This window comes from Desmodus rotundus, chromosome 6 (genome assembly GCF_022682495.2).
Source record: "Desmodus rotundus isolate HL8 chromosome 6, HLdesRot8A.1, whole genome shotgun sequence".
Lineage (NCBI taxonomy): Eukaryota > Metazoa > Chordata > Mammalia > Chiroptera > Phyllostomidae > Desmodus > Desmodus rotundus.
The window spans coordinates 68755294-68899472 of NC_071392.1; positions in this window are offsets into that span (position 1 = coordinate 68755294).

A 144179-nucleotide genomic window follows, 5' to 3' on the forward strand; every position below is an offset into this window, starting at 1 on the left:
ATATGGCACCCTTTTGGAGTGGAGGAAGGATTGAGGCAATTGCTGCTAATCTGTAGCATCATAGGGCAACACGGGAAACTGCAAATTACATGCACATGAAGTAATTGGGAGAAATAGAATCTTAGCAGCCATTCTGTGGAGTGTATAATAAAGTGGTTTGAATGCTCTTGTTACAGTGGTTTAGTCATTTCTTATACAGGATATAATAATTTTAATAATGTAATGTATTATATATACAATAATGAATATAATATAATATGAGTTGGTCTCTTTCATTTTACAATAAACCCTCTTGGCAGCAATGAGCTTCGAAAAAAACCAAAATTTGAAGATGTTAACATCCAACCATGAAAAATATATCTCATAAAAATAAATGATATCTCTGAAAAATAAGAATATGCTTGAGATGTATTAGCATCTACTTAAGAAGAAGATAGCTATTTTTGGAAGTCTATGGATAACTTTTTATTAAAATCAAATGAGTCCTGGAATTAATTTCATTTATTTCTAACTTTTATTTTTTAAAACATGTGCAAAAAATGAAGCAATAATAGTCAATGTGTTGGCCCCAGAAGAACTTTACAAACATTTTAATAAAGCCTGTTCTATATCAGAGACATCACATACTTCAAATAGAAAATCAAGTAAATTAATTCCAATGATTCAATTTCTCTATGAAACTTATGGAATCAGTGAAATACTTTTGGAATTTCATTTAGTTGAAAATAAAATATGATACTATTTTGGTTGATACTATAGATTAAAGCAAAAATCAAATATTGAGAAACAAATTATATATTATGGTATGATAATGTGGATAGAATATTTGTGGAGGACAGGGTCATAGTAAAAACAATGCTATCATTAAATTAAGAAATTTATGGAACAGAAATACTTAAGATTAACTGCCATATACACTCAACTCAGTTGTTCCTAAATAATCATCTATATCATATTAATCAATACTTATAATTGCTGAAATTTGCTCACATTTTTATTATATATACAATTGAGTAACTGAAGTATAAACTTTTTTTGACAAGGTTAATGTTGAATAAAAGACTATATATTACCATAGCAGGACATGCTTTCTTCTTTGTGACCTAACGTCAACTAAATATTTGAAATGTTGACCTTTGATGATCGACCTTATAAATCTCCTTCAGTATTCTACGATGGAATTGAAATAAAAATTTAATCCTTTAAGTTTTCTTCACATTGTTCCAAATCAATTTGAAGAGTTTAATTGAATTATTTAATCAGTGGGGTGCTGTAAATTCTATTCCCTTGACCTCCCGAAATTATTAGCTGTGTCTTTTCAACTAATGAAGTCTGCCAGCCCCTGGTTTGTATTCTCCTTCCCTGGAAACTTTTTGTGGGTAGTAATTTGGAAAGTTATAGTTGGGGTATGAGATCTTTTCATTCATAGTGTCTAGTGGAGACATATTTAGCAGAGGGAGCAACATTAAAATATCTGGAACTGCAGAAGGAATTCTAGGAACTCCAGATTTTATATATATGTAATATATATATATATATATAATATATAGTACATATTATACATATTAAAATATACAAAATTAAAATATATAAAATATACATAATATATACATATATATGTATTATGAATGGATGTGTTTGGAAGCATTGAATGATGAACTTGAAAGAAAGAATTAGAAGGGAAAGGTGGACACCAAAGGCCTCATAATTGATTATTCAGGCAAAGGGCAGTTACTGAGAGTCTTCAGAAAGAGGTAACACAGTCCACTTTGAATTTTCAGAAAAATTTTCCCACTAAAATCCTTAGCAGCTCTATGGAGGATAGATTGACTGTAATGGGGGTTGGGTGAGGAAAAGGAAGACATCAAGGCTGTCTCCAAGGTTCCTGCTTGGGGAGCTTGGAGGTTCAGTGGGTGGATGATGTGATGGTGATTTTTAGACGGGGAATATAGAAAAGGGATCAGTATGGGAGAAAAAATGAGTTTGAAATGTATGTATGTGTTGTGGCTGTCTGTGGAAGAGGAGGTGGAAATGTCCAGAAGGCATTTGGACATATGGCTCTGAGTCTCAGTGAAGTCTGTCGTGGAGCTAGAGATATAGACCTGGACCCTTCTATCGACCACCCAGAGCAGTTCCTGGGGACGGGACCAAACATTTCACATTGAATCAATCTTCTATTGGTTGACTTGAGAGGGAGATATTAACACATATATAACTAAGGGAGAAAAGGTCATAGTTAGCAATATTTTTTACAAAAGAGAGGGGAAGACTAGTGACTTAAGAGGCTATACAATTACTAATCAAATTCTAACATACTGAGGTTAAGATATTCTATTATAACTTAGTGTTTCATTTTGTGCATGTCTATTTTCTTTCTTATCTACTAGAGGGGCATGTTAAAGTGATTAATAAGTCTTTTTTGGAATATTTTGCTTAAGACAATGTGAAAAATAATTTCTTTAATTCTAAGAAGTATTCAAATCTCCAATAGAAACAGTCTACAGAGTTGGTGAAAGATATGCTTGGTGTCAAGAGATTTGGCTCCAGTTTTGGTCAAATTACTCGACTCCTTCAGCATTCAGTTTGACCAATTTATTGAGTAGCTACTATGTACATGGCACTCTGCCAGCAGTATAGATTGTCCTGAGACACATGCAATGCTACCTCTTCTCTTAAGGAGTATATGCTCCTGAGATGTAAATAATTTGAGCACAGTCATGATAAAGCATAGTAGGATACATTTTTTTAAAAAGGGAGTAAGGGAGGTATGGAGTGTTATGCAAATTCAAAGAGAAAAATACTATTTCACAGGGAAATCAGGAGGAAAAGATGGAAAGGGGACAGAACATTTATTGAGTACTCACCAAGTGCTGTTTCTTTCCAAATAACATACTAGAATTTTGGAGCATTCAACCTAAAAATAGCACTGTCTGAAATAAATGTAATTTTAATTAATTATTAAAATTATATTTAGTTAAATAAGGCTATATGGTGTGAGGCCTAAAATTAAAGCCCAATATATTTGTTATTTTAACATCTGGTGGGATGAGGAGGACTTCAACTGGCCTACCTGCAAGTTCCCTTGTCCACTTTGCTACTGTGGATATTGTCCCCTAATCAAACAGCCCTCCTTATCAAGATGACCAGTTGCCCTTCCTGCTTGTCTCTGAGTAGGGATTTTAGTTCTCAACCCATGGGAATATTCAAACAAGCCAAACACAGCCTACCACCAGAAGGAAAGGGCCCCTTGTTGACATGGTATGACAAAGCCTGCCACCCACAGCTCTTGCTTGTTCACTCTCTACCTGAATACAACCCTGGCCCTGCATGTTGTGTGATATTCTGCCTGCGGCACCCCCATCCCCATGCTGGGCGTGTATCGATGAGCCAACTGCTGTTGATCTCATCTGCCTGGTGCTAGGTGTCATGTATTTGGCCATCCCATAAACCTAGGGTAGGAGTGCTTCTCCACCAACAAAGTAAGTAACGATAATAGATAATCTATCATAAATTTGATAATTTAGCAATTGCCTAAAAATTCTTTAGTATTTATTTAACTAAAAACAAACACAAAATACAAAGGATGACCTCCTTACATATGTAAAAATTTCATAATCCTAGTCTGTGCCTACCTCTCTAACATTATTTTCCACAAGTGGAGTGTACTCCCCATTCAGTCTAAATGATTTACATTTGTTTTTAACTCTATGTTGTGATAAATATTCATGTTTTTACTCTTTGTTGTTCCCTCTGTCTGGTAAAAACAAAAAGCAAAACAAAGCAAAAAATAACAACTCAGCATCTCCTCCACAATAAGGCTTTCCTATATACCTCACTGAGAAGTTTATGCCTTCCTTATACTCTCATTGTACTGTTTGTATGCTATTAAAGCCCATATTCTTCTGTAATGAAATCATTTGTTCACATACTTCTCTATTTTATTAGTCTGTATTCACCTTCAGGACAAGATTTTCTTATTAATGCATATGCTGTCTAAAATTTACCATAATAGCTATCACTAACTAGATAATATCAGTTTTAAAAATTCTAGCTCAATAAGCACTATTGAATGAATGAATGGATTCTGTAGCGACAAAACTCACTGTATAAAGAAATAACCTAATTTCTGCTTCTCTTTCTCCTGTTAACCCATCTAATGATCTGAGTAATGGGAGGCTTAAGTGTCATCCAGGTAGGGAAACTTCAGATCTTCAACCATCCCATGGCATCGGTTGGCCACCAATGAGTTGTAATGGGTCCTGTGGCCTTCGTGCATTGGCCTTTAAACCTGATGTGCTGAGACCAGTGCAGTCCCACATGTAGCCTTCTTCATCTCTGCACTTTCTTCATCCCTAATTAGACTCCTTTGAATTAGTGATCTGATTTCTGCATTTTTAGTGTCTTTTTAGGAGCCAAGAAATTTTTGACCGTTTTCCTCCTCAGCTGCAGGTTATGCAGACTCTGAGCCTTCCCTCCGGCACCACACTCATCATCCCTAGAGACTGTTATTCTGACACCATGTTTTCATGCACCCTGGGTTATACCCCAGGAAACAAAACACACTTCCTCTCTGCTTTGCCGAACTTATCTGGAGTTGAATTGTTCAAAATTATCTGGAGTCTGATCTATCATTCTGGTCATTCATTTTAAAGTGTCGATCAATTCCATCATTGTAGGTAGGCATTTCCAAGAGGAAAGATGACATTGTTCCCATCTGAGTGTGAAGGGATTGCTTCTTCTGAACTTCTATGTTATTATAGGGCCATCTAGTTGACATTTATCACATACTGATATGAACTATTGACACATATATTTTTTTCAGCTACATTACATATTATACTGAGTTTGGCAAAAGTAGGTTTATGGTTCTGAGTACACAAAACCCAGGGTTAATAAAGCTACTTAATGATCATGACCTACATGTCTTTTCCATATGAGCAACTGTATATTTGTTTTAGCTTTTCAACTGCAACCTAAGCTTCCCTTCATCATTTTGGAAAGATTCTTTTAAATAAATGAAAACTGTACAACCAATGCTATTATTTCTTTAGAAATTGTAGATACTCTAATTATGGCAATTTTTTTTGTGTGTTCCTTCACAAATCTGCCATTGTAAATTTAATATGGTAGCTATTTAATGAATGGCTTCCTGATAATAAAAGATAGCAAACTTTACACTAAATCCTATTTTTATTTTAAGTCAAATTGCACTATAGCAATGAAAATTTCCAAATACCAAAACCTATTCTTCAGCCCTAGCTATGGCACACTTATTTCAAATAATATTTAATATAATAGCATTCTAGTATGACAATAGAATTGAGACAATTCCTCAGAGTTCATACCTAATTAGATTTTAAGTTGGCTATAAGTCTTTTCAATTTTTTTTTCTTTTTAAAATTTAAGCACAATGGGGAAATGGATTAGATATTGCATGTCAGTTAGTTCAGCTACATTGGAAAACAAGTGGAATATCACATTATACATGCCATCCACCCATGGGCTTACTGAACTGTAGAAAATGGTTTCATGTTTTGTAAAACACGATCAAATTAAACGATTTAATCCAACAAACTTAATATTTGATAACCAATAAAAAGCGACAAGTCTAAAGAAAGGCCTAAATGCCTGCACAAGCAGATACGCCTCCAGAAATGAAGTTTCATTGCGTATTGTTCAGAGTGTGCCAAGTAGGACTATTGTTTCCATTACTGCGGACATTGTATTATCATGTCTCCACAGGAATACTCTGGTTGAGAAAGCACTTCCATTCTAAGTTTTTTGCCCCTTTGGGCTGTAAGATCTTTATTCTTACTTTCAATCCAGAATTAACTTTTTCCCCTCTTTTGAAACATTTGATGAAATTTCAGTGTGGCCAATTTTCAGTTACTGGGGAGAATAAAAATGAATATTTTTTGTCAGATAGGCAATTTTCCAGGTGTTGGGGATAGTTAACAATTGATTTTGGAAAGTCATTCTTCAGATGTAATTATTCATGAGAAAGAATTTCATAAGAAGACTGATGAAATAAGTGGGTGGTAGATTGAGAGTTGGAAGATGTATAGATGCTGGAACCTGAAAAATTAGCTTTAGTAAAATAACTTAATCAGCTATCTTTTGTTTATAGTAAATGATTAGCAATAGGTGGTTCTGTGGGTTCACAGTTATCTCACTTCTAATTTGTGCTTTTTTATATCTTCAATATCTTGGACACTTGGGCTCCAACTCCCTCCTTTGCACATATGCTTGTATCAGAAAGGACAGTGAAACAAAGTAGAGAGGAGGTAAAAATGTTCCTCAGTGCTCAGCACCCCCTTCTCTACTCCCTTTCTGTGTCTCTCAGAAGGGCCCAAGTACGTGGCATTTTTCATGGAGATTTGTCATTGCCACATGTCAAAGCTGTATCTGTTAGTTGCTTTGCCTTTTCTTCACTACTTCTTTTCTTGCCCTGAGATTTCAACAACTAAGATTATCCAAAGGGAAATTTATTTTTTAAACCACTTTATTGAGGTATGATTGACGTGCCATATATATATACTATATATACAACTTCTTAGTTTGGAGATATGTGTACATCTTTGAAACCGTAAACCCAATCTATGCCATAAACATATTCATTTCCTCCAAATATATCATCCCACACTCTTTATTGTTATCATCATCATTACTCTTTTTTTTTGGTGATAAGAACACTTAACATAAGATCTATCCTTTTAGAAAATTTCTAAGTATACAATAAAATATTAACTATAGGCTCTATGCTATGCAACGAATCTCTAGGACTTATTCACCTTGCATAACTAAAACCTTGTACCCTTGCACTAAAACCTCTCCATTTACTCTTCTACCCAGACCCTGGCACCCTCATTCTACTCTCTGCTCTGAAGAGTTCGGCCATTTTAGATTCTCATATAGGTCACAAGGACAAAATCAAGGGGGAGGGTAGAGGTGGGAGAGGGAGCCGGGACTGGCTGGGGTGAGGTAGAGGGATGGGGAGAAAAGGCAGACAATTGTAACTGAATAAAAATGAATAAATAATTTAAAAAAAGATAGATTCTCATATAGGTGGCATCATGCATTACTTGTCTTCCTCTGTGTGGCTTATTTCACTTACCATAATGCCCTCTATGCTCATTCATGTGGCAGGATTTCCTTCTCTTTAATGGCTGAATAATACTTCATTGTATGTATGTACCACATTTTAAAAAATGTATTTATTGATTATGCTATTACAGTTGTTCCATTTCTCCCCACTTCACTCCACTACATCCTGCACACCCCCTCCCTCTCACATTCCCCCCCCATAGTTCATGTCCATGGGTCATACTTATAAGTTCTTTGGCTTCTACATTTCCTACACTATTCTTACCCTCCCCCTGTCTATTTTCCACCTATCATCTATGCTACTTATTCTCTGTACCTTTCCCCCCCTCTCTACCCCTCCCACTCCCCTGTTGATAACCCTCCATGTGATCTCCATTTCTGTGGTTCTGTTCCTGTTCTAGTTGTTTGCCTAGTATGCTCTTGTTTTTGTTTTAGGTGTGGTTGTTAATAACTGTGAGTTTGCTATCATTTTTACTGTTCATATTTTTTATCTTCTTTTTCTTAGATAAATCCCTTTAACATTTCATATAATAAGGGCTTAGTGATGATTAACTCCTTTAACTTGACCTTATCTGAGAAGCACTTTATCTGCCCTTCCATTCTAAATGATAGCTTTGCTGGATACAGTAATCTTGGATGTAGGCCCTTGCCTTTCATGACTTGGAATACTTCTTGCCAGTCCCTTCTTGCCTGTAAGGTCTCTTTGGAGAAATCACCTGACAGTCTTATGGGAACTCCTTTGTAGGTAACTGTGTTCTTTTCTTTTGCTGCTTCTAAGATCTCTCCTTATGTTTAATCTTGGGTATTGTAATTATGATGTGCCTTGGTGTGTTCCTCCTTGGGTCCAGCTTCTTTGGGACTCTCTGAGCTTCCTGGACTTCCTGGAAGTCTATTTCCTTTGCCAGAGTAGGGAAGTTCTCCTTCATTATTTGTTCAAATAGGTTTTCAATTTTTTGTTCTTCCTCCTCTCCTTCTGGCACCCCTATAATTCGGATGTTTGAACGTTTCAAGATGTCCTGGAGGTTCCTAAGCCTCTCCTCATTTTTCTGAATTCTTGTTGTTTCATTCTTTTCTGGTTCGATGTTTCTTTCTTCCTTCTGGACCACACTGTTGATTTGAGTCCCAGTTTCCTTCCCATCACTATTGGTTACCCATACATTTTCCTTTGTTTCTCTTAACATAGCCTTTATGTTTTCCTCTAATTTGTAACCAAATTCAACCAATTCTGTGAGCTTCCTGATTACCAGTGTTTTGAACTGTGCATCTGATAGGTTCGCTATCTCTTCATTGCTTAGTTGTATTTTTCTGGAGCTTTGATCTGTTCTTTCATTTGGGCCATTTTTTGTGTCTTGGTGCACCTGTTATGTAAAGGGGCGGAGCCTTAGGTGTCCACCAGGGTGGGGTAATACTCATCCCTGCGCTGTGACACTATATGTGGGGGAGGGGTCCAATGGGGAACAATGGCACTTGCTCCACTCTCTGCCGGATTTCAATCACTCTCTCTGCTACCCACAATCAAAATGGGCCCTTCTGATGCTGCTTCCCGGGTGGGTGGGTTTGTGTACGTTCTAGGCCCCTGTGGGTCTCTCCAATGAACTCTGCTGTGAGGCAGGGAGTTTCTCCTGCTGCCGCCTCAACCCCCACAGGTGTTTTCAATCAGAGGTGTCAGGCTTTATTTCCCGGAGCTGGAGCCCTGGGTTGCATGGTCTGCTTTGCTCCCCTGCTGTTCCTTCCCGGTTTATCTATGCATGAATGTGGGGCCGCAAGGTCTGTCAGCCACCACTTTGTGGAGTCTACCAGCTGCAGCCTGGCCTGCCCCATTCCACAATCCTCCACCTTGCTGTGAGTTTTCTCTGCCCCAGCTGCCCGTCTCTGCCCCTCCTATGGGTCTGAATGTTTGTTCTTTATCTCCTTGGTTGCCAGACTTCCATACAGTTTGATTCTCTGTCAGTTCTGGTTGTTTTTTGTTTTTAAATCATTGTTGTCCTTCTTTTGGTTGTGCGAGGAGGCACAGTGTGTCTACCTACACCTCCATCTTGGCCGGAATAATCTGTACCACATTTTTTATCAGGTCATCTTTTGATAGACATTTCGATGGTTCCCGTGCCATGGCTATTGTAAATAATGCTGCCGTGAACATGAAAGTGCAGGTATCTCTTCCAGATCCTGATTTCAACTCCTTGGGATATGCACCCAGTAGTCAGATTACTTAATCATACATTAGTTCCAGTCTTAATTTTTTGAGGACCCTCCATACTGTTTTCCATAATGGCTGCACCAATTTACATTTCTATCAACAATGTACAAGGAATCCCTTTTCTCCACATCTTCACTTAATCAACACTTATCTTTTTAAAAATTTATAATAACCATCCTGGCTAGATATCTTATTGTGATTTTGCTGTGCATTTCTTTGATGATTAGTGTTGTTGAGCATTTTGTTTTTCACATACCTGTTGTCCATCTGTATGTCCCCTTGGAGAAATGTCTATATAAGTCCTTTGCCTGTTAATTAATTGGGTATTTGCTTTTTGCTCTTGAGTTGTAGGGGTAGTAACTGTTTTTTAAAGCTATATGTATTATGATAGTAGCAATGCTTTTGTAGAAAAAGTCAAGTCAGCTTCTCTGTGTCAGGGAAGAGAGTTGGGGAAGCAAGTGTTGCCGGAGTGAGCTCTCCTTTATTGCATGGTCACTACCTGACTGATGGTAAAGGCAGCTCACTGGAGATGGTGAGGCTGTACAATATCCATGGTATACTGGAGCAAACACTGTTAATTGCTCTCTCCACACCCCCTTAGGGTCCCTTTTACCTGTTATATGTTCATCTTCAGCTTCTGTGTGCTGAGCTTCTAACTGCTTGTTACTGTGACCTTCTTCAAAAATTGCCCTGTGCCTGTTGGAGCTGCTATGAGAGTATGCATGTGGGTGGACTCCACCTGCAGGGCTCCACCAGCCACCATTGATGAGAATAATTCTACCAAGACATGATCTGCCTGGGGAGGAAAGGTAGCTGATTTCTCAAAGGAGAAAGGCCTTGAGCCTGTTCCTAAATGAGCTTTTATTGGGTTTAATTTGCATAGGAATACAGGGCATATACATAAAGCTCATCAATCATTGTCAGGAAGTAATGATGAAACAATAGATAACATTCTAAGAATATGAGGGTTTATTCTGAGTCAGGGTCAGATAGCTAAATGGCCATAAAACTTTGAGGAAACAAACTGATTTTATACTTGGACCGTTATCATTTAAATTGAGGGCATTCTTAGCAAAGCAGGTTTCACAGGATTTTATGCATTCTTTTCCAAGGCCTGATTGCCCTGGGGAACCACCCTTTCCAGCACAGGGCCGCACCCACCTCAGGCATTGTTTCAGGCTTAAGTCAGGTGGGAGATGCAGGCAGCCAAAAAATTAGGAGGTTTTTTACAGATACAATGAGGACTCAGGCTATGTCAAAGCTGAGGGGTGAGGGCCCATCACCCCCTTTTTCTATAGTCCCCCAAGTTCTTCCCTGATAATCCCATCATGACCATGCCTGTGTTAGGCTGCCCCTCCCTTTAGGAATCTTACCCATCATTGGCTAACCAGGGCCAACCAGGGTGAAGTAAAGGGGGCAGAGGCTGTGCCCCTGCCAAGAGGTTAAGCTTTGTCTCCTTAGTGGCTTATGGTCCCTAGGTCTTTTACTCAGACCTAGCCATGGGGGGTTACAGCTTCTGAAACCAGGCAGGGAGGTTCCAAACATATGCAGCCAGAAAGAATTGTCCAGGGAGGCCAGTAGCTGATTATGGAGGTGTGGGAGCATGAAAGCCCAACTCCCTGGCCTTAAGGCAGGACAAATGCTGAGGTATAATTTATTCTTCAGAGCTCCTCACAGGATCAGGCTGGACCTGGGACTTTTTCCGAAGTCCATTAGAGCTTGGCTTCAATGACTGCCATGCCATACTTCCCTCTCTCCCTAACTGGTTTCTAGGGTGGGGGGACACTCTTAATGAATCAAATGCTCAGGAATCCTTATCTCAGGGTCTTCTAAGAAATCCAACCTAAGACAAATATCATGACTGTCATAATTATAATAGTAATAATAGTTAATATTTGGCTTACTCCATACCACACACTATTGTAGGATATGTATATATAATTTTTCTTCACAACACTGAGAAAGTGCTAATCAGCACAGCAACCAACTTGCACAGTCATTAAAAGATAAGGACTAATCAAGTGTCATCTCTGGAATCCCCTTCAAAATTTATGATTGATCTCTCTTTTTTTCTCCTCCACTTTCTCTCCTCAGTCTTCTCCAGGCCCCAGAATTGTGAGCACACTTAATTACCTAGGTGGTCTCCACACCTAAAATGTTCCCACCTCAGGGAAGATTGGGGAGGGAGCTCTTCACATACCACGTGCTCCAAATCACATGCAGATGAGAGAGAGAGAGGGGGAGGAAGAGAGAGAGAGAGAGAGCTAGAGCTGTGGCCATCAAGATATCAATGGTCATGAAAGTGTTGGCTATCCCTTCTGCAGGAATAAATATTTCAACTTTAGGTAAGAAGTGGTAATATTAAACATTTTGTATGATAGTGATATTGAAACACCTCATTTTAGAGGACTGTGAACTGTCAATTTTGTCCCATTCTTCTTCCCACATGTACTTAAAGAAAATCATACTAATTTATAAAGTTTTGTATGATTAGAGACTCCTAGGCTCTTGATATTCCATCTTTTTTTCCATAAATTATGCCAACTTTTAAATCTCTCATGCCCATTAGACTCTTGAGCGTATTTAGTCAAACCTTCATGCCTTGCTAATTTTTTTTTGTCTCACTTCTTTTGCAAATAGAGAATGGTCTGTCATCATTGTCAGGATGACAATCTTTCATACTCTGGAAAACTATTGTCATACTTTTTTCTCTTGAGTTGCCGAAATGAATACCTTTTTGTGTAGTTTTTGCTTTCTAATCATTTAATCATTTTGCTGCCTTCAGATACCTTTCTAAATTCTTTTTCTTCTTAAGTGGGTAGCCCAGAACCACAGATTAAGTAGGCACATTTTAGTCATTGAGTAAGTGATCAAAGTCTGTGAATGTTCCCTGGTGAGTACTTCAGGCTTCTTTCTGGAGTGTTGCAATAATGCCCGTGTTTCCAATGCCAATCTACTGAATGAATGAATGAAAAGCAAAGTAGTATACCATGAATATGTTTTATTATGAACCCTAAATATTTTTTCTGTATTTAAAAAACAGCATAAATAAGTCACCTTTTCCCTGGAGTTAAGACCTTGTATCATGGAAAGGGAAGCAAATGAAAAAAGCATTTAAGACTTGGGTTTGAATTCTGTCTCTGCTCTTTTCAGCTATAGGAACTGAGATAAATTGCATAAGTCTCTCAACTATTTAGCCTCCTTTTCAGCAAATGAGAATTTTGATAGCTACTTTGAAGGCTGCGATGAAGGCTGGAGATGTGCTTGTAATAACTGGGCAGTCAGTAGCCCCTTAACAGATGGCTGCTATTAAGGTCACAGAGACTTTGAGTTTGAAGGAGAACCCTGGAGTTTTGCTCAAAAAGCTTTTCTTTCTTAAGAGGAGAGTTTGCTCTGATGCTGTCACAATGTTTGAAAAGTCTTTGCCTTACAAAGAATTTCCTGGTTCCTTTGAAACAGTGTGTGGTGGAATGAAAGGAGTACCCAGTTTGGAATCAGGAAATCTAAATCTTCAGCTTCCTCTGCTGTAACCCTGGGCTGATCACTTAATTTCTGTGGGCTATAGTTTTCTCATCGACAATAAAGTGAGGCAGTTGGTACAGAGCATCCTAAGGTGCCTTCTAAAATTCTACATCCCTAAGATTTATTTCGAAGAGTTCCTGGGTGACTAGTGCAGGGTAGTGAAAGCAGGTGAGGTGATAACGTAGAAACAGTTTCCTGAGGTATAGGTCCAGGACAATCTTCAAGAGAAAAAAATCTTATTACTAAAACTAAGTTCAAAAAGAGAAGAAAAATTATTGCTTTTTGAATGTATTTTGGAAGTTTGGGTTCTCACAGGATATTTTATAGAGCTCATTGGCATTAAAACCCTTGATACATGTAAAGTACATGTTTCTAAGATAACTTCTTATGGTGCTAATGTTAACTGAAACAGTACCCCCCACCCCCAGGGTTCTTTGGTACTATGGCTCTTCTTGCCAGCTGCCAGGTATTAGGAATTGTGGTTATGAAGCAGGGTGCAGCCAAGAGGAGGGCCCCAGGAAGGGATTTGTAATGGGGTCCAGAGCTCGGGGTGTCCAGGAAATATTAGAAAAATGTATGTAGGATGTCCTCACCCCCACAAGCCTGAGCCAGGGGGGATGGGACACATGGAACAGGGCCATTCAGAGCTGTTTTGGGCAGCAAGAGCTTTGCAGCTAACCCCTGGCATGGTCATTTAACATATCTATAACCTTTAACTCCTTTCATGGATATGTTAAATAGATGTGGCCCTGCTTTGAGCCAGGGAGATGGGAGTGACTTCAACCCAAGGTGGGACTGGGAAGCAACTCCCCCTGGTTACAGGGCCTGCGTGAGAGCTTGGAGATGATTGGCTCCATGCCATGGGGCCACACCTGCCCAGACTTACTATGGCAGCTCAGAAAAGCTGGAAGAATACAGGGATGCTGGCAGGTGTAACTGACTGTAGGAGGAGTCGGAAATGGGACTGCAAAGGAAGATGGGCGCTGGGATTTAAACCTAGGCCCGGCAGCCATAGAAAGGGAAGACCACGCAGTTCTGAAGTAAATAGGGGGCCACACGGAGTGCTTCTTTTTGCCACGCAGCTTAGGCAGCAGGAGAGACTTTGCTGGGAAGAAAAGGGGAGGCCTTCCCACCAGGAGTCTTGCTGGTGGGCCATGAGAAGGTGCCACATGGCTTTGGATTAACTGGAGATTGCAGCAGCCACACAGCCGATGGTGCTGGGAGCCTGAACCACGGACTTCTACTTCTTTTCCTGAGACACGGTACCCCAGACTGGGCACAGGGAGAGGGAAGGACTGTGCATCTGTGGGTATTCTAGAGGACTTTAGTATCTTATTGAAGACATTAAGCTATTACTCTAAGTCTGTGTAACTTTTAAATAAACAATTCCTTTCCTTTTCACCAGTCTCTGGCATTGAGAGACGTCTTTCCTCTGGCGGCGGGCATTTCGAACCTAGCAGGTGAGCGTGGGGGAAGGAACCTCCAGAGACAGAAAGGGGGAATCCTTTCTGTAATAATTTATCGTGAACCATCCCCTGCCCTGCTCTGTAACAGTTAGCCCAGAGTTTGGTGAAAAGGAAAGGAATTATTTATTAAAAAGTTATACAGGTTTAGAGTAATGGCAGAATGTCGCCATTAAATTTCAGTCACTTTGAAACACCCACAAACACACACACAGTCCTGCCTCCCCTTGCTAAACCAGGCCAGTCAGGGGTATTGCATCTCAGGAAAAGAAATAGAAATCCACAGCTTCACTAGACTCCCAGTTCCTCCCAGTAATCTGTGCTCAGCTGGGCAGGTCTCCTGTGGTCCCCAGCACCATCAGCCTTGTAGCCGCCATCTCCAGTTCTTAATTCAAAATTGTGTGGCACCTCCTCTGGGGAGGGAGGGAGAGTCCTTTCACTCCTTTTCTTCCCTCATGGTCTCACATTGTTCCCCTGTCTCACATGGTGGTCCACCTTTCAGTTTAAATCTCAGCCTGGAACCTCCTTCCTAACACCATTTCCAACTCCTCCCACAATTGGCTATACCTGCCAGCACTCCCGCATTTTTCTGCCTTTCTTGGCTGCCATAAGTAGTCCAGTCAGGGGTGGCCTGGTGGCGGGGAGAGAACCATCTCCAAGCTCTTGTGTAGGTGCTATAGCTGGGGGAGCTGCCTCCCAGTTACATCATGGGTCAAAGTCATGCTCATCTCCCTAGCTAGCCTGCTGTTGATATGCAAAATAACCATTTTTGCATATAAGTATGAAGTCAGCCTGCTGTTATTGATATATAAGGTAACTCTCAACGGCCCTGCTCCATGTCTCCCATCCCCCAGCCAGGCTTGTGGGGAGGCTCTGGGGCCTCTCAGCCTATACCCCATTACACTGAAAGCCCCAAATCTTTGAACCAGATAGCATTAGGTTGAAAGAAAGAAGAAAAGATGTTACGAAGTTTGGAGAGAGAGAATTGGTTGGGATCAAGATAGTTAATGACACAATTACTTTTTTTACTTTTGTACTTATGACCTCTACATTAGATGATTTTTATTTTCCAGAAGACATTATTCTCATTCTCAAAATTATTCTTCCACCTGAGACAGACTTACCAGAGACCCTGTTGGGAGGCAGTGCATGAAGATACATACTGTGTTTTTACCCCTTTGAAACTTTAAAGTAGAGAGAAATGACCTATTTCAGCCCAGTCCAGTGCTGCATATGTTGCCTGCCAGAGGAGGTGCTGCCACCAAAATGAGAATGGATCCACATTTTGTTTTTAACTTAAATAGTAACATACACAATACATGTAATGCATCCAACTTCAGCAATGTGGCTGTGAATGCAACTACCACCTTTATTTTTTAGTTTATAGCAAATTGCAGAAAATTTGATAACCGTGCTATGAAAACCAGGTGCATTATTGTGACAGCTATTGTAAACATTTTGTTCAATTTTTCTTATTAAAACATTTTTATGATAATTGGGGAGACACTGAAAGCATAAATAAAAAATAAAAACCACCTATAATAAAACCTTCCTGAAATAGCTATTGATAATATTTTATGTATATCCTTTCAGGCTTTTTACATACATACTCATACATGTAATCTCCTAAATTGGCATAGTATGTATATTATCAGAAAATTTAAAAAATGATTAAGACAGTTTCATGAAAAATTCCCAGGACATTAAATAGTCTTTGGGAAGATGGTTCTACCTATGAGGTAAGGGTGGATGGGACAAAGAGAAAAAACACAGAGCTGGTGAGAGATGAGTTCAAAGAGTCCTTAGGCGTGGTTTGTAATGAAGCAAGGGTCTTGTATGCCATGCTACAGCAGAGTAGGATGTGGTAGGTTACTGAGTAGTATCAGCAGGATGTCAGTGAACCAATGTCTCTAAAACAGAGTGAATTAGTTCAGTAGGACAACCTAGGACATCCAAGATTCATTTATCCATCCTGGAGGGAGTAATGTGGAGTACGACAAGCATGGACTTTAGACTCAGGCAGTCAGGGTTTAATTCTGCTTCCTGAACTTACCCAATATGCTACTGAGACAAGTTATTTGATACCTCTAGACCTCAGTTCCTCATCTGTGGAATGGAATTGATCATACATAGATTGAATGAGATTCATACTAAAGATTGAATGAGATTATGCCTGTAAAGTGGTGGCTTTATTCTGGGATGTATTAGGTGCTCATTGAATTGTACTGCTCTTATTTTGAAAGTTACGTTACAGAGGGAAAGATTGTTTTCCCAACAAAGAAATTCAATCATGTTAGTGGGTCTGTCAAGGATTCTATTTCTTAGGAGTGAAAACAACTTACTCATATGTTTACTATTCCCTTACAAAGAATGGTTTAAGAAATTAGGGGTTGATTTTTTTCCTTTTCTTTTTATCTGTACCTGAAGACATTTTTTTTCATTCCTTTTTAGAGATGGCAGGAGCAGGGGGTGGGGGAAAGAGAGAGGGAGGGAGAAAGAGAGAGAGAGAGAGAGAGAGAGAGAGAGAGAGAGAGAGAGAGAGAGAAAGAAACATTGATGTGTAAAAGAAACATCGATTGCTTTCCTTCTTTAAGTGCCCTGACTGGGAATTGAACCCTCAACCTTTCTATCTAGGAGACAAAGCTCCAACCAACTGAGCAACACTCGTCAGGGTGCAGTTGATATTTTTCAATCAGTTTTAGCCACCAATAAAATATAAAGTAACAGGTATAAAAACTTAACCTAGAGGAGAAAATACGAATTTAATGAAGTAAATGAGCCAAAGTCCCTGGCATCCTTTGTTGATTTTTCCCCATGATGATAGTCCATCTGTACATCCATCCTCTCCAGGGCTCTCAGCCCACTCTCCTTTGTTCTTCTTCCTCACCCAGATCCCACTCTGTGCTATCTCCTGACCCAGGAGCTCCATGCTAGCATACTCTTCCAGCTTTATCCTCCTCACTTGTAAGGTCCCCTAACTCTTGCTAACGTACAGATTGACTAGGATTGCCTTTGGCTGTCTCTGACCAATTGTGTTATAAGGTAAAATGAGGATGGTAATAGTACTTAGAACATATTATATAAACTTATACTATGTATTCTATAAATATTAACCTATACTACACAGTATAAGTTGCTATGAAGATTCAGTGAATTAAGATATCAAGCACTTATAACAATACCTGATAGGTTGTAAGTGCTTATATATTAGCTACTACCTTCTTATTTTTTGTAAAACTAGAAATAATAATAACTATTTTGGATCAAATAAGATATTTTATCTAAAATCACTTAATCTAGATTTTTGCACAAAGAAGTCTTCAGTGATGATAGTTATTCACACCTGTGTCCCACTGTGGTGAAATTGTTTCAGTCCCTCATATGAGTGATGCTACCTCTTACCTCCAGCCCTCCACAAATTCTTTTCCCTTGTCTTGAACACTCTTCCCCTATAAGTAACACCCATTTGCTCTTGATATTTATGCTTAGGCATAAGTTCTCTGGGAAGCCATTTTTGTCAATAGCATAGAAGGGCTAATTACTACTGCAATGTCTCCCCATCCTACTCTAGCACCCTGTATTTCTCCAGTTATGGCCTTCATTACTTCTTTGGTGATTGCTGAGTTTATTATCTTTCCTCTCCACTTGTCAATAAACTCTGTGAAAGAAGCTATTGTTCCTTATATATAATATACATTAAACAAACAATAATAATAATATAATAATAATGTTGACTAAATGAGGAGTAATTAAAAAAGTAAGAGAAAAATAAGGACAGAGTAATTCCATGAAATTCAACTGACAAGTTTGTTTCCACAAGAGATTATTAAACATTGTCAATTGGTAAGAGAGAGGTCTGGGAAGCTAAGGACTGAATATGTCCATGGAATTTGGCCATTAGGAAATTTCTGGTGACTTGAGAGTAATTTATGTTATTTTTAAGCAATTATTTTATTTTTTGATTATAGTTGACAGACAATATTAGTTGCAGGTATATAATATAGCAATTAGACATTTATAAAACTTATGAAGTGATCATCCCAATAAATCTAGTTCCCATTTAACACCATACATAGTACAACATTGCTGACTATATTACTGTGCTGTACTTTATATCCCTGTGACTGCTTTTGTAACTGGCAATTTGCACATCTTCATCCTGCCCCTTTTTCACGCTCCAACCTCTCTACCATCTGACAACCATCAAAATGTTCTCTGTATCTATTAGTTTATTTCTGTTTTCTTCTTTGGTTTATTTTGTTTTTTAGATTCCACACTTAAGTGAAATCATATGGTATTTGTCTTTCTCTGATTTATTTCGCTTAGCATAATACTCCTAGGTTCAGGTTGTTGCAGATGGCAAGATTTCATTGTTTTTTATGGCTGAATCATATTCCATTCTATATATGTACCACTTCTTGTTTATTCATTCATCCATTCATGGATACTTCGGTTGCGTCCATATATCTTGGCTATTGTAAATTATGCTTCAGTGAACATAGGAATACATATGTCTTTTTGAATTAGTGTTTTGGGTTCCTTTAAATAAATAGCCAGAAAAGGAATTGCTGGGTTCCTCCCTATTTCTTATTATAGCCTTTGTTTGAAGTCTATTTTTTCTGCTATAATTTTGGGTACTTCAGATTTTAAAATTTTTTATTGCAGAAAATATTTTTTCTAACCCTTTCCTTTTTTAGTCTGTGTGTGTCTTTTGATCTGAAGTGGGTCTCTGGTAGGCAGCATCTTATAGGTCTTGTTTACTTATTCATTCACCACCTTCTGTCTTTTGACTGTAACATTTAAGCCATTTACGTTTAAAATAATTGTTGATAAGTATATAGTTATTGTCATTGTTATTCATATTTTGGATCTTTTTTCTTACTTTTGAAGATATCTCTTTAACAACGTCTTGTGATATTGATTTAGAATAGTGTTGATAAACTCCTTTAGCTTTTCTTGTCTGTGAAGCTCTTTATCTGTCTTTCAATTCTAAATGATAGCCTTGCTTGGAAGAGTAATCTTGGTTGTAGGTCCTTTTCATCAGTTGAATATTTCATGACAATCTATTCTGTTCTGCAAAGTTTCTGTTGGGATATCAGCTGAAAGTCTTAAGGGAGTTCCCTGGTAGGTAACTAATTGCTTTCTCTTGCTGCTTTTAAGATTCCCTGTCTTTAATCTTTGCCATCTTAATCATGTCTTGCTGTGGGCTTTTTGGGATCATCTTGTTGGAGACTCTTGAGCTTCCCCAACTTGTATGCCTACTTTTTTTTTTTACCAGGTTAGGGAAGTTTTTAGTCATTTTTTTCCTGTTCTGCTTGTTTGTTTATTTTGCTTTTTAGATTATTGTTTATAGATATGTATTTATTGCCATTTTATTGTTCAAATTTTGATACATTTTTTCTTATTTTTTTTAAAGGACAGCCTTTAACTTTTCATTTAATACTGCTTGATGCTGATGAACTCCTTTAGCTTTTTCTGGTCTGGGAAGCTCTTTATCTGTCCTTCAATTCTAAATGATAGCTTTTCTGGGTAATCTCAGTTGTAGGCCCTTGTTTTTCATCACTTTGAATATATCTGGTCACTTACTTCTGGCCTGAAGTGTTCCTGTTGAGAAATCAGCTGGAAGCCTTATGGGTGCTCCCTTGTAGGTAACTAACTGCTTTACTCTTGCTACTTTTATGATTCTCTTTGTCTTTCACATTTTGCATTTTAATTATGACATGTTTTGGTGTGGGTCTCTTTGGGTTCATCTTGTTTGGGACTCTCTGTGCTTCCTGGATATGTATATCTATTTTCTTTGCCAGGTTTGGGAAGTTTTCAGTCATTATTTCTTCAAATATTTTCTTAGTTTTTTTGCTCTTCTCTTCTCCATCTAGTACCACTATGATGCAAATGTTGGTACACTTGATGTTGTCTCAGAAATCCTTTAAACTAGCCTTATTTCTTGGATTCTTTATGGGTAAATGGTTGGGCATTTTCTGCTAGCTTATTTTCCAAATGCTGATTTGATCACCCTGTGCATTTAATCTACTGTTGATTTTCTCTAATGTACTCTACATTTTAGTTATGATAGTCTTAATTTCTGACCGGTACTTTTTATGTTTCCTATCTCCATTTTTGTGTTTTCTATATGTATGTTAAAGATTTCACTTAATTCATCTACTTTTCCCTTAAGTTCACTGAGCATCCTTATAGCCAGGGGTTTGAACTCTACATCTTGTAGATTGCTTGTCTCCACTTTGTTTAATTTGTTTCTGGAGTTTTGTTTTGCTGAACAAATTAAAACATTTTGGACATGTTTCTTTACCTTTTCATTTTGCCTGCATCCATGTGTTTGTTTTTACATATTAGGTAGAGCTGCTACATCTCTCAGTTTTGGCAGAGTGGCCTCATGGAGTAGGTGTCCTATGGGCCCAGTGGCAAGTCTCCATGGTCACCTGAGCTGGCTGCTTCAAGTGTATTCTGGTGTGTGCCCTCCTGTTGTAGTTGAGTCTTGATTTCTATTGGTACATCCGTGCGAGATATTGACCCTCAGGCTGATAGGTTGTGAGGAATGATGACAGTGGAATAGCTGTTGTGCAGGGGCTGACCACACAATGCAGGATTCACTTTAGTGGGGCTCTGGTGCCTGCCAAATCCACCCTTTGGGTGTGTCATATGTGGAAGTGGTTGGATGGTGCTCTGGTGTAGTCTAAATCTGGCTACTGGATATGTTGGTTCTGAGGCCTCTTGGGAGTGGCTCTGGTGCAGGCTGAGGTCAGCCGCTGCCTGTGCATAGTCTGGGATCACCTGGTATGAGCTACAAAGTGATTTGAAAATGGTTGGTGCTTATGCTGCATTTGGAGGCATCTGGGAAAGACTAATCTGTGGACTGAGGCTAGCTGCCACTAATACTGGGTTTAGGGCTAGTTAGCGAGGAGTAAGGACCACTCTGAGGCCAGATGCTGCTTGTTTGGGGTTTGTGAACCTTTGAGAGATTTGGTAAAGCCACTGGAAGTGCTTGGGTGGGCCTGAAAGTTGGGTGGGGTGGGGTCTCAGAGAATCACCAGGGTGGGATGAATGGTGTTAATTAACCAGGTTGATGGAGACTTAGATATGGTGTATGCCTTCAGGCAGTGTGTGGAGAGGGCTCAGCAAAGAAACAACGGTGATCACTAACTAGCACTTCTCTCTAAGAGAAAGCTGCCCCTTCAGCTTGCACCTTAAAGCTGGACAATTCATTTTATTCCCATATGTCCCCGTTGCTTTTGAATCTGTTGTCCCAGTGCTGGAACTCAGAGTGAGTGAGTCGAAATAGGTCTCTACGTGGGCCTTTTAAGAGGAACACTAGGAATTCCACCAGAACCTCCATCTCGCTGAGCCACAATCTTCACCGGTTTTCACAGCCAGAAGTTATGGGAACTTCTCTTTCTGGCACTGGAACCTGAGCTCAGGGGCTGGTGTGGGGCTGGGGCCCCTTGCTCCTCAGGGGGGAACATTTACAGCTCAAAAAGCTCTCCCATTTCTTAACTGTCATACTGTGGGTGTTGGGCCTGCCTTTTCAAGTCTCCATACCTCCAATAGGTCTCTACATGGCTCTTCTGCATGCCCTTAGGTATAGGACTTCTGTTCAGCTAGACTTTGGGCAGTTCTCAGTGGTGGTTGTTTTTTAGTGTAGTTGTAATTTTCATGGGGTCATAGAGGAGGCAAGTACAGCATTTACCTACACTGCCATTTTGACTGGGAGTCCAAGAGAGAGTAATTTAATGATGTGGTAGAACAGGGAGCACATTACAGAGGAAGGAGGAATGAAAAGAAGATGAGAAATTAGAGTAGCAAATGCAGACCCCATTTTTAAAGAGCATAGTTGTGAAGCAAAGGAGAGTAAGAGGCAGCAGCTAGGGGAATAGAGCAACCAGAATTGGCAAATGCATGTGTGTGACTAACTCTGGATAATGTTCATGTGTGTGTAACCGTGTCTGTATGGTGGCTGTGTCTTTATGTATTTGTATGTAACTGAGGGTTTCTGTGTCTCTCTGGAAGTGGTGTGTATGTGTGTGCACACACCTGCCTGAGTCCATTTGTGTGTGTGTGAAACAATGTGTGTACCTGTGTCTATATGTGTAGCTATGTCTGTAAGTATTATGTGTATATATGGGTTTGTGTGTCTCTTTGAGAGCGGTGTATGGTTGTGTGTGTGTGTGAGGAGTGTTAAAGGTAGAAGAGAATTAAATGTATTCCCAAGTTGAGGAGAAAGTCAGTGGGAAGAGAGAAGTCACAGGCAAATCTATTAACCTTCAGGAACTCATTGGAACTCAATACCATGGATACTTACAGAAAGAATTTATATTTTGTTAGAACACTGAAAAAAAGGGAAAACATACAAGCAATGTGTTTTAGAAAAGAATGTTTTTGCTTTGAAAAATGTAATCACACACATAAATGGGAAGGATTTTTATTTTTATTTTTCATATCAGAGAGCTGGGGTGTCTTTGATATTAGCTTGTGAGGACTGCCATTAAGATTTTGTTACTGTGTTTATTATCACCCATATACTTTGATTATGTATATCATTCCCCTAGTTACTACCCTATCTTTATCCCTGACCCCTTCCAAATCCTCTGGATCTGGGAAAACTAGGTTAGATTTCATTGTCAGTAAAGATATTTGAGAGTCATAAGACAACAAATCATGACCTTCATATTTACAGATAAAATACTTTGTGCTATTGTGTAGGCAGAGTCTGAGAGAAAAATAACAAGTGATACATTTATTCATTGAAAGTATAAGCACACTCCAGATATGCTGTACATAAATTTAGAACTGCTAAATTAAAAATGTATGGGATAATAATGTTGAATTCTCTGCTTCTGGTTTTGAAACCTTTGACAATTTTTCATTTAATAAGACATTGACCAGATTCAGCAGGGGATTCTGATTCCATATCACAAAGAATACCAAGGACAAGAAAATGAGTCAGTTACTGTTTGCAATTTGTCACTGTCTACATTTTTCAGTGACATGGATACTTACAGAAAGAATTTATATTTTGTTAGAACACTGAAAAAAAGGGAAAACATGCAAGCAATGTTTTTTAGAAAAGAATGTTTTTGCTTTGAAAAATGTAATCACACACATAAACGGGAAGGATTTTTATTTTTATTTTTCATTCCATATCCTTTTTTGATAAAATTATTGAAAATATTCAGGCCATAATTTAAAAAAAATTATTTGAAATTGAAAGAAAACATTTTCCTAAGTATTCTTTAACACTTTATTTTAAATAGGGAAGACATTAACATGTAAAACATTTAAAATCTACAAAATGAAACAGAGTGAAAAGTAAATCTTTTCTCAGATGCCTAGTCACTGAGTTCTCACTCTAGAGGGACCTAATAATACTGTTACCAATCACTTGTGGGTCCTTCTGGAGATATTCTTTGCATTTATACTTGTACATATTTATATTTTCCCTTCCATTAATACCAGACTATGTACATTAGCATTTATTTTGCTTTTATCTGAATAGTTCTTGAATTTAGAAAGTATAAGAAAAACAGGATCAGCTATCCTTAGCTAGCCAAGAATTGGCCCATGAGTTACTAGTGAGACTTCCATTGCCCCTTCGTTTCCAAGCATTAATATACATGAAGCCTTTTGTTTTGGACTGGGACATGAGGGGAGAGGAGGAAGGAATTTAGGGATGATGGCGTCTGTGGCTGGGGGGAAGCTAAAGATGAGAGTTATTATTTGATAACCTTAGACTGGGTTATATGCCCAAGGTCAGAAAAGCAGTAGTCAGAAAAATAATGGCACTATTATTTTAGAAGCAATTGGGATGGCTTATGGAAAGCAGGAGATTGCCAAAAGGCAATTTCTGGGAAAGAAGAGCCAATTTAGAGTCCTTGGGAGTGAATGTGACACGCAGTTGGAGAGGAGGTCATTTCCTCTATCTCCCCTTGGCAACCAGCAGTGATCTGACACTCCTCAAATCTGCAGGCAGAGAATGTGGAAAATTATAAACCAGAGTAGAAAAGAAAGAAAAAGCAGACACCATGCATTTACAGACTGGTTTGTGGGCATGTGTGTGGCATCCTTCTGGGGAATTCCCAAAAATAACTTGGGGACGCTTAGAGATGTGCTAATTGCTAGTCATCAAACCAGTTGGAATTCTTAGCATCATAGTTGGGGAATATAAATAGACTATAACTTTATTTTATACTCCCAATCTGGTGAAGCTTGGGAAACTTGTGTTATATGTAAAAATGGAAAATACTAAATATATAACATATGCAGTACTTTGTAACAGGATGGTGGAATGGAAGATTTGATTGAAAAAATAGAGACTTATTCCAAGTTGAAGAGCTGGATCCGTATTAAAAAGTAAGAGACTGAGAACGAGTAGATAATTCTTACATTCCTCACCCTTATCAGAAGTATAAAGGGTAGAGAGGGAGAGTAAACTATAACTTCTTAGGAGTTCTTTTGAGAGCTGTACTGAGAGTCCATGCCCTTTACAAGGATAAGTTTTGAGGAATGTCTGCCCCTCACTTTAAGCCAGACCTTTACCAAGAGAGTCTGATATGTGTTTCCCAAGGATGAAGGATACAGTAGACTGGTATCTGACTCTCCCTTGAGATATCTCTGGGGTAATAGATTGGCTGGGTCACTGTGACAGACTAGTTGAAGGAGGAATAGTATTAGGACTCCTGGCACTCCTTCAGTTCATTGGGGATAACAAGGGGTGTTTTCTGTGGCATAGCCATGAGTGAGAAAGTGTCTTACTCATGACCTGGAGTGACACACTTTCTAGACCTGGAGGTGTCCTAGGTCCTTTCCGAAGGGCTTCAGAGAGAAGTTGGAAGGAGGCATTGCTAGATTGCTCGGGGCTAAGGAAAGCATACGTGACCAGGTAGCAGAGAGGCATCCAGTTCCAAAGACCTTCCGGTGCTATAACCAAACAATTGAGTGTTTTCTCAAAATAACCCACCAATGTGTTCCTCAATAGAAACACCCTTAAGCAGCAGCTAAACCAGATAGTGCCCTACTACACGACTAGTCAAAGAACTCTTGTTCGCATAACTCTCCCTTCCCTACAGCAACATTCACTCTACCTTGGATGAGTGAGGGGGGAGGAAGAAGATAAGCACTGGCTAAGAAGAGAGAAGTCAACCATACTGCATGGGCAGGAGAGGCTTCAAAGCTTTATAAGACAGTACTTGTTAAATTGCTGTATATGGAAAATTCATATTTCATATAAGTAGAGTCAGCAGGAGACAGCTAACTACACTTCCAGATGACCATGAGAATTTGGGGAGTTGCTAATTTTTAGTAATTGTTGTACATCCGCTGGCTCACAGATAATTTCGTATTTAGTCATCAGTGACCATACCAACCATTGAGAAGCCCTGCTCCAGGACAAAACCTCTTAAGTCTGTTTTGCATAACAGTAGACTTCAAAGAATGGGTGAACCATATTTGAAGGGCTAGCTCTGTGAATCAGAACTTCAGGAAGCCTCAGTGAATTAAGCATATCCCATTGATAGAGTCTGAATCCAGATCAGCCTAAGACCTTTGCTTTAGGATTGAAAAAATAGCCACAGGAGTTGAGCAGTTTTGTTCTGGGGCCTGGTTCCCACTTACTGCCTTCTGTAATCCCTCTTTCAATAGGAAGTGGTATCAGAAATGCTACTTCCTCTACCATGCATTAGAAAGCAATAGAGTTCAAGATGTTTATCCTGCATCTTCTGAAACCAAGCATCTCCCATTCTAAGACTCTCAAACAAAATTCAAAACAGTGGTCTTGGAGCAGAATTTCAAGGGAGGCCCCTACAAAGCCAGCTAACTCCATGGTTTCCAATAAAAGGAACTCTTGCTCCAGTCTTTTGAAACCTGGTTCAAGGAAAATACCATTCTCATACCAGAGTTTGAATCACATTTCCTCTGTCCACACAGCTTCTATAGTCTTGCCAGAGAGAGCATTTACCCCTCAACTTCCTGATTTAAAAAAAAATCTGGCTGGCCTATTTTTAATATGCTAATTATCTGCATCTGTAAGTGCTTCCTAGCCTCCTTAGCTTTTCTTGGCCCAATCTCAAATCCCATCTTTTCCAAGGGAAAAAAATGGGTATCTGACTTAGAACCAGAAGCCAAGGTGCATAAAGAGAGAATTGAACCCTTCTGTACCAGAACATAAGTAGGTGCAAATTGGCAATCAAAATTATAGCACTAAATCTTTTTAAAGATAATAGTCCTTACATGAACTTTTTTTTTTACTTGGTTCTCATGAAAGTAGTGCTCCAAGATACTTAAATCAAGGAGACGTTCATACAGTTTCCCAGATACATATAAAAAATTAATACCAGCCCACTTAGGTGAAGAAGTTGATGCCTTGATGCTGTCTCTCGGCTGTCTATGGACCGTGACTGTGTTGTCCTCAGACCATGTGTTTAGCTGTGAAAATTACATGGGCTACCACATGAAACCTCATCCTGTACGATGAGGGGAATAATGACGTCTTTGAGGAAGTGAACTACATTATCAAAATAATATGTTTTCTTCAGCCTTCTGGAATTTGTTTTTAAAGTTGAGAGAGGAAGGATTAAAGGAAAATTCCACCACTTTTAGCAGAAGCATCATTTCATGCTTTCTGTGTGGGTAGGAAGTAGATGGATTAAAGTTGAAACTTGTATAATTTCCTGACAGATGTATAAGGACAATCATTTCAAAAAAAGTCTTTAAACCATTTCATGGGGATCATGCTTTTGTTTTCCTATAAATATTTGAGAAGTGAGAACATATTTTATTTCTTTAATTGTTAAAAAATCTTCCAGAGTTTATGACAATATTTCAAACTTTGCCATGCTTACCATTTCTCTCTTCCCACCAAACACTGCTTTTGCCAATTAGCCAGAGCAAATTCTTGGGGGAGGGTTCAATTGGTTGGAAGAAAAGAGAACAACAAAATAGAAAATAGAGCCCAGAGTGATAAGACTCTTGCCTTGACCCAACTTTAGTCAGGTTCCTCTGAACCTTCTTCTCCACTAGGCCTCCACCTTGGCCCATTTTTAGCAAAAATCCTGCTAAGCCAGTTTAGCAAGAATCCCCCTACCCTTGTTATTTCCCCTTAGTGATTTTTCATCTATTGATCCTCTCGCTCTGGCCTATAAATTCCTAGCTGTCTTTGCTGAATTCAGAACTGATCTCAGTCTCTCTCCCTATTACATAGTCTTGCATAAAGTCTCCCTTACTATTTTAAACCAGTGTCAGAATAATTTTTCTTGAACAATGGATATGAGTAGCTTATGACTTAGACAAGTCATTCAGTTTCCCCAAACTTCACTTTCAGCCTTAAAATAAAAAGGTTAGACATAGTACTTTAGTCCTAATTGGCTCACAGAAAATATGGCATTTTTTGAGGCCTTGTGTTTTGCCTTAATAATTTGAGTAAATTTTCCATCTTATTTACTTTATAATATTTTTTTTATTTTATAATACTTTGTTTTCCTTTAACATAAAAATAAGTCTGTAATTATTTACTATAGAGTAAACCCTCCATGTTTATTTTGTACCTTAAAGAACTTTCTGGTACACTGCCACCTACCTACTACAATTTGAATGTATAGTACAGATACATGCTATATAATTGAATAAAATGAAATAAAACTACAAGTAACACCTATTCACTTTCAATTGCACAAGTAATACATAAATATATACTTACTGTGAAGATATATACAACTTAGTTCTCTTTACTTTCCTTCGCCAGAGAAAACCATTATAAACAATATGGTGTTACCTCACATGCTTTTAATTTAATTATACATGTATCATTTACTTTCTCATGTGAGTAACTGATTGAACACTATCTACTTTCTAATACAAAACTTTTTTTACCTTTTAAAGTTTTCTGAAAGAACAGTCCACTATAATATACTGCCTTTCTAAAATCTAGACTACCTAACTTACTTTGTTTTACAATCACATATGACTGAAAATTTACATTCAGCAGTAATAGGAAAATGAATTTAAGTAGTAGGTAAATATTAACCCTGGAAGAACATGTATAGTAATTTCTATGTATGCTATAGTATATTTAAAAATATAAATCCTACCATATTTCTTATTTTATTTGACATTATAATGAGAAACTTAAATGGATGTTTTAAAGATGAGTTCTTAATTGCTGTCGCAACTTCCCTTGCTCTTTGTAGTAACAAATCCATTATTCCAAAGGCGGAAAAGATCATGGACCTTGAACTGGAGTTCTGATTTAAAACTGCTCTGAATTCTGCCCTTGGATTTTTCTCTTTCTATTTTTTCTTAATAAATAAATATTTTAAAATATTTATTGGACTTAAAAATTGGCTACATTGCCTGGGAAATCTGGAATCCAGGGATATCAGCCACCAAAGAAGGAGGGAATAAGCAGCTGTCCGAGAAGTGATTTATATGAACAGGGACCTCTGTTGGTATAAACAGTGGTCTTGCCTGGCTAAGCTTTGATTCAGGCTTACCCTATTCTTTTTATTATTCCTTAAGTTTAGCAAGAGAAACATGCCCCTTGGCTACAGCGTAAATCATATTGAGCACATCAATTTGACTTGAGGTCATAAGGAGCAGTGCAGTCATAATAGGATTTTGCACACTTATTGGATTATGTTTTTGTGACCCTCGAGGGCTCTTGGGCCAATTAATTTATGCATTTGTCATCAGGTTGAAAGAATTCTTCAGGAGCTTTACACTGTTTAGGGTTTTTTTAAAAAAAATAAGACATCTTTTTATTATAAAGTAATGCATGTTCATTGAAGAAAATTTGGAAATATACATATAAAGAGACAAAAAGCAAAAATCAGCTATAATTCTATTTGATGATAATTATTGGGAGATACTGTTGATTACCTTTCCAATGGTTATTTCCATTTTATCTAATATAAAATAAACCAGAATATGTGACAATATGCCCAGCCTTGTGTGTGTGTGGGGGGGGGGGTGGGTGGGGTAGGGGGGCAGTGATTTGCAATTAGTATAAAACAAGCATGAGCAATTCCATTATTCTTCCCATGTTTAAGCGTATGACTCAGTTCTGATTTATGAGAAACAGGGGAGGTCATCTGAGGATTCTGGGAACATTTTGCTTCCTGAAAAGAAAGTTATATGTTAGAGGAAAACATTTTTGTGCTAATATCCATCTTACTTCCTTGTTTGCATGAAGTCCTATGAGGCTTGGAGTTGCAGCAGCCATTCTGCAACCATGAAGCAAGAAGCTGAAGGTCAAAACTAACATGCTAAGAACAACATAATTGAAGATTAGAAAGAACTTTGGTCATTGCTGATAAAGTTAAGCTGTTGAGCCAATACTATTATAGTCTAACTCCAGGATTTGTGCTAAAATAATAGTAAATATTCTTCTGTTTTTTTTTAATATATTTATTGATTATGCTATTACAGTTGTCCCATTCCCCCCCCACTCCACTCCATCCTGCCCACCCCCCTCCCTCCCACGTTCCCCCCCCATAGTTCATGTCCATGGGTCATACTTATAAGTTCTTTGGCTTCTACATTTCCTACACTATTCTTACCCTCCCCCTGTCTATTTTCCACCTATCATCTATGCTACTTATTCTCTGTACCTTTACCCCCCTCTCCCCCTCCCACTCCCTTATTGACAACCCTCATGTTCTAGTTGTTTGCCTAGTTTGCTCTCGTTTTTGTTTTATGTGTGGTCGTTAATAACTGTGAGTTTGCTGTCATTTTTACTGTTCCTATTTTTGATCTTCTTTTTCTTAGGTAAGTCCCTTTAACATTTCATATAATAAGGGCTTGGTGATGATGAGCCTCTTCAACTTGACCTTATCTGAGAAGCACTTTATCCTCCCTTCCATTCTAAATGATAGTTTTGCTGGATACAGTAATCTTGGATGTAGGTCCTTGCGTTTAATCTTGGGTAATGGAATTATGATGTGCCTTGGTGTGTTCCTCCTTGGGTCCAGCTTCTTTGGGACTCTCTGAGCTTCCTGGACTTCCCGGAAGTCTATTTCCTTTGCCAGACTGGGGAAGTTCTCCATTATTTGTTCAAATAAGTTTTCAATTTTTTGTTCTTCCTCTTCTCCTTCTGGCACCCCTATAATTCGGATGTTGGAACGTTTCAAGGTGTCCTGGAGGTTCCTAAGCCTCTCCTCATTTTTCCAAGTTCTTGTTTCTTCATTCTTTTCTGTTTGGATGTTTGTTTCTTCCTTCTGGTCCATACCATTGATTTGAGTCCCAGTTTCCTTCTCATCACTATTGGTTCCCTGTACATTTTCCTTTGTTTCTCTTAGCATAGGCTTCATTTTTTCATCTGTTTTTCGAATAGATTCAACCAAGTCTGTGAGCATATTCATAACCAGTGCTTTGAACTGTGCATCCGATAGGTTGGCTATCTCTTCGTCGCTTAGTTATATTTTTTCTGGAGCTTTGAAGTGTTCTGTCATTTGGGCCTTTTTTTTTTTTTTTTGTCTTGGCGTGTCAGTTACTTTAAGGGGCGGAGCCTTAGGTGTTCACCGGGGGCGGGGTAATGCTGGTCCTGTGCTGTGATGCTGTACGTGGGGGCGGGGCCGAGAGGGAGCAATGGCGCACGCTTCACTGTCCTCGGGATTTCAGTCTTTCACTCCGCTACCCACAATCAAACTGGGCCCCTCTGGTGCTGGTTCCCGAGTAAGTGGGCCTGTGCACACTCTAGGCCCTTGTGGGTCTCTCCAACAACCTCTCCTGTGAGGCTGGGAGTCTCTCCTGCCGCCCCAAACCCCAGGGGCGCTTTCAATCAGAGGTTTGAGGCTTTATTTCCCCGAGCTGGAGCCCTGGGTTGCGCAGCGGTCTGCTTTGCTGCCCGCCGTTCGTCCGGTTTATCTGTGGGCGAATGTGGTGCCGCAAGGTGCTACCTGCCACTCTGCCTGCCCCGCTCTCCGCCACTCTGAGTCCGGCCCTCTGGGTTTATCTGTGCAAATGTGGGGCCGCAGGGTCTGCTAGTGCTCGGACTGCCTGCGCCATTTGTCCCACACTCCGCCAGTCTCAGTCCCGCCACAGCCACGCGAGTCCTCTCCACCCCAGTGCCGTCTCCGCCCCTCCTACCAGTCTGGATGAATGATTATTTTCTGTTTCCTTGGTGTTGGTCCCCCTTGCTGTTCGATTCTCTGTCAGTTCTGGTTGTGCGAGGAGGCGCAGTGTGTCTACCTACGCCGCCATCTTGGTTCTCCAATATTCTTCTGTTTTAAGTGGCTGTTAACTTAGTAGTATTGATCGACCCTAACTCAATAAAACTGATATACTTACTCTGCACATTTTTGAATATATTTCTTTTCATATTATTAAAATAAAATAAAATGGAGACCAGGCTTGCAGATCATCGAGCACACAAAATCACTTAATTCACATGAGCAAAACTTAATCTAGCTTCACTGAGATTGTTTCTTATCAATGTTTCTGATAATCATAAACAAAACTAAAGTCAGCTTCCTAAAATGATACAATACTTTGACCAGCCCCCTGCTATATGGAAACCTCCACTGTAATAACCAATAGTTATGAAGGTTAAACAACTTCCTCATTTTCAGTAAATAAACCATCTTATAATATCATGCCTCTGAACTTCATACCACTTTCGGGTTTGAAGCTACCCTGTTGCAGTAAAATATTCATATCAAGTACAGTTCTTTGAATTTCCTTTTGACAATATACAAATACTTTTAAAAAGTTTAGATCACATGAAGCACACAGTTTTTGTATTCTTCTTTCTTCCCTATGAATATTATCCTAAGTCTATAAAGAACTTCTATAAACTCAATTTAAAAAACATTTGGTTACAATATTCCATCATATTGGTATATACTTATGTTTGACCATACATTTATTGTTGGGAATCTAGGTTGTTCTTTTTTAAATATATAATAAGGACCCTGGTAAGAAAATTCTTATGCCTATTTTGTTTTTAAATGATGTTCTGAATTTTTGCTTTACGATACATTTCTACAGGTGGATGCGCTGCACTTTGTTAGGTAATACTCTCTTGCATTCCTGCTGTTTGAGAGGAAGCATCTAAGTAGTAGATTCATTTGTCTTTTCTCTTTGTAAACACTTCCACCGCACACTCTCTTCCCTGGACGGAAGCTCATCAGTGGCCCCGCCCACAAACCTTCACAGCCCTCCTATGCAGTTGCCTTTTGTTTCTGAAATACAAGGTGAGAGGTATAGATAATTGTGCTCAGAGTCCTGGATAGTGTTAATCTCTAAAATGGATGTGTAGACGTACAGGCTGTGTTGTAGTAGCACTAAATGATTACGTGTGACAGTGGCACCGGGTGTTCTTCAATGTATTTACTTTTTTGTTTGTGTTTGCGTTATGCAGGACCACCTGAAGTCCAGGCCCCAGGGCAGAGGCTCCTTTCGCTTGGGTATAAGAGCAATACTTATTAAAATATGCTTTTGAATTAAGTGTCCTCCTTATTTCAAAATAAAGGAAAATATTTTAACCTATATTTTTCAAACAATATTTGCGTTTAATGAATTTTGTTAATAACTGTTCATTGGAAGCACCTGGAGTTTGAATTCTTGGTTGGCCTTTATTTGTGGTGATTGATGCCTCCTGGATATGTTTGCCCTGTTGAAACGATCATCAGGAATTCGTAGTGGGTTCTTTTGATAGATATAGATGCGTAGCAGTTTCTGCACATATGCAAATAAACATTTAAAAAAAAGGCCATTGTGGAATCAAGCACCAGATGGATTCTATACAAAACCCCATCCCACAAGTGATTTATTTTGGAAGGGTACAATTACCAAAAGCATACTGACACATTCCAACTTCTTCACTAGAGCTTTGGTTTTTACAGGGTTTGTTGTAGTCTTTGGTATTATTACTCAGTACATATGATCTCATTATCTGTTAAATTGATCAAAATGTTAGGACTACTATTTTATATTATGACACATTTTTTATGAAAGCAGAATAAATTTAAATGATATTACAACTATATATGGTCTGTGTTGATGGCATTTGTGGCTGGTTTATGGAAAAATCTCTACTCTATTGCAAAAATCAATTCCTTTTCTCATAATATATTCCTGCTTGTTGGTCTTGTGGATGACTTTGTCACATTCACTGAGTATAAAATGAATGGATGTGGAGAACTAGGAATCAGGCAACTTGATTTTGGTTCTAGTTCTGTCACCAATGATGACTTGGTCCAAGTCACGTCATCTCTCTTATTTACGTAATAAAAGAGTTTTATGGATGATCCCCCAGGTGACCCAAATAACTAGGTTGTGTGGGGAGGGATTTGGAAAGAATGAGTAATGAGAATCAAGGTGAGTACTAATCCTGGGTGATGTGGTGCCGAGGTGCTGGCGAGGTCAGGCATAAGAGTCCCACGCAGGAACTGTGTCTACTCTAATCTGCCATCATTATCAGATACTCTGGGCTGTAAAAGCAGAAAAAAAAAACTTTCATCAATTCAGAAAGGTCACATTTCTTGATATTATCTATGGCAATGCTGCTAAGAATCCAATCTGGTAATTCTTTTATATGTAGAGATGTCTTTTTATATACAAGCAAGTTTATTGCTTCCATGTCCTATTGTAATTACCCCCTTTGGTGTAGAATGTAGCATTTTCTGGTTGGAAGATAGATTAGAATATTGGTAGAAAAAATGTTCACACACTGGAAGTGAGATGTGGAATAAAATGGCAGCTATAACCTCTGGCAGTTAGACAATCAGGCACTTCATTTGCTAGAATAGAGTCAGTCAGTAAAAATGACTGAGGAGCACCCCGAGGAAAAGAAGTTAATAAGAAACAAGTGGGCCCACTGACTCCTGGAGAAATGCAGAGGGAAACATGAGATCCGGGCTGCTGGCTTCTAATCTATTTGTCGGAGCCTTAAATGGGATCATGATGCTGTGATAGCTGAAGAAGCTTCCTTATTTTAGTACAGATGTCCAGCATGAACACTTTTATTTAAACAAACCACATTTTCAAGCCTCAGATAAAAAAATGGAACATTTATGGAGCATTGTCATGCACCAGGCATTGGCCTACGCACTCACACCAGCCCTCGAAGAATAATTCCTGTGTTATCCTCACTTTTACAGATTAGGGCACTGAATTTGAAGGAGACACAGTCAAGTTGGGATTGAAAATCCAGTTCTATTTGCCTCTCAGTTGCTAGCCTTTGGACTCTACTCAGTACTGGCATTTCCATCACTTGCCACGCCCCTTAGCCTTCCTATTTTTCCTTTACTGCATTTACCGTTACTATATGCTTCACATTATTAGATATATTATATACTTTGCATAATTATAGATAGTATTTTATACCATTTATTATTATATATGTGTTGTTAATTCCCCACCTGCTCTACTCTATGTGCTGATTCCCGTGGTCCCTGAGCAGTGCTGGGTGCAGAGTGAGTTGCTACCTGCATGTGTGCAGATAGCAACTTGTCGAAATGAGTGTCACTGTAGTTCTTTTCATTCATAATTGGAGACTTTTTTTCTTTAGCTGTTATTTGCATTTATTTTAACTATTGCAATTTTTTAACATAAACTTTAGTCTTAATGTGAATAGAATATAAGAAAAATGACAGCTAAGAAAAGAATAAATGTTAGATAAAATATGTGCAACATATTTTAAAAACTGAGTTTGAAAAATTTTGTCCTGAGAGAGCTCATGAGCTGACAGGTCAAAACATTTCATGAAGTGGGCAGGAAAACGAGTAAATGAACTTTGACCGGAGACACAGATGGTCACTTCCTTGGGAAATGCCTGGTAAAACTTTCATCAGAAAAATTGCTTTAGCAATGGCTGGTGTGGCTCAGTGGATTGAGCACCTGCCTGCGAAGCAAAGGGTTGCCGGTCCGATTCCCAGTCAGGGCACATGCCTGGATTGCAGGCAGGTCCCTAGTAGGTGATGCAGAAGAGGCAACCACACATTGATGTTTCTCTCCCTATCTTTCTCCCTCCCTTCCCCTCTCTCTAAAAATAAATAAGTAAAATCGTTTAAAAAATTGCTTTTATCATTTCAAAATTTGAACTGCAGTACCTTAGCTTCCACATTCCACTTCAAAGATAACTATTTTTATCTTGCTTTTTACCCAAGATATTTGCTTTACACTTTTCATTGATGTTGCCTGAACGATTATTTGAGAAATTGTGTGCTCTAGGTTCTGCACTCTTCAAGGTGCTAAAACAATAAGTATCTCTGCATTTCAACAGTTTTAGAATTCAAGAAAATTTCATTCATGTACAATATAAATGCAAAAATAATATATACCTTTTTATTTACCACCATCTGCCCTGGCTTTGAACTTTTAAACCCTTCTGACTCATGTCCCAGTCCTCTGGGACAAAGGCAGCTGTGTTTGCAGTGTGGTCCCAGCCCTCCTCCTTCTGCTCCGCGGCTCTCTCTACATCCGATCTCCTGCCCACTCCCCATGCTGACTGTCACTCCTGCTGACCCTTTTGGTTTGTCATCCATTTCTGGTTCCATGCTTCACCTTTGGGGTTGAAGACTGAGTGACTTTAAGGAATCTGGACTTCAGGTACTCTCTGCAGCTTGGGTCATCTTCGGCTTCAGGCTCCTCCTGTGTTTGGAACCTCTGAGCACAATACAGTATCCCTTTTAGTTTCAGCTCCCGAGATCCAAACTTGCCTTTAGTGTCCACGCAGGGCTCAGCTGGTTCTTCTCTGAGAAGTATGAGGCAACTACTCAGCTGGATTGTATTTTTATCCCAGGTATAGGCTATTTATCTGTTTAGAAAAGGGTAGGTATTAGTCTTCTTGATGTAAAACAAAACAAAACAAAGTCAAACCATAAAACAAGCAAACTCTTGAAAAAATGTAACATCTGTGAACATAGCAAGGTCTGTTTACAGATGGAGAATATGACTTGTTTTCTAAGCCCCTGAAGTGCCTCGGACACTATGGTGCATGGCAAAGAGGGATATATTATTTGCTGAATAGAGTACATCAGAGCAGATACTCAGTTTTGCCAAGAGATGGCAGATGTGAGCACATCTCTTTAGCAAACCCTATTTACACAGTTTGGTTATGGCAAGGTCCTTGAGTTTCCTCCGTTCAAGTTCAAGCATTAAAGTAAGTAGGCTAATACTCATTCTTTGCATGCAATTCGGAGAGGATGAGTGATTAAGAATCAACACTAATGTCTGTCAAGGTTGTGCCGTTTCCTCTATGTGACACACAGAGCAGGTGGATTTTTTTCCTTGGTTGTAATTCACACTGCAACCGGCTCGAGACGAGTCGTTGTAATTCACACTGCAACCGGCTCGAGACGAGTCCCACAATGTCACCCACTGTCTGTGAAGGAACAGGTTTTCAAAACTTGCACAGAACGGTCAACAAAGAGAGGACGTGCGACACCCTATCTGTTATTAACCCCAGAGAGAGCTTGGTGAACCGAGGAGCTCCGCTGGACCTGCCGTGAGGATGTGCTGCAGGGAAGAGATGCTGCTCCTCTGTCTTGCTCTCCTTAAAGGGCGAGTGTGAGAGTGACCTTTCCAGTGTTGGGGACCTATGGTCGACTTGGCTGCTAGGCAGGTAGAGTTTAGGTGCTGGTTGTTTATAAACGTTCTCTGGGATACCCAGCTGCCTAGTGTTGGAAGAACTTGGGACTGATGGGAAGGGGTAGCTCCTCCTGCTGGGAGGAGGAAGCCGCACTGGTTAACATAGAAAGCCAAGTGTGGGCTTATTCCCTCCTGCCCACAGCCCAAAGCTTCAGAGACATCATTGCCCAGGGAACCTCAGGAGAATCTCAGGGTCATTTTCAGACAATCTTGAGTGCTGCCTTAGACAATCTGTTTAGAAACATTAGTGTCATGTTATTTTAGTTATGCTTAAGAGCTGATTAGCATATGACCTCACTTATAAAAGATTGTACAGCAGGTTGTTTTTTTGTTTGCTTTTGTAGTGCTATACTTTCTGTCGTTGCTTACCATGTACAGAAGGCACGGCAGGAAATCACTGTTGACTTCAATATGAGCTATTCTTTGAACTGAGTGTGGGTATAAGCCCTGACCAGTGTGGCTCAGTCAGTTGGGCGTTGTCCGGTGAAGTGAAAGGTCACTGTTTCAATTCCCCGTCAGCTCACATGCCTGGGTGGTGGGTTCAGTCCCAGGCTGGGGTGCGTATAAGAGGCAATTGATCAGTGTATTCTCTTCCATTAATGTTTCTCTCCCTCTCTCCCTTTCTTCCTCTCTCTCTAAAAAAATAATTACAAAAGAAAAAATAAATAAATGTGGGTACAGATGAGAAGGTTGTTACTAAGATATGAATATAATATGTCATTTTTGTGGTAGTAGATGGAGCACCTCAGTGGGCCACAAATGATAAGGTACATAAAAGGTAAATATTTTTGGATGTAGATTCATTTTTTATGACCAAGCTGTGGCATGCTTCAATCAATCAATCAATCATCACACAAAGAATACTGCTCAGGACTTTTCCGAACTTTTTTTTTTTTTTGCAAGTAACAGCAACCTAACTGAAACCAGCTTGACCCAAAAGGGGGAATTTTATTAAAAGGCCAAATGGAATTAAAGGCAGGACTTCTGAGAGGGTGGGAGTCCAGCCAGGACTGAACATCATATTATTCTCTCTCTCCTCTGTGTTTTGTGTTCATTTCCTCAGCTTCCTCCCTTACACACGAAGGTACAGGTGCCTGCAGACTCAGAACTCAACATCATCCCACATTTCCCACCATGGGAAAAGAAGTGGAGGGGTGGAGGGTAAAACAGAGTAGGTTCTCAATGTAAGAGGGGAGGGGGGCTTCCATGGAAGAAACTTGAGCCACCCACCATGTCAGGTGTTTGTTGCACACTTAACTTTAAATCCAGCCTCAGGGGTAATGCCATATTGTTGACCAGATACCCCAAGTTGAAGGTTAATCTTCATAGCGTAGACAACCCCTTAAAAATCAGGTTTCCAAGGCAGGCCTTCCTTTTGTTAAGAGGGCTTTTTCTCTCCTGTTTTAAGCAACACAAATTTAGGAGTTAAATTTGTCTATATGGTTTTGCTTTTCTAATTTTGCCATTCTGCTGGCTAGCCACTATTTTAGCTTGACTTCCTGGGAATTTATTTAATGTCCAGGAGCTTAATTTAAGCATTTAAAAAAATGTTTCCAAACTTCAATCGTATTTTTACCCAGAGACAATTTCCTTAGAGGTTCCTGAAGTGAGGCAATATCTTTCCACAAAAAGAACTGAATTGCAGATTAATTTATAACACAAGCTTTTGAATATTGGGCTTTTAAAAATATCTTATGTGTTTTGTTAAATATTTTTAACTTCTAAATATAATGTGTTAATTAGTGAAATGGTGTATGCAGTCTATGTTCATTGCTGTAACACGGGATTATTTTAATGGTAAGAGGAATAGAGGCTGAGTAAATTTTAATTATATATACATTTATATATGTGTGTGTATATATATATAAATATATATATATAGATATATATATAGATATATATCACTGTAGATTTATATACCACAAATCACTGTAGACTGTTAAAATCATTCTGGACAAAGCAATATTTACATTAGTTACTAAAATTCTTGTGCTTTGCAGACCATTAATGGAGTCTTATATCAGGAGTCCTTGTTATTATTGTTTAGATACAAATCAAACAAACTTTTTCTAACAAAGTTTGGACAGACAATATGCCTAAACTCTGAATGGTTTGAATTTATCTGTTAAGATCCATGACTAGGCTTGGCATTAGCAACATAAAGCCTGAGTCTATGAATACTTAGACTTGAAGCAAAATGGACTCAGTTCAGTAAAACTACTGTAGCCATTGTTTCCAAAGCAACTGACCTTTGGACTCCCTTGCCTTCCATCTCTCTCTTTCTCTTCCCTCTTCCCTTCTCCCTGCTTAACTCCCCCCCTCCCTCCCTCCCTTCCTTCCTTTTAATTTTAAGACATGTGTACTATAATTAGTTTAATGCGTTTGATGTATTTCACCAGGCACTTGGTTAAAATTTTGTGTCAAATTTTGTTTCAAATTGCATGTGGCAATTTGAAAGGCTAGCGCTACCCACTTCTTTGTGGCTCCTGCTATCAGGATCCGGCTGTGTGAACCTGTGTCCCAGGCTTCCTTTATCAGAATTGCAACAAGCAGCTGGGCATTTGCCTATCAGCCCATCTGCCAACCCTGCACCAATTCACACAAGCATTTGGGAGGCTAATGCTAACTAAGGCCAGTACAAATGAGCTCAGATAATGAATCACCGCTTCCCCTTTGATAGCTTAGTTTTCCAAAAATGTTGTGATGAGAAAGTACTTTTTTTGGTCTAATGGAAGTCTGGATTATACTATTTAATGCACAGAAAATCCCCCCTAGAAAACTCATTTTTAACAAGCTGGAAAATTCTCATAGAAGGACACAATTTCCAAATTGAAAGGAAAGATTATCAGTCATTTGATTCAACCTTACTCATGTATAAATCACCTCTAGAACATTCCTGACAAGTGTGATGTGGTCTTCATTTGAAACACTCCAGTGATAGAAATACAACAGTTTTTCCTTTTTATTAGAGATGTATTTGGAAAAGCAAGTAATCATGATGGCAATAACCATTTTTAAAAATGTTCCTAGACAAAGAGGCCCACCAGACACCCATTCCCATTCTCATTTCCGCCTTCATTATTTAGTACAAGTTCCTCTTTTTTGATGTGGATGCTCTGAGGAAGGCTCGATGCAGAGCAGGTTTTTAGGGGCCTTTCAGAAGGAAGGGGATCTAAGCTATTCAAGAGCTTCTTCTTAAGATTCAAAATTTGGGGGATTTAAAAAAAATGTGAATTCAAATGGCTCAGATGAAGACCCAGGGATAGAACATGACAACAATCCTCTCGAAAAAATTAGCCTAATGGAAAGAGCTGGCCTCTGATTGTGACTGGGTTGGTGGGAACTGGGAATGTTTATCTTGGGTCTAGGAGGGTTTTATTTCAGAACATGTTTCTGATGAGCATTAGAATCAAAAGGAAAGGACTTGTCCCAATCTGGACATTAAGGAGTTTGAGCACATTATGGGATACATGTAGCCAGGGGGGCAGGGGTGAGTGGGAACAGTGGAACGGGAACACTGTGCACCCAAACTGGAGGTATCTAAACTCTGGTTACATTTACTTTAAGTCCTTGTTCTGTATTTTGACCTGCCAACAAAGATCACCTGTACAATGGCAATCACTGTCATTTCTCCTGTTCATTCTGACCTTTCTCAGCTCTTTCTTCAAGGTCATTCTTCCCAGTTAGGTAGTCTTCTCGGTATATAGCCCTTCTATCAATCCTTTACTTAAGCATCCTTACCTCAATATTTAACATTCTTACTTAAATATTGTCCCAGAATACAAATTCCAACATGTGAAAAATATCTTTTTATCATTTGGAACATTTGAAGTGTGATTAGAGAACATGCTATTTTTAAAAAATATATATTCTAGTTTCTTTAACAAGGCAGATGTTGGCACTGCCCCACCTGTATCCCGTGGCACTCACTTTCATCGGTCCTGCCCAAGGCTTCCTTCTGCAAACATCTGCAACTTTGACCTCAGGGATTTCTCTCTGCCCAGGTGTGAGCAGGTCAGAAATGACAAAACATTAATAGCTCTGGGAGCAGCCCTCAGGTGTTAATGGTGCAACCTGGAGATCAAATACTCCAGCTTCCCCCAACTGCAGGCACAATTCTAGGTCAGGTGTCACACTGTCTTCCAAAGCTGCCCAGCAGGCTGAGCCTCAGATGCCCACACAGAGACTTGCTGGATAATGAACCCTCTTCGAGATTCCTTGCCTTCCCTGGCTCACTTCCCCTTCTCCGTACCAGTGTTTCCTGGGTCACTTCCAAGTTAAATTATATGCACTTAAATCCTTGTTTCCGAGCCTGCTTCTGGGGGAGCCCACACTAAGATATCCAGGGCAATGCTTAAAAAAATTATGGAGTGGATGTACAAGTATTCATTATGAAAAACCTTTTCTCTCCTATAAACAGAAGGGATATGTGTTATGTGTTTGAATATAATTACAGCTGTATGTACTCTTTGGCTAAAGTGAATGCACAAAATATCAAAGATGAATAAATTCATAACTAAGGAAAAGTTTAATATTAACTATTACTTAAGAGGTTCAGAACTCTCCTGAAAACTCCATGGAGACTAATAGAATTACTTCTTGACTCTTGGGGTTTGGATAACGTTACTTAATGAAAATTTAATCTTCAGTTTTGTTTCCTTTAGGTGTAGCTGACAGTTAACACTTATTTAACAAATATTTATTGAGTGAGTAATATGTGTTGGATGGGGAGGGTAGAGCACCAATATTAGTAAGACACTATTCTTGTCCTCAAGGTGTTTATGGTATAGTAGGTAGATAGCTGCATAAACAAAGAATTATAGTCCAACTTAAATATAGATATATATGAAATTCCATGAGAACACAGAGGAAAAACATTGAACTTTGATGGGGGACACAGATTATCTGAGGATTTAAAGTAAGAGTAGGAATTAGTTACATGGGAGAAGGGGGAACATTCAGTTCACACAGAAGGAATAACTTGTTATTACAGAGCATGGGTGGGAGGGTGGTTCATGATAAGTTATTACAGAAAGGACCCCCCCTTTCTGTCTCTGGAGGTCCCCCCACACACACACACACCTGCTACGTTCGAAATGCCCACTGCCAGAGGAAAGACGTCTCTCAATGCCAGAGACTGGTGAAAAGGAAAGAAATTATTTATTTAAAAGTTACACAAATTTAGAGTAATGACTTAATGTCTTCAATAAGATACTAAAGTTCTTTAGAATACCCACAGATGCACAGTCCTTCCCTCTCCCTGTGCCCAGTCCGGGGTACCGTATCTCAGGAAAAGAAGTAGAAGTCCATGATTCAGGCTCCCGGCACCATCAGCTGTGTGGCTGCTCCAATCTCCAGTTAATCCAAAACCATGTGGCACCTTCTCATGACCCACCATCAAGAGTCCTTTCTCCCCTTTTCTTCCTGGTAAAGTCTCTCCTGCTGCCTAAGCTACGTGGCAAAAAGAAGCATTCCAAAACCACATGGTCCTCTCTATTCACCCCAGAACCACATGGTCCTCTTTACTCTCCTTCAGAACCGTGTGGTCCTCTTCCCCACATCAGAACTGCGTGGCCCTCTCCATTTACTTCAGAACCTCGTGGTCCTCTTCCTTTCCCCTCAGAACCGCGTGGTCCTCCTTTCTCTCTCTATGGCTGCCATGCCTAGGTTTAAATCCCAGCGCCGATCTTCCTTTGCAGCCCAATTTCCGACTCCTCCTACATTCAGTTACACCTGCCAGCATCCCCATATTCTTCCAGCTTTACTGGGCTGCCATAGTAAGTCTGGGCAGGCGTGGCCCCATGGCATGGAGCCAATCCTCTCCAGGCTCTCCTACAGGCCCTGTAACCAGGGGGAGTTGCTTCCATGTCCCATCTTGGATGGAATTCACTCCCATCCCCCTGGCTCAAAGCATGGCCACAACTATTTAACACATCCATGAAACCAGTTAAAGGTTATAGATATGTTAAATGACCATGCCAGGGGTTGGCTGTAAAGCTGTTGCCATACAAAGCAGCTCTGAATGGCCCTGTTCCATGTGCCCCATTCCCCCTGGCTCAGGCTTGTGGGGGTGAGGACATCCTACACACATTTTTCTAATATTTCCTGGACACCTTGAGTTCTGGACCCCATTACAAATCCCTTCTTGGGGCCCTCCTCTTGGCTGCACCCTGCTTCATTGTCAGGGTCAGGCATGGGAAAATATGATATGATTGTGGAATAGGGAACAATTCATTGTAGCCAGATGTTGGTATCTCAATCCTGGTAACAAAAAGGTAGGATGCAATGTTCTGGGGAAGCATGTAAGTATTTGATAGATGCAGAATTTTTTCCTAAGGCCTGTGAACAAATGGCAATAGCCAAAGAGGAGAAGATAACTGGAAAACAATCAGATCATAGTATCAAGCTATAGGGGTAAGGTAACAACATGAACAACAGGAGGACAGTGATGTGATAAAACATTGAGATAAAGGACGATAATCATCAAGAAAGTAAAGAAGTTCTGTTACATGGGGGTGAAGGAACTAGACTTATGGAAACTGGGCAAGTAGCTCACATAATTTTATGCAGAAGCTACTTTTCTTAGGTGATTTTAACTCCTCTATGTCATAATTGCATTTAATTCCTTATAACAATATCCTAACCAAATGAGTGGTTTATTTTACTCAATGACCAAGAGACAAGGACATTAAGATTAAGTCCAGTGAAGATGCTTTAGAAATGGGGCTTCCTCCAGCTTCCTGTTCCATCATCCGTGGTTTATAGCCCATGGTTGCATGTTGACTGCCACACCCCCATTCACATCACCTGCATTTTGGAGAAGCATAATGGGGTAAAGTGATAAACAAAAGGGTGCACACAAGATTAGTCGGAAAACAGTTTTTCTGGATCACTCACCCAGTATTCTATTTTCATATCATTAACTGTAACTACATTACATAGTTATTCTTAGCTGCAAAGAAACCTAGGCTAGAAAATTGATATTTTAGTTGGACACATTTGCTACTTCAAAATAAGCTGAAGTTCTGTTAGTAAGAAAGAGTTGCAGAAAGATCTTGGAAGGCAATCAGCAGTACTTGTCAAAACTTCTTAAAAGAATTTCATTAGACTAGACTGAAGAATATATTGAAGAAAGCTGGCACACACAAGTTCTCCATGAATGATATAAAGAACTCACACTACTTTACTCTAAGAAGACAAATAACCCAATTAAAAAATGGGCAAAGGACTTGAACAGACACTTCTATAAGGAGGACATACAGAGGGTCCAGAGACATATGAAAGGATGCTCAGTATCACTAGCCATCAGAGAGATGCCACTTCACACCCATCAGAATGGCCATCATAAACAAAGCAACAAACAACAAGTGTTGGAGAGGGTGTGGAGAAAAGGGAATCCTAGTGCACTGCTGGTGGGATTGCAGACTGGCACAACCACTGTGGAAAACAGTATGGAATTTCCTCAGAAAACTAAAAATGGAACTGCCTTTTGACCTGGCAATTCCACTGCTGGGATTATATCCTAAGAACCCTGGAACACCAATCCAAAAGAACCTATGCACCCCAATGTTCATAGCAGCACAATTTACAATAGCTAAGTGCTGGAAGCAACCCAAGTGCCCATCGGTAAATGAATGCATAAAAAACCTATGGTACATTTACACAATGGAATTCTAGGCAGCAGAAAGAAAGAAGGAGCTCCTACCCTTTGCAACATCATGGATGGAACTGGAGAGCATTACGCTAAATGAAATAAGCCAGGCAATGAAAGACGAATACCGTATGATCTCACCATTAACAGGAAACTAATCAACAAAACGAACAAGCAAACAAAGTACAGCCAAAGACATTGAAATTGAGAAGAGGCTGACAGCGATCAGAAAGGAGAGGGGAGGGGATAATGGGGGGAAAGGGTGAAGGTTTTAAAGGAACAATTATAAAGGACACATGGACAATAACAAGGGGGTTGGAAATGGGGTAGGGAGGTGGGGAGGGATGGGGGAAAAAGGCAGAAATCTATACTTGAACAACAATAAAAAAAACAAGTTCTCAATGGATGTTTATTTACAAATAAATACATGAAAAGAGACTAGAAAAATACTGGGGCTTTATCTACAATTTCAGATATTACTGGTGATTTGGAAGCAGACTTTTGGAGAGGGTAGTTTATGCAGAGGGGCACTTTACAATTCATTTTATCTGTGGTGCTATCTACCAAAGACTTACCGTAAGTCCTCGAATTCTGTTTTAATTTTCTGATATGAGTTTTAGAATCAGGGTCAAGTAATCTGTTAAAAATCCTGGATATCAAGTAATGTATTACATAATTAGAGGAGATATTTAAAATATTTAAAAGCTGATGAGACCTGGGCACTGTCTAATCAAAATGAATGCTGGATGTCAAGTAGAAACAATCATTTGGCTGAATATCAGTTCTGGGTATAAAGATTATAATTTTATTGATCTTTTGTAGACCACCAACATCAATTTTTTGAACAGTTCACCAGACAATTCCCCTACCTCATTAGGGTTGAGAACCTTATTTAATAAGGATGAACTTTGGGATTGATTATCTTAGATTTCCCCTGCCTATTGCTTGCTCTATCTCTGCTACATCAGCCAGCTAGGTTTCACCCAAGATTTTGTGTGGGAGGTGTGAAGTAATTCTTCTCCTTGCACAAGCATTTGTCTTCATCCTGACATGTTTAGGTATTGTGGTGTCACGGTGATAAAAGAAAGTGTATTCAATGAATATTTAAATTCACAAGAAATAAGTAAGCATGAACTATTCTAGAAAATGAATGTCAAAGCTATTTAAACCAAATGTTTTTTGGAAAACAGCAGGGCCTTCAGGCACTGTACACATATTTATCCAGTTAACAAACATGAACTAAATGGCAATTATTTTTAAATCACTTATTAAAGTAAGATTGACATACAAAAAACTTAACTTGGATGAATTTACAAGGAACTATATTGAGTGGAAAAAATCCAATTCCAAAAGATTACATGCTATATAATTCCATTCCTAGAACATTTTGAAATAGTGACATTTTAGAAATGGAGGATAGACTAGTGGTTTCCAGAGGTTAGGGGGTGGGAACTGGGGAACAAAGAGGTGAGTGTGATTATAAAAAGGGCATCATATGGGATCTTTGTGGTGTCAGAATTTTTTGATATCTTGACAGAGTCAGTGGAAACGCAAACATACACAGGTAAAAATTGTACAGAACTTCATACACACCGAGACACAGCAAAATGCAAGCAGAATTTGGGAAATCTAAATAAGATTGGTGGATTGCATCAAATGTTAGTATTCTGACTGTGATATTGTATTATAATTTTGCAAAATGTAACTAAGGGACCCATCTGTATTATTTCTCATCACTGATGGCAAATCTCCCATTTTCTGAATAAAACTTTTAATTAAATAATTCTGAGAGAATATACTAGGAAGAAAATATAAGTGGTAAAGTAGAGAAAAGAATTGAAAAGTCAGTTCTGAGGTATTATGAGCACAGAAATAATTGGAGAATAGAGGGTTGGTGGGATCTAAATTGGGAAGGACAATGAACACAATATTGGTAATGGAAGCCACTGAGGGGGGATCTTCCCCCCCCAATAGCTGTTGATAAAATATGTTCAGTGGAATACAGTGTGAGAACTCTGGCCTGTATCTTTTTAAAAAATTATAAATTGTGATAACTAGATTAAACAGAATATATCGAGTGTAATCTCACTAGTAAAGGGAAGAGTAGATTAGTTAAGACATTAGTTTATTAGGGTAGTAAAATAACATTCACCTTTTCAAGATTACTGTTGACTTGCACTAAGCTTACTGTCTAAAATGACTCCTAAAATTTTCTTTTACAAATGGTACTGTGTGGTTCTTGTTAAATATTTGGGAAAAATATAAGCAGGAGGTGTGACATATATTCCTGTTAAATTCCATTCTATTTAATTCAGTGAATTTTTAAATCTCAGCCATAGACATAGTCATTAAGCCAAGGATAAAAAAAACACATTTCTAATATGATAATTTAAATAGTTAATAATTAAAAACTTTTCCATTTAATTTTTATAGTCAAACAATATTTATTTTTTAAAGTTCCATAAAACAAACTTAAAATACCATAATTTTCTCATTAAAAAATGTCCCAGGAAATTACCATAGGTAGAAATTTTATACCATGAAAGATAAAAGTCAGACTCTCACACTGAATGTGAGAAACAGCAGAAATGGAAAGAATAACATTGGCTTATTGATGAACTGACTCTTTAATGTTCAGAATGCTGTCTAAGGGCTGTGCACTGTTAAAGCTAGCAGAGCAGTCATTTCTCCCTTGGAAAGTGACATGGAAAATAGACATAAAACAAGGTGAAAGAGTCAAATCGACTGAAAAAATCATTCATAATAATTAAATTTTTTGCTACATATTGCTGTTATAAGCAAAAGAATGTTTAAATATACTGTTGGACATAAATGTGGAACATCATTCTGCTAAATTTGAGTACATATTAGCATATTATTTCTGTATTATTTTTAAAACTTTCAGTCATTTGAATTTTTATAACTTTGCTTGTTTTTTATTGAAGAAATTATGTTCTATTGCTAGTTACCAGCAAATCAAAATTTCTTCAAATTCTCAAATTATAGTTAGTGGTAAAACACTTTGGTGTTTTATCAAAACCAATTCAACTTTGTTAAGCTTTTAATCAGGGTGAATTTACAATCATATTTTATATAAGTGAAATAAAATTTAAAAAGTAGTTAATTTAATTGGCTCTCTTTTAACATTATTTTCTGGTTAGTAGTCTATATTTTTAGAAATATTAATATTTTATGATATAAATAATCAGGCTAATTTTGAACCCACAACTATTTAAATGTATGTATTTTTTGGTATCAACAAATCTTGGTTTTTAGGTAACATTTTTATTTTAAATTATTATACTCAGAGCCCCTAATACAAATGTGTGTTATATGCACATTAAATAGAAATCTACTATTATTGTAATACAAAATGAAAATATAAAATTAAAAGAGAATGAATACAATGTGCACTTTGCCAAAAATATGGGGGGTATCTATTTCTTTTTTCTTCAATAACTAAAGCAATGCTGTCAGTAACACAATCACATTTTTTAATTTGTGTAGATAAAATTTATTTTTAGAAGAAAGACTTTAATTATTTGGAATTGCCAAGTAGGAATATGAGCAAAATTATTTTGTGGGAGAAGGGAGAAAAGAACAGCTAAATGTCAAAATAGAAAATGCAGAAAATGAGCCCTGGCTGGTGTGGCTTAGTGGATCAAATGCTGCTGGCCTGTGGACCCAAAGGTTCCTGGTTCAATTCCCAGTCAGAGCACATACCTGGGTTGCAGGCCAGGTGCCCAGTTGGGGATGTGCAAGATGAATGTTTGTTTCTCTTCACACATTGATGTTTTTCTTCCTCTCTTTCTCCCTCCTTTCCCCCTCTCTAAAAATTAATTAATGAATGAAAAAAAAGAAAATGCAGAAAATAGGGGCTATGACTAGAATTAAATAAATCCTATTTTCAGTTCCTATACATTTGATATGGGAAGGACTGGTAAACAGAATGGGACTGTTAGGCTTGGAAACAGCAGTCATTGTCCAGAAGGCTGGCTATAAATATCAGCAGCCAGTATGCAAGCTACACATTAGGCCATTCATTCATGTTTAAACATGCAGGAAGTGAGAGGGAAATTGCTTCAACATGACAAACATCTTTAACTATTAGAAAAATGCATTCAACTGATTTAAAAAAGAATTCTGGTCAATTTCTGTGCTGCTGAATATCTGCTATTTTGTGTTTGTAAAGTGTGCTATATGGGAAACAAAAAGATGCATATATTTTGCTGGAGGGAGGAAGTGTGGAGTACTAAGGGATAAGAAGAAAGGGAGATAATTCATTGGTAACTTTCCCTCTTTCCTTTAGAGTGATAAAAAAATGAAAAGAGAAAAAACAACTTTCAGTGAATTCTGGAATAATAAAGCATAATATCAAAAATTTCCATGTTTTTCATGCTGCTCTATAAACAAATTTTGTTTTACTGCAACATCCTATCCAGGAATGGTAGGGAACATGCCATTCTCCAAAAGCACTTCTCAAGGTTTATCAAAATTTTCGTTGTATCCTTAAGCTTGGTCTTCATTGTGCATGAATCGTTAATTGATTAACTAGATGAGATGGACTGAACTGTCAGCTGTTCTTAATCCTGGCTGTATATTAGAATCACCTCGGGAAGCTTTATAACATGTTGGGCCTCACCTCCAGAGATTCTAAATTAATTGGCTTGGCTAGAGGTTCAGGCATTGGGAGTTTCATTAAGCTCCCTAGGTGACTTTACAGGACAGCCAAGATTGAGAACCACTGAACTAAGTGATGTCTAAAGAGCCAATCAAACAACAGGGAAGAAAGAATGTGGTGGGAGTTGGTGGAACTTGCTTTGCTAAATGAATTGGTGAAGCTCTAATTGATAGAATAAATGTCAAGGAGATAATTTTGAGTGTAGAGAACAGAATAAAAGGGGATACAAAGGAAGAAACTCTGTCTTTTGGGACCAGCCAGCTCCTGTTCTCCTTTTGCATTGCCTCAGTCACACTATTAATCCATCTGTGCTACATACTTATTCACATACTTCCATTTCTTACTCCCACAACTTTTAACATTATGCTTTTGTGAATGTTTTAAGTACTCAAAATGATCACAACTTTACTTTTTGGATATTAATAATTTTTGAGAATTATTACTTTTTGAGCTATACCTTCCATGATGGTTAATATCTAGTGGCATTTTGGTTACTGTTGCCATTACTCAATTGCTGAGTATCTAACATAAATATATATTTGGCTACAGCAGAGATTTCTAAAGCAGAGTTTTGGCCTTATGTCAGAATTATAGAACCAGAAATTCCAAGGTAGTTATTGGGTTGACCAAAAAGTTTATTCTGTTTTTTTTTTTTTCTGTAAGAGGTCTCTAGTAGTGCTTAGTTGTCTTTAATTTCATGTGAAACAATTTAGTTACATTGCATGTAGACAGCTGTAGTATCAGCATGAATTTTTTAAAATCTTATCAAAATTGGTGAATTTTTGTGTAGTCATTTTAATATTGAAGGTGGATGAAAATAAGTGACATTTTCAGCATATTATGCTTTATTACTTCAAGAAAAGTAATATATCAATGTACAGGTGTGCTGAGACAAAGAAGTATGGCCCAAACTAAAGAACAGATAAAAACTCCAGAAAAAGAACTAAGTGACAAGGATATAGCCAGATGCAGAGTTCAAAACACTGGCAATCAGGGTGCTCACAGAAATGACTGTGTATGGCTGCAAAATAAAGAAAGAAGTAAAGGCTATACTGATTGAAACAAAAAAAATATACAGGGGACCAGCATTGAAGGGAAGGAAACAAGGACTCAAATCAACAATTTGGAACAGAAGAAAGAAATTAAATTCAACCGGAACAGAATGAAGAAACAAGAATTCAAAAAAAAAAAAAAATTGAGGAGAGGCTTAGGAACCTCTGGGACAACTTTAAACGTTCCAATATCCAAATCATAGGGGTGCAAGAAGGAGAATAGGAAGAGCAAGACATTGAAAAGTTATTTGAAAAAATAATGAAGGAGGACTTCCCCAGTCTGGTGAAGGAAATATACAGACAAGTTTGGGAAGCTCAGACAAACTCATGCAAGTTGGACCCAAAGAGGAACACACCAAGGCACATCATAATTACATTACCCAATATTAAAGATAAGGAATCTTAAAAGCAGCAAGAGAAAAGAAGAGGGTTACCTACAAAGGAGTTCCCATAAGACTATCAGCTGATTTCTCAAAAGAAACCTTGCAGCAGGAAGGGGCTGCAAAGAAGTATTTGAAGTCATGAAAGGCAAGGACCTACATCCAAGATTACTCTACCCAGCAAAGCTATCCTTTAGAATGGAAGGGCAGATAAAGTGCTTCCCAGATAAGGTCAAGTTAAAGGAGTTCATCATCACCAGGCCCTTATTATGTGAACTGTTACAGGGACTTATCTAAGAAATAGAAGATCAAAAACTATGAACAATAAAATGAAAAAACTTGTAACTTCCAACAACTGAACCTAAAAAACAAAAACAAATACTAAGAAAACAACTAGAACAGGAACAGAATCACGGATATGGATATCACATGGAGGGTTATCAGTGGAGATAGGTGGAGGAGGGGGGAAATGGGAGGGAAGTACAGGGAATAAGAAGCATAATTGGTAAGCAGAAAATAGACAGGGGGATGTTAAGAATAGTATGGGAAATGGAGAAGCCCAAGAACTTACATGTACAACCCATGGACATGAATTAAGGGAGGGAATACTGGAGAGTGGGGAGTGGTGTAGGGCAGAGAGGGGATACAGGGGAGAAAAACTGGGAAAACTGTAATGGCATAATTAATAAAATATACTTAAAATGCAACTGAAATGTAAAAAACGATTTGTGTAGTGTATGGAGAAGGTTCTGTGACTGATCAAACTTGTCAAAAGTGGTTTTCGAAGTTTCATGCTGGAAACTTCTTTTTGGACAATGCTCCGTGGTCAGCTAGACCAGTTGAAGTTGATAGAGATGAAGTCAAGACATTAACTGGGAACAATCAATGTTATACCACATGGGAGATGGCTGACATACTCAAAATATCCAAATCAATAAACTTATTGGTTAAAATGTGTCTTTTATTTTATGAGAAAAAACCCACATGCACTTTTTGGCCAACTCAATACTTGGGAATTTAGGTTTTCTTTTTTTTTAACTCCTCAGGAATTCTAAACTTGGGGTGGTAAGACCCTTCTTACAATATCGAAAATTTAGAAATTATAAAAGATAATACACACATTTATTCAAATTTTATTTATGTAAAGGTCAGCCATTTCTGCCCATAAGTTAAGTCAAAAGACAAATAACAAAATGGAAAAAAATATAAAGAGCAAAAGCCCAATGGCAAAGTGATCAAAAGATAAGAATAGACAGTTTATATTAAATGGTATACAAGTGGCTTCTAAACATGTGAACACATATAAAACTTCACTCATAATAAGATCACTGTAAATCAAAAACCCACTGAAATGCCATTTATCGAAATGTCAAAAATTCCAAGTCTGATAACACACTGTGTTGGCTAGCCTGCTGGGAAACACATGTCCCTCAGGCTTCGCTGGTAGGAGGATAAATTGCTGTGATTCTTATGGAGAATAAAATGTCAATATCAATTAATATTAAAAACGCATATGTTGTTAGAAAGGGACCAAAATCCCTGTCTAGGAATTTTTCTGTCCTTTCTGTCAGAAACTTTTAGAGTTTCTTTCATGTTTTGAAATTTCTAATATGTCTGGGTGTGGGATGTTTGCTTTTTCTCCTGTTTCTCTTTAAGGCCTTTCAGTCTTCTAACTTTCTTTAATTTACCAAAATTTACTTTTATTATTTTTTAAATATTTCCTTCTTGCTTTATTCTTTTTCTTTTTTTCTGAAATGCCTGTTATCCCAATTTCAGTACTTCTACTTCAGTTCTCTATATCTTCTAGCTTTCTTTGAAAAATTCTATTCTGCTGAATTTGGGTAATTTTAAAGTTCTTGTCAAACTGTCTTATCATTGTTATGTGTATAGCCCACTAACTCCAGCACCTTAGTTTCCCCTAAAGTTTGCCGTGGATCGCAGCTGGGTGTTCTGATCCACGCTCCCTCTTTCATTCCTGCTTTGTTTCTGTCTGTTGTTTTACTGCAGTTGTTTTGGGAGGAACGAATTAGCAGCTTGGACTAGTTCAATATCAAAGCAGGGTCTCCACTGATTCTTAAGTACAATAAAGTACAAGAACCACTATTGTAAACTTTAAACTAATGTAGGAATTATGTTTTCATAGATCATTACATCTGGTTTTAAATTCCAGCTCCATCATTTATTGATTGTGTTGAGCTTCTTTCCTCACCCGTCAGATGAGAATAATATTATCTACCTTATCTGCTTCACCTACTTTCCATGAGTAGAAATAAATTTGGTAAAGCATAAATAAGAGTTTGATTGTTTTTGAAACTAAGACTAAGACAAATCAGAATAACCAGGAATGTAATCAGTTATATTCCCATAAGGGCTTCCTGAGCATCTGAAAAAGCTCATGTGTTTTTTCTACTGAATAGTCTACCTCATTGGTAGTTAAAATGAGTAAAATAAATGTGTTGTCATGCAGTGTACTGCTCATCTTTCGCTGGTAGGCAGCCCGTCTGGAGCACTGTTAGGACCACACAGAATCGCATACACTCTCAAGGTGCTTCTCACACCCCCAAGTAATCATACAGCATTGTGTGTGGGTAATGAGCATATATGAAAGGATTGCATGGCCTGCTCAGTGGTCTTGTATGGTAACTATAGAAATGACCACTTAAATGTCCATTTGCAGTGTAATGGGCACTGGATGTTCCATAGATGCTTTTAACAAGCCAGTAATCAAATCTGTGTTTGTGACCAAGAAGCCAAATGATAGAAGGTTCAACATCCTTAATGTATTGTGAAGAAATACTGTAACATGTTTCAAGTGTAAGGGAAGCACATGGGCTGAGGACTATGTGCTCACCTGGGAAAGGGCACCAGCCTATCTCAGAATACTTTTCACTTGGTGGCTACTGTTCAACCCGAAAAACATGACTTCTTTTTTTAGCACTCCTACCCACATCTCAGGGACAGACCCATATTAAAACTCAAATCAATGTATAAAACCAAAAAAATTAATTTATTAATTTTGGGGGTAAATAACTAATATAGGAATCAAAAATTGAATTGTGTATGGAAAATGCATTTTTATGTAGAAAGAATTATATGGAAAGCAAAATAATTTAAAGATTGCTTAGTGAATATAGAACTAGAACAAAGGAAGCTAGCTAGGTGAATAGCATATTCAACAGAATGGGGGGCTGCAGCTCATCTAATGCATTTAACTCTACAGTAGAGATGATGCTGGGAATCCTAGCAAAATGCCGTACTGGACAATAGTTATAAATGGACACTGCTAATGTTTGCCTCAGTGCCTCTTTGACTTTGGGTGTTCTTTGAGAGAAAGCCTCAAGGGAAGGTATGGTTTAGGTCAGGTCTTTGATGAATAGAGTGGTAATTGTTTAGGAAGATCAGAAGAAGCCTATTATCTCAGAGGACAGGAAAGAAAAAAAAATTAATTTATGACCAACTGCTCAACTTACCAGAATTAATGAATGAAATAAAGGGTTGTATCAAGCGTGTAACTGAACATGTACAGTCCATCAGTCACAGTGTTTAAAGTGCTCTAGATATAGAGAAATAAAAATAAACATTAACCTCTACAGTCTAAGTGAGAGATACCATTTTGCAAAAAGCTTAATAGAGGTAAGTACAGAGAGAAACTGAAATAGTACCAGTATAATGTGAGAAGAATTCCTTACTATCCACTAAGTCCCAGGTTCTCTCCTCTCTCCTCATGAAATCAAGCCTGGGCTCTTAAGAATCCTTGTGAGATTATCTTCTGATTAATTTTCAGGTTTAACAATCTAGGAAAGAGAAGAGACAGGACAGGGCAGGCCTATTAGCTGTGTGTATAAAAAGCCAGGGTCTCAGTGGGGGATGAAGTCTTGATGCATTAGCGTTCTCCCTCTCACCCATTGCTTCTTTGTGAGCTGAATCCACCGTCAAACACGGCACAGCTTCACAGGAAATGATGCTGTGGGCTCTGTCACCTGACTCAATAAGCTCCTGCTTTGGGTTCTAAATTACTGAGTCAGAATAAGCTTCCTCTTGAAAGAAAACGGAGAATTTATTTCTCTGGAAAAAAAATGTTATTATCTAGGGATTCTTTCATTAGAGAAATGTCCATGGCAGTGCTAGACAGACTCAGCGTGGTGCATTTATTTATTTTGTGGGCAGAGGGAGAAATGTCGCTCCCCCACACCCCTACCTTTTCTGCACTTTGTGGGAATACTGCTACAAAGGCACAGCCACGACCTGCTGCCTCGGAAAACTGCCCAGCAGACTGACATCATGGGAATTTGCTTAGCCTGTTTTGTGGAGGTCATCTAATTCCCGGCATAAGGGTTCTGGGCAGGAAACCTTCTATATTTCTTTGATAATGAACCAAAAATCACTAGCCCAAAAAATTGAGACTGCATTTCATTAACACAGCTTTCCCAGAAAATAGCGTGATGCCAGGCAACTACTGGTATTGCTTCCACAGTCTAAGCTGGCTCATACAACCTCTGTGAAGTACTGTCCCAAAGGCATTATAATCTAAAGCACATAGCCCTGAACTTGAAGTTCTAAGAAGTTTTTAAATTCTTTCCTAGAAAAATGTTGCTGTTTCTATACCCTTGCATAACACCTCTAACCCTGCAAGAGAAAAGTGTTACCAATCCTATCAGAGATAGCTAAATATTTAATGTAGGGAGAATGAAACTTGTGACTTATTGTGAAAAATATATTATTGCCCTGGCCGGGTTGCTCAGTTGGTTAGAGTGTTGTCCTGGTCCGCCAAGGTAGTGGGTTCGATCTCCCTTTAGGGCACATACAAGAACCAACCAATGAGAGCATAAATGAGTAGAACAATAAATCAATCTCTCTCTCTTTCTCCTTTCCTCTATCCCTCTCTCTCCTTTCCTCTATCTCTCTCTAAAATCAATAAATAAAAAATTTAAATTTATTATTTATGAATTAGGAATATGTTAATATTATTGTAATTACTATTGTATTATTAACAGTATATTGGAGTATATTTACAACAACTCAAAATACTTTAAAAACAAAGTTGACTCTATAACTATTGTTCATATTTATTTACCAATAACAATGTATCAGTCAATACTTTAATGCTTTATGTGTTACAACTGATCAAGGCCGGGCAGATCCACTCTTGCCTCTGGTAGACAGAAGAAAATGCGAGGAGCCCTGGGGATGCTTGACATGCCTTTATTTATGGGTGGGTGAGCCATGTATGTCACAAGTTGCGTGTCTAACTAGTGGGAAGCCCCTACCTGTTTAAGTACCAGAGGGGAACACAGCCAGAAAACTTTCAGAACCTTACATAACATAACATACTTCTGTGCATGCAAGCCCACTTTATGTTATGGGAACAGTTTATCAGACGCAGTCTCAAAACTATGAGAATACTAGTTATCAGGCCCCTCCAAGGCTATGGGAACACTATTTCCCTTCGTTACCCAGACACCTGGGCGAGGAAGCCTGACTGCCTCCATTTACCCTATACTTTATATATGTTAACTCATTTTATTCTTACTTTTTATAAATAAGGATGCTGAAGAACAGAGGGGTGAGGTAATTTGCCCATATCACATAGGTTGTAAGTGGCAGATTTGGAGTTAGAACTCAGATCATCTGGTTATAGATTCTGTATTCTTAACCTTTGTTATTATACTGATCAAATTTTAACATGCACAAATGGTATCACGTAAAGAAAATGGTAATATTTGAGAAGTACAAATGAGGTGAAATAACATTAATGAGATTGAGATTTTTAAAATATAATTTTAATGTTAATTTTTTAATATTAAAAAAATTTCCTTTGAACCTAGAAGATAGTTTGAAGTCTAATAGAGAGAGCTTTTATTTTTTTTTCCCAAACTGTTTGAATTAGCACCTGATGCCTTACCATCCCTGAATAGTTTAAAGTCTACTTCCTTCATTTTCCTACATATACATAATACAGCCACCAAAATAAATTAAACAGTTGTATGCAGAAATACATTAATACCAGATTACTGAGACCTCATTCAAATTCTGCCAATAAGATGTCCTTACGAGAACAAACTCAAATTTAATTAAAGACTTCAATCTAAGACTCAAGACCATAAAACTCCTAGAAGAAAACATAGGCAGTAAACTCTCTGACATTTTTCTTAGCAATACTTTTTCTGATATATCTCCTTGGGTAAGGGAAACAGAAAAAAAAATAAACAAATGAGACTGTATAAACTAGAAAGACAACCTACTGAATGGAATCCACCAATGACACATCCAATAATGGGTTAATATCCCATTATTACATAAATCAGCACAAAAAAATCCAATTAAAAAATGGGCAGAGGACCTGAATAAACACTTCTGCAAAGAGGACATACAGGTGACCAATAGACATAAAAAGATGCTCAACATCACTAATCATCAGAGAAATGCAAATTAAAACCACATGAGATATCACCTCATACCTGTCAGAATGGCTGTCATCAATAATGAAATCAACAAACAAGTGCTGGTAAGGATGTGGAGAAAAGGGCACCCTTGTGAACTGTTGGTGGGATTTCAAATAGGTGCAGCCACTGTGGGAAACAGTGGCAGGGGTGTCCAACCTGTGGCCCAGGATGGCTGGCTGGGGCCCAAAAATTTACTTAAAACCTTTTTTTTTGCTCATCAGTTTTCATTAATGTTTGTGTATTTAACGTGTGACCCAAGACAACTCTTCTTCTAGTGTGGCCCAGAGGTGCCAAAAGGTTGGACATCCCTGGCAGAAGTTCCTCAAAAAATTAAAAAATGAGACTGCCTTATGATCCAGTGATTCCCCTTCTGAGTACATATCTAAAGAAACCCAAAACACTAATTTGAAAGAAAAAATATATATAAATTGCACCATTATTTATAATAGCCAAGAAATGGAAGCACCCCAAGTGCCCATCAATAGATAAGTAGATAAAGTGGTGGTGGTACATATATACAATGGAATATTACTTGGCTATAAAAAATGAAATCTTACCATTTGTGACAACATGGAAGAGCCTTGAGGGTATTATGCTAAGTGGCTAAGTGGAATAAGTCAGATGGATATAAAGCCATATATAAAACCATAAATAAAACCATATGGTTTTATTTATATGTGGAATCTAAAGAACAGAATAAATGAAAAAACAAACAGAAACTGAGTCATAGATAAAGAGAACAGACTAATGATGCCAGAGGGCTGGGGATTGGGAGTCTAGATGAAAAAGGTGAAGGGATTAAGAAGTACAAATTGGGAGTTCAAAAATAGTCACAGGAATGTAAAGTACAACATAGAGAATATAGTGAGTGATATTGCAATAACTATGTGTGGTGCCAGGAGGGCAATTAAAATATTGGGGGGAGCACTTTGTAAAGTATATGATTGTCTAACTACTATGCTGTACACCTGAAAATAATGTTGAATGAAAACAAATTAAAAGTAAAATAAAAAGGAAGATGTCCTCACAATTCAATACGTTTCAAAAATGTGGGACATTAATAATGACAGTGTGGTTCATTATGATAAAAAGAAGAAATTTTAAGGCTGTGAAAAATTTTGTGCCCTTAAATCTCACTAGATAAACAGTTAAGTTCTTAACAAGTTTTTCTAAAGCAAAGGAACATGATCCATAACTCTTCAAAATTTAAAGATGGCAAATATTCTCTAAAGCTTCAGGAAATATAATACTTTTCTAACCATATGCTGGGGGGGGGAAGCCACTAGTAAAATGAAAAGGGAGTTGATAGAGCACACTAATTAATCATGCCTTGACACAGGGAAATCATTATGAACATTCCTTAGAGATTCAGACAGTTTCACTGCAAAAATTGCATTAGTTTTATTTTTACCAAACTTGGCAATAACTAGAAGTCTGTGCACTAAGGCGTTTCTTTTGATGATTGTCAATAAAGCCTTTTCATAAAGGGAATCACTAGATATCAGCTAGAGAGACAGAAACTTCATATACTGTAATCATTCTGTTCTACAGGACATACACATTAAATGCCAGGAGTAAAATTTGGTTTCTTCAGAGCTTATTTCTATATGTGGAGTGGCTTGAAAAATATTGTGTTAGAAAAAAATCAGAAACACATATTAGCACCAAGTGAACTACAAATACAAGTCAGTCAGGTTTAAGATTAACAACAACAATAAAACTACGTGTCCAATAAACAATTGAACTTTGGCACAGCAAATTGGACATAAAAGAGATGTAGAAGATGAATTAGATGAAAAATACATGCTAAGGACTTCAAAACTGTGTGCTTCCCTAATATAGTGGTATGCAATAGGTTGGCAATTCCCAATAGGTTTGGTATTCTCTACATAGGGTACAAGTTAAGTTGCTATAACAGAGAACTAAAAAGAAAGGAGCTTAAAAAATAGATTTTTGATTTTTCTAATGTAAAATTTCTGCTCCATGGGGTCCTCCAGGGACAGATGTGATGTTCCATGATGCTTTCCTCACATGTGGCTTCCATCTCTAGAAGGTGGCTACTTCAGTTGTACCCAAGTGCAGTAAGAAGGAAAAGAAGGAAGAGAGGAAGTTGAGAAGTGCAGCTTCCTATTGTTCACATTCCCTTGGTGGAAATTTGGTAAATGAAAGTGAAGTCAGGAAAATGCAGCCTTGCTGGGTGACCTTCTGTTTGCTCAAACTTATATTTAGACTATGGGTGATGTATTAGTAAAAGGAAATGAAGCGAATGGTATGGGGTCCAGTTGATGGTGTAAATATGAGTAAAGAATTTAGGATTTGAGAATAGACACATATGTGCATATATGTGCAGACACATACACAAGTTGGAGGCTTGCTTCTACTTATCATAAGTAAAAGGATGAATGCTGCTAAACCTTGGAGATAATTTAACCCTGAGGAAGCAAAGAACATGTTGATATATAGCTGGAAGTTAAGTAAAACAGAAAAAAATGAAAAGAAACAGAAATGAGTTATTATCTCCTCTCTTATTACTGATTTCTATTTTCCACATTTACTCCTCATTTCCAGCTCAACGCAAAAACAAAAGTAGGTCAGTAAACATGTTTCCATGGTATCTGAAATTTCTCTCTTAAAATAAAACTAGAATACTGGTCCTTTTGATGGTCAAGACATCGCCTACTTGTAGCAAGATGATGTCAGATTTGCATTTCCTGACATGGTACCACATGGTGATTAATTGTTCCCTTGTGTGCGCGCGCACGTGGCTGTAATCCATTTTGTTTTGTGTATGTTTACAGATGGTCCATTTTTCCCAGGCTACATGTTTCTGAGACCCAAAAGAGTATTTCTATGGCTCCTCTCCTACATTCTTTTTAAAAAACATTTACCAATCTACCTTATATTTTCTTTCCAGGTAGAAAGAAAATATATTTTCTTTCCTTTCTAGGAGTTTCTAAGGCAATAACAATACATCTAAGCCCCTCTTCGATGAAAAAATTTGAAGTCTGCCCTTTCCTAAAGTATTGTTCCTGCCCTCCCATGGCTAGTCTGCATGCAGCACCAATGATTTTCTTCCCTTTAAGCAGAGGTTCAAAGTGACAATTGTATCTTTCACAGCTATCATTAAGGAGAGAAGAATCTGGAGAGCTTTGGGGCCTCATTTCCTCTCTGGTTCTAATAGCATAGAAAATAGCTAGCTCAGCAGGCCTGAGTTACCTCAGTAGATGTACAGGCTGATAGCAGCTACTGAAATCTGGAGACTTTCTTTTTCTAATAAGGCTCTTTTCAGGGTCAGAAAACTTCTGTTATAACATTTTGGCCTAGGTATGCTCTGCTCCTATATGTAGTGCATTAACAGGGTGGGCCCCTCAAGGCGCCTTTTTCATTCTGTTAATTCACTTATGCCTGGTCTACGTACAGCTCTACATGGGACCTTGATGGCTGAGAGGATCACATGTGCTCTGCTAGCTTACTGTTTCTAGTTTGCTTCTATATGCACACAAACTGTCACTAGTAAGATGTGTTTCTAAGCCCCTTTGTGTGACAATCATCGAAATGGCCACTATCCACCAATGCCCGTTAAAGACTTCACCAATTTTCCTGGTAGCTCTACAGAGCAGGGAATCCTAAATGCACCACCATGGTGGCTGATATATTTTTATCATGCCTCTGGTGCCTCTTGCTATCAATGCCTTCTACTCTCAGTCTCCACTGGAATTACAGAGAGGAGCACATTTAGTTTTTATTCATTCTTTTTTTTTGAAGGCCTTTCACCCAAGAACCAGAGGATAATCTGAGTTATAAGCCATGCAAGTGCTCAAAATTCATCTCTCCTTTTCGGATCCGTTCTGCAGCAGGCAGGCCTGGCTTTCCCTAATGACTAGGATTCACAGAGCTGAATTTCAGACACATCCACTCATCCCCACTTGGATGTTTCACTGTCACCTCAAGTGTATCACATCCTAGAATGAACTCATCCTTCACTCCTATTCATGTAATGTCTCTTTATCTCAAGTTCTCTACTTAACAAAAGGCCAAGCCAAAAGTCTGGTCATGATTTTTGACCCCTTTTTCTTTCTCTTCTTTAGCTTTGTCCTATCATCAAACCTCATTTAAATTTACTTCCTAACTATCTCTCAGATCTGTTCATACAACTCAAGCCCCACTTCCAATCACTCTGTGTATTCAGAGAACAACAGTGTTTTGGATGGCTCACTACAAAAGCCTCCTCAAAGTTCTTTTCTTCAGTCTGTTGGCCTCTATTCTTTGTGGAGCAAGCAAGTCACTTCTAACACAAATCTGATCACACCATTCTCTTGTTTAAAACTCTTCTTGGTTTCAAACCCTTGTCTGAGGTATCACTGTCATATAAGTAGAACCCAATCAACAAAACAAGCCAAGCAAGCCAAATATAACCAGAGACATGGAAATAAAGAACAAACTGACAGTAACCAGAGGGGAGGGAGGAGGCGGGTAGTGGGAAAGAACTTGAAAGGTTGTCAAGGAACATGTATAAAGGACCCATGGACAAAGCCAATGGGGGAGTATCCTCCCAGGATTGAGCGTGGGAGGCAGGGATGGGTTGGGTGGATAAAAGTGGTTGGGTGAAAAAGGAGACAACTGTACTTGAACAACAGTAAAATAAAAGAATTTTAAAAATTACACTCTTCAGGCTTTCCCTTTGCTTTTAAATTGAAGCCCAGAATTGTTGCCAAGGTCTGTAAGGTCATGTATCACCAGGTTCCTGCCTACATCTCTTGCCTTATTGTCTAACTTAATCTTCCTATCCCTATTTTTATCACTAATAACATCAGTTTCCAAGGATCCTGTTTGATTTTTCTTCCCTGTTGCCCTTTCATAAATGTAATTTCTCAATAAGACCTTAAATTCCTACTTTAAAAATATATCTTCAAATTATCCCATTCTTTTTATACCTACTGCATCCGCCGTAATTCCTGCTTTCATCTAAGCAAGGCTGCTGGGCTGGGAGGAGGGCCATACTGGTATGGAATTCTGCTGCAGGACCCCCTGCTCATTCTTGTATTAATGGGAATAGTTTTCCTTGCTTTCTCCCACTCTAAAAGTCCAACTTCAAGTTCTGCTTCTTCCTTAAACCCAAATCAGCCTAGTTCACATAACTCTAAATTCTTACTACACATCTACAAGTATATATCAGCACTGTACTGTATATAACTACTAGCACACTGTTTTTTAGCTTATGGTCCTTTAACCACTTGCAGCAGCATGAGAAATTTATGGGTTTAGTCCTCCAAGTATGTATTTTTAATGAGATTCCTAAAGTTCTGGCCTAGGGGAACAGTAGGCTATTTATCTTCTTGTTTCCTTCCTAGTCCTTTCTTTTTTCTTCTTCCTTCCTTTGCCATTCTGACAACTGACTCTTCTCAAGGAGAAAAAGGCCTCCAGTATTACTCAAGTTGTAAAATGGATAATCAGGGAGTGTGAAAGACTCTCTTTCTAGGATCTCCCACCTTTTGGGTCTTAACTTAGGTCATTTCTTTCCATCTGAATTGTTTGTAGTGTTTCTTATTCTCTCCAATGCTCTAGGTGTGTGAGCCTGGATTGTGGCATTCACCCCTTGCAGAAGTATCTTGTGGTCATATGTGTACATAATATTTGAAGCAAAGCCAAGACTTTGAAACAGTTGGAATGTGAAGATGGAAAGAACATGATTGAAAAATTGCTGCATCAGTCCTGGATCTGTCCTACTTAGAAACTTCTTGTTATGTGAGATAATATATTTTCAGCGTTACTGAAGCCATTTAAGTTGATTTTTCTAATACACACAGCCAAAGCATCTTTTTTGATAAGGAGAAAAAGAAGGAAGGCAATATACTCAAGGCAGGGACAGGAAGCTGCATAGGTTAATTAAACTCTCCTGAGAGCTGTTCTGAGAGGACCTTGCCCAGAAATACATAAGTTCACATGAATGGAGACAGAAATAAGGAACTGAGGAAAATCTTTGTTATTTCCTAGACCAGATAAGTTAGTATAGGCAATTGTAAATTCCTACTATGATTGCCAACCAGTGTAGCTTTCCTAAAAAATCTTCATAATTGTAGTTCAGTAGTTGAGTGCTCTGTAAATCTGCCCTGTGCATTACATCATTTATTATTAAGGAATTTAAAAAATATATGAAATAAGGGATATACTCCTGAAATTGGAAATAGCTTTGGCAGTATAAGGACAAGATTGCACAGATGGCTTCAGAAACAAGTGGCAAAGAAGTAGGGATCTCTTAATATTAAAGCTACTTGTATTTTACTTCTCATTTTGTCTTTCAGTTCTGAGCATATTCTCTGTTTTCAGGGAGCTTGTTTAGAGATTCTGGTAGACAAAATAGTTACCCCTCAATTCCCTGTGGAATAACACTTTCTCTTTCGCTGTCAAGAGGATTCTCTTCAACTGAGCAAGAGCTTTAAGACTGACGCAGGATGGAAGAGCCAAATCAGCCCTGCTGAAAGGAAAAATGGAAGCTCTGTCATTGTCAGATCACCATTAGGACCATGAATGTAGGAGAGAAAAAACTCAATGATAGCATTTCTTACTTTTTTCTGGTTATAGGCTGAGGAAATAAAGATAACTTGCTCTTCTTCATTAGCCTAGAATGAAGTCCAAAAGTAGACGTGTGTAGTAGAGAAAGTGTATGGCTTATATATGGAAAATTTCCTTTCCCTCTGCCCTAGAACTTACACATTTACTGTTCTCTACTTCCCTCATTCAGTTGTGCATTCAAGAACTGGGAAAACCCCTCGGTTGTTGACTCCTAGACTTTCTCCTCTGTTCTAAGCAAACAACTTTCTCTTGGATATTTCCCTGATGCACATGTGACTTCAGATATGTGAGCTGACCTAACCGTGTCCCACCCAAACCCCACCCCAAGCCACCTCTCCATCCTGTAGATGATATCTTGGTAAAAGTTTTCTCAAAGCAAAACAAGACAAAGCAAAAAACCCCAAACCTGGCTATCATTCTTTCTGCTTAGATGCTTCATTCAAGTGTTCACCAATAGTTGCCTATTTTACTCCTAATGCCTCTCTACTTTTTTTTCACTTTGCATTTTGTAGAATATATTTATCTATTGTTTATGATCCTTTGGTTTTTTAGCTGGAGTATAAAAATAGTATTATATAATTAATAGTATTATTAAATAATTTCACTTATAGTTGACACACAATATTATATTAGTTTCAGGTGTACAACAATGATTAGACATTTATTAAACTTATGAAGTGATCACCCAATAAATCTAGTACCCATTTAACACCATAAATAGTAAAATATTTTCTACTATATTACTTATGCTATACTTGATATCCCTGTGACTGCTTTTTTAACTGGCAATTTGCACATCTTAATCCCTCCTGCTTTTTTGTACCCCAACCACCTTACTGTCTGGTAACCATCTAAATATTTTCTGTGTCTATGACTTTGTTTCTGTTTTCTTTGTTGGTTTATTTTGTTTTTTAGATTCCACAGATAAGTGAAATCATGTGGCATTTGCCTTTCTCTGACTTATTTCACTTAGTATAATTCACCCTAGGTCCATCCATGGTGTTACAGATGGCAAGATTTCATTCTTTTTTTATGACTGAATCATATCCTTTGTACATATGCATCACTTCTTCATTCATTCATCCATTGATGGACACTTAGGTGGCTTCCAAATCTTGGCAATTGTGAATAATGATGCAATGAACATGGGAATGCATATGGCTTTTCAAATTAATGTTTTGGGTTTTATCACATAAATACCCAGAAGTAGAATTAGAGGGTTCTTCTTTTGTTCCTGTTAAAGTTTAATTTTTCTGTTATAAGTGTTACTATTCCAGCTCTTTTTTCATTTTCATGAAATATATTTTTCCTTCCATGTACTTTTAGTCTTGCATGTCTTTCCATCTGAAGTGAGTCTCTTGTAGGCAGTATGTGGAAGGGTCTTGTTTTGTTGTCCATTTAACCAAACCATGTTTTTTGATTAGAACATTTAATACATTTATATTTAAAGTAATTGTTTATGGATATATTGTTGCCATTTTATTGTTCATACCTTTTACTTTTTGTTTCTTATTCTTGAAAATGTCCTTTTAACATTTCTTGGAATACTGTTTTGGTGGTGATGAACTCTACCTTTTTCTTGTCTGGAAAGCTCTTTATCTCTCCTTTGATTCTAACTGAGAGCTTTGCTGGGTAGAGTAATCTTGGTTGTAGGTCCTGGCTTTTCATCACTTTGAATATTGTTTGCTAATCCCTTGTGGCCTGACATGTTTCTGTTGAAAAATCAGCGGACGGTCTAATGGGAACTCCCTTGGAGATAACTACAGCTTTTTTCTTGCTGCTTTTAAGATTCTTTGTCTTTAATTTTTGGCATTTTAATTATGATATGTCTTGGTGTAGGCCTCTTTGGGTTCATCATGTTTGGTCTCTCTGTTCTTTCTTAGATTTGTATGTCTATTTCTTTCACCAGGGTAGAGAAGTTTTTTCATTTTTTCAAATGGGTTTTCAATCCATTTTTCTCTCTTTTCTCCTTCTGGTCACTCTATGATGTGAATATTGGTACACTTGATGTTATTTCAGAGGCCCCTTAAACTATTCTCATCTTTTTAAATTTTTGCTATTCTGATTGGATGATTCCATTACTTTATCTTCTAATTCAATGCTTTGATCTTCTGCTTCATATAATTTACTCTTTTTTATTCTTGTTTATTCTATCAAAATTGTCCCAATTTCCCCCCTTTGTCCTCCTTCGTCCAGCCCATCCATTACTCCCACAGTCCATCCCCACACCGTTGTCCATGTCTATGTCATTCATACATGTTCTTTGACCAATCTCTTCCCTTCTTTTCCACCATTCCTCCCGCCCCTTTCTGCTGGCAGTTGTCTGTTCTCTGTTTCCATGTCTCTGGTTCTGTTTTGCTCATTAGTTTATTTTGTTCATTAGAGTCCTCTTATAAGTGAGATCATACAATATTTGTCTTTCTCTAACTGGCTTATTTCACTTAGCATAATATTCTCCATTTCCATCCATGCTATTGCAAAGGGGAGGAATTCTTTCTTCTTTCTTTAGGCTGCATAGTATTCCATTGGGTAAATGTACCACAGTTTTTTAATCCAATCATCTGCTGATGGGCACATAGGCTGTTTCCAACACTTGGCTATTGTACATACTGCTGCTATGAATACAGGGGTGCCTAAGTTCTTTTAAATTGCTGTTTTGGGATTCTTAGTGTATATTCCCAGCAGTGGAATCACTGGGTCACATGGCAGTTGCATTTTTAATTTTTTGAGGAAATTCCATACAGTGCACTAGGGTTCCCTTTTCTCAACATCCTTACCAGCACTTGCTGTTTGTTGATTTATTAATGGTAGCCATACTAACAGGGGTAAGGTGATATCTCATTGAGGTTTTATTTTCATCTCTCTGATGGCTAGTGATGTTGAAATTTTTTTCAGATGTCCTTGGGCCATCTGTATGTCCTCCAGGAGAAGTGTCTATTCACATCCTTTGCCCATTTTTAATTGAATTGTTTGTCTTCCTAGTGTTGAGTTATATCAGTTCTTTATATATTTTGGAAATTAAACCCTTGTGCAATGTGTCATCGGCAAATATGTTCTCCAATACAGTAGATTCCATTGTCATTTTGATGCTGGTTTCTTTAGCCATGCAGAAGCGTTTTAATTTGATATAGTCCCATCTGTTTATTTTTTCATTTATTTCCCTTGCCTTAGGAGATACATCAGCAAAAATATTGCTATGTGGGACATCTGAAATTTTACTGCCTATTTTTTCCACTAGGACTTTTAGAGTATTGTGACTTATATTTAAGTCTTTTATCCATCTTGGGTTTATTCTGAGGTATATGGTGTAAGTTGGTGGTCTAGTTTTGTTTTGTTTTGCATGTACGAGTCCAGTTCTCCCACACCATTTACTGATGAGGCTGTTTTTACTCCATTGTATGCTTGTGCCTCCTTTGTCAAATATTAATTGACAATAGAAACATGGGTTTGTTTCTGGGCTCTCTTACACTGTTACATTGATCTATGTGTCTGTTCTTATGCCAGTACCAGGCTTTTGATTACAATGGCCTTTTAGTATAGATTGAGATCAAGTATTGTGATCCCTCCTACTTTGTTCTTCTTTCTCAAGATTGCTGAGGATATTCAGGTACTTTTTTGGTTCCATATAATTTTTTGAAGTATTTGTTCTAGATCAGTGAAATATGCCATTGGTATTTTAATAGGAATTGCATTTAATCTATAAATATCTGTGGGTAGTATGGACATATTAATGATGTTAATTCTTCCAGTCCATGAACAGGGTATATACTTCCATTTATTTATATCTTCCTCAATTTCTATCTTCAGTGTTCCATAGTTTTCTGAGTACAAGTCTTTTACCTCCTTGGTTAAATTTATTACTAGATACTTTATGTTTTTGGTGCTATAGTAAATGGGATATTTTTCTTAATTTCTCTTTCTGCTGGTTCATTTCTAGTGCACAAAAATACCTTCAATTTCTCAATATTGACTTTGAATCCTGCTACTTTGCCAAATTCACGTATTAGGTGGAGTGGTTTTTTGGTGAAGTCTGTAGGTTTTCTATGTACACTATCGTATTGTCTGCAAATGACAGTTTTACTTCCTCATTTATGATTTGGATGCTTTTCATTTCTTCTTTTCTGATCATTTTGGCCAGGACCTTCAGAACTATGTTGAATAAGAATGGTGAAAGCAGACACTTTTGTCTTGTTCTTTATCTTGAGGGAAATGTATTTAGTTTTTGCCCATTGAGTATGATGATGTTTCTTTCATATATGGCCTTCATTGTAGAGGGTGCACCCTCTCTTCCCACTTTGCTGAGTATTTTGATCAAAATGGGTGCTAGATTTGATCAAATGCTTTCTCAGCATCTATTTATAAGATCATATGATTTTTGTCTTTCATTTTGTTTATGTGATGTATCACACTTACTGATTTGTGAGAATTGTACCATCCTTGCATCCCTGGAATAATGGTGTATGATCTTTTTAATGTATTGTTGGATTTGGTTTGCTAGTATTTTGTTGAGAATTTTAGCATCTATAGTCATCAGAGATATTGGCCTGTAATTTTCTTTGTTGTGTCTTTACCTTGTTTTGATTTAGGTTAATACTGGACTCATGAAAAGGTTTTGGGAGTCTTTCCTCTCTTGAATTTTTTTATAATAGTTTGAGAACAAGAAGTGTTAGTACTTCTTTGAATGTTTGGTAACATTCACCTTGCAAAGCCATCAGGACCAGGGCTTTTGTGTGTCTGTAGTTTTTTGATCACCGCTTCAATTTTGCTAGTTTTTATTGGTCTAATCAGGTTTTCTGCTTCTTCCTGATAAAGTTTTGGAAGGTTGTATGTCTCTAAATATTTAACCATTTCACTCAGGTTGTTCAATTTCTTGGCATATAGTTGTTCATAGTAATTTCTTACAGTCCGTTGTATTTCTGTGTTATCAGTTGTTACTTCTCTTTCATTTTAGATTTTACTTATTTGAGTCCTCTCTCTTTTTTCTTCACGAGTCTGGTTAATGGTTTGTCAACTTTGTTTATCTTTTCAAAGAACCAGCTTCTGGATTCATTGATGCTTTGAATTTAGGGTTTTTTTTAGTCTCTATTCATTTAATTAAGCTGCGATCTTATTTCCTTTCTTCTATTTGCTCTGGACTTTGTTGTTGTTCCTCTAGGTCTTTTAGATGTAGGGCAAGTTGTTTATTTGAGATTTTTCTACTTTCTTTAGGTAGGTCTGAATTGCTATGAACTTCCTCCTCAGGACTGCCTTCACTGTGTTTCACAGGTTTGGGGATGCTGTGTGTTTATTTTCATTTGTTCCCAGATACTTTTTGATTTCTTCCTTGATCTCATTGTTAACCCATTCGTTATTTAACAAAAGGTTATTCAACCTCCATGTATTTTAATGTTTTGGAGTTTTATTTCTTGAGGTTGGTCTCTAGTTTCAAGCTGTTGTGATCTGAGAAGATGATCGGTATGATCTCAATTTTCTTGATTTTGTTAAGGCTTGTTTTGTGTCTATCACATGGTCTGTCTTTGAGAATGATCCACATGTGCTGGAGAAGAATGTGTATTTTGCTTCTTTGGGGTGAAATGTTCTATAAATATCAATTAAACCCATTTGATCTGGAGTGTCTTTCAATTCTTCATTATTTTTATTGATTTTTTTGCTTGGAAGATCTATCAAGTGTTGACAGTGGGGTGTTGAAATCCCATACAATGAGTGCATTGCTATCTATCTCTTTCTTAAAGTCCTTCAATATTTTCTTTATATATTTAGGTGTGCCAATATTGGGTGCAAATATGTTTACAAGAGTTATGTCTTCTTGTTCTACTGCTCCCTTAAGCATTGTATAGTGATCTTTTTTTTCTCTTGTTATGACCTTTGATTTGAAGTCTATTTTGTCTGATCTAAGTATTGCTACCCCCACTTTTTTTTCATGCCTATTTGCAGAGAACATTTTTTCCACCCCCTCACTTTTACCTGTGTATATCTTTTGTTCCTAGGTGGGTCTCTTGTAGACAGCATATATGCGGGTTGTGTTTTCTTATCCATTCAACTACTTTATGTCTTTTGAGTGGAGCATTTAATCCATTTACATTTAAGGTTATTATTGATAAGTACTTAGTCGTTGTCATTTTCCCTTTGTACCTGTGTTCTCTCTCTCTCTCTCTCTCTCTCTCTCTCTCTCTCTCTCTCACTTCTTCTTAAAGCAGTACCTCTGGAATCTCTTGCAGTGATGGCTTGGTGGAGATGTACTCTTCTAGCCTTCTTTTGTCTGGGAGCTCTTTATTTCACCTTCCATTTTAAATGACAGCATTGCTGGACAGAGTAGTATTGGTTGCAGGTCCTTTCTTTTCATTACTTAGAATATTTCACACCAGTCCCTTCTGGTTGTAGTGTTTCTGTTAAGAAATAAGATGATAGCCTTATCAGAGCTCTCCTGTATGTTATTAGCTGTTTCTCCCTTACTGCCTTTAAGATTCTCTCTTTGTCTTTAAATTTTGCCGTTTTACTGTAATATGTCTTGGAGTGGGCCTCTTTGGGTTCATCTAAATTGGGGTCCTTAGTGTTTCCTAGGCTTGTGTGACATTTTTTCCTCACCAAGTTAAGAGTGTTTTCTGTCATTTTTTCAAACAGATTTTCTATCCTTTGCTCCTTTTCTTCTCCTTCTGGCATCCCAATGATGCTAACATTGTTATATTTCATATTGTCCCAAAGTTCTCTAAAAACTATCTTCATTCTCTTTGGGCCTTTTTTCATTTTGTTGCTCTGACTGGATGTTTTTTCTCCCATGACTTCCAGCTCACTGATTCAATCCACTGCTTCGTCTAGCCTGCTTTTAATTCCATCTAGTGTGTTCTTCATTTCAGATATTGCATTCTTCCTTTCCATCTGGTTCTTATTCAAGGTTTCTATGTCCTTTTTCATGCTGATGTAGGTCTTACTAAGTTCCTTGTAGTTCTCACTAAGTTTCTAGAGCATCCTTATAACCATTATCTTGAACTCTATGTCTGATAAATTGCTTGCCTCAATTTCACTTAGCTCTGTTTCTGGAGATTCCTCCTTTTCTTTCATTTGAAGGTTATTTCTTTGTATCCCCATTTTAGTTGTGTCTTTGTTTCTATGCACTGGATTTGTTTTCTTTGACTCTCTGTCTTGTGGAGTGGCCTTGAGTGTTAGGAGTCCTGTGGGCCCTAGTGGTGCAGACTCCTTGATCTCCTGAGCTGTATGCTCTAGGAATGGGTTATGTGGACTTTCCTGTTGTATTTGGGTCCTTATTGTTACTGTCCCATTTGTTGGTGGGAACTCACCTCCATCTGGCTAAGAGGCTCAACCTCCATCACGTGTTGTATGCTGTTGTATAGGAGCTGGAAGGACAAAGAAAAGCAACGCCAAAACAAGTATCATCACCACAGCAATATCAATAGCAGAAGATAAAGAATACTAAAAGCAGAAGGAGACATGGAATAGTAGAGAAAGGGCAAAAAAGAATATGAGAGGGCCAAAGAAAAGAAAAATGATTATGAGAGAAGAAAGGGGAAGAGAACAACTACTCGTAATGAATTGAAACAGGAAAATGGGGAAAAGAAACAGAAAAAGTAACAAAAATAATAAAAGGAGAGAAGATAGGAATGGTGGAGTAATCAAAGATAAGAGTAAAATAGGAGATATGAAAGAAAATCAGAGAACCAAAAATAAAAGAAAAATTAGATTAAAAAATTAATACAAAGGCTATGAAAAAATAGCTAAGATAATGAGAAAAGAGCCAAGTATATTTGTCTTAGCACAGTTTAGATCTTGCCTTCTGGTTTCTCCTTTTGAATACTCCTCTGATGTCTGAGTCTGGGGTAGGCCAACGATAGGTGTTGTCCACATCTGGTCCTCAGTTACCTCTTTGAAGCTACTTGTGATCCACAATTTGTGGCTGACTCCTCCAAGCTTGGCTGCTCTCAGGGTAGGCCAAGCTGTTGTGCAAAGCTGGCTTCTATTAACACTGAGTGTAGGGGTGTGCCAGCAAATGCCCCAGGTCCCCATGGGAACCACCTCTGCCAGTCTCTGCCTGCTGTTCTTCTGTTAATCTTAGACTAGTCACAGAATTGACTATTTCTGAGAGGGCTTGTAGTGGATACAGGGGCCTATGATTCCTGGATCTCCTTTGACAGGTGTCTTTCAGACTTCAAGGAAGCTGGTGGGTTTTTTCCCTACTACCTTAAGCCACTTAGTCTGAATCTGTCCAGGATTATTTCCCTGTACTTATCTGGTCAGGGCCCCTCATAGCCTTCCAGAGCCCAGATTTTGGGTCAGCCCGATGCCAGAAGGGTGTTTCTGTGGCTCTCCCATCAGGGGGAAGCACCAGTCTGTTTGCCAGGATAGTGTATGGATTGGCTGTACCCCACCACCAGTCTCTGATGACCTCTGAGTCTGTTTATGTTGCTTTCTCCTCAGCAAGGGTTAAGATGCAGGATTGAAGGAAAAACAAACAAACAAACAAAAAGAATACCAAGACAGAATAAAACTGAGTTGTGGCAAGGGGATTTCCAGAGAGTGGGGGGAGTGGTATCCCACAGGGTATAATAAGTGATTTTTCCCTGGGAAGGGCTAGCTCTTCTCAAGAAAGATGGTTGCTGTGTAGCCCATGTATATCTAAGCCCCCCAAATCCCACAGCTGCTCCCTCATGCCTCCCACTCCAGGCTCTCCTTGTGCAACTCCAGTCTGTGCCATCCTCTCTTCATGGAGTCCCAAGGTGGGTAGCCACAAACACACAACCTGGGCTTTGTCCCTTTAAGGAAAAGAAAAGGTGGTGGGTTTATCTCTGGTGGTTTTCATCTCTCCCCAGAGCAGAGAGCCCCTACAGTGCAGACTCCTTGATCTCCTGATGTGGCTACTCTAGGAATGTCCTTTGCGTGGGTTATGTGGACTTTCCTGTTTTATTTGGTACCTGAGTTTTCACTGGCTCATTCATTCAAGTGAACTTTCCCCCATCTGGCTGAATAAGGGGTTCAACAATTACCATGCTTGTCTCTGCCTTAAGAGGGCTTCTAGGTATGGATTGGCTCCCTAGTTGAGGCACATACAGGAGGCCACCTATCAACTCTTCTCTCTCACACTGATGCCTCTCCCCTTCTCTCCCAAATCAATAGAATATATCCTGTGTGCATCACCTTCTTTTAAGTTTCAATCAACCTGATGCAATGGAGGAGAGAAGGGAAGAGTCCAGCAACAAAACTATAACATGGGATGGTGGGAAGGTGATTGCACCACTCACTCCAGTGAGTTTCAGCCTCAGACTCCTGCCATTGTGCCACCAGCGCCACCCTGGCTTCCTCTCTCTACCCCAGGTGCTCCCAGCTCCCTGGCTGATCTGCCTCCTCCCCAGTCAGACTGGGTCCCATTCGTGGTTCCAGCAGCACCTGGGCCAGGGAAGCTGTAGCTCCCTCTATGGCAAGTACTGCAGTCCCCTGGATCCTGGCTCCCAGCAGTGGCAGGGTATGTGGCTTGGCCTGGCAGGTGAGGAGATCACAGAGGCAAGTCGGGGGGTCAAGCTACAGCCATTCTAGTGGCTTCTTCCCTAGGGAGATTTTGGCAGCCTTCCTGTGTTTGCTTGATAGGTAGGCTTGCTAGTCTCCAGCTTTTGGAAGAGTGGCCTTATGTAGTAGGTGTTCTGTGGGGCCCATGGCAGTCTGCCTGGTCACCCAATCCAAGTGTTTCAGGTGCGCCTTTTGTGTGGGTTGAGTGTGTCCTCCTGTTGTAGTCGAGCCTTGATTGCTGTTGACATACTAGTGAAAAGTATTGACCCTTGGGCTGCTTGGTTGTGAGGACTGGCCATGACTATAGTGGAGGAGCTATTGTGTAGGGGCTGACCCTACAGAGCAGGACTCAAATTAGAGGAGGGGCTTTGGTTCCTGCTGAGTCTGCTGCTTGGGTATGTCAACGAGGACATGGTTGGGTGTTATTCTGTGTGGTCTGAAGCTGGCCACTGGGAGGGGCTCTGGTGCAGGCCAAGATTAGCCACTGCCTCTGCCCTGTCTGGGCCTGCAAGTTGGGTAGAGTAGGATACCTATGAGTCACCTGGGAAAGGTATCTGTGTTATCTAGGTTGATGGAAACTCAAATATGGTGCCCAGCTGTGTGTGGGATGGGTGGAGAAATGCTTCAACAAAGGAATAACAGCTTCTGTCAGCACTTCTATCTGGGAGAAATCTGCCTCTCTAGCCCTTGCCCTGAAGCCAGATAATTCAGTTCCTCTGCTATTTCCCTTGGCCTTTTGAGCTGCTGTCCCAGTGCTGGAGCTCAGAGTAAGTGAGCCTGAGTGAGTCCGAGTGCTGGTCCTTTAAGAGGATCACCTAGGATTCCAGCAGCCCTTCCACTCTGTCAGCCACAATCTCTGCTGGTTCTCTGCTGATTTTTAAGTTATGGAGACTACTCTTCTTGGCCCTGGAACTTAGGGCTGGGGGGCTTGGTGTGAAACTGGGGACCCCTTGCTCTTCAGTTGACATATCCCTCCTTACTTTTACAATAACTGCCGCACATGGGTGTGGGACCAGTCCCTTCCACGTCTTCACCCCTCCTACCAGTCTTGATGTGTTTTTTTCTTTATAGCCTTAGTTATAAGATTTCTGTTCAGCTAGATTTCAGGCAGTTCTCAATTATGGTTGTTCTGCACTTTAGGAGGCAAGCACAGTGTTTACCTGCTCTGCCATCTTGACTGGTAGCCCCTCCACTTTTCTTGAGTTCTAGTCTTTAACTGATAATATTCAAGTTTAGAATATTACCATCTTTCTAGCTTTTCGTGTAAACTTATTTGACTAAGTAACAAAATAATTTTGCTTTTTAAGACTGTTATTTGTTTTATTTGGGACTAGCCATCAGGGGTTAACACTATTCAGGTAGTCACAGCTGAGGAGCATGCTGGGAACACAGGGGTCAAAGTCAAGGAGATAGACTGACCAAGGAAGTAATAAAAATATTGGACAATTCAGGGTTGCAATTAACAACCCTAGGAAGGAGATCTGTGATTAGAGATGAGCTCCAAGAACCATTATTTCTTATTATCATTATATCATTACTCCACAATATAGTACCTGTCATGTGGTGGATGATCAATAAATATATCTTGATTGAGTTAATAAATTAATTAATGGTCAAGAAATTAGGAATGTCATTTCTAGGAGGTCCTTTAATAAAACTGTATTCTAGTAGCCCAGGCTTGGCTATTGTCCAGTTATCAATTTATTGCTGCCAAACTTTAAATTTATGCATCTTTGCCCCACTTTGTTACACTGAAACTGACTGAAACTTGTAAATATTCCTTAACCAGTAAGCACACAATCAGTATTGCAAATAGAGGGCACTGGATGGACACTGTAGAAAGAAGGGGTCTTGTTCTGGATCTGGTATAGTTTTTCCTTCTAGGTAATTAAGTGTGCAGCTGCAAGTGGCACTCACCCCCGTCCCCAAGTAAATCTTACAGTGACCCTAGTCAGTGGCTATCTCTGAATCAGGAAAACATATCATTTTTTGTCTTTCTAGTGAGCTTCATGGGCATCCCAGAGTGTGGCTTCTTTGCAAATCTCACCATTAACCCAGGAAGTGTCTTTCTAGTGAGTTTTGCATCTTTACTGGCACCCTAGGTGACTCTCCAGTGAGTCTCATTAATATTTCAGTGGCAGCTTCTTGGAAAATCTCTTAGGCAGCTGCCAGGCCAATCCTGAGGCACCTCAGCAAACTTCTTGGTCATCCACTGGGCCACATCTGCATTCTCTTTTAACAAGGTATAAATCTCAGATGTGGGCAGGGCTGTCTTCCTAGATTGCTCCTTCCTGTTTTGCCTCCACTCTATAGTGGGAGCTGCTCCCTATATTTGCTATTCTTATAATCTTTAGAATTCTCTAAGAAGTTGATATCCTTTTATTAGTTCACAAGTCTTTATGTTAAAATTTTCCTGTTCAGATAACTACTTTCTCTTTCTTGACTCGATGCCAATGGGTATAGCTAAGGAGGGAGACTCTCACATTGAGAAGGTCGCTTAATACCCCTTAGTCCTGGCTCTTGTTCCCTGCAATATATCTTCCATGTGGAATCTCTTTTTATCTCTGCAGTCATCATTGTACCAACCTCAAGGAGACAGAGATCCGACATGAAAGATTAATTTCAGATTTTTCTGAAAGGAGAGGTAATTGTCATTGATATATTTATTATCTAGCTGATGCTTCCATGATTTCAGAAGAAAGATAACATAACCTATAAGTAAGTAGTCGGTGCCTACCTCCACACCTCACCCCCCCACTGGGATGGAGCTAGGATGAAGAGGCATCATCATTTTTTTCAATAACGTCATTGTCTCCTTTCATGAACTACTTAAACATATAGAAAAGGAGCATGTCATTGTAAAAACAAAAGTAACATTGCAACTTAAGAAAATAGAAAGCAATTACACTTCTGCAAATCTTGCTGCAGGGATTAAATATAATTTAGCCGATAATATCCATTCGTACATTTAACTTAGAAAGTGCTCACAGGAGACCAACTTTTAATAGTAAAAAAATAGAAATGGACCTTGCTATGCCCTCTGAATCATGTGAAATAATAACTAGGTCATGCTAATGAGCAAAAACTCAGGATGGTACCAAAGCAATCAATAGTACAATGTGCACTGGATTACTTTATTAATAATCTAACAGAATTTAGATATTAGATTATGTTTCCCATGCAGAAAAAATTCAGAAGGACCATATTTTGTGCTACATTATCTTGATGGCTTTTAAATTAAGCTTTATAGTGTGTCACAGCTGTCAGCCTCCTCACCATTATCATTATCAGCAAACACTTAGTGCACACCGCTGTGTAAACAGCACTACGGGACTCATTAAGGGGAAAGAGAAATAATTTCCTGTCCTTGAGATAGCAGAGGGGATAATTATTTACTTTGAATACTGTAGTTCATTTAGCAGTGAATAAGCAGGAGATCTTGGAATTCAATGCCATGACATTTTTATACAATTTCATCACTAGAGCAATAACATCAATATTTTTGGATTTGGTCTTCTACATTTTGGATTATAAAATAGTGTATTTGTATATTGTATAAGAGTTAAATAAAATAGCAACTGAATAATAAAAACTAAAATTCTTCCTTAGTAATATTCATGAACATTTGCTTCATGCTTGCTAATTTGTATGATGTTAATTATGTGCCAGCTGTGTTCTAAGCAATGTTCACATGCACATGTACACTTTACAGACAGAGAACTGAAGGATCTAGAGAAGATATACAGTAAGTGGTCAGGATTCAAATTTAGAAGGTCTGATACCAAAGCTTCCACCCTTGCCCACTACTCCATATGACTTCCCTAAGCCCTCACCCAGACATTATCCCAGACGCCATTACTACCAGAAGTCATCACTACCAACAAGGAGTATGTGTTATTCTAGAGCCCATTCTATGCATTGAAATTCTTATATGTACATACATGCATATCTTTTAATAATGTAAATGGAATCACAGTAAACTATTTTTATTTAAAAATTTTAGACATTGTTCTATATTTTATTTTTAAATTTAACTTTTGATATAAATGGATATAGCTTCTTTTTATGTAAGGTGTAAACATCTCGGGACCTCACACAGTTCTCCCAATTGCCATCAGCTACCTCATCCTATTTTCCTGAATCTCATCAATGGTCTGAAATCTCTTCCCTTTCAAAGGTGATTTTAGTTTGGGAAAAGCCAGAAGTTGCAGGGTGCCAAATCTGGGCTGTAGGGGCTGAGTCACCTGCGTGACTTAGCATTTTACCAAAAAACTCTGCATGAGACTGATGCATGAGTGACTGCGTTGCAGTGATGCAGCTGCCAATCACCAGTTGCCCATAGCGGGGGCCTTTGGAATCATCTGAATAGTTTGTGGAGGAATATTCAACTTAATGCAAAATTTGATACAGATTCATTGCTCTACTCACTGTCTAATTGAATGACACAGTACACTTGCTCACTCAAAGGCATCTACCACCCCACTGACTAGTACAGTGAAGTCATCATTGTTCACTCGTACACATTCCAGTCCACTCTCCTTGGCCGTCAGGTTACATTGACATTGTACAAATCATTCTCATTACATTAAAAATGGCTGGAACTTTTCCAGACAGACCTCGATATATATACACACACTCATAAATATACTTCTGAAAGTACATATATATTTAAATGGATTTTTAATATTCTGTAATTCAGATGTATCACTTGGACATTATAAATTAATAGATATTTTAGATGCTTCCTTTTTGCTTTTATGTATAATACTGTAGCATACATGCTTGTGCAAATATATTTGTACATATATGGAATTTGGGGAGAAAGATTTCTAGTAGTAAACTAGTTGGATCAAAAGACATGTATAGCAATGATTCTGGTGCTTTTTGTGCTCCCTAAAATGCTGTGCTCTGATCATATACAAGGCAAGTATGACCCTATCAATAATCTGTGTTGTTTAATGTTTAACTGAGGTGCCCTGTCACTCCTTCACATATCTATCTGTGCCAGATTACAAAGGAGAGAACAGTGACTTTTTCTTTTTCTTTTTTAGTGCATATACCAGTGTATTGAAAAATCAAGTTCTTAACAAAGTATCCTTGGTAACTATAATGAATTTCTGTAAGGCCAGAGTTTTACCTACACCTAATTATTTTTCAGTGCATGAAACAAGATTTTCAGTGATACAGAATCTGAGTCTTAGTCCATTTGGGCTGCTATAAAAATTTGTCAACTACTGGGTGGCTTGTGAAAAACAGAAATTTATTTCTTATAGTTCTGGAGGTAGTAAGTCCAAGATCAGGGTGCCAGCATGGTCTCATGAGGGCCATCTTCCAGGTAGCAGACTTGTCATTGATGTTTCACACAGCGAAAGGGGCTTGGTTCTGTGGGACCTCTTCTGTAAGAAACTAGTCCCATTCTTAAAGCCTCCACCTCATGATGTATTCATTTCCCAAAGGATTCACCTCCTAACACTATCACATTGGATTATTAGGATTCCAACATGTGAGTTTTAGGGAACACAACCATTCAGACCACAGTATTCAGTGAATTTGTTGTAAGTATTCTGTAAGAAAAGAGAGTCACCTTTGACTTTCTTTTGTCTAAATCTATCAACTCTTAGGCAAAAATTGTTTGGTTTTGTGACATATACTTATGGCTGCCATAGGTGAGGAATTGTTACATCTTGATTTCAGGCTAAACAAATGATGTTATTGCATATTCAACTGAAACTTTATTTGTAGCACAATTGTGTTTCATAAGAAAGATTAGTGACAATGAATAGTGAAGGTCTGAAGGGTCTTCATTGGGTTCCCAGTGGACTTAGGTTGGCTGTTCTTACTCTTTCTCTCACTATCTTTTCACGTCACAATTTCCGTCCTTTCCCACCCCAAGATAGATAATTTTCTGCAGGGAAAATTTTGAAAAGGTGGAGTTTGGGTATTAAAAGAGTATCATTACCACTTTATATTTATAGAGTTGGTTTTGAACTTCTGCAGCTTTTGGGGACATCCAAATCTTGGTACTCTTTTCTCCTGCAGCTTGTTGGATTATTAATATATGTCACCTGTAATATTCCCACACATATATAATTGTTTAGAAAAAAAATTTAAATGCCTGCTCCAGCTAGCATCATGATTCAAGTTTCTAAAATTCATTAATTCTTTTGAAGTAGTTAAAATGATGAAGCAGGGAAATTAATAGGCTTTTTCTCTTATCGAAATAATAGTTTATGTCAAGAATTGAGCAAGTGACAAATGAACAGCATGGATATTACAGAGCTTTTTTATTCTTTGTTAAATTATTTTTTGTCATAATTGTATGTACACATAGATTAAGATTCAAATAATTTTCAAATTTTATAAGAAAAAAGTCACAATAGAACCATATCCCAACCCAAACATACACATTTCTCCCTTTCATCAATTTTATTAATAACTTTGGTGTTAACCTTCATGTCCCTAAATAACATGCTTGATCTGTTATTTCACAGTGTTTTAGTTTTAGGCTGTGCTTATTAGCTTCTGTTTTGGGAGAAAAAAGGTTTTAACTCTTTTTGCCTTCTTTACCCTTACTTCCTAATGGTACCCCTTTTATTCCTATTCCCAAATATATAATTTCATTTTAACTTTGGATAGACAAATGTTTTTTGTTTATATTAGCATAATTATGCAAACACAATTTATGGTAAAGCAATGTAGTATTTATGCTATTTGTTTTCCATTCCTACACAACTCTCATTCCTTGGTATTATTGGTTTTGTTGTTTGTTGTTTGCTGCTACTAACTTCTTGCTTGGTTTCCTATGTACATATCAGTCTTCACCCTAATCTCATTGGCAAGTATCCCACTTTGCTCTAAATAAATGCAGATGTATCACTGTGTCATCCCAGATAAATCACTGCCAGAATCTGCCACTCTGCTCATGCACATTTCTTATCCTGGCCCCTTTCATTTCATCTGGGTTGGCTCTGCTATTGTCTGCATTGCATCCCTTCCTATGCGTTGCTTATTGCCTCATCTTAGTGGAGCACAGCTTTCAGTAGCTCTGAGAACAATCTGATAGTAACCAGAGAGGAGGGGGGAGAGGGATAATAGGGGATAATTGGGGGCCATCAAGGAACATGTATGAAAGACACATAGACAAAGCCAAAGGGGGTGGGTTCAAGAGTAGGAGATGAGGATGGGGGATCGTGGTAGGGTGAAAATGGAGACAATTGTACTTGAACAACAATAGGAAAAAAAAGAATACAGGGGAAGTAAATTTTTTGAAACTTGCTTTCCTGAAATCATCTTTATTCTACCTGCACGCTTCATTGATAGAGGGCCATGTTTTGGTGCCTTCTAGCTTCTGGTGTTGATGCTGAGAAGTTTAATAACTATTCTGATTCCAGTCCTTTACATTTAAATTATTTTTGTTTTCAAAAGCTTAGCCCTTCTTTTTGTCTGAAGTTCTCTGAAATTTCCAAATTACGTGCCTTGATGTGGGTCTGTTTTCATCCCTATAGCTGTACCAGGAATTCTAACAGTCTGAATAGTTACATGAAGCATTTTAAATATATATATTTCCCAGTATACTGAGTATTTCCCAGTAAACTTAGTATACTCATTATATTTAGTATAATGGGAAATACTCAGTAGAAAGGTAGAAAGGTTGGGATATCAAAATTTAGAAAATTTCCTAAAAATTGGGCTAAAAAAAAGAAAAAAGAAGTATAAAAGAAGGGAAAAATTTTGAATTATTTCACTGGTAATTTATTTCCTTTCAGTCTTGTTCTTGCTTTGGGTCCTCCTATTATTTGATGTTTGATTTTCTGAACTGATCCTCAGGTTTTATCTCTTCTTTTATACTTCTTTTTTCTTTTTTTTAGCCCAATTTTTAGGAAATTTTCTAAATTTTGATATCCCAACCTTTCTACCTTTCTACTGAGTATTTCCCATTATACTAAATATAATGAGTATACTAAGTTTACTGGGAAATACTCAGTATACTGGGAAATATATATATTTAAAATGCTTCATTATATATCTGACTCTTACTTCTAAAATAATATTATTGTTTCCTGATTAAAATATCTTCTGTTACCTATTGATGGGTAGGTAATATATTGGGTAGTGGAAATTATTTTTTGTCTTCTTATGTGTGCAAGATCTTTATTTTCTCCTAACTGATTTTTAAAAATAATGTTTATTTTTTCCTCAAACTTTCATCATAGCAGGTTTTCTCAGATGCCCATTCATCCTCGTATGTTTATATTTACTAGTGGTGTACTATAAGAGTTGATTGGAGATGCTGAGCTCACAGTGGGTGACTGGGTTTACTGCAAGTGATTGCCTGAGTCATGTAGTTGGGAAAAAACCTGATGTCAGTAACTCTAATTCTTTCCTACTGATTCTCCCCAGATCAGAATCTCCCGAGTCTGCCTAGAAGGTGAAGCCTTGGTGGCAGTATTATGGAGTCCTATAGAAGAAAGACAGTTCGGTGGGAGGTGCAGGTGTTTCAGCATCCAATATGTTGACAGTCACTTGTGACTTCTTTTTTTAGCTATTGTGTGTTTGCCTCAGTAATTTGGGGATAATTACACATCTATCTCATAGGGCTGGGTTAAGAATGGAGTCAATGAATGTAAATGCTTAGAAAATACCTGGCACATAGTAAGTACTACACAGGTGTAGCTATTACTATTTTCTTTTGTGAGGCAGTTTAAAGAGCCTGTATTTGAGAATAAAATTTAATTATTTGTTTGCTTGCTTATTTATTTATTTTTCTAGAGATGATGGATATAGAGACCTATTTATTACTCAAATAGACTTTCAACCATGTTCCACTTTCAGAGGATGGTGTCACCAAGTCCTAAACTTTAAAAGGTTCAAAGATTGCTTTTGGCTCTCCTTACAGCAGCTGCTTCAAGTTCATTTGGGGGCATACTAAATCTACTTGTTCATCTTCTTTGGGCCTTTAAAAATTTTGTTGCTTTTTCTCTTTTCTCCTGTTCTTCACATCATTGTGAGTGTATATATCTTTAAAAAGTCTCTTTATTATTATCTTAATAATAATGCTTATTAAATCACTTTGTTTATATTCAAATCACTTTTCAAATTCCTGTATTTTTTATTGTATTTTTCCTGTTACCATTTATCCTTCATAAACCCTCCCTGCAATCACCACACTGTTGTCCATGCCCACAAGTCCTTTTTCCTTTTTTAATTGGTCCCTAACCACCCCGCTCCAGATCTGTCAGTCTGCTCTCAATCATTATTTTTTAAATGCAGTAACACTTGAATTGTTTCACTTAATGAAGAACTGATGTCAGTCTGAGTGGTTTGGGTCCAGACATTTGTTTCAGATAATAGAACCTGAGGATATATATGTATTACATACTGTATTACAAGGATATATGTGTATACAGTTATGCGAAGATAATTAACATAAATAAATGTTGATTTTGTTTGAGCTACAGGGAAAAAAAGAGAGATCTATCCATTCTGACAACCTTTGCCTTTTAATTGCATTTTAGGTAATTCATATTTGATGTAATTACTATTATGTTTGGGTTTACACCTACTTTATCACTATTTTTTATATCTAATGTTTTTGTTTCTTTGTTTCTCTTTTAATTCCTTCTTTTGTGTAAAATTTTGATTTATCACTTTAATTCCATGTTTATATTTTATTGCTGATTTTTTGAAATCTGTCTGCCTGTTTACCTATTCATCTATCAGTCGTTTTCTTTTGTATTACAATATACTTCTTTAACTTACCTCAATCTCCTTGAGTTTACATTTATAAAATATAGCAAATTTGTCCCAATATGATGCTATATTTTTGCTCTATTCTTTGCTGTAATTATCATACACACATCTGATAATATATTATTAGAGTCAGTGCTTTAAACATTCTTATGTTTAAAATAAAATAAAAACAAAAGGGAAAAATATGCATATACAGTCTTTATATTTCCCTACCTGTTTACCATTTCTGGTGCTTGTTATTTCTTACTGGGGCCTCACGTTATCATCTATAGTCACTTCCTTTCAACCTAAAGAATTTGCTTCAGTGTTTGTTGTAGTCCAGGTAGTCCTTCAGTTTTTAATCTATAAATGTCTGTATTATTTCTCCTTCATTTTTGAAAAAAAATAGCTGATTATCAATGTCTTGGGTAACAGCGTTCTCTTCTTTGAATACTTCTCTTATGCCTTCTGATTTCCATTGTTTCTGATAAGAAGTCAGGTGTTAATCATTTGTTTAGTTCCTTGCATGTGAAGAGTTACTATATTGTTCTTGAAGGCTTCAAAATTTTCTTTTAGTATTTAGCTTTCATTAGTTTTGTTATCATGTGTGAATTTCTTTGCATTTATCTATCTTTGATCAGCTTCTTGGATGTGTCCATTAATGTTTTTCATCAAACTAGTAATAATTTCAGCCTTTATTTGTTCAAATATTTATTCTGCCTTTTTTTATTCTCCTCCTGGAGCTGACAGTACACATATGTTTATATGCTTCATGGAACCCAACAGGTTTCTGAGGCTTTCTGTTCATTTTTCTTCAATCTTTGTCACTGTTATTTAAATCAAATAATTTCTATTGATTTACTTTTCAGTCCTCTGTTTTTATCTTGTCTTATTTTGAATATGCCATTGAGCCCATCTTTTGATTCTTCCATTTCAGTTATTATAGTTTTAAATTTAAATTTGTTTTTTTCATACTTTAAATTTTTCTATTGAAATTCTTTATGTACTGAGTCACTGTTATCATATTTTAATTTTTAAATGTAATTTTCTTTAATCTTTTGCACATATTTATTATAATATTTGCTTTGAAATCTTATGTTATTTTTCCCTAAACTCTAGGTAAATTTCAAGAATAAATGCTTTTCAGTTTATCTGACTACAGTTGATTTCAAGACCTTGGGTTATTCTTGTCAGTTTTTTTTTCCAGTTTTATTTTTAATCTTTGTTCAGAATTTGAGGATCTCTTCATACTACAATAATAGAAGCTCTCATCTATTTCTTCCTCATTAATAGAATAGATCATTTATTCCTTCTATAATTAATTTGATTTACCTTATAAACCTAAATGGGGGAGGGAGAATATTCTTCCCTGTGGTCCTGTTTTACTAAGCAGTGACATTAGGTAGAGAATGGTAGCCTCCAGCCATATTAGTCTCCTAACATCTCTGTAACATTGGCAACCTCTTTTCATTTGCATCTAAGGGTCTCATTTATATAATAAAGACTACTGTTTTTAATCCAATTTTTAAAATTCTGCAACTACCAACCGAGGGCATAAACTTTCTGGAAATATGAGAAAGGAGGAAGAGAAGAAACAGTGAGAGTATTGACCAGCAGCAGGGCAGATTTAGGAATTCACTGCAAAGCTCTATTTCATTACTGTGCTATGAGTCACTGTCCTCATAAAAACATGGATAAATACATTTAATAAATTCTTCAAAATAGGATGATACTGAATCATCATCCATCATCTCTGGCGGGCCCTACTGAAGCCCTTGGTCTATAACTATAACAAATTACTACCTTCAACTAATATAGAATCTTATTTTAAAATATGTGTGCTTATGTCTCCCTTTTATTTTATAAAATAATTTCTGAAGGATAGGAACCAGTACTGCCAAATTTACTTTTTAAAGCATTTAACAATGCCATATAAAACTGAGTGCTTTATTCTTTTCTGATGATAATATATGTGACAATACTTTTTAATAGAAACTCATGGATATAATATATGGAGATGAGCTACTTTATCAACAACAGCATCACTATGGGGCAAACAAAGAATATGGGCAAGAGAAAAAATAGACATTTTTTCTAATTGGTAATCAAGGAATTATGCCTGAGACTCAGCCTAGGGAATGTTAAATCAAAGATTTAGGTAATAACTTAGGAATGTAAATATGGAAACAAAAGCTGAGTTCCTTATTTGTGTGAAGTATGAGGGTGGGGTATAGACATAGGCAAGCAGAATTAAGTTGGGGTATAGTCCATATAAGAAAATATTAGTGATATAATAAGGCAAGACAGTCTGGGATTCAGACTTTACCTATGTGAGGCAAGGGTGAAATCTCAGTAAGTAAAAGGATGTAAGTGCAGATCAAGGCAGCGGAAGTCATTGGGCAACTGACTCATGGCCAGGAAAACCAGTTATTGGGGGTATTTTTCAACCAGAGGGATTGGAATTAGACAAGGGCTTCATTAACTGAAGAATTATTTGGCAGGATGATTGAGGTTTGTGACAAGAGTAATTTGGTTATCAGTTGAACATCACAGAAATACTTTTAAGTAGGTTCTGTCTAAGCAACTGTGAAAATGGATTTATTGCCTCTATCAGTCAGGTTATAATCAGTACAATCCAACTCTCTTCACATTTCCTAAGTTTGACCCAGTCCACAGCATCAATACCATCTTTTTAGTGTCAGATATGTTGTGCTTCAAAATGTTTTTAAGATAACTCAATCCCATCATACCAGGACCTCCTGAAAATAGTTTAGTTCATTTATGCCCATAAATACCCCATATGTTTTTGTGTTAATCATATTGGTATGTCTAGTCAGTCATTTCTTTGAGAGGTGAAGGGGACCATAGGAAATTTTATTTGAGGATAAATCTCGTTACCTAACTGTTCTGTAAAACCTTTTAAATTGATTTGTTTTACTTAAATGTGAAATTTCACTTTAGAAAGTATTGTTCCACTCCTCCTTGTTTTGGCCTAAAAACTGGTACATTTTTGTAGGCATCCTGTACCTTACCTAAAAATTAAGAGACTAAGGTAAAATTAATTAAAATATTTAATTTAACTTTCAGATTCTAAAATGTTAGAATGTAATTTAAGGTTCTAGTTTAACTAATACTTTAACATATTTTGAGAAAAAACAAAGTTGGGATTGAAACACCAGTAATCATGGCATCATCTGTTCCAGGTTACCATCTTTACCTTTTTGTATGCCAATGTTTTTGGCTTTTTCTTTGTGCTTCAGAAGTTGTTTGAGACTGCTAAAGAATGTGACTTCATCAGGTTTAATAAATATGGCTGAGATTGGGGGGATCAGTGGTTTATTTGGAACCACTCATGGGGTTAAGATTCACTCACTTAGTCTGTTCACAGAGTTGGGACAGATTCAGCAGAACTATAAACCCTGATGGAGATGATCACAAAATAACCATGGCAATGAAATAGTTTCCTCACAAAGGCAGACTAAAAGGACTAGAGTTGTTAACCTGGAAAGATAAAACTCAAAGGTCATCTGTCAAGATTCTGGTTCTTGATAGAACATTTTTCCCTAAGAAAAGGTATATGCTAAGGATACAGAGGAAAGGCTCACCTTCCCTCCTTCCCACCTCTCTGTCCATATCCTGTAAGAATGCAGCATTCTTTCTGTGTTCTAATCAGGACAGAAATTGTGGGCTTTTTGGAATAAGGAAAGAGACAGTTCCCAACTCCACAAGAAGAAAGCTAAGAGTAAAACAAACAGTTTTAGCCAAGTGGGGTTCTACCTTAGAAGAGCAAAGGCCTTAGCCCATTCACAGCATCTTCTGGGGCACTCAACAAGCTATCCCTGGCCTTGTACTTCCTTTCTCTCTGCAGTATACCGAGACCAATTTCCTTTCTCTTACATAGGACAGTTGCCCATCTCAGATGGATTTCAGTTGTTCATGGCAGCACTTCCCTCACCATTTCCTCTCACTTGAGCAGTTTCCGACCATTTTTAATGACCAACTACATCTGCTACTCACCCTGACATTGCCAGTTACAAAGTTTGGTAGTGCCAGCCAGTATGTAAGGAATAAGAACAACAGGTATAGATTTCTAAATAGTGTGGAGATGTGCTTTTACATTAAAATTCAAAATACAGGCTTTCTTGAAGCCCAAAGGGGAAAACACCCACAGTAATAACACCACTACTAACTATGATTCTAAACAAATAATCACTATTTTACACAATGAAGAATAAATATATGAAGTTATTGCTTTAATAAGTTGTCCAAGAAGGGCTTTATATTTGTATATACATTCAAGGGGAGATTTTACTTCATTTATGGATAAAAGACATATAAATGGTTACTAAATGGAAATGAAAGATTTCCAAACAAAATCTCTGATCTCTGAAAGTTGAATTCATGAAGAGGAAATGCCGAATCTTAGAAACCTCCTGTTATCCTTGTACAAGGTGGAATGCTGACATGAACTCAATACTATTCTTGCCTACATGGAATGTTTCATTTGTCATAAGTCCATATATCAAACAATGCTGGGACTAACTACTTAGGCATCTACTAGAAGAGACAGTCACACAGACACCCTTATCAGCATGGCGTTGCTGAGGCCTAGGGTCTGGGTATGTTTGCACCACTAGGTTCCTAAGAGGAGTCATCAGAGTCTAGAGTCAAACATCTGTTATTCATCTGATATTCATCTGTTATTCATGAGCTGGACATGCTCATCTCTGTAAATCGATGAGATTTACCCCCTCATTTTGATCCTTAGTTCAATTACTTTCCCTTAGTACAAACATCAATGCCATTGTACAATTCTAGTGCATTTGATTTGGCAGGAAATAGAAGATAGAAAACAGAAAGTTCGAGTTTCAAACTTTGAGTCAGAGAGTAATCTGAACTACAGTACTAGTCCCTGGATTACCTCAAAATCTTATATAGTATATAGAGATATAATCTATACTATATGTTACATAAGAATACTAGAGAATGACAATTATAATTATTATTATTATAACTGATAGATTATGATCTGCCTTTTAATTTGCTAGCATAGGTACTTAAAAATAACATCAATTTACTTTTCCAAAGTTTACTATGTTCATATATATTGAATGTAGACATTTTATTAAGGATATTAGAACATGTTTGTTTATTTGGATTAATTTTGTTAAATGTAAGCTATATTGAAGAATTCACTTTTGACTTTATACAACTATGAATGTTAAAATGATTATGTGACTTCTATTATCTGCAAAAGAGATTTTCATTTAAATAGTGACAGCCAATGTATTTCTACAAACCAAATAGCAGAAAATTGACATGCTTCTGTCAGGAAGTATGTCTAATCTAAATTAGATCGACATGGGAAGCAACAGAACAAAATATAAGAGTTAAAATACCTCAGTTTGTGAGTGTACAAACATGTCAAAAATTGTTTGCTCTTTCTGATAGTTGATTCCCTGGCAGTATATATGGTAATTTGTTTTCCTTATGATATCATGCCTTAGCTTTCAGAAGATAATGACTCCTGCAGAAACTATGCTGTTAGTCAAGATTTAAAAATCACTGGGTTGTAACTCTTAAGAGATGAAATGGAAAGATGACCAAAGGCCTAAGACTAATAACTATGTTTTTTCCACCAATCACAACTTTTGCAAATTATAAAATTCAAGGTAATATGAGGAGGGGATGTCACATGGATATATATTTACATCATTGGAGTACATATTTCTTAGGATTTAAAAGATTGGAAATGGTTTGAATCAGAAGAAAAATTAGATTCTTAAGGATACACAAGCTATTAAATTTCTTTTCAAGACATCTTCATCATATAAAGTCCATGTTCAATATTTGCAGGCTTAGAATTTAAAGAATTAATTAGTTCCTTTGTAATTCGTCAAATGTTTAATACATAGGACTAATCATAATTTTGATATTATGTAAAAGCTTGTATTCACAAACATAATGCTATTTTAGGAAAATTCAAAATGAATTAAATCATCAACACAATTTTAAATAATACTTAGATCTCAGAATTAAATTCCAGAAGAGAAAAATTCAATGAAAAGTTAATTTGGAGGCATATTGGCTTTACAACGTTTGTTTTGGAGATATCCAAGATGGTGGAGGAGTAATGGAAGCTGCACTAACCTCTTCCCAAGACCAATCCAGAATTGCAACTAAATTGTAGAGAAATCATCCTGGATAACCAACAGAATACCAGGTGGAGAGAAGCCTCATAACCATTGACAGACAGAAGAAACCACTTCACCACAATGAGACTAGTAGAGAGTGTGGAGGAGGCATGAGAGAACTGGCTGAGCTCCCATGGGTGACAGCTGAAGTTACAGAGGGATATTTCAGCAGCTGGGAGGTTACTCCTGAGATGTGACTTCTAAACCCCAAGCTGGACTCCCTAGCATACAGCACCAGAGTCAGAAAGGAACCCAGATAACATCCAGCTGTGAAAAGCAGCAGGGTTTCTGTCTGGCAGGGAGAGAGCCTCTTAAAAGGCCAATACACAAAATTTCATTTGTAGTCACTTACCCTGGGCTCCAGCAGAGGGAGGGAAGAGTGGACTAGAGACAATTGAAGAGAGTCTGGAGTTGGTGGCTCTGGGGAGGGAACTGAAGGAATACCCACCAGGATCCCTGTGCTGAGTCGTTCCCCACACTACAGAATCTATCCTTCTCAGGCAGAGCACTTCTCTCTAAATGCATCTGGCTGAGGGAAAGCAATAGCCCAGCCCAAAGGAATTACTCTGCCCCACCTTGTGGAGTTTAAGGTGGGCTGCTGATTACAATCAAGGCTATAACATTGATTAGTTTAACAAATAAGGTGGATCTCTAGGAGCTCTACCAGACTTCAGCTGACTCTCCTCCAAGCCCAGTGCTGATAAAAGCTGGCCTTGGTGAGCAGCCTGGCTCTTTCTGCACAAAAACAGGCCCAGCAGAGGGAGCCACATACTGTAGATCACTGATAGCTACAAGCAGGCTGATAAGGGCCAGTCACAAGCAGAATCTGACAGAGGCCTACACCAGGATCTTTGCAGATCTATCTAATATGTAGAAACAAATACAAAGAAGCAGCCAAAGTGGGAAAACAAAGAAACAAACCCCAAATGAAAAAAAAACAAAAACAAAAACAGGAGAATTCTCCAGAGGAAAAGCTAGATGAAATTAAGGCAAGCAATTTATAAGGTAGAGTTTAGAATAATGATTACAAGGATACTCAACAGCATGAAAAAAGACATAGAAACCATAAAGAAGGACAATTCAGAAATAACAAATGCAATGTCTGAAATAAATAATGCACTGGAAGGAATAAACAGTAGGTTAGATGAGGCAGAGGATCAAAGCAGTGATTTGGACGACAAGGTAGAGAAAACACCCAGGCAGGGAAGCAAAATGAAAAAATAATTTTAAAAAATGAGGAGAGCTTAAGAAACATTTTGGACAACATAAAGCATGACAACATCCACATCATGGTAATACCACAAGGAGAAGAGAGTGAACAAAGGATTGAGAACCTATTTGAAGAACTAATGACCAAAAACTTCCTTAATCCGGTGAAGGAAAAAGACACAGAAGTCCAGAAAGCTCAGAGACTTCCAAACAAGTTGGACCCAAAGAGGCCTACGTTGAGACACATCATAATTAAAATTATGGCTGAAAGACAAGGAGAGAATCCTAAGAGCTATGAGAGAAAAGCAGTTAGTCACATACAAGGGAGTACCAATTAGATTGTCCTCTGATTTCTCAACAGAAACATTTCAAACCAGAGGGAGTGACATGAAATATTCAAGGTGATGAAAAGAAAGGACCTATAACCAAGTCTACTTTACCCAGCAAGGCTATCATTTAAAATTGAAGGAGAAATAAGGAGCTTCCCAGATAAGAAAAAGCTGAAGGAGTTTAACACCAAACCAGTACTGCAACAAATGTTAAAGGACTTGCTTTAAGAAGAAGAGAAAGAAAACAAAAACAGAGGAAAATAGTCTAACAAAAAAACCCAAAACTCTACCTACATATCTATAAATAATCACCTTAAATGTAAATGGCTTAAATGATCCAACCAAAAGACATATGGTAGCTGACTGGATAAGAAAACAAGATCCATAAATATGCTGCCTTCAAGAGACACATATCAGATCAAAAGATATACACTGACTAAAAGTAAAGGGATGGAAAAAGACATTTCATGAAATGGAAAGGAAAAAAAAGTGCTGGGGTAGCAGTACTCATATCTGACAAAATAGACTTTAAAACTAAGGCTATAGTAAGAGACAAAGAAGGACACAAAACAATAAAGGGAACAATCCAGCAAGAGGATATAACCCTAGTAAACATTTATGCACCCAACATAGGAGCACCTAAATATGTTAAGCAAATCTTGATGGACATAAAGGGAGAGATCAACACAAATGCAGTCATAGTCAGGGATTTTAACACCCTATTGACTTCAATGGATAGATCTTCCAGGCAGAAAATCAACAAGGAGACAGTGGCCTTAAATGACACACTAGATCAAAAGGATTTAATTGATATCTTCAGAGCATGTCACCCACAAGCAGCAGAATATACATACTTTTCCAGTGCACATGCAATGCTTTCTTGGGTAGACCACACATTAGGACACAAAACAAGTCTCAATAAATTTAAGAAGATTGAAATCATATCAAGCATCTTATCTGACCACAATGCTATGAAACTAGAAATCAATCACAAGAAGAACACTGAAAAACACACAAGGACATGGAAGCTAAATAACATTACTGAAAATGAATGGGTCAACAATGAGATCAAGGAAGAAATCAAAAGATACTTTGAAACAAATAAAAATGAGGACACAGCATTCCTAAATCTGTGGGACACTGGGAAAGCAATCTTAATAGGTATATTCATAGCATCACAGGCCTATCTCAAAAAAAAAAAAAAAAAAAAAAAAAAAAAACAAGAAAAAGCTCAAATAAACAATCTAACTTCACACTTAAAGAAATTTGAAAAGGAACAAAACCCAAAGTGAGTAGAAGAAGGAAGGAAATAATAAATATTAGAGCAGAAATAAACAAGAAACTTTAAAAAAGGCACAGAAGATCAATGAATCCAGAGCTGGTTCTTTGAAAAGATAATAAGATTGACAAAGCTTTAACCAGAGTCATCAAGAAAAAAAGAGAGAACCCAAATAAACAAAGTCAGAAATGAAAGAGGAGAAATAACAACTGATTCCAAAGTAACACAAAGGATTGTAAGAAAATATTATGAACTATATGCTAACAAACTGGACAACCTGGATGAAGTGGATGAATTCCTAGAAACATACACTCTTCCCATACTAAATCAGGAAAAATGAGAGAATCTGAATAGACAGATTACATCTAGTGAAATTAAAGCAGTCATCAAAACCTCCCAATAAGCAAAAGCCCTTGACCGGATGGCTTCATAGGTAAATTTTACCAATCATTCTGTGAATAGCTAACACATCTACTTCTCAAATAATTTCATAAAATTCCAAACAAGAGATGTCTCCCAAACTCATTTTATGAGGCCAGCATTATCCTAATTCCAAAACTAGATAAAGACTCTACAAAGAAGCAAAATTATAGGCCAATATCCCTGATGAACATAGACACTAAAATCCTCAACAAAATATTAGCAAACTGAATACTGCAATGCGTCAAAAACATCATACACCATGATCAAGTGGGATTTATTCTGGGAATGCAAGTTTGGTACAACATTCTCAAATCAATAAGTGTGGCTCCACATCAACAAAATGAAGGATAAAAAGCACATGATCATATCAATAGAAGCAGAATAAGCATTTGACAAAAATCCAGCACCCATTTATGATAAAATCTCTTAGCAAAGTAGGAATAGAGGGAACATACCTAAACATAATGAAGGCCATATATGACTAACCCACTGCCAGCATCATACCCGAAGTGTAAAAACTACCAGTGTTCCCTTTAAGATTCAAATCAAGACAGGGACGTCTGCTTTCACCTCTCGTAGTCCTAGCCACAGCAATTAGACAAAAGGAAGTTTTATTTCTTCTTTCTAAATTGGAAGGATCACAATACCTGATGTTAAACTATACTCAGCCCATTGTAATAAAGATAATCTGGTACTGGCATAGATCAATGGAATAGAATAGAGAGCCCAGAAATAAACCCACACTTTTATTGTCAATTAATATCTGACCAAGGAAGCAAGCACATACAATGGGCTAGAGATAGTTCATTCAATAAATTATGTGAGAAAATTGGACAGATACGTGCAGAAAAATGAAACTAAATCACCTTCTTACACCCTCTTACACAAACAGGAATAAATTCAAAATGTATCAAAGACATAAATGTTAGGCACCTGTCCTTTTGGATCTGGTAGCTCCCAGTTCCTAAAGCCTTGGAATCCTCTACTATATCCTATTTATCTGGTGATATAAGAGAGTGAGCAAAAAGTATCACACAGGGTGTTCTCATAGGCCAAGATGGAAGTGGCAAATAACTCCTTTCATAGACCAGAACTCAGTAATACAACCACACATCACTCTATAAGGGAGACTGGACTCTGAAGTCTACCTCTTGTCCTGGGAAGAAAAAGTTTTGCCACCATATTGCATTATCCCTGCCACACACTGGAATCACAAAAATTCTAATCTGTTATCATCACAATAGGTGGGAGATTAGGTGATAGATAGACAGATAAATAGACACTAAAAGTATGTGTTTGTGTGAGAAGTCTTAATATGTGAACAACATAAGTGAAATTCCAAGCAGAATGTTTGCCTCCTGAAGCTAAAAAACTCTCAACTCTCTCAGGTATTTAAGTAACATTTGTGTGCATACAAAAATATAATGGCAAAGAAGCTTGCCATTGCTTAAATCCATGCTTTCACAAGGCTACTTCCTTGAAAATCATACACATTTTTCTTGAAAATTCATAATACAGAATTCTAGTTATTTCAGGTAGACTTCACCCCCAACCAACCCAGTTCACAATAAGTGATGTTATACTAGTCTGGGATGCACTGAGATGATAAAAATTAAGGATATGTTTATTTTAAGAGCAATTATATTTGCACGAATAAATAGTTTGCCCTATTTTTTCCTTTTCACAGTAACTAAATAATCTATATTTTTCTGGAAAATATCTTAGTTAGTATTGCTGAGTTTGTGTCAGCATGTGGAAAATAACAAGAACATGATAGCCTACCTATAAGAGGAACATAATCAATAAAACAAACAAGCATGCAAAATAGAACCAGAGACATGGAAACAAAGAACAAACTGACAGTGACCAGAAGGGATGGAGGAGGGGTTAAGAGGGGAAAGATGGGGAAAAGTCGAGTCAAGGAATGTGTATAAAGGACCCATGGACAAAAACAATGTGGGGAAGATTGAATGTGGGAAGTGGGGGGTGGGTAGGGCAGGGAGAGTAATCAGGGAAAAATGAGGACAACTGTAATTGGGCAACAATAACAAATACATAACTATTAAAAAAGAAATGAAAAGATTGGAAATGTTGTCCTCATGTTAGGGCCTCTTATTATGTCGTGAGAGTCAACAGTAATACTTGGCACTTAGAAGGAAAGAGTCATGCAGGATCTTGACCAACTGAAACATTCCAATGCAGAGATATGTTGCCATGTGTACTGCAGGGATACAGCTCATATCCCACCTTGACCATAACCAAATGCCAGTAGGAAAATAATGTAATGAAAGTCTTACACTTTTCTTGGGAGGTGTCATGCCCCTCTGAGGCATTGCGGGAGATATAACAGTGCCATAATGAGACTCATAATTCATGTCAGCCCCGAGCCTTTCCTTTCGTTTATAAATGTTTTAGAGCCCTATGATTCATAATGCCATGAGCTGGTTTTCCTTCAGAACCATCATGCTCCCATTAATACCAACCATTCCTGTTCTCGCCCAGAGACAAGCCCTGCAGTAATATATCATAAAGTTTAGTGCTCTCCTTGAATTGTTAGAGTCAAAATTCTTTCCCAGTTATTGAGTTAGTGTAAAATAAAAGTTTTTAGAAAAATATTGCAACTTGAGAAAGGAATAAAGAAAGCAAGGAAAGATTTTTTCACCATCTAAGGAATCACTTTAATGTTTTTCTCCATTATTAATGTAATGTACATTTTTCTTGCATGTTGAACTGTTATACCCTAGGAGAAGGGTAAACTTCAATGCCTAATTGACATGAAATGATGATGAAACTTGCCATTTAAATCACAGGTTTATAATGAAAAGTTTTGTGGTCATCAATATGATATTTTTATATCTTTCTTAATAAATAATGTTTACAATGCATTATATTTTTTAACCTCACTCAACAATTCATTTTGCAGTTAATGAAAACAATTAAACATTATTTTATGAAGCAGAACAAAGCAGTTCTTAAAATCCTTTAAGGTCACAGAGTATAAAACACATGTCATCAGGTGCATGTAACTTTTGTTTGTGAGGCATCATCTCCAGGGCTGTTGTTCTTCACTGGCAGTATCCTCTCTAGAGTCCATTTGCTGTTCTCCTCGGCATGGCTGATTTATTATCACATGACTCACAGTGTTGTACAGCAAAGGGACACTGAAGAAATGACCCTTGATTCCATTCATTTCAACACAACTCTTTGGAAGGCTCTATCCAGTCGCAGTTCCTGAGCTAATTCAGGCAGGAAACTATCAACAGCCACCCATGCCCCATGATATGGGGTTACAGTTTGATCCTCTGCCAGGTCTGGAATCCCCTTATCTAAAGATGGCTCCTGTAGGTCTTTGTTTTTGGACTCCCTGCTGCCTTATGTTGTGAAAAGAAAGCCTTGTTCCTCTTCCTGAGTTTCAACCTATTAGCTCAGTCTAAGTCCTGGCTTAATATCTGAGGGCTCTTCTGTGACAGACTGTCCAGTTTTGCCCCATAACCCAGCTCCAAAACTGGAGTTTTGCAGCTGCTGGATGGATTTCCTAATGAATAACGCCTCTCTTGTGAGTTCAGTTTTGGTTCCTAACTGGACATCCTACCACCAAATTGAGGTGGTGATGGCCAGGGTAATTTTCTCAGACACAAATGGGTTCCTTTGGTTCTGTAATTGCCTGCTTTTGGGGCATTATTTTGTGAACTTTATGTTTTTTACTACACATTAAATTATTTGAAAACTAGACTAAGAATCTGGGATACAGGAAAGAACAGGGTGAAGCTGAAAAAAATTATCTGTAAGAAAACCTCAGGAAAAACAACACTGGGGAAAGGACTAAGAATAGGAGGAGCCTAGATTCCAAAGAAAAGAAAAAGCACAAATTAAAGGATCGTCCTAGTATCCTTAAAAGTTTCCAGTCAATTCTTTTTCCCCTTAAAAATAAATAATTAAAGAAAAAATTAAAAACCTAACTTGAAAGAAAACATACTAACAAGTAACTTGGGAGGTAGATAATACTTAAAATCAGAGTAAAGCCTTCTTTTTTAATCTTAACTTTATTCTATTTACTTTACTCTCCTTGGGGATTTACATTATAGGTTGAGCAATAACTGCTTTCAATTCATTCAAATTGTTTCAATTCATTCATTTTATGATCACAGTCAATCAATTTAACTTATTTCAACAGATATCAGGCAGTGACTATGATAGGTGAATGATTGAGAGCTTATAATATTCTGGGAGCTGTTTTGCATATATTAAGTAATTCACTCTTTCATAAACTTTATAATGTAAATATTATTATTCCCATTTCACAGATAAGAAATCTGAGGTACAATTAAGTTAAGGGTCTTGCCCAAGTCCATTTGCCCACATCCACTACGTAATGGAGCCAGGATTTGAAGCCAGGCATCTATCATCAGAGTTCACACCCAACTCTGTAGCCATGCACATGTCATACAGGTGCAGACGGAATTGTCTCAGTGGTTCTAACACTACAGTTAATAATTAAAGAAATGAAGTATATGTACTGTACAACACATGCAAATGTGTGCTTATAAATACTCAAAGCACAGCTGCTTCACTTGTGGAACTTTGGCAATTCCAGCAAATAAGGCAATCTTAGATTTCACATTTCACAGTAATTTTCATGCATTTTGGTCTCCAAACAAGCTCCCTTTCTTGTTTTAATAGGAAGTGATAAATTTATATCATTTTGCAGTGTTTTTTAAAAGCATGTTCTATGGAACATCTGTCTCTACATCAAATATTTTAGATTCTAAATTTCCGTTCCAAACCTTCTGCATCAGAGTCTAGTAATCTGCATTTTCACAAGCTCTTCTGTATGCTCAATGCTTCTATGGTTTGATTTAGAAGCTGCAGAGCTTCCTGGCCAGCTTTCCATTTATCACTTCTGTCTGCTCCAATTTAGACTAATTAGTTAGAATATATTAACTTTCCACTCTCTAGTCCTAATTATGTATCTAAAAAATACAACTTCTTTTTAAGTTGTTCTTACAGCCTTGACCTCACCTATCCAGATCACAAAAGAAAATAAGGAAACTCACAGCTTGTGTCCAGCCCATGATTATCCAGTCCCTAACACGTGAAAGCATCTATTTATAGTTTCCTCCTTCAAGCATTTTTTAATGTTAATATACCTTGAATCAATTCTTAGCTAAGCACTAGCTCCAAATACTTTACAGCCTGCTTTCTGTATTTGTCTTAAATCTAGATTCCCCCCCTAGTGATTTTTCCAAGCAAAACTCTTTAAAATTTTAAAAATGTTTAAAACTATTTTGAGCAGAATAGTTTCCCACAAAATTTATGTCCTTCCTTTGCATATTATACTGCCAAAATAATTTCATTCTCACTCAGTCATACTTAAAGCTAGCTCTGAAGCCAGAGGTTATTCTGACCAGCTGGGTACTTTGAGGAGCAACCAGCTTAAGTTCATCAAAGCAAGGCTTCCCTATGTATTGTCCAGTTGGTTTGTACAATAAGTGAGGACTGCTGGGATGCCAAACAACCACTGTGGGGTCAAATGAAACTGATATTTTAACTAAAAATTTGAAAACACTGCTCAGACATACTGAGAGATAATTATAAACAAGATTGATTACTTGCAAACTGTTACAGAAAATCAGAAGAGAAACAGATTTCCTCAGTAGGTTTCAGAATTAAAATGGTTAATTTTGAAAAGGGCTGCTGGTCAAAATCTAAAGGATGACTGAGAAAGAAGTCCAGTGGGGTAGGAACACAATTCCCACAATCACTTTGAAAAAGACACAATGTTAAAATATATTTTGCAAACTGTAAAGCCTATAAAGGCTTCTTCATTATTCTTATAAAAACATTGAAAGAAAAAATAGACAAATGTCATTTTATTCAAATCTACACTAACTTTGTATCTTGATATTGGATATATTTCTAATTTCAAGGATTTTTTGTGTTCTCAATTGCATTGAAATATTGTGGAATCAAATATTGTTGAAAATAAGGTGACCATTATCTGGTACATTTGGAAATCTTTTAGTTGGAGATTTGGGCAAGTGGGTATGAGATTTATTTATAAATATATTGCTGCAAAAAAACCTTTTTGGGGGTGAGATAAGCATGTTTTTCTCAAATGGCTTTACCTTTTACATCAGTGGCAAATGTAAATTGTGTTATATCAACTTGAAAAAGATTTCTTCATTCTACCATTAACATCAACAATTTACATTCAAGCCTACAACTTGGTGACAAAACCACTTAACAATTCTAATTCCATCTTCTGTACTTGAGTAAGTAAAGTATTTTTGGCTACACCTAGTAATTTGATAATCATATTGAGTCACATTAAATCAATATAAAATATTTTCATTAATTAAACAAATTATCTGGGTTGAGGGTATACAAAGTATGTATCTATTATAAATTATAATTATGAAACTAATGACTACCATTAAAAAATTTTACTTCCTTATAAATTTTGCATCTATCCTTCAGGATCCAGTCTAATACTCAATTAACTGTTCTCAAAGGGCCCAAATTTTAAACTGTAAAATTCTGACTGAGCTATTCAAAGTCCTCCTCCGTCAGAGACTGCTTACCTATTTTCTAATATAAAGCTTCTTTGAAGTCATCAAGCTCATTTTAGTCCATCTGTGACTTAGGTTTAAGGAGAACATTTTTGACTTTCTTAGTCTCTGGTTCCTCTTTTAACAACCTCTAAGCATTGCCAATCTCAATCTTATCATAGACACTATACACAGCAGACATCATGGGGTTTGTTTTGTTTTGTTTTGTTTTGATCAGAGTTCCACATGGAGTGACGCCTGCTCAGATGTTTGGGTCCTTCATTTTGCATAGCTCAGTTACTTGTTCTCCACTTTCTTTGGCTGGCAGAACTTTGTTGAACTTATCCCTGGTAAGGAAATTTAGGACGAATTATGTTTATTTAGAAGAGAAGCTACTGTCTTCAATGGCCAGGATATCTGAGGGTTATGGTTAACACATGCCTTTAAGACATGTCCTAGTCTTTCTTTAAGCCAGTTTTACTGAATTAACTAATTAATTAAATGATCTATACTTATACCACTATAAAAATTAAGAAACTGTTGATTTAGATTTGTAAAACCACTAATTTCTTTTTTCCTACTTTCCTCCCTTCCTCTCTCCCTCCTTCCCTTCTTGTCTCACTGCCTTCTCTCTCTCTCTCTCTCTCAAATTTTGGTATCTGACTTTCTTAGCATTAATAAATGAAGTATATATTTTCTTGAAATAACTAGCCATGAACCAAAAATTATTCCAAATAAATCTTCCAAAAGGCCCAGAGAACGGGGCTTTTCCTCACTTTATTTAAAAGCTTACAGTTTGATAATAAGAATCTAAGAAAAACTAAAAGGCATTGTGCTTTTTTCTCTAGCTTTGCATACATTACTTTTCAATATTGTAACACATTCTCTCTTAATTCATTTTAGAAAAATATTTAATGTCACTAAAATCTCTAACATACATGGTCCTGAAATAATTAGACAGACATAAAAGTATTTGTTCATATATAGTGAACATATAGAGAACAGAATATCAACAAATGTGAGGGGCTTCACTTGGAAGGTAAGAGTTCCTAGTTGGTAAATGGGGAGTTTTCCTTCATCTTGAGATTCAGGTACATGGATCTAAGGCACCTTTTTTGCCTTAGAATCTCTTAGCAGGTGAAAGAAGAGAAGACACATTCACTTCATCATTTTGCCCAGAAATTGATCATTTTGTTTATATTCTATTGGGAAGAACTGGTCATAAAGCCCTAGTTAGATATAAGGGGAGCTTGGAAATAGAATTGTTGTATGGGCAATTGCTTCTTCACCAGAACCTCAAACTACAGGAAACACAAATTTTGATGGACAGGCAGCTGTCTCTGTTACACTTATCCAAAGTCTTAGCTGTCGATAGAGCAGCAATTTTCAACTGGTGTGCCACAAGAATTTTTAAAACATGCAGTATCTGACTTTAGTCAGGGGCACTGCCTCTTTTTCCTCAGATTCTCAAATTAAAAAAATGACAACAGTCAACACAACAATAACCATCTGGTGTGAATAAATAAAAATTACATATTTTTGTCATATTGGCAAAAATATATTTTTTGGTGTGCCACAGAATTTTAGTAATTAACTTATGTGTGCCATGAGATGAAAAAGGTTGAAAGTTGCTGCTATAACAATGTGAACTCCTCTCTGGTTACTACTTCAGCTGTAACTCTTGGCTTGAGCAGAGTTTACATTAAAGTACTGTGAAATAGTTTACATTAAAGTACTGTGAAAAATTTATAAGAGAATATTTAAGGGTCCTTAGAGTTCATGCATTTCTTATAAAAGACACTTCAGCAAGTAAATAGTCTTTGAAAGTATCTTAGAATTCTACTTTTTCAGTCCTATACTCTTAAATTTTTGTACAATAGTTTAGCAAACGATAGTGATTTGCAATGTTAATTATTCTCATATGATGCTCATCTGAGTTAGAACTTATGAACATTCACTGATTTTAAAGCATTTCCCATTAAACTTCCCCAGTAGCTCAAGTCTCCACTGCAACAATGTAATTGCCTGTGGATACCACACAGAATGGTCTCAGTGTAAAATATGGAGAATCTGCATTACTCTGCAAAAAGGACCTAATTAGGTTTCCCCATTCATAAAATAGATCATTGGCAATACAGTGCAACTAGAGGAGGTTTTTTTAAACTTTTCATGGGTGCAGTCAGCTGATACTAATGTTTCTTTGGGGTGCACTTGAACAACTGATGTCTTGTCATATTTATGTGAGAGTTCCTTCTCATTACAGTTGTCATCCAACTCATTATTTAAACTGAACTATTTTGGTCCCGAGGATTTATATTTAATTCAATTTTTTTTAGTGTAAACTTTGTACTGTGACTTCTTTAAGCATATTCCTTATATTTATTAAACACTTTCTAACAGGCCTCTTATTTATCTAATACAGTATAGGATGTTTTGATCTACATAACAAATTAATAACAATTATGCTGGCATTATATTTAGAGTTCGCACAATAGCTTTCTCTCTTGTTTATTTAATATTTTTAACAACTTTGTGCAACTCAGAGAATCACTTGTCAAAGGAATCGCAGCTAGTCAATAGCAAAACTGATTTTAAATTCGTCAGTGGATTTTCTACTACACTCTGATGCCCATTTAAGTTTTATTACAGTGCAAGAACCTGAAAAAATTTGAGTCATAAAACTCTGTGTTATTGATAGTAAGTGCATAGAAAGAGAGCAGTAAATATGTAAAGCTTTATTCAAAGCCATGACTTGACATGTCATAAAGGATAGAAAGACGGATGGATGTGTGGGTTGGTTGGGTGGATAAGATAGTTATTCAGGAAGAGGAACCAAATTCCTGCATAAAATCAGTCATGAGAGGGTTATATATAGGGGCTGTGAGGAAACTGAAATATGATGGGGGTGACAAAAGGAGAAGCGAGTAATAAAAAAGGGAGGCTGGCTAGGTCAGCTAAAGAAGGCCTAAGCGTGGGGAGCTTTGAAAGTCTGGCAGAGAAATTTAGACTTACTAACAGGGTAGTAGTGAACCAATGTGATTTTTTAAATTAGGAGGATTAGGGAAAAGTACTTTAAAGGAGGATGTACTTGGCAGTGGACCATGTGATAGCTTTGAAAATAGAAAGGCTGAAGTCAGTTAGTCTGTTGCTGCCAGATTAAGATGTAAAAAGGATTGGACCCTGCGGCAATGGAGTGTGAAGCAAAAGAGAGGCCATGATCCAGGGTTATATTGAACATGAAGAATAAATGAAAGTAAATTGTTAAAAATAGAACCCTAAGGTTTTAACTAAAGGGCCTGGAAGAATGTGGAGTTTAAGGGATAACTTGTGTTCAAAAATAATGTTCAGATAATCTAATTGTCAAGTTCCAATTTAGTGTTGTCAAAACAAATACTTTATTATAATATAACTGATTTTTTGTTGATGGAATTAATTCTAAGCTAGGCAATTTGACTTTATTCACCAATATTACAAATTTCTGAGTTTATTTATTAGATAAATATTAAACTATAGAGCCACATTATGTCTTAAGAATAGGATTTCTTTCCTGTCCTAACAGAAGTAGCTAGTGTGTCAAAAAAAAGTAAAACACTAATATCCTCACAGAACAAGCCTGCATGTCGCTAATATTTTGAAGCTATTAATTCCAACCTTTAGAATAGCTTGCCAATTTGTACACAAAGCAGCACTTTGGCTGTTAGGCTTTGAAGTAATCATACTTAAGACATTGTTCCTCAAAGCAGTTGGGTGTTTATAGACCCACAAAGAATTTTAGAGATCATTTTTTAGTCTCCTATTTAATAGAAAATTTATTTAAAACATAGAAACTATTAGTGGCAGAAATGGGATTCAGATTTTTGACTCTGGATTCAGTATTCTAGAATCTTCTAGGTGGAACATTGTTAGTGACAGATGCAAGCACTTGTCAGGAATAACTTAAATTGCTTCTTCATCTATTGACTTTAAGTGCTAAGACCTGAGACCTCCATGAATTACGTACTGCTACGACAACTCCCTGATAGGGAGGAGCACACGAGATGTGCAGTTGGATGAGCTCAGCTTAGGTTTGAATAACTCATTCAAGTCACATGCTCACGAGAAACGAAGCTGGAATTTGGAGTCAGGTAATCCGATTCCAGAGGCTCTGGCCTGCTGTCTCTCGAGTCCCAGCCCCAATTCTACTCTTTGCAACTATTATATGTGCTACTTCTGAAGCAGAGAAGAGCCAATTCAACATCACCCCCCCCCAAAAAAAACCCAAGCCATCCAATTAAAAAATGAGCATAGGACCTGAATAGACATTTCTCCAAACACATACAGATGGCTGACGGAAACATGAAAAGATGCTTGACATCACTAATAATAAGAAAAATGAAATCAAAACCACATTGAAATACCACTTCACACCTGTCAGAATGACTATCATCAATAAATGAACAAACAACAAGTGTTGGTGAGAATGTAGAGAAGAGGGAAGTCTTGTGCATGGTTGGTGAGATTATAAATTAGTGCAGCCACTATGGAAACTAGTATAAGGATTCCTTAAAAAATTAAAATTAGAACTACTGTACAATCCAGCAATTCCACTTGTGGGTTTTCAACTGAGGAAAAAGAGCACAATAATTCAAAAAGATATATGTACCCCATTTTCATTGTGGCATTGTTTACAATAGCCAAAATATGGAAGCAACCTAGGTATCCATTGCTGGATGAATGGGTAAAGAAGATGTGATATATACAGGGTCTGGCCGATGTAAGGCCTGCTTGAGTGTGGTTAGTAGGGTAAGTGAATGTCTCACACGAGATGGACAGCTATTTGAACATTTCACCTAAAATGTCATATGGTGTGCTTGAGTATGATATTGTTATGTTACCAAATTACATGCTTATGGCTTTGTAATAAAAAATTTTCTAATAAAAAAGGGATATGCTGGACCCTGTATATATTATGCAGACATTAAAAAGAATGGATAAAATCTTGCCATTTACAACAGACAGACCTAAAGAGTATTATGTTAAGTGAAATAAGTTGGACAGAGAAAGACAAATGCCATATGATTTTACTTATATGTGGAATCTGGAAACAAAATAAACAAGCAAACAAAACAAAACAGAAACATACTCATAGGTAGAGATGGTTATCAGAGGGGAATGGGGGGTTGGCAGAAAAGGGAAAGGGGATTAAGAAGGAAAAATTTCCAGTTATAAAGTAATCATGGGGATGTAATGTACAGCATAGATTATATAGTCAATAATTTTGTAATATCTATGTACAATGACAGACTACTGGACTTATTGTGGTGATCACTATTAAAATTAATATAATACTGTATGCCAACTATAATTAAAAATAAATGGAGACAATGTATTTGAATGATAAAAAAAGTAATAAAACTTTTCAAATAAATAAAAAATTTAAAACAATGAATAGTAACTATAAGGAAACAAAATAACAGAACTCCCAAATATTTCCTGCCTCTTTCTGAAAAGATGATCTTTAGATTTCGACAAGAGGTCCTTTAGTCATTAAAAGCTTGAAACAGAATGACAGACCCCAGCCAGTGTCAGGGGTGGTAGGGCATTCAACTGGGAACAACTGAAAATAATCTTTCTTATCCTGCTGTTCCTTGGTCCTGAGGAAGAGTGAATTCTGTGAAGGAGAATCTGAGCATTAGGGGGACACTGAGACTCAGGACAATAGTTGGCAAAGTGTAAATAAAGAGTCTGTGTTTCAGTAATGAAGGGGGTGGACAGCAGCATCAAACACTGCAGAGAACCCAAATGAAACGAGGGTAGAAAAGTAGTTATTGCATTACGGAAAGTAGTGAGGTTGAAGAGCAATTTCACTGGAACCTAGGCTGCAGAGGCTCAGGAAAGAACGTGAAGGTGTCAGCGTAGGCCACACCACTTCAGTTGACTGACGCATAACAAAATTAGGTTGCCTTTCAGAACATTTGTCTCCTGTTATTAGTGTGTTTCCATTTATCCCTAGTGTTCCTGTCATTTTTATCGGACAGATAATGATGCTATTTGCTTGGTTAGTAGTTATTCAGCACTATTTTTGTTTTGAACTGCATGCTCCAGCATTAAAATGTATCTTTTCATTTGGAACTGCATGCTTCAACATTATAACACATCTTTCTCAAATTGTTCCACACGTTTTGCCTTGAATTCAATCTGGTCTGACAGTAAGATCATGACCCCTGCTTGCATATAGCATCGCCCAACCTTTTATCTTAATCTTTTGTTTTCAGTGTTATATACTGTATTTTTCGGACTGTAAAATGCACCCCCCCAAATTTGGGAGGAAAATTGGGGTGTGTTTTATAGTCAGAATGTAACTTACCTGGCTCACTGGGGTGGCGGGGCGGGGGGGCTTGGCCTGCAGGAAGCCAGCAATAGCTGCAGAGCCACACAGGTTGTGCAAAACTGCTGTCCCCATACAAGAGTGTTGCACAACCTGTGGCCCTCCAGCAGCAGATCCCCCCATAACAGTGTCAGCAGCAGATCTCCCCATAACAGTGTGTCACCCACTGATGTTCTCAGCTACAGTGCCCCCATAACTATGTAGGACACAGTGCTGATAGTTCTGTCATTCCTGTGTTTTGTTTTAGAAAGATACAATAGCTCACCGTCGTCTCCTGCTGAATCTACTGTAATTGTGGAAAGATGTCAAAGCAGAAAAGGGATTTCTGCTCTAAAGGATGTTATTAAATATTTTACCACAGTTTTTGCTTCAAAATTTATTTTCCTATTTTCCTCCTCTAAAACCTAGGTGTGTCTATGGTCCAGTGCATCTTATAGTCTGAAAAATACGGTATATATGGTTATTTACTTCATTTCCATTTACGATAACAGTGTACTACACGATGGTAGATTTCACTACTAGCATCTTTAGAGTTCTTCAGTGCACAACATGTGTAAGTCTACTTGAGCCCTATTTAAATAGAATTTGCTTTTACTTTTTCATCTAATCTGAAATTTCTTTTAATAGGTGGGTTTAAAGCACAGATGTGCTTAGTCTTACATGTATAAAATTACTTTGGGCTATGTTTCCTGCAGCCATAATTATCATCATTACCACCATCATCATTTTATCCTCAATGTGTGCTTTGTTTATTTTCATATGTTTTATTAGCTACCTAGTAAGAAAAAATAATAAATTTATCACATTTTTTCCTTTCTATTTGTCTTCTTTCTTCTTGGCACATTGTATTAGCAGGTAAAAAATATTGTTTTATATCCAACATGTGAGTGAAATCATGTGGTTCTTAGCATTTTCTATCTGATTTATTTTGCTTAGCATAATATTCTCGAGGTCCATTCATGTCACAAATGGCAGTATTTCTTCTTTTCTTATGGCTGAGTAGTATTCCATAGTATGTACCAAAGTGAAACCCAGACACAGACAACAGTGTGGCGTTTACCTACCAGAGGGAAGGAGGTCGGGGGGAGGGTAGTAAAGGGTAAAGGGTGCTAAATATGTACTGACAGGAAGATGTTTGACTGTAGTGGTAGCACACAATGCAATATACAATCATGTATTGTAGAAATGTACATTTGAAAACTACATGATCTTATTAACCAATGTCACCCTAAGAAATTTAATAAAAAATAAAATAAAGAAAAATATTGTTTGTTGTATTTACTTTCATGCTGTCAGACATTCATATAATTCTATTACTTTGTCAATTTTGAATATCTTTTGACAATCAGTATACTTCATTAGTTTGTTTCTAATTTATAGGACACATTTTGATGTGCCACTGTAAACCTTTAGTTCTATTGTTAAGTACATTCAATGGGACTCATCTCATGATAGCGAAATTCAGTTTCCCCAAGAAGGGTTCTTGGGACTAGTAATAATCTTTGTTTTTTGTTTTGTTTTGGGTTTTTTTGCATGTTGAAAACTCTTTGTCTGATCTTTATACCCAGAAGATAAAGAATCTTTGACTCACATTTTTTTCTTTAGAAGATTGTTTTGATCATTAAGTGTTGCTGTGCCAGTTGAAGGAGCCTAATATTTACCACCTTTAAAAGTGACATCATTATCTTAGCTATGCAAAAAGATCTTTATTTTTATAATCTGATATACTTTCTAGATTATATTCTATTTACTTTTTATTTTTTGGACATTTTATTTTTTTAATTATATTTTATTGATTATGCTATTACAGTTGTCCTGATTTTTCCCCCTTCATCCCCCTCCACCAGTGACCCCTACTCCCTCAGGCAATGCCCCGCCCCCATTGTTTATGTCCATGGGTCAAGTGTTCTTTGGCTACTTCATTTCCTATACTGTACTTTACATCCCCATGGCTATTCTGTAAATACCTATCTGTACTTCTTAAGCCCCTCTCTTCTTCACCTATTCTTCTCCTCCCCCCTCCTGTCTGGCAACCTTCTGGTAACTAATTTCTTTTTTCTTGCTTTTAAGAGTCTCTATCTTTAAACTTTGGCCTTTTAATAGTGATGTGTCTTGGAGTGGGTCTCTTTGCACTCATCATAATTGGGACTCTCTGTGCTTCCTGGAATTGTATGTCTATTTTCTTCACAAAATTAGAGAAGTTTTCTTTCACTATTCTTCAGATAGATTTTGAATTTCTTGCTCTTTCTCTTCTCCTTCTGGCACCCCTATGATGCAAATGTTGGAATGCTTGAAGTTGTCCCAGAGGCTGTTTATACTGTCATTTTCTTGGATTCCTTTTTCTTCTTGTTGTTCTGCATGGTTGTTTTTTGCTTCCTTGTGTTCTAAATCATTTTACTGATTCTTGGCTTTATCCACTCTACTGTTGTTTCCTTGTCAATTGTTCTTTATTTCAATTAGTGTATCCTTTGCTTCTGACTCGGTCTTTTTTATGCTACTTAGGTCCTCACTAAGTTCCTTGAGCTTTAAAAAAAAAAAAGATTTTATTTATTTATTTTAGAGAGAGGGAAAGGGAGGGAGAAAGAGAGGGAGAGAAACATCAGTGAGTGGTTGCCTCTCACATGCACCCTACTGGGGATCTGGCCTAAAACCCAGGCATGTGCCCTGACTGGGAATCGAACCAACGACCCTTTGGTTCACTTGTCGGCACTCAATCCAATGAACCACACCAGCCAGGGTTTGAGCATTCTTATAAACAGTGTTTTGAACTGTACATGTGATTGATTGTTTATCTCCACTTTGTTTAGCTCTTTTTCTGGAATTTTGATCTGTTCTTTCATTTGGGCCATATTTCTTTGTCTCCTTGTTTTGGCAGCCTCCCTGTGTTTTTTCCTATGTATTGGGTAGAGCTGCTTTGATTCTGGATCTTGGTAATGTGGCCTAATGTAGTAGGTGTCCTGTAGGTTCCAGTGGGACAGTCTCCCCTATCATCTAAACTGGGTACTTGAGGTGTGCCCTTTGTGTGGGCTGAGTACACCCTCCTCTTATAGTTGAGTCTTGGTTGCTACTGGCAGATGAATGGGAGGGATTTACCCAGACCAGTTAGCTGCAAAGACTGGCTGTCACCACTGACCACCAACCACCACTCTCCGTGGAGAATCAGCCATGCAGGGTCAGGGTAGTGGTGCTCTGACGTGGTCTGTAGCTGTCCACTGGTTGTATTAGCCCTGAGGTTTCCCCAGGTGGTGCAGGCAAAGGTGAGCCCCAACCTGTGTTTTACCCAGGCAGCCTGCCTGAACTGTAAAGCAATCTGAGATGGCTGCTACTTGTGCTGGGCTTGGAGATTCCCAGGTGAAGCTAAGCTGTAACTCTAATCTGGCGTCAGCTAGGGCTCACTGAAGCCCCCTGTTGCTTGTTTGAATGATTTAGGAGCCAAGATGAGCCATTCTTATGGAAAAGCAGCTTGGGTAGGCCCATAAGTTGAGTTGGGTGGAGTCTCTGGGGATCCCTAAGGTCGGTCACACAGTGTTATCCAGGTTGATGGAGTTTCAAATATGGCACCAGACTACCAGCTCTGTGGGGGGTAGGGCTCAGCAAAGTGACAATGGCCTATGCTCACCCTGATGCCAGACACTTCAGTCTCTCCCTACATACCACTGGTGTTCTTCAAGATGCCACACTGGTGCTGGAGTTCAGAAGCAGAGAATCTGAGTAGGTAAGTCTGTGTGTGTGTTCCCCAGGAGGAACTGCTTAGGGCTCTAGCAGCCTTCTCCACCGACTCAGTCCCAGCTGGATTTTACAGCCAGAAGTTGTGGAGACTTATCTTCCTGGCATTGGAATCCTGGTCTGGGGGGGCCTGGTGTGAGTCTGGTAGTCCTCACTCCCAAGATATCCATCCCAAATATTTACCCACATTGGTGTGGAGCCAACCCATTCCACATCCGTGCCTCTCCTCATTTGCGTCTGGATGGATATAGCTTCCTCAATTCCATAGTTGTGAGACTTCCATTCAACTCAGTTTCTGACATTCCTGAGTGATGGTTGCTCTATATTTTTATTTCAATTTTGATGGGTTGTGTGAAGAGGCAAATCATGTCTGCCTTTGTCATCTTGGCCACAAGCCTTCTGGTTTATATTTTAGTATTGACTTTTTTAGATTACTTTTCTCTGGTACATTGTATATACTTTCAACATATGCACTCAACATTTTGTTTTTAAAGTCAAGAAAATTTTCTTAAATTATATTTTTAAATATTTGCTTTGTAATTTTATTTTGGCTTTCTTTTTCAGGAATTTAATTATGTGTATTTTATATCACCTTTGTCTCTTTTTAAACTTAATTTTTCTATTTAACTGTTTTAGTTCTATCTCATTTTTCTCTAATTTCTATTCTGTTTCTTACTATGTTTTCTTGTGTTCATTTGCTTGTGTATTCATTATCATGTCTTTTTAATTTTTTTTCTTTTTTTACCTCAGTTCATTGACCGCAAGTTCTGCTCTTCCTGATCTTTTACTATCTTTTGAGTTTTTCATTTTTATTTTGTGGTCTTCCATCATAAAAGCAATTGCTTTATTAAATTTTATTGTTGTTTACTTATTTTGTTTTAACTTAGGAAAAAAATTTTGGTTCGTATTTTTCACTTGCTCCATGTCAACATTTTTTTTCTGAGGTAGCCAGCTGTTTTTAAATTTGTTGATATTTTCTTTTTTTCTTTTAGTATCTTTACATGAACACTGTACTGATTACTTTTATACCTGATGTTAAATGAGTTGCTCTAGCTCTTTTGAAATTATTATTATTACTTGTCTTTTGGATGAATTGGACGGCCATTTTGCAAGAGATTCTGCTGGGGTAAAGTAGAATTTTAGTATACTTACACTTTAGAACCTAAAGGCTTTTTTCTAAGATGCTGCAAGAACAAACTTCTCCCTGCAAATGTGATTTTTATGTAGTAGGTCCCTGATCCTCAGGGCTTCTGGCATCAAACAGCTCACCTTATTTCTCTCACCTGCTATTCGAGTGAAGAGCGTAGATTTTATACATTTGAGCATGCCAATTGCCTTCAGGAAATGCATTCTTTGGGGACTTTCTGAAATCTGCAGCTGCTGGGTTTCTCCTCAGCTTTTCTCTACATCCTCCTTTTTGTCTCCTACATTCAGTTGGAGGCCTTAGATACTCTTAAAAATATCTTGAAGTTTATTTCTTAATTTTACTGAGAATATAATTTTTACTTTTTTCAACAATCCTGGTTATTTTGGGAGGAGAGGAAAGAATGCTTAGTTTATGTAGCTACATTTGTCTTAGAAGTCTTTTTCTCACTTATCTCTCCCCAATGATAAAGGGCATTAGAACTTTAAAACTTACCTATGTCTCTGAGTTTTGAGATTTTCAGAACTGTGGAGAACAATATCAAAACAACAGAAGACAGTCTACTCCTAGTTTCACATCACTGTTTTGATAATATTAACAGTTCCAATCTCTTTTATGGTCCATGCTACATCTGCACCAAGGGCACAGAAGCAAATCTCATTTCTGTTTTCTTTCTATATTACTTCCTTTCCATGAACTTGGGTCTTTTTTCCTTTAAGGGGCCCTGGGCCATAAAAACTCTTTGGGAATCTGGTTGCTTCTAGCGATCTCCAAGAGAAGAAGCATGTGCCTGTGTCTAGAGTTGTTAGTCATTCGCTCACCTCTGGGTAGTACTTACACTCTGAATTTGTTATACACAGTTCTGCATGTTCTCTTCTTGGCTCCTTAGAAATTGACTTCTGTTTTTCTGTTTCATTCATAAAGGCAAGAATAGCTGGGGTACCTCTGTTGACAGCGTTCAGGTTTGAATTGCACAGTAATAGAAGCCAAGTCATCCTCATGCATCTGGAACACATTTTCTCCTCCATTTCTGACACAACCCGAATATTGTTGACATTCAGGGCATGGTGCCAGACTCATCCAAGCACATATCCATTTCCCTAGGAAAACATCTAAGACAGGCCTTTTTACCACTGCTATTTTATTGCTATTGGATGCCATCTAATACCGGTCTATGAACCAGAGAAAGAAAACACTTCAAGTGAACAAAAAGGAAATCACCGCCCTGCCCCCCAAATACCGTATTTTTGGACTATAAGACGCACTTTAACGTCCCCCCAAATTTGGGAGGAAAATGGGGGTGCATCTTATAGTCTGAATGTAGCCTACCTGACTCTCTGGGGGCGGGGGACGGTGGTGGAGCGGGGTCACAGGAGGCAGAAACAGGGTCGCTGCTGCAGGAAGCTGGTGGCTGTGGTGGCAGGAGTGGTGTGATTCTGCGGGCCCTGGGCTGGGAGAAGGGGGTGTCCTGGCAGTGTGAAGTGAGGGAGGCAGGAGCAGAGTCCCCTCTGCGGCATACTATGGTGCTAGGGAGGAGGGTAGAGGCAGTGCAAGCACGTTCAGAGAAGAAAGCCTGCGGTGCACTCACGTGCCTCCATCACATGACTGACGTGTCCCCCATTAATATTAACATAGGCAAATTCCACTGCAGGATCACCTGTCAATGTGGCCCTGCAGCTGTTGCCAAACTACAACTCCCATCATGCTTGGACAGGTTGGGATGATGGGAGCTGTAATTTGGCAACAGCTGCAGAGCCACACAGGTTGTGCAACACTGCTGTCCCCATACAAGAGTGTTGCACCACCTGTGGCCCTCCAGCAGCAGATCTCCCCATAACAGTGTGTCACCCACTGATTGTTCTCGGCTACAGTGCCCCGGTAACTATGAAGGACACAGTGCTGATAGTTCTGTCATTCCTGTGTTTTGTTGTAGAAAGGTACAATAGTGTACTGTAGTCTCCTGCTGAATCTACTGTAATTGTGGAAAGATGTCAAAGCAGAAAAGGATTTCTGCTCTAAAGGATGTTATTAAATATTTTACCACATTTTTTGCTTCAAAATTTATTTTCCTATTTTCCTCCTCTAAAACCTAGGTGTGTCTTATAGTCCAAAAAATACAGTAGCTCTTTTTGTGGGGGGGGGCATTTAAGTATAACACATATAACAAAAGTAAGTGAAGAAACAACACAATGTGGTTTCACTTTATAAGTTTTCCTTTTAATTAGAACAGGCTTGTTATCTTTGTACCCTGATCATATTTAAACAAAATGTAAAAGCATAATTATTATTCAATGTTTATCTACACCCAGAATTCTGTTGTATGTGAATATCTTCTATTTACACTTTTAGAGCATTTTGGTGAATGAAAAAAATGCTACTTTGCTGCACTTACTCACATACACCATCCGTTTGCCAGTTTTTAGCATTAGAAAACTGTAGGTTCTCTTTCAAGCCCACTATAGCTTAATCCCTAATAGGCATGGAATAGAGCTAAAAATTTGTCAGTCTGAAATGGATACTTTTTAGAAGTCATGTCCATTTAACAAAATTAAAGTTTCCTATAAACACAGATATTTGGCCTTTATTTCATCTTTTCAAAATATAAGGAAAATTCCATTGGGTCAGAATCCCTGACTCATTCTTCTCGTCACTCCCTTTCCCTCCAGCTACATCAATCTGTTTTCACATGCATCACTGGACTGACTTGTCTTTGTTTTCTGTCTCCAACATGCCAATCCCCTTCATTATTGCCAATGTAGCCCCAAATCCTCTTTAGGGGAGCATTATTTAATTTACACCCATAATACTCATATTATCATTCTATCCTGGAGAATTATAGACCAGCTATTAGGGGTCCAATGTTGGGGGACTTCTTTAATATTAACTTAAGATACATTACTATATAACAGAAGCTGATTTAAGCAGGTTAAGCAGAAGTTTACTACAAGAATATTGAATAGCTCACAGAATTGTTGAAAGAGTGAGAGAATAAGACTTGAGGTTAAGCTTCTTAGTAGAATGGCCAGCACTATGCCAAAAAATTGGCTTGATGACAAAACTGCCACCCATAGCGCTGGCCCACTGAGAATGTCACTCAGCACTGCTGCTGATGCTTCTGCCCACCGGAGCAATACCTGCACGAGCACACTGATCTCCCTAGCCTTGGGCCATTACCACCTCTTCCACCATTGCCACCACAGGCCCCACCGCCACCGAAAGACATCCCAAGTTGGGTTTCCTCTAAAGTCAAGTTTAACATGCAGGATTTGTAAGAAGAAGTGTCTTTGAGACACCTGTGCAAGAGAGGGGAAAGAAGTAGGATTGGACAAAGAAGTCAAGCTGTGATATAGGGCCAAAGTAGACCTCAGCTGACACCACAGCAACCTTTGGAGCTAAAGGTTATCCCTAGCTGGGTGAAGATGGCAGAGTTTTTATACCCTTGTATCAAACAGTCATTGGGTATGAGCTTCACTGGGAAGGGGCTTTCAGCAGAAGTGACCTCTGAAGGGAAGGTCAGCTGAAGGTTGCTTGCTAACAGTATCTTCAGCATCTAGAGAAACAAGCACAGTCTTTTTGCACTGTTTGGATTACACGTGTCATGTAATTCTGTGACCTCGGTTTCCTGATTAGAACATGGGAATAATAGTATCCATCTCTTTAGAATCAATGTAAAGCTTAGTAAAATAATGCATCTAAATGTAGCTTCCCTTACTGGGATCCTAATGAGATAGATACTGTTATTCGCACACCCTAAATCAGGAAACTGAGGTCCAGAGCTATTGCATGACTGAACAGAGATTTCAACCTTTTTGCTATGATATTCTGGAGGAAGGAGCTAACTACATTGGGTACAATATTTTTCTAAAAAGACATGAATATTTGTCTCTAATGAAGACTGAGTATGTAATACACACACTGATATGTTACACTGAGTATACACGTTTGTGTTTTCTGTTTTTTATACACACACACACACACACACGCGCGATGCTCTTCATAATCTAGCACTTATCTATCTCTCCTTCCTGTGCTACCCCTTCATGACTTTCATAATTTTATATCTCCTGTCTGCCCAAAATCCACTGCTTGCTGAGCCCCAAATCCACTGCCTGCTGAGACTTCCCTGATGGCCAATCTCCCCCCTCCATTTCAGGTGCTCCCTTTGCATTTTTATTTTATTCCTCTTTCAGTATTTATCACAGTATTCCTTTCATTGGAGGTAATGATGTGCATTCCTTATGTCTCCATTAATCTATGAGGCCCTTAAGGAGTGGGATTAGACTTGGTCCATTGTTCCTAGTACTCAGCATAATACCTGGCTCATAATGGGCTCCAAATGAGTGCTTGTTCAACTGAGCTGCCAACTTTTCCAAGATTTTTCTGTCAGTGAACTAGATGTTTATATATGCACATGTCATTTCACAATTACTTCAAATGGGCAAATTGTACTGATCTGTCAGTACCACTCTGATCCTTTGGAGATGAAGTTTACTGCAGGTCTTCAGTGGTTCATCTCTACCTCCCACCTCATCTCTGGGGTGAATGACGTTGCACAAGGAACATTCTCTAATATCAAATTTGGTTTACTGGGAATATTTGATCCTTTTTAAGAAGGATGATTGCTACTTGTGGTGTTTGCAGTGACAGGCAGTAGAGCATCGTCATTAGAAGCCAGACTCCCTGTGGTTGCTAATCATGTGAAACTTATCTGTGCCTCAATTTTTTCATTTGTAAAATAGGAATATTTAAAGTACCCACCTAACTGAGCTCATATGGGGATGACTGGATGAACACAGGCAAATCAAATAGAATATTTCTCAGCATGTGGTGAAGCATATATAAAGTGTTGGCTATTATTAATATTCAGCATATTTTCCTACATTTTCTTTCATTGAATGGTAGATTTTTTGGAACAGCAGCTAACCATAAAATATTCTTTCACTTTCAAAACCTCTAAGAATAACATAGAAGAATATAACTATTTTTAAATATATGAACTATAGAAACACAATTTCAAATAAAGTGTCAGATTTCTTAAGACTATGCAAGGACTGTAAATATAAAAACACTTAAAAAGGTAAAGAGGGGTATCTGCTGTTTCATAATTATTATTATACTCTAGTGTAATTAATATTTGTCTTCTATTTAAGTTATATTTTGATTAAACTTAAATGATCCATCTCCTACCAAACAAAATCTATTTGTGTGCCTGTGTCTAGTATCCCACTGATTTTATAATATCTCACTGCCATAAAACCAAAGTGAAATGTTAGATTAGGCAAAAACAATTATTTTTTCTTTAATAAACCAGAAAGGCAATGCCAGTTAACATATTTAAATTTCCCTGAGTAATATAATTAACAATTTCATTATCTCATATTTTGTCATTCTTAAGCCAGAGTTCTGAATTTATTGTGCAGTTATTTTACTTTATTTACCCATAAAAAGCTACAGTTTCTAGAGTGAGATAGTTACCTAGTAGAACTTACTAGTAATCATGCATACTACCTTTTGCATAGAATTGAATGTGAGTCATCCAATTGAAGTAAGAGGGAAGGTGGGCAAGCTGAATTTAATTATCCGAGTTGGTATGTGCCCAGCATTTTGTAGATGGCAGCAGGATGCTCTTATGAATGATGGGGTTGCTAGTCCTCTTTCTAGATGTTTTGCATGTCATTGGCCTTTCCAAGCCATAAAATTATTTTATTTTTTTCACTCTGCAAACTTGTAAGGATTACTCTGACTTTTTGAAATGAAAATAGAGCATCTAGTGGTAGGTCGCATCAAGGATGTCAGAGCAATCTGACAGTGACATCTGTCACTTCATTGTATGCCAGGTTTGATTTGAGGGACTTGGAGAGCTGGAAGACGTCCAACAATTCCTTCATTTTCTATATTTGTCATTCTGCCATACGCATTGGCTGTATCTTCAGGATGTCACCCAAGTCAAAAATAATAATGCTCCCAGATAGTGGAGGACCACACTGTAGTTCAAGCAAGAGAATTAGCTGAACATTCCCACTGAAACTCAAAGTTTGCAAGGTTCATGTTGAAATGCCAAGCTCTACTTTTAATTTGTAAAACAAACATTTTAAAATGTAGTGCAAATGTTCAGTTGAAGATAAATAGATTCAAGGAGTCTGCTTCTTGATGGGTCTTTAATGTACTCCGTTCTTGGAAAATATTATTCATTGGGTCACTCATTCAACAAATACCTATAATCTCATTCTATGCAGAGGGAACAGTATTTGGAAAGGCCCAAAGAGAAGAGAAAACATGGTAGTTTCAAGAGAAAAAAAAGTAACTATGGCCATAAATTTAAGGGTTTTAAACAAGGAATTGGTGATCACACTGCATTTTCTGATAGATTATTTTGGCTACGCAATGTAGAAAACATATTGGAGGGGAGGGAAAGGAGGAAGTGTGGGGAGGAACACTCTGAGGCTGTTGCAGGAATCTAGTCAGGAGGTGATGTCCTGAGATACAGTGTTGCAAATGAAAACAAGTGGATGGATTTAAGGGATATTTAGAAGAAAAATAAGACTTATGAGAAAGTAGATACAGGTGGGGGTGAGACTGAGGGAGAAGACACAGGAAATGCCCAGGTTTCTAATATAGGGCACTGGATGAAATGTAGTCCTATTGACTGAGATGGGAAGCCAGATCAGAAAGAGATAATAATTCTTTGCATAATATCTTGTCTATGTTCCACCCAAGCCTTGGCTAAGCTCTCATGCATTTTACATTTCACATCTATATTAAAAATGTGGGTTTTAACAAAAGCTCTGTGGTGCCTTAAATCAGGGTGTTGGCAGCACAGGTGCTAGTTGAGTAGAAAGTGCTGACAAATGGCAGGCTTCCTGAGACTGAGCAGAAATCCCTGAAACATTAGGCAATAGCAGGTCTTGGCTCACATATCTGTAGGCAGCACCAGCAGGGAGAGGTCTGTAAAGGGAGCATAAGGGATAGCAGAGCCTTGGCAGACATAGGCAGCTTGGACTGAAACAACCATCAAGAAAATAACAAGTGCCATTGAGCCACCAAGATGATTGGTTGGTGAAGGACATGTGAAAATGGGTATTTAGAATTAAAAAGACAGTTGACATGCTGTTGGGTGTAGTGGTGACAGAGCTGAATATATTCTCTTCTGTTACTGTTCTTGAACTTTATTTTTTAACACTCTGCTGCAGCAATCTAATGTGGGGGGAGTCCACATTTTATTATTTTACTTAGTTTCTTTTCTAATATATGCATTGATTTTTATTTTTAATTACAGTTTACATTCAATATTATTTTGTATGGGTTTCAGATGTACAGCAAAGTGGTTAGACAACTATATACTTTACAGAGTGGCCCCCCTGATATTTCAGGTCCCCACTTGGGCCCATACATAGTTGTTACGATATTATTGACTATATTCCCTAAGCTGTACTTTATATCCCTGTGACTATTCTGTAACCACCAATCTGTTCTTCTTAGTATCTTCACTTTTTTCTCCCAGCTCCCTAACCCCTCTCCCATCTATCCACTGTCAGTCTGTTCTCTGTATCTATACATCTGTGCAATTTCACTTACGTGTGGAATATGAAGAACAAAATAAACAAAAAAATTGAAATAGACTCATAAAGTCAATTGCTTTTTAAGCAAAATGAATCCTAGTTCATTATTTTCCTGGATTAGTGCTTTGAAATGGAAAAACTATTTCTCTGCTTCTCTTTAGAATCAAAGGAGATAATTTTGTTAATTATAGTTATGCTATTATTTTTTTATATCCAGAAATAATACTCAACAAGTCTTCCAACCATTAGTAAGAAGTGAAAGATGTGCTTCCTAATTTAGATTTTAATTTCACCTGATCATTAATTCATTTTCACACATAAATTGTGTTTTATCAAATTAATTAATTAGGGCAATTGCTGCTGGTCTCCTGTGCCCAACATTATGTGAGGTTGGGGAAGTGCTAGCAAATCATGTTGTAATTTGATAAGAAGCAATATCTGGTGGTAAAACTTGCAAAGAGAAGTAAGAAGCTGCTAACTTTGAATTAAAGCACTCAAAAACTACAAATTGCACCGTGCTATCACTATGCTTCAGAGCTGGGCTATAAAGGTTCGACTACTTTGCCATCAAGTTACTTTAACATCTTTGAGCTTTAGCTTTCTCTTAGGTAAAATTAATATAATACTGGGAAAATACTAAATCGATGCACTTTTATTTCTTTCTATAAATTAGGTTCTTTTGATGCCACCTCCATAAGGAAGAAGATATGACATTGTGGGAAGTCCCTGGTATGCAATAAAAGGAAAGAAAAGAAAGCTTTTCTAGCCTTAGCAAAGAATGGGTTGGGAGAGAAGTGGTCAAGCAATTGAGTGAATTCCAAGCCACCCCTCCCCCAAGCACACTTCTAAGATTCAATCCTCAAATATATGTGGAAAAGCAGTGATTAGTTTTTAAAAGGAGGTTGGAGAGGGATATAAGAAAAATCTTCCACCCAATTTCCTTGTTCAGACTCTGGAATGTGATTCTCTCTGGGAAATCCAAACTGGAGCAGTCACTCGGAATAAAGATGGTAACTAGACAATGAGATGCCTGAAAGGAATGCACTGAATGAGAGTTTCATCCAAGCCGTAGAGAGATCCACAGCACAGTCAAAGCCAAAGGTGGGCTGAGGCAGCAGAGGAGAGAAATGGCCAAACAACCTGTGAGGCTTGCTAATATTTCACCACTATGGACATTAACACCCAAGCCTGTGATACCTTAAAACTCAGCATAAGAGCCTGTTACCACTGTCAGGTCCCATTTCCATCACAAGAAGTCACATAAAACTTAATTTTCTTCTTATACAGAGGCCGTTTAAGGAAGAGATGAAAAACACCTATGAAATATAGAGTATATATGCTTTCCCCCCAAAGGATGGCAGTATATTGAAAAACATTTGAATGGTGAATTAATTAATTAATTAATTAATTAATTTACTACAGTTTCCATTCAATATGATTTTGTATTAGTTTCATATGCAGGTGAATTTACTTTATTTGGTACATAGTCTCTCTTTCTCCACCCATCCCTACTATAGATTGAGGCTGTGGAGGAAGTTGAAATCAGTTATGGAACATTTAAAAAATATGTCTACATTTTGGTACTGAGTTAAATGTTTAAACATATAAAATTTCTACCATAATTACTTTTATAAAAAAGCACAAGCAGAGCCTAGCCAGTATTTTAAAAATTATTGGCAGTTACAAAATAGTTGTAGAGATATAAAGTACAGCATAGAAAATATAGTCAATAATATTGCAGTTACTATGTATGGTGCCATTTGAAATATCAGGGAGAACAATTTATAGTGTATATGATTGTCTAACCACTATGCTGTACACCTGAAACTAATACAAAATAATATTAAATGTAAACTGTAATTGAAAAAAATTAAAAATAAATAATACTTAAAAATATTTAAACAAAAAGCATTTTTATTCACACTTTTCAGTTTTATTGAGATATAATTGATATTTACCATCATATAAGTTTAAAGTATATAATATAATGATTTCATATGTGTATATATTGCAAAATAATTAACACAATAAGTTTTGTTAACAATCACCTACCTCATAATTACATTTTTTCTTGTGACAAGAACTTTTAAGACCTACTCTTAGCAACTCAAATATACAATGTTAACTATAGTCACCATGCTGTATATTACATCCCCAGAACTTATATCTGGAAGTTTCTACCTTTTGACCACCTGCACCCATTTCCCCCAGCCCCCAATCCATTTACATTTAACAAATATTTGTTGATTTATTGAGTGTAATATGGCAGGCCCTCTGCTAGACACTAGGGACACATGAATGGGTAGGCACAGTGACATTGTTCCTGTCTTCAATGATTTGTAATATTGTAGCAGGGGGGAGTTAATTCAAGTTGACCATCAAAGTAAATTGATGCTTCTAACTCTACGGGTAAGCCTAAGGTACATCAGTGAAAAAAAAAAAACTATATTAAAAGAAATAAGATGAGGAGAGCCAAAGGTAGACATGGTGAGATGTCATCAACAATTATCCCAACTGTCATTCAAGGGCATTTTAATCCTCACACTGCCTATATCCTCATGTTAATTTAATTCAGAAAGAGAGTTAATTGGGGATGAAATTATCAATGGCAATAGCATGGCTCACCACCTTTTCATGAGCTGACTCAGTGTGCCCTGAAGAGATTTGCTTTATCGGTGATGCCACATTTTTAAAAAAATATATTTATTGATTATGCTATTACAGTTGTCCCATTCCCCCCCCACTCCACTCCATCCTGCCCACCTCCTCCCTCCCACATTCCCCCCCTATAGTTCATGTCCATGGGTCATACTCATAAGTTCTTTGGCTTCTACATTTCCTACACTATTCTTATCCTCCCCATGTCTATTTTCCACCTATCATCTATGCTACTTATTCTCTGTACCTTTTCCCCCTCTCTCCCCCTCCCACTGCCCTATTGACAACCCTCCATGTGATCTCCATCTCTATAGTTCTGTTCCTGTTCTAGTTGTTTGCCTAGTTTGCTCTTGTTTTTGTTTTAGGTGTGGTTGTTAATAACTGTCAGTTTGCTGTCATTTTTACTGTTCATATTTTTTATCTTCTTTTTCTTAGGTAACTCCCTTTAACATTTCATATAATAAGGGCTTGGTGATGATGAACTTCTTTAACTTGACCTTATCTGAGAAGCACTTTATCTGCCCTTCCATTCTAAATGATAGCTTTGCTGGATACAGTAATCTTGGATGTAGGTCCTTGCCTTTCATGACTTGGAATACTTCTTGCCAGCCCCTTCTTGCCTGTAAGGTCTCTTTGGAGAAATCACCTGACAGTCTTATGGGAAGTCCTTTGTAGGTAACTGTGTCCTTTTCTCTTGCTGCTTCTAAGATTCTCTCCTTCCATTTCATCTTGGCTAATATAATTATGATGTGTCTTGGTGTGTTCCTCCTTGGGTCCAGCTTCTTTGGGACTCTCTGAGCTTCCTGGACTTCCTGGAAGTCTATTTCCTTTGCCAGACTGGGGAAGTTCTCCTTCATTATTTGTTCAAATAAGTTCTCAATTTTTTGTTCTTCCTCTTCTCCTTCTGGCACCCCTATAAATTGGATGTTGGAACATTTCAAGATGTCCTGGAGGTTCCTAAGCCTCTACTCATTTTTCTGAATTCTTGTTTCTTCATTCTTTCTGGTTGGATGTTTCTTTCTTCCTTCTGGTCCACACCATTGATTTGAGTCCCAGTTTCCTTCCCATCACTATTGGTTCCCTGTACATTTTCCTTTGTTTCTCTTAGCATAGGCTTCATTTTTTCATCTAGTTTTCGAACAAATTCAACCAATTCTGTGAGCGTCTTAATAACCAGTGTTTTGAACTATGCATCTGATAGGTTGGCTATCTCTTCCTTGCTTAGCTGTATTTTTTCTGGAGTTTTGAAGTGTTCTGTCATTTGGGCCTTTTTTTTTTTTTGTCTTGGTGCGTCTGTTACTTTAAGGGGCGGAGCCTTAGGTGTTCACTAGGGCGGGGTAATGGTGGTCGCTGCGCTATGACGCTGTATGTGTGGGAGCGGCTGAGAGGGAGCAATGGCGCCCACTCCACTCTCCACCAGATTTCGTCACTCCCTCCACTACCCACAATCAAATTGGGCCCCTCTGGTGCTGGCTCCCGAGTGGGTGGGCTTGTGCACACTATAGGCCCCTGTGGGTCTCTCCAACAACCTCTCCTGTGAGGCTGGGAGTCTCTCCTGCTGCCACCCCAACCCCCACGGGCATTTTCAATCAGAGGTTTGAGGCTTTATTTTCCTGCACTGGAGCCCTGGGTTATGAGGACTGCTTTGCTCCCCTCTGTTTGTCCCGGTTTATCTGTGTGCGAATGTGGGGCCGCAGGGTGCTACCCGCCGCTCTGCCTGCCCCGTTCTCTACCACTCTGATTCCGGCCCTCTCGGTTTATCTGTGCAAATGTGGGGCCACAGGGTCTGCCAGTGGTCAGACTGCCTGCCCCGTTCACCCCACACTCTGCCAGTCTCGGTCCTGCCACGGTCACGCGAGTCCTCTCCACCCCAGTGCCCATTTCCGCCCCTCCTACCGGTCTGGATGAATGTTTATTTTTTATTTCCTTGGTGTCAGACTTCCTTGCAGTTCGATTTTCTGTCAGTTCTGGTTGTGCGAGGAGGCGCAGTGTGTCTACCTAAACCGCCATCTTGGTTCTCGAAGCCACATTTTTGAGAAGTAAACAAATTCAAGGCATTTGCTCTTTTTAGTTTTGGTTAATAAAAATTCATTCTAGCTTTTTAAAAAATTAAATGTAATCCCACAATCATATAATTTAAAAGTTTTGTATTTTACAGCAATATTCTCAGACATTCAATTATTTAAGTAGAGGAAATTGTTTATCTTTTTCTACAATATGACAAAATTCACTCTTAATGGCTGTTATTAATTCTTTGAGGTATTTCACATACCTAATGGCAAACCATATACTATAATAATGAGGTGCTTAGAGATGAAGTGACCAGGGATCATAATTAATTAATGGTTATAAGTTTAAATATTGCAAAAAAGACCAGACATCAAATGAGAATCCCAATTTCACAAATTATGTTTAATACAATGTCATTGAATTCACTTAAAATTTCTGAAGGAAAAGTTTAATTTTGATACTAAGAAACATGACATTCTCTAAGTTTACCAGGCTTTCTCACATACACATGTTGATCTGTCTGCCAGAAATTCCTCTTCCTTCTGCCTGGAAGAACTTCCCCTACTCCTGGCCCATGTAAACTTCCAGTCATCCTTCCATTTCATCTCACGTACCTCCTATGGAAAGTGCTCTGCAGGTCTTCTCTTTTTTTGTGCTCCATTGGCATCTTCTAACATACTTCGTCAAAGTGCTTTTAACGCTATATTCCAATTGTGTGATGGCATGTCAGTTCTGGACTCCGAGCAGCTTAAAGACAAAAACAGACCATAGTTTTATTCTTTATAATGACAGTGCATAGCAGAGTGACTGGCACAAAGAAGGGGCTCACTAAATATTTATTAAATTGATTTTTGAAATATCAAAGGTGAGCCAAACTGGGTCAAGAGGTATCAATTATAAAAATTGTTTTATATTTATGTTCTTTCTGCTGCACTGTATTCTGGGTAATTGTATAACCTTCATATCATTCACCTAGAAGATTTCTCAGAGCAGTCAGCGTTCCAGCTGGTGGTGCTAATGAGTAGCAGTTCATGAGCAGGACAAACAGGAGGAGAGCAATCTGGTGAACAGACCTTCACAACCAGTGGAACATGGCGCAGGAAATAAATCTTGAATTTCATGAAAGGAATTTAGATGTGATTGTGCACACTGAGGAGCTATTGAAGAGTTGTGTAGATTTTTATTTATTTGAACAATACAAGAGATAATAGAGTAATAGCATGTTTAGCAGTAAAGGTGATGTTTGCTTCTTAAAGAATTCATCTTGAATTAATTACAGGAAAACTAAACCAGCAGTAATACACAAGATCAATGGGCTATGTGCGGCATGCAGATGTGTTTTATTTTGCCACCCAATATTTAAAATAAAGTAGGGCAAATTTAAAATTCAGAGGACTTCACATAAAAAACAAGATGCCTGAAACCTTTTAAAAATTTGGAAACTTGGGGAGACTTCTGATCAAGATGGAGGTGTAAGTAGACATGCGTGTGCAACCATAAAAAGAATTACAACCAGATTTCAAAACTAATAACACCCAGAACCATCACAAAGTCAACCTGTATGGAAGTCTGACAACTAAGGATTTAAGGAAGACACATTCATCCAGATGCGTAGGAAAGGCAGAGTTGCGGAGATGGGCGGAGAGGAAGTGTGGAGCAGAAAGGTGGCAGCGCCATGAAATAGATGAGAGGGACACCTTGGGAGCCAGCAATCCCAGTCCCAGGCCAGACAGTACAGCCCAGAGTTCCAGCACCAGGAAAATAGATCCCCATTATGGCTGGCTATAAAAACTAGTGGGTGTTGGAGCAGCAGATGAAACTGCCAAGAATTTCACCAGTTAAAGAGCCAGTGTGGTCTTAGAACATGGGCAAACCCACTCTGGGACTCACCACTGGGGCAGCAGCTGGAAGGGCATCAGTCACACAAGGTAGGGGGATAAAATGACTGGAAAGGGGTGAGTGCCAGGTGAACCACCAGAAGTCAAGTGGCAGCATTGCCCCTATTGGAGCCCTCCACACACAACGATAAAGCAGGGAAGTGGTTGCCTCACCTTGGCAATTACCTAAGGCTCCACCCCACCCAGTTTACAGGTGCCTTTTCTACATAGGCCACACTACTAAGAAAGGGAGTAAAAGCAGCTCTACCTAATACACAGAAACAAACACAGGGAGGCTGCCAAATTGAGGAGACAAAAATGGCCCACATGAAGAACAGAACAAAACCCCAGAAAAAGAACTAAGTGAAATGGAGATAGCCAACCTATCAGACACAGAGTTCAAAACACTGGTTATCAGGATGCTCAGAGAACTCCTTGAGTACAGGGGCAGAAAAAAGGAAGAAATGAAGGCCACACTAAGTGAAATAAAGAATAATCCACAGGAAACCAACAGAGAAGGGAAGGAAGCTAGGATTCAAACCAATGATTTGGAACATAAAAAAGAGATAAACAGCCCTGGCTGGTGTGACTCAGTGGATTGAGTGCCAGCCTGCAAAGAAAATGGTCTCTGGTTCGATTCTCAGTCAGGACACATACCTGAGTTGCCGGCCAGATCCCCAGTAGGGGGTTCGTGGGAGGCAACCACACATTGATGTTTCTCTCCCTCTCTTTCTCCCTCCTTCTCACTCTCTAAAAAATAATAATAATAAATAAAAATTTAAAAGAAAGAGATAAACATTCAACCAAAACAAAAAGAAGAAATAAGAATTCAAAAAAATGAGGATAGGCTTTGGAATCTCTGGGACATCTCCAAACATGCCGACCTCTGAATCACAGGGATGCCAGAAGGAGAAGAGGAAGAGCAAGAAACTGAAAACTTTTCTGGAAAAAAAAATAGTGAAATAAAACTTCCTTAATTTGGTGAAGGAAAGAGACCTACAAGTCCAGGAAGCACAGAAAATCACAAAACAGTAGGACCCAAGGAGGAATGCACCAAGATATATCAAAATTAAAATGCCAAGGGTTAAAGGTAGATTCTTAAAAAGAGCAAGAAAAAAGCAGAGAGTTACCTGCAAAGGAGTTCCCATAAGATTATCAGCTGATTTCTCAAAAGAAACTGCAGGCAAGAAGGGACTGGCAAGCAGTATTTAAAGTTATGATAAACAAGGACCTACAACCTAGGTTACTCTATCCGGCAAAGCTACCATTTAGAATGGAAGGGCAGATAAAGTGCTTCCTAGATAAAGTCAAGTTAAAGGAGTTCATCACCACCAAGCCATTATTAAAGGAAATGTTAAAGGGACTTATTTAAGAAAAAGAAGATCAAAACTATGAACATTAAAACAACAAATTCACAACTATCAACAACTGAATCTAAAACAAAACAAAACAAAGCAAATAACCAGAACAGGAACGGAAGTATACATGTGGAGATCATTTGGAGGGTTATCAACTGGGAGAGTAAGGGACAGAATGGGGAAATGGTACAGGGGTTAAGAAGCATAACTGGTAGGAACAAAATAGGGGGATATTAAGAATAGCATAAGAAATGGAGAAGTCAAAGAACTTACACACATGACCCATAGACATGAACTAAGGGGGAGGATTACTGGAGGGAAGGGGGTACTGGGAAGAGGGGGTCAAAAGGGGAAAAATTGGGACAACTGTAGTAGCATAGTCAATAAAATATACTTAAAAAATTTGGAAATTTGGTGTTGCTTTGTCCACATGCCCACATGGCAACACTCTAAAGGAAGCAGTAGATTGGAACAGTGTGATTGTAGGCAGTGGACCACACTACTAATGTTTATTTCACGAGTTCTTAAACTTAATACAATTAGTATTAGACTAAAGATTACTAAATATATACTTTAATCCCTATATTAAACAGTGAATATAAATTCTAGTCTTCTTGTCTCCTTACCCCAATTTGGTTTTCAAGAACCTTCCTCTCTGACAACCATACACCAAAAATTGTACTAAAGACACACTCCTCCCTTGTCCTTAGCATATTATTTCAAATGTAACTATGAACGAAAGAGTTCTCTTTGGAAACAAAGAGGTGTATTTGCCTCACAAAATCTCTTCTTGACTGTAATTGTAAAACTCATCACAGTGTGAACAAAAGGCATCCTAGAACTTGAATAATTAACCAGAAAAAAATTATTTGATCCTTAATCATGACTTCTAACCACAAATCCAAAAACTAAAAGGGAGTAGGCATGAATAAAAATCTTTCAACACCTTAGAGAGAGGTTTCATGTAAATAGAAGGTACTATTCAGAAATACCACACCTTAAATAACTTTCTCCTTTCAACAGAAAAGAATATGAAATGGAGCCCAACCCAGAAAAGCCGGCTGATCAACTTGACTACCAGGTGACACTGAATACAGTCTTAAGAAGGTTGACACAGCTATTTGGAACCATTGGGACGTTTGATCACTCAGTAAATAGACTTTAAGCAAGATTTAACTTTGAATTAAACTTGAACCTATTTAAACTACAATTTTTGAGACTCTTCTCTTACTGTGAATATAATAGCATCTACACCAAACCAACAAGGAAGGGGTAACAGTCTCCCCACCCTGCACCTGCTAGGAAGTGAATGCTTTGTACTCCAGTTCTTTATTGACCCCCACGTATATCCTCATTCAACTAAGAGTCCACTCAGGGTTGGTCAGTTGAGCATTCCTTTTAACAGAATGCATACACCTGTCAGGACCGACAAGTTAAATGAGCACATGCTCAAGTCCAGTAATTAGTAATGAATATGAAGTCCATATTCATTACTAATGCCGTCACTTAGTACCTGTCTGGACCTGGACAAATTACTTAACTGCTTTTAACACAGTTTCCTCATTTGTAAAAGAAAGAGGATAACATTTCCCACCTCTTAGTACCGTGAGGATTAATCAGGTGATATTTGTTAAAGATCCGACTACATACAAATGCTGAGTGCATTTGTGTTTGCATAGAATCCCCCCAGGAGAATACAGTCGCCTCGCAGACTGAGGCTGGTGCCCAGCACATGGTGGGTGCTTGCTAAATATTTGTTAAATGGACAAATCATTTCCACGGTTTGTACAGATTTAGAAAGACATGCAGTTTTATGACATGCTAACCACTGTTCTAGGTGCTTTACAAATATTCGCCCATTTAATCCTTAAAAGATTCCTAAGAGGAAGGCACTAATATTATCCTATTCTTCAGAGGAGGAACCTGAAGCACAGTGTAGGTAATTTGTCTGAGGTCACTCTCTTCTTAACAGTGATTCAAACCAAGAAAGTTTAGCCCCTGAGTCCATGCTGCACTGGGCAGAACTTTCCAAGCTTTAGCATGCACAGAATCTGCTGAAGATCTTGTGTTTTTGTCACTATATTTGTTTACACTGATATGAAAACATAGAGATGAAAGAGAATTATCATTAGGCAGTTGCAGAGATGAGAAAGTTTTATTTACAAACCCCCCCCTCCCCCAACCATATCACTGATGACCAATCTGGATTGCCTTGCTGGTTGGATTCCGGGTGGCATGTTGGGGTCTCATCAGGTTTATTGTGGGGGGGAGCTCCATGGTGTCAGCGCAGTCCCTGTGGTCCCCGGAGCAGCTGCGTTCCTTGGGAAGCTGGGCCAGGTGGCAGTAGAATTATTGCCTGAATCCACTCCTCACTGTCCACGTCCTCCAGTGGGAGACAGTGGCATGTCCACCTGACAGCAGCTTCTTTGGTGGGTCTCTTATTTATAGTCAGACTTGTTCTTTCTGTTCAAGGTCAACTTTATGTAACACGTGAAATGCAGCTCACAAAAGCACCGGCTGCACTGATTAAAGAGAAATGCCACCTCATTGACAAGTCTAGCTCATCCAGAGAGGAGGGGGCTGGGGGAGTTCAGGGGAATCCATTCATCCTTAGACAATGCCCAGAGGGAGAAAGAGTCATTAAATTACCCAGCCTTACTGATGCTTGCAGAGAGGTGACCACGACCTAATAGATGCTGAGGCAGGAAATTACGTCCCTGGTTCACGAAATGAAGAAGAGAGATCCAAACGCTCAGGCATGGGAGGAGATGGCAGAGATGCTAAAGGTGCTCAGGTCCCTGGAAGAGGTTGTGCAAATCACCACTTCAAAATCTGCTTTTCCAAACCTGCCATGAGGTCAAGAGCCAGGCCCTGGTGGTCCTTTCCCCCGGAGTGGACCTGTGTCTTAAAGGAGTGCTGTTCCCTCCTCTCCACTCAGGTCTCCCCAGCTGCCAGGCTGCAAGTCCACCTCCACCTCCACTAGACATCCCCGAGGCCAGTGGATACAGGGGAATCCACTCCCTGGGCTGGAGTTCCTCCTCTTCACAGAACACACAGCAGTCAGCTCCTGCATGGATGATCCCTCCAATTGTAAAGAGCACAAGACTTCCTGGAACACACCAAGAAATGGAGGGCTTCTCTACAATCACAGAATGTTAGATTCTCTCTTAGTAGCAGCTAAAGGAGTGCTGTACTTAAGAAGTTAATCTTTTTACTCAAACCAAATCTTCATCAAACTACATGTCTCGGTGTTGTGTTAGCATTATTTATATATTATTCTTCCAAGTGAACGTTTTTCTTTTATTCTCTCCTTAAATATTGTATTAAATTTTTTTAAATTGACTGATTGATTGATTTATGCTATTATAGTTGTCCCATTTCCCCCCCTTCGCTCCACTCCATCCTGCCCACCCCCTCCCTCCCACATTCCCCCACTATAGTTCATGTCCATGGGTCATACTCATAAGTTCTTTGGCTTCTACATTTCCTATACTATTCTTACCCTCCCACTGTCTATTTTTCTCCCTACCATTTATGCTACTTATTCTCTGTACCTTTTCCCCCTCTCTCCCCCTCCCAATCCCCTATTGACAACCCTCCATGGGATCTCCATTTCTGTGGTTCTGTTCCTGTTCTAGTTGTTTGCTTAGTTTGCTTTTGTTTTTGTTTTAGATGTGGTTGTTAATAGCTGTGAGTTTGCTGTCATTTTGACTGTTCGCATTTTTTATCTTCTTAGATAAGTCCCTTTAATGTTTCATATAATAAGGGCTTGGTGATGATGAACTTCTTTAACTTGACCTTATCTGAGAAGCACTTTATCTGCCCTTCCATTCTAAATGATAGCTTTGCTGGATACAGTAATCTTGGATGTAGGTCCTTGCCTTTCATGACTTGGAATACTTCTTGCCAGCCCCTTCTTGCCTGTAAGGTCTCTTTGGAGAAATTGGCTGACAGTCTTATGGGAAGTCCTTTGTAGGTAACTGTGTCCTTTTCTCTTGCTGCTTCTAAGATCTCTCCTTCTGTTTCATCTTGGGTAATGTAATGATGATGTGTCTTGGTGTGTTCCTCCTTGGGTCCAGCTTCTTTCAGATTCTCTGAGCTTCCTGGACTTCCTGGAAGCCTATTTCCTTTGCCAGACTGGGGAAGTTCTCCTTCATTATTTGTTCAAATAAGTTTTCAACTTTTTGTTCTTCCTCTTCTCCTTCTGGCACCCCTATAAATTGGATGTTGGAACGTTTCAAGATGTCCTGGAGGTTCCTAAGCCTCTACTCATTTTTCTGAATTCTTGTTTCTTCATTCTTTTCTGGTTGGATGTTTCTTTCTTCCTTCTGGTCCATACCATTGATTAGAGTCCCAGTTTCCTTCCCATCAATATTGGTTCCCTGTACATTTTCCTTTGTTTCTCTTAGCATAGCCTTCATTTTTTCATCTAATTTGTGACCAAATTCAACCAGTTCTGTGAGCTTCCTGATTACCAGTGTTTTGAAGTGTGTATCTGATAGGTTGGCTATCTCTTCATTGCTTAGTTGTATTTTTTCTGGAGCCTTGATCTGTTCTTTCATTTGGGCCATTTTTTTTTTTGTCTTGGCGTGCCTGTTAAGTAAAGGGGCAGAGCCTTAGGTGTTCACAGGGGTGGGGTAACGCTGGTCACTGCGCTGTGATGCTGTATGTGGGGGAGGGGCCAAGAGGGAGCAATGGTGCCTGCTCCACTCTCTGCTGGATTTCAGTCACTCCCTCTGCTACCCACAATCAAATTGGGCCCCTCTGGTGCTGATTCCCGAGTGTGGGGGGTGGAGCTTGTGCACGCTCTAGGCCCCTGTGGGTCTCTCCAATGAACTCTCCTGTAAGGCTGGGTGTTTTCAATCAGAGGTTTGAGGCTTTATTTCCCTGCGCTGGAGCCCTGGGTTGCATGGTCTGTTTCGCTCCCCCGCCGTTCCTCCCGGTTTATCTATGTGCGAATGTGGCGTCTGCTGGCTGCAGCCTGGCCTGCCCTGTTCCACAATCCACCACCTCGCTGAATCTGCCAGCCGCGCCTTGCCACGAGTCCTCTCTGCCCCAGCTGCCCATCTCCTGCTGGTCTGGATGAATGTTTCTTCTTTATCTCCTTGGTTGCCAGACTTCCATACAGTTCGATTTTCTGTCAGTTCTGGTTATTTTTTGTTTTTAAATTGTTGTTGTCCTCCTTTTGGTTGTGTGAGGAGGCACAGTGTGTCTACCTATGCCTCCATCTTGGCTGGAAGCTCCCTGTCCCCATATTAAAATTTTTTTAATCCTCACCCAAGGACATTTTTTTCATTGCTTCCAGAGAGAGAGGAGGGAAGAGAGAAACATTAATTGACTACCTCTTGTACTCAGCCAGACCCTGGATTGAAACCTGAAACCTAGGCTGGCATCAAACCCTCAGCCTTTTGGTTAAGAGATGATGTTCCAACCAGTTGAGCCACAGTGGCCAGGGCTAAATATTCTATTTTAAGTGGAAAATATATACAGCTTTGCAAGAAAGACTTTTTAATAGTCAAAGTAAATGCACTAACTTCATTTAATTTTGCTCATTAGGACACAACTCCATTCATAATCCCATAACAAGAGTGTGAGTCCTGAAAGAAACAAATTTATCAACCATTGACAATCAGTTTTAATATTTCCTCTCACTCCCTACAACAGAGCAATTTCTAAACAAACTGAAGAGCTAAACCTAGAAATTAAAAAATTTAGGAAAAAAGAAGCAAATAATCATTGGTCCTTTAGGAGAAGAAATGTCTGAATGTCAAAGCCACAGAAGTTACAAAAGAAAAAAGTGGAAAGACTTATATATACATGAAATATGTAAATACTTCTAAGTAGAAAATATAAAAATGAAAATTCAAAGAGCACATGGGACAAAATGATTTATTGTGCCAGAAAGAATTATGAATTTTTAATATAAAGAGTTAACATATTTTGATAAGAAAAGCAGGAAGATCTGATAGGAAAGTGAGCGAAGGACAAGAATTCTCTCTACTAATAGAAGGGAAAACGCAACTGGTTGACAATAATGTAGGCAAATGTTCTATCTCACAGTCATCAAAGAAAAATTAAAAACACCAAGAGACTATTTTAACTCCTTTTGTTACCTATCTGTTCAGTAGGTGAGAACATGATTCACTCACCCAGCCTTAATTAAACAGGAACAAGCAAGGTAATGAGAATTTAGTGATTAGACACCTAGAGTTCTGCCCTCACAGGGAAAGGCTCAAATAGAGAAAAGAGGAACAAAAAAATAAAAGAACTGGTAAAATATACCTGGGGTAGGAAATAGTCTCAGAAATAGTTCATATCATTTATAATGCTGCTGCTAAGAATTTGGTATACACTACAAGAGGAATAGAAATTATCACCACCTTTGTTTTCCAACCCAGAATGCTAATTGATTAATTTACCTTGATGTCAGGACTAGATATTATTGACTTAGCACATTCTCCCCTTTAGGCCTTGGAGTATAAGGATTGTTGTGACCATTTTGGGCAGAAATTTGTCAAATTATTTTAAGAACTCTAATTCATGAACTCTAAATTCATATTATCTGATCCAGTTATTATTTCTCTTGGCATATAATCGAAAAAGGAATTTCATATCTAGAAAAAAATTACAAAGACTTTTGTAACCATCAGTGGTTATTGTAAGAGCAAAACATTGGGAGAAACTCAACCAAATGTGTTGCAACCTCAAAAGGCCCAACAGGTTCACATGGGATTCTGGCAAATGGAAGAAAATTCTGGAGCTGTGGGGACACTTGACCTGCCTTTATTCAAGGTGGGTGATCTACGCATGCTGTAAACTGCATGTCCCCCTGCGCGTTGCTGTGTGTCACATAGCAGGAAGCCCCCCCAGTCCCTGACATATGAAATGCACACAAAGCTGGCAGGATGCCAGGAAATTGTGTAACACAGCGAAATTCTGCACATGTAGCCCACTCAATGTTATGGGGACCATTTGTCAGACCCTGACTCAAGGCTATGAGAACACAGGTTATCTTAGTTCCCCAGACATCTGGGTGAGGGAGCCAGACTGCCTCCATTTACCCTACACCAAATTATAGAGAAATTACGGTTCTGCAACTTAGTGAAATATTATATAGATATTACAGAGATTTTTCATAAAAAGATGATATAGATAAAATATTTGACATATAAAATTGTATATATACTAAGATAAAATCTACGTGATAAATTAGCTGTACCTAAAAATGTTCCTGAATGAGAGAACTTGTTAAAAGTACAGATGTTTACAGAAGGAGATTTGACTTTGGGTACTGAACACACAATGCAATATACAGATGATGTACTATAGAATTGTGCACTTAAAACCTATATAATTTTATTAACCAATATCACTTCCAATATATTTAATTAAAAAAAATACAGGTTCCAGAGCCCAGCCTTTGATATACAAGCACAGGAGGTCAGAGGTGGGATTCGGGACTTAGCATTTCTGCCAGCACCCTGGAGATGTTGTGTGGGTGATCCCGGGCCCATGCTTTGCAAACCACTGGACTACGGTGATGACAAAACCCTAATCTGACTAACTGACCATGACATAAAATGAATGGCAGGAATGAGAATAAGTCAAACTTTAGATCAACATGAAACTTAATAACACTGAGCCAAAAATAATACTTTTGTTCTGTTCTGGAATTATGCCTTGGCCTTGACACACCTCTGAGTAAAATGAGAGATGAAAGAAAATACAACATAGTCAAATGATGGACTGGCGGCAAAATACCAGCACTGAAGTGCTCGGGCAAGAGCCGGTGCCACCATGCATGTGCAGACAGAATATCAACTGACAAGCGTCTTTTGAAATACTGCCATTATTTCACTGTAAAGAAGTCAAGCCTTTCATTTAGTCATATTTCAAGACCAGCTGACATTTTCTGTGTCCATTCTGTACATTTAAATGGAAAAATGTAGAATGTACTTGTATAGCAAGGACACATAATCAGACTTAATTTCTGGCAGAATGAAAAAATACATGGCATACCTTTGATTTCAAAAGGCCCAGTTTTATGCATTTAATGTTCTAAAAATGTGATACGTCTTACAGTCAGTGTATTCACAAATTGGGCAGTATTTTCCCTCAATTCAAAATGAGATGTTAGAATTGAAGAAACATAGTAGCTTACTTTGAATCAGTTTTTATATGGCACAGATATATATATGAATAGATGCAGGCACATATATACATTTATGTATGGTTTATGTATTAAAACTATGCTTTATGTATATATGTATGCTACATATATACATTTTATGCATTTATGCATAAAGCATAATTTTAAGTTTTAATCAAAATAAAATAGCTTGGAGCTAATTTTGTTTTAAAAGCCAAACAAATCTGATGGTATTTTTTAACATGTAGATTTTAATATGGACATTTTAAAGTATATGGTAACTAAACAGATAATGATTTTATTCAACATATCTTAAATTTTTCTTGTGATGGATATTTACAAACTATAAACAATTCTTTCTCATATACTCTCTCTCCAACCTCACAAATCTCCTAAAAGTTGTATAGTGGATTCTCCTTAAAAATGTTTTTATTAGAGAAAATTAGTGAAATATATAGATATAATTTTCCTCTTTCTTACACTTTTTGATGTACTAAATAAGTCCCAGTATGGAGGAACTTGAAATAAAGAATAATAGGAGAGAAAAGAAAGGGTTTATCATGACAAGATATTCTCTAAATATGGTTCTGAAAAGTCATCATTGAACCATTGGTCTATGTAAAGGTTTTATAGATGGTTGAATGAACGAATGCTTAAAAGTTATATTTACAAAGAAGGAAGTTAAGACCCCTTGAATTTAAGACCATAATTATATAAAAACAATATTTGCAGAGAAGCAACATTCTAAAAATTTATAAGGAAATAATGGTGCCAAGCCATGGGCAGCAAGATTAAAATTTGTGAAGTATGAAGGGGTGAGAAGAAACTCCCAGTTGTATCCATTTAAAAATTATGTTAATGAAGTGTTCATTTATTCATTCATTTTATGATTTCATTTAGCGAATATTTCTGGTGAATGGAGTCTACAGGCAATCTCAGTCCTGTGGGATCAGTGATAGTAACCTGGTTGGTAGAGTCCTGTAAGGGTTGGAAGACAGGTAACATTTAACCAGGTGGAGGGGAGATAATGTGAGGAGAATTAGCATCAGAGGTGAAGGGAACAGCAGGTACATGGGCTGCAAGGGGAGAAAAGGATGGTACATTCTTGAGGCTGCAAGTTTTCAGTGTGGCTTGAGCACAGAAAGGGAGCCGGGGTGAGGAATGATGACAGTGAGGCTGGAAAGGCAAGCAGGAAAGTGATTTTGATTTGGGACCACCTGGGTAGCCATTGAAGCCCTAAAACAGACGTTAGCAATGATAACATATGCATTTAAAAACATTCCACTGACTTGCTTTGACCTACAAAGAAATTTATCATTTTTATTTTTGCTAGGGGATTATTAATTTTATAATATTTTAAATTTTGTTATTAATATGTAACTAGGTAACTCCAGTTAGCCTCAAAATAAGAAAGAACATACTAAAACAAATAGGAGGGCATACAAAACAATAATAAAAGATGATTTGTTTTGTTTTCACTGTGCTTCTTTTTTGAAACTAAATAAAGCAAAGTCAAACACAGTATCATAATGCATTTTGAAAATGCAGTAAAGTTTTCAAGTAGGTTAAAACCTCTAAAGAGGATATCATATTTCAAAGGATAAGCAAATAATCAGAGCACGGCAAAATGAAATTGATTTAACAGACGTTGCTTTTTGTTTTGTTTTCTTTTTCCACACATGAAAAGTAGGTTACTTGCAGCTCTGGGATTTAACAAAACGCTTGTTTTCTAATTAATTTTCAAAGCTCCTTGCACTACATTTCTCTGCCTTTAATCTCTTGTCATGATGTCTCTCCTTCATTAATAGTGGATGCCTGTTTTATTTACTCCTGTTGAGAGGGAACAAAGGAGGGGTGCTCACTGACTTAGTGACTTAGTGACGGAGTGCAGAGGAAGAATGGAGAAGCAAGCATTTCTTTGAAGCTACTGGAAACATTTCATACCGTTTTAGGTTCCTTCCTCATGACTTACCAGTCGATGCATGCTTGGGTGCTGGGTGTGATCTGTCCTCTCTGACAGCAAGGGAACACTTAGAACCGCAAATGTGGATTGAGTGTGTGGGTACCAAGCCTTTGATGGTGGTGCCAAGTTATCTTGGTTATCTGAAGATGTCCCTGCCTTTCTTTCACTTTTTTTTTTCAAGTTCTATGAGTGGCATTCACTAACTTATTAATTCAACAGATATTTTTGATGCTTATGTAAATCATTATGCTAAATGCTGTTCTCCTAAAGTTTCATTTCTGAAAACACAAGACATCTGTACTTTTGGGTCGATGACAATTGCTAGCTGTAAGTGGTACACAGAGCAGCAGAAGGTGCCTATGAAAATTCATTCTGTCGAAATGAAGTTGACACGTGAGCTGCAACATAAAATTGACAAATAGCTCGGAAGAGATATACAAAATCACTAGGCTCTAAGAACCGTCAGGGTTTGTTTTAACCAGAGTGAAGACACTCCCATTTCTAAAGAAGGGAAGTGCATTGTAGAAGGAAATTGTCTTAGCCATGAAAGCATAAACAAAGAGACTTCCAGAGACAAAATTAGTTCCAAGTTCCATAGGGGTGGAGCATAAGGTTACCTATTAGATAAACTAAGAAAATAGACCCCTTGGCAGGTATATACCTACACTGGAAACCCATCAGCCTGGCAGAACCCAGTGGTATAAAACATTTATACCATATAACCAAGTCCCTCCCTTGATCATTTGGTTTTTTTCAGTATGTTGCCCACAGAGGGAAAATACACTGGTCAAATTGGGGTTAGGGTTAGGTCCAATAGACTGTTGTGGTTTTCATTGTGAATTAAACTTTCCTGATCTCTATGAGTCAGTTGGTTGCCTTATTAGCATAAGTGGGTGTCCCGAAATCCAATCAATCCCAGAACACTGGCAAATTCAAATTCTGAGCCTCTTAGGCTAAGAGCCAGCCTCTAGTCTTCAATGAATTCAACTATTACCTGGTGAGATAGTGCAGTAGCCATTGCTTGTGATGTCTTAGTCTAATTACTTACGGTTTTTAAAACATCAACACTGAATTTCAAAAGAAGTGTGTTAAGTGATACAGGTTTCTTGTCACCATTTGGCCAGCAGGCTACTGGTACAAGTAAATGAATATATGACTGAGAATGGCAGGGGAGGATGCTAAGTGACATAAAGGAACTGACATAGTAGAATCAGTACTATATTTAAAATATTATTTAAAAATATAAAGGTTTTTACTTCTATCTCCTCCCCCATGTATATATTCAAAGCTACTATTATTTATGTCATGTGAAAATATATTTGAGAGCAGGTTTTAATAACTCAGAGGCAAATGAGCATCTTGATGAAACAAGGAGACTACATGTTAAAATATTTGAATTTACTTTAATATATTCTAACAATGTTACATACATATGTTAACTTTATGTACACCTTGGATTTTAGGAGCGAGGTAAATTACTAAACATTTTAAGTACTCTGATGAGATATACATACTTCAAGGATGGTTTGTTAATAGCTGAAAGGCTCTACTAAAGCGCCGAGAGCCAGCTTCTAAGTTTTGGCAGTTCGTATGGAAATCTTCATCAGCGGGGTTCTTAACTGCACAAAAGACATCTGCAACAATGTTCAACTGGAAATGGTGTGTAAGTTAGAAATATTGTAGCAGCACCTCCCCTGCACAAACTATGTGAATCCTGAGATCAAGAACTTCACTTTAGCCCTGACCTCCATGGCTTAGTTGGTGGAGCAACATCCTGCAAAGCAAAAGGTCACCAGTTTGATTCCTGGTCAGGGGACATGCCTGGGTTATGGGTGATCCCCACTTGGGGTGCATGCAAGAGGCAACTGATCAATGTTTCTATTGCACATTGATGTTTCTCTCCCCCCCTTTCTCCCTTCCTCTATCTCTAAAAATAAATAAATAAAATCTTAAAAATAATAATTTTAATGTAGGGCTGGAACTTATCACTTAAGGATTCGCTTGATCTCACACAAGGATCCTGGACCTGAATTTTAACTGAAAGGTTACTTGAATCCTGCTACTAGAATAGTATCCTATCTGTCTCCAATGAACATTTCATACAAAATACTTGAGTGTGTCTGAAATAACAGAAAACTGGACTTTTCTAGGGTGGAAGGAAAGAACAACATAGTTAATGATTTGAGGACTGCTTGCTCATAAGTGTTTGCACTGTGGCAAGTAGATTTGTTCTGAGACTTGCTGTGATTTAATGTTCCTCCTGGTTGTGACAATATGGAAGAGGAGAACCGTAAACTTTCCTGCCTCTGAGGTAGGGTTCTTATGGTAGCTCACAGCTGTGTGTGACCAAATTGGCTTACATCAGTTCATAACACCAGGGCCCCAAGTAAGAATATGTGTATTTTACAATTTTAATTGCAGAGTCAGAATCTGTTCTAATTAATTACTAGATAAGCGTGGATTACTGAGCATCCAGACATTATTATAATTTATTTTTGTTGTTAGGATACAGAAGTGGAATAACATCTTGGCCACCAGTAATTTCTTCCCACTTCCAATTTTTAGTAGACTCTTTTCAGTAGTCACTATTATCAAAGAATGAAAACAAAATGTCAAAATTATAGTGGCTTTGTGTTGCTAGAAAACTCAAAAGATTCCTCAGAACTGTGTGTCTGCTTTTCTCTACCTCAGAGATTCCCCTCTCACCTCAGAGCTATGTGAGGGGATAGTGTGGACATGGGAGTGGGATGAGGGTTTTATATTTCTTTCCAGGAGGGTCATCCTTAACTTTATTGACATGTCTCAAATCTCCTTTCCTAGAAGAATAAGCAGGGAAAAGATAACTGTTACTCAAGTCCTTTTCTTTGCTCAGGGACAGAAATCAACTATCTAGTATAATCATAACTAACTTTGAGGGAAAAAAAAACCCCAATGGGCTCAGCTTATTAGCTGAGGCCCCGGGGTATCACCTGGTTCTTGGAGGCTGTCTTTTTTTGCTTACCCTGCAGGAGAAAATTCAGTTTCCAAGGTGAGCTGGGTCCCAGGACAGCTTTCTAAGAAATTTTTGGCTGATAGATTTTTTTTAAAATAGCTTTCTCATTTCATCACTCTATTAAAGGTGTTGAAAAACAGGAGAAATTTTGTTAAAGGTTACTATGTCAAGGGGGAATAGAAAGAGAAGACAAAAGATGAGAAAAAAGTGGGGAATGGGGAGCAGGAAGAGTAGGGAGTCTTAAGGAAGACAGGAATTTAATAATATTCCTTCTCCATTCCCCTCGGGGTCCTGAAAAGAGTCCCATCCTCTGGGCTCCTTTAACTATCCTGGAAGCTACCCTATGTACCTTCTATAGAGACATTCTAGCCATGATTAGGCTCATTTGTCAACCTAATGCTACAGGCGAAAGTCATGTTTGTATTTTTCAGTACCTTGTCTGTGTTTTCTTGAGACCATTCTCTCTGACAAGAAAATTTTCCATTTTTAATTGCTTAGTTCTTATATTAATTTTCTATGGCTGCTGCAATGAAACACCACAAACTTGGTAGGTTAAAGAACCAGAAATGAATTCTCACACATTTCCGGAGGCCAGAAGTGTGAAATCAAGTTGGTGGGACTGTCCTTCCCCTGAGTCTCCTGGTAGCTCCAGGCTCTCCATGGCTTGTGGACCCATAACTCCAATCTTTGCTTTCTTTGTCAACAACATTCCCCTGTGTGTGTTTCTCTCTGAGTCCCTTCTGTTCTCACCAGTACAGGAATCATATTAGATTAGGGACCACTCTAAAGACCTTAACTCAAATACATCTGCCAAGATTCCCCTCCCCTCCCCACCCAGACAGAGTCACATGCACAAGTACTGGGGATTAGAACTTGCACATATCATTTTTGGGGACACAATTCATCCTATATTAGTTCTCCAGATATGGAAATTTGAGAAGCACAATGTAAAGCAGGAAGGCAACAGCTGCCTAGGGCACTTAATTTGTCTGACATCTAATTTCTAGCCTAAAATAATAATTGTAATACTTACTACCTATAATACCTTTATCACTATTAGTATTATTTTGTTTTGCTCTTTCCAAGAAATCTGTTATTTGATTCCTTTGAATAACCTGTGAACTTTTTCACAAATGAGGGAGACCAGTATGATTACATCTTTTATTTTCTAATTAATAATGTGAGATCCCATCTGCCTTACTCTCAGTCATCTCCCTTGGGGACTGATGTCTTTGGGGACTGATGAGTTACCAGATTCCATGCAGGTAATAGAGTTGAAAGGAAGGGGCCAACCCAACTCTTACATCGAAGAGTGGAGAATACTGGAGACTTCAGTCAAGGCTCCTTTTCTTCTCACTGCCACATGGTGTCACTCTTGAAAACCAGTGCTACTTTGGTGATGCGGATAACCTCTCAGGACAGTGTGGATCTTTGTACAGAGTGTCTCATTCTCTTAGACTAACTTCGTTTAGAGGACACCCCTGTTGGGCTCCCAAGTTTGCAGCACCTAGCTCTCATTTTCAAATCCTACACTGTCACTCTCAGGTGGCTTTCTGGCCTGTTAGGCTGTTGAGCCTAACAAGACATCCACCTAGAACACCTGCTTCCTCTTCCCTCATTGGGGATTCCTACTAAAGGCTTCCAAGTGCCCAGAGGTGCTTCAAAACATACTGTATGCTTTTCTGATGCTTCACAGATCATCTTGTCTCCAAGGTTAAGGTTGCTTGGGCTTGCTTCCTGCTACAAATGCAAGGAAGGTTATGGAGAGTATGTAAAAAGGGGGCCTAGTAATCCAGGCTTGGAATGCAAAGATGGAGACCCAGGCCTCTGCTGCAGTCCTCCATCAGGGCCAATGCTCACTGGGCAGCAAAGCCTCCTTGCTTTCAGTTCACTCACCAGCCTCATCCCCACACCACTGCTGGCCCTGAGAACACTGTGGCAGAAATGGCACAACAGTTCTCCACTGTTAGTGCCCTGAATCTCATTTTCATTCTCCCAAGGAATCTGTCTTTCTCAGTCCTGCCAGTACTTCCATTTTAAATCTCAGAGAACCATCACCCTTTCCATGCTAGACAGTTATTTTCTGTAATTGCTGGGTACAAAGGGTGTCATTCCATGCCCATGTGGTAGACTAAAGGGCAAGTTGCCCTGTCCCTTCCCTTCTGAACACAACTATCTTTAGAGACGTGTTCACAGGGTGGGGGTAGCTGCTCTTGGTAAATTCAAGATGGTTTCCTTATATGTCCCATTAGAAGGTGAGGGAAAAGAAAACTCTTGATCTTTGGCAAGGCCTGTACTATAAAGATAGTAAAGATACCTTACGCAGCAAACTGTATAAAGCCAATTTGGCCATTTACAACTGTTAAGTTTGGGAAAATAGAAGTGAATGGAGTACATACACACAATGGAATACTACGCAGCAGAAAGAAAGAAGGAGCATGGATGGAACGGGAGAACATTATACTAAGTGCAGTAAGCTAGGCAGTGAAAAAGAAATACCATATGATCATGTATAAAATGGAGCCTAATGAACAAAACAAACAAGCAAGCAAAATAGAATCAGAGACATGGAAATAAGGAACAAACTGACAGTGACCATTGAGGGAGAGAAGGGAGTAATGGGAGCAAGAAGGGGAAGGGTCTAGCCAAGGAACCCATGGACATGGACAGCAGGGTGGGGATTCACTGTGGGAGCAGGGGAGGGGGCGTAGGCAGGGCAGGGGAAAGTAATGTGGGAAAAATTGGGACAACTGTAATTGAACAACAATAAGAAATTTTTAAAAAGAAGTGGATGGAGTTATGTGTCTCTTCCCCCACCATCTCACTACTAGACAGTGGGAAGGAATCTTATACTGTATCCTGCCTTTTATGCAAATATGTATTAGCAAGCAGATATACAAACACACCATGCAGCCTATTATGTAAGCTTGGTGAAGCCTAAGTTTTTGTCCTTTTAGGAACTCAGAAAACCTGCCAAAAAAGAAGGAAATTCTGTCATTTGCAAATATACTGGTATTCTTGCCACCACCTCCAGAGATTGTGATTCAGTAAGGCTCAGCCCTTCAATAGCTGTGTTACTAGTAGCAACAGAGACTGTACATCCCACAAATCTGAAAATATTTAGTATCTGGACCTTCACAAAATTATGTTGACTCCTAGAGCAGTGCTTCTCAAACTTTTTGTGTTGAAGAGCCCATTTTTTCTTCATTTGTTTGTTTCTAATTTCCAATCGATAGCAGACCAATATTTCTATTTAAATACAATGAAATGAATTATCATAAAACAAAAAGACAAAAATATAAGGTCTGATCTTTTTTTAAATGTTAGAGTCCACAGACATAAACTTACTCTGTTAAATTGCTGAAAACATTATAAGTGCTTACTTTTGATTTCTGTACCTAGTGCAGACTGATACCTACTTGCAGATCAGCACTGGCCTCTGAGGATACCACCCTGGGTGGCTGTGTGGTTAGAGCAGCGTGGCCAGTTCCTTGTATTTTCCCAGCAGCCCTGACTTTGGACAGCTTGTTTAGTCACATGACAGTGAAACCTAGGGATTATAAATGTTTTCTAAGTATAAGCTATCATCACTCTTTGGTAAGTTACTTCTCTTAAGAACTTCAGCTGATGTTTTATTTACCTCTCTCATCACAGCTGCTAGTTTCTATTTGCCTTGTTGTTTCAGAAATGTACTCAGCCACTGCCACTGCTTTGCATTAAGTGGTGCTCACCAACTCAATCCTGAACTTTCAGTTTATTTATAGTTATGTGTGTTCACACTGCTGATGGAACAGAATCCCCAAAAGATATCAGTCAGCATACAGGGAGAAGTCACAAAATTTTGTTTTCTAATTGACATGTGGAGCAAATAAATGTCAGATTCCAGAAAAGACAAAGATACAAGAACACACTTTCCAAACTCCCCCTATAAAAATTATCTGCAACCTGGGAAAATGAAAAGCTTCCATCTCCGCTTTCTTGGGTGATGTCATGTTGCTAGGCAACAAGCTCTCAATAGCTTTTGGGCCATATCAGCAGCCAGGCTTTTAGGAGTCAGGCTTGTCTCGTGAGGTCTCTCCAACAGTCCTCAGCTTTGATTCCTGTGTTCTCCACCTTCTGTTCAGTTGCTTTGTGGAGATTGCCTGATTCTGGGATCCTGGCAAGATCTCTAACCTCCAGCCTAATGGAACTATGTACCTTATGAATCACAGGTGGGAAAAAACTTAACCTGACATCTGCCCCTGTGTTTGCAGCCTGGAAACCCTGTGGGCCATCACGCTGCCTTGCAGGCTGACCTGATGCTTTCCTTCAGAGCTGCTGCAATCTTGAATATGCCCATGAAGCAGGCAGTGGCACCCCTGCCAGCAGACACCTGTTCTCTACTTTTAACTCCTCAAGGATGTGAATAGAGCTGTCTATCATCTTAGAGAATAAGTTCCTGAAGCATGAAAGTGGGTATTTTTGCAGTATCAGTAAAGCACACACCACTAGGTAGGCAGATAAATAAAAGTTAAATATTAATGTGTCACTTTTTAACACATGAAAGAGCAGAATAAGACCAGTTGCCAGGTAAAGTTGCCATAATTATATTCAGTGAATCTCAGTATGTCCCATTTTTTACCATATGCAGGAAGAAGAAAAAGGGCTCAGGACCTTCCCCAGGAACATCATTCATTTGAGCATGAATTGGCCCATATGAGAAATCCAGGTGACAAAAAGAATGGAAATCACATAATATTCCTGATGAAGGTAAATGTGGGAACAAGATGAAAGAAATTGTGCTCATTATTCCAGTTAAACACAACCATTCATTCAGGCCTCACACTGTGCCAGGACTTTATTTTTAATCCTGACAATAGTTAAGTAGCTAAGTAAGAACATTCTCACTTTAGAGACAAGGAGGTAGAGGTTCAGTAAAGTGTGTCATGGCTAGAGTTTTTAAATGGTGAGGCAGGATTTGAATCCGAATCATTTATTTATTTATTTATTTATTTATTTATTTATATTATTGTTCAAGTACAGTTGTCTCCATTTTCATCTCACCACATCCCCCAGTCCACCCATCCCTGCCTCCAACCCCCAAACTTACCCCCTTTGGCTTTGTCCATGTGTCCTTTATATATGTTTTTCAATGACCCTTCCCCTATTTTCCCCCATTATTCCTCTTCCCCCTCCCCTCTGGTTACTGTCAGTTTATTCTTTATTTCAATGTCTCTGGTTATATTTTGCTTGCTTGTTTGTTTTTTTTATTAGGTTCCATTATAGGTGAGATCATTTGGTATTTGTCTTTCATCACCTGACTTACTTCACTTAGCATAATGCCCTTCAGATCCATCCATGCTATTGCAAAGGGTAGGAGCTCCTTTCTATCTGCTGTGTAGTATTCCACTGTGTAAATGTACTACAGTTTTTTTATCTACTCATTTACTGGTAGGCACTTAGGTTGCTTCCAGCACTTGGTTATTGTAAATTGTGCTGCTATGAACATTGGGG